The sequence below is a fragment of the Myripristis murdjan genome, chromosome 10 (genome assembly GCF_902150065.1).
Source record: "Myripristis murdjan chromosome 10, fMyrMur1.1, whole genome shotgun sequence".
Classification (NCBI taxonomy): domain Eukaryota; kingdom Metazoa; phylum Chordata; class Actinopteri; order Holocentriformes; family Holocentridae; genus Myripristis; species Myripristis murdjan.
Genome location: NC_043989.1, coordinates 33,497,513 through 33,623,569, shown reverse-complemented (window position 1 = coordinate 33,623,569; position 126,057 = coordinate 33,497,513). Strand labels below are relative to the sequence as shown.

At 39.9% G+C, this 126,057-nt stretch overlaps 3 protein-coding genes, 2 long non-coding RNA genes and 1 other non-coding gene across 14 annotated transcripts; 1 reads left to right on the top strand and 5 right to left on the bottom strand.

The window, feature by feature from the left end:
• The first annotated feature begins 21,277 nt into the window (after positions 1 to 21,277).
• tctn1 (tectonic family member 1) lies at positions 21,278 to 33,909 on the top strand. Of its 5 annotated transcripts, none has more exons than XM_030062188.1 (14): positions 21,278 to 21,591; positions 23,465 to 23,582; positions 24,091 to 24,224; positions 24,943 to 25,094; positions 25,764 to 25,866; positions 26,915 to 27,027; positions 28,611 to 28,631; positions 28,992 to 29,126; positions 29,471 to 29,596; positions 29,754 to 29,842; positions 29,983 to 30,120; positions 30,229 to 30,382; positions 32,785 to 32,916; positions 33,547 to 33,907. In XM_030062188.1, exons 1-14 carry the CDS (start codon positions 21,288 to 21,290, stop codon positions 33,691 to 33,693), a joined length of 1,866 nt encoding a protein of 621 aa, XP_029918048.1. In that variant the 5' UTR covers positions 21,278 to 21,287; the 3' UTR covers positions 33,694 to 33,907. The 5 variants fall into 5 exon arrangements, with proteins under 5 accessions (XP_029918048.1, XP_029918047.1, XP_029918045.1 ...); XM_030062187.1 differs by having other exon boundaries at positions 29,751 to 29,842; XM_030062185.1 differs by having other exon boundaries at positions 29,751 to 29,842; positions 29,983 to 30,382; positions 33,547 to 33,909.
• Positions 33,910 to 33,945: 36 nt separating this feature from the next.
• Positions 33,946 to 43,954, bottom strand: hvcn1 (hydrogen voltage-gated channel 1). Of its 4 annotated transcripts, none has more exons than XM_030062190.1 (7): positions 43,702 to 43,953; positions 43,415 to 43,545; positions 37,990 to 38,217; positions 37,567 to 37,671; positions 36,166 to 36,397; positions 35,657 to 35,769; positions 33,946 to 34,456 (listed from the first exon to the last, which is right to left on the bottom strand). In XM_030062190.1, the coding sequence occupies exons 3-7, from the start codon at positions 38,161 to 38,163 to the stop codon at positions 34,400 to 34,402; spliced, it is 681 nt and encodes a 226-aa protein (XP_029918050.1). In that variant the 5' UTR covers positions 38,164 to 38,217; positions 43,415 to 43,545; positions 43,702 to 43,953; the 3' UTR covers positions 33,946 to 34,399. The 4 variants fall into 4 exon arrangements, with proteins under 4 accessions (XP_029918050.1, XP_029918052.1, XP_029918053.1 ...); XM_030062192.1 differs by having other exon boundaries at positions 37,990 to 38,212; XM_030062193.1 differs by lacking the exon at positions 43,415 to 43,545 and having other exon boundaries at positions 43,702 to 43,954.
• Positions 43,955 to 52,718: 8,764 nt separating this feature from the next.
• Positions 52,719 to 56,826, bottom strand: LOC115366037 (uncharacterized). The gene is made up of 5 exons (XR_003928801.1): positions 56,736 to 56,826; positions 55,142 to 55,215; positions 53,636 to 53,691; positions 53,334 to 53,458; positions 52,719 to 53,024 (listed from the first exon to the last, which is right to left on the bottom strand). It is a non-coding gene; the product is annotated as an uncharacterized LOC115366037 (long non-coding RNA).
• On the bottom strand, positions 54,023 to 54,221 carry LOC115367120 (small nucleolar RNA SNORA74). The gene has a single exon (XR_003928893.1). It is a non-coding gene; the product is annotated as a small nucleolar RNA SNORA74 (small nucleolar RNA).
• Positions 56,827 to 62,061: 5,235 nt separating the features above from the next.
• Positions 62,062 to 76,238, bottom strand: cfap96 (cilia and flagella associated protein 96). 2 transcript variants are annotated; one of them, XM_030061239.1, is made up of 9 exons: positions 76,232 to 76,238; positions 68,587 to 68,747; positions 67,426 to 67,645; positions 66,495 to 66,632; positions 65,965 to 66,040; positions 64,897 to 65,082; positions 63,418 to 63,584; positions 62,529 to 62,571; positions 62,062 to 62,254 (listed from the first exon to the last, which is right to left on the bottom strand). In XM_030061239.1, the coding sequence occupies exons 2-8, from the start codon at positions 68,684 to 68,686 to the stop codon at positions 62,535 to 62,537; spliced, it is 924 nt and encodes a 307-aa protein (XP_029917099.1). In that variant the 5' UTR covers positions 68,687 to 68,747; positions 76,232 to 76,238; the 3' UTR covers positions 62,062 to 62,254; positions 62,529 to 62,534. The 2 variants fall into 2 exon arrangements, with proteins under 2 accessions (XP_029917099.1, XP_029917098.1); XM_030061238.1 differs by having other exon boundaries at positions 62,062 to 62,571.
• A 27,675-nt stretch (positions 76,239 to 103,913) lies between these two features.
• Positions 103,914 to 105,624, bottom strand: LOC115366806 (uncharacterized). The gene is made up of 3 exons (XR_003928867.1): positions 105,553 to 105,624; positions 105,017 to 105,119; positions 103,914 to 103,965 (listed from the first exon to the last, which is right to left on the bottom strand). It is a non-coding gene; the product is annotated as an uncharacterized LOC115366806 (long non-coding RNA).
• Between the last annotated feature and the right edge of the window lie 20,433 nt (positions 105,625 to 126,057).

Below are 126,057 nucleotides of genomic sequence, written 5' to 3'. Positions count from 1 at the left end.
TCGTATTTTGTTTTCGTCCTCCTCTTCTTTCTCTTCTATCATCATCATCATCATCATCATCATCATCATCATCATTTCAACAACTGAGGTAACTGAAAAAATGACTTTTAATAAGAAACATCATGACTTTTGAAATGAGTGACATGTTATTTGTTAGTAGTAGTTGTTAGTATGCATATTACTATGAGGATTTACATAATAAGGACACGCTGCACTTCTGCAAGAATTGTCAGTATGTTGTTTTTTTTTGGTCTTTTTTTTTTTAAATTAGTGATACATAGTCATGTTGATAATGAACGCTGATAATGACAATCAAGAAACTGGATTTTCATATTTTCAACATTAAAATCTTAGCAGTGAAATTTTAAATTTTTGGCTGTAAATATGTAGGTTAATGAGAAAAAACTGGGAATACATGATCACATATAGCACTGCATAGTCTGTGCACTCACCAACACAGAGCAGATAGGGGTGGATTTCTCCTGCAGTCATAAAATGCTGCTAGTCTGGGTTAGCCAACTGGTGAGTAAAAGGGGAAAAATACACAGACATAAACATGGGCCATTCAGATAGCCTTTAGATAGAGTAAAAACCTCGAGCTGAGCAGAGAAGATAGAAGGCATATCAGTATGGACAGAGAAAATAAAGGAGCTGTGGAAAACAGGGCAGTGTTTGCAGAATCCAATTGAACTGACACTTTTTCAGCCACATACCATTTTCTGTTGTTTACTGCTTTATGAGTGGTTGACCCCAGAGTGTGTGTTCCTGTGGGTGTGTGAGTGTATGGCTGAGCGGCTGACCCATGTGTGTGCGTGAGTGTGTGTGGTTGAGGTTGATAGATGTTGACAGCTGCGGAGAATCACTTTCCTGTTGTTAAACCACCATATTGACCCTGTAGCCCTGCCATAGCCAGAGGTTAGCCTGGCTGAAGCCCGGCAGGCAGCCCGCTGATGACATGCAGCTGAGGGGTGGACTTGAACTCACAGCAGCATGCTGACCCACGCAGCAGCTTCAGCACACACCTCCACAGACCTCTCCCAAAAACCACATCCTCCAGGGTTACAGGATGAAGGTCTGTGACATTAGGGCCATTGTACAGGGGGAAAAATACAGAGCAGGGGAGTAATTTAGGAGAAAAAAAAACCCTCACAAATACAGGGTGACCCCAAAAAACGGGAACTTTTTAACAATCCAATAAAACCAAGAGTGATGGAAGAAAAATATTTTATTCATAGTAATTGAAACCTGAAAACATGCCATTTAAGAAACAATGATGGAATTTTCATTTTTTAAAAATTGTGCTGCCACTTGCTCATGTCTGCCAATACGCACTTCAAAAATTCCCGTTTTTTTGGGTCACCGTGTATGATTAAAAAAAAAAAAAAAAACTTGAAAATTCTTACAGCAATGTTTCCTCAAAGATGCTGATGATAATATTGTGATTCTGGGCTAAAATCACCAGGATTTCCTTCTCACTAAATTCCTTTGCAAAGTAGAGTTTGATGAGGTCATCAGCTGCAGGCCTGATACACAGCAAGGGGCAGGGTCTGCAATGTGGGGTTGATCCAACCTTGCAAAGTCAAGCCATGTGCTTCCTTGGCCAAAAAACTGTTTTCTTTTCCTGGGTTTGTTATAAATTTGAGATTTTTTTTTCTTGTAAATTTACCACTTTAATCACTTTAATGAGTTTTTTTTCTTATTAATGTACAACTTTAATCTTGGATTTTTTTTCTTGGAATATTAGTGCTCTAAGTTTTTTTTTTTTTTTTTTTCCTACAGTGGCCCTAATATGCAGAATACACACCCTCTGGTGACAATATCCTTATGGAACTTGCTGTTGATGGTAAGATGTTACAGCTTCTGAGTGGAATTTCCCATCTCTGTGCTGAATGTGTGCCATTGCAACCAACACGGACTCCCACAAGGAGACAGAAAAACACTGATTTGTGCAGTGACAGCAAATGATTCATTAACAAGAGTCTATGATGATAGCTAACATTAGCTAGGCTAGTCATGTTCACTGCCAGAGCTAGGTCTGTTCATCAAATGAAAAGAATACACTGCTGTAAATCTATACCATCAAAAGATAAGCACTACTGAGAACCCTTGACTGAAGTTGAATGTGTTCTCAGATAAATCCAGTCAGCTTGACTTGGAGTTGAGACTTAACTGGCATTCCTTAGCACTCAAGAGGTTGGATTTATCCATGTTCTGAGTCCAGTGGAAAGCTCCAATAGCTCTTGGACAAGAGTGGAATACCTGCCAGCATTCAGCTTTCAAAATCTAGGAGTTTTTTCAGCAGGGAGGTGTGTGTGTGTGTGTGTGTGTGTGTGTGTGTGTGTGTGTGTGTGTGTGTGTGTGCGTGTGTATGTGTGTGTGTTTGTGTAAGTAACTAACTAAAAAAAAAAAAAACATATTTATTTATATTTTATTTTTTCCCATTCTATTCAATACAAACAATTCAATAATACAAGTGCAATAATGTTGGAAAATCCTTCAGTAATAGCAATTATTATAGAATTTCAGTGAGTTATTCATCACTGATACATCTGATCAATTTTGAGTCATTTTCGGGAGGTTTTTTTTTTTTTTTTTTTGGCATTTCTGCTTTATTTGACAGTGATAGTGGAGAGAAACAGGAGAGGCAGGGAGAGAGAGGAGATGACATGCAGCAAATGACCTGATTTGAACCCAGGATGCTGCGATCGGGACTCAGCCTTAACAAGTGCTATGCGCTCTTATCCGGTGAGCTACCAGGGCGCAATTTTGAGTTAATCTGATAGCTCACTAACCAGAGTGGAAGCTAATGCTGGTATTAGTAGTGTCTTATTAAGAAGCTCACCAAAATTTAACCTAAAGCAAGACAAACCCAGCAGGGCTAGGGTTAGGGAAGGGTGAGGTGTTTTTGTGCCTGTCATATCAAGATTATGTGTTATGACTGATGGAGAAGAGGCAGGAACTCAAGAGCACTGGATGCAGTTAAACTCAGGCTTTACTGGCTGAACAGGTTACAAAAATGACAGTCAAGTAATGAGGCAAACAGGTCTTGGCAAGGAGAAGACAAAGGTGAGGTCCAGGGCAACAAGCAGGTTTGGTACACACTAGGGGAATACTAAGAATCAGAATAAGAAGAAGAATAAGATTCTAAGAAAGGACGCTGTTACGTTTGACACCAGGAACAAAGGACAACTGGCACTGAGGTGGGGAAACACACAGACTATATTCACAGACTAATGAGACACAGGTGAAACTAAGCAGGGTGTGGCTGCACTATCACAGTGGCAGCAGCACACCCATCAAGAGCACAAAGTAAAGTTACAGGATGCTGAGTGAGATGTCAAACTATTTTAGTTAAGCAGCATTTTATTCTTATCATATGGAAAAGCCTCTGAGAAACTATTCACACCTTGTAGGTCTAAACCCCCGATTTAACTGATGGATTTTGTATGTTTTAGTGATTATTTTTATGTTAGCATAATATCACAATACTGGAAAGACTGGAGGGGAAGGGGTGATCCCATAAGGCTGGATCAAGTCTGACAGTTCCTGAATTCCCAGTACCGGGCGTCAGGTTCTGTCGACGGTCTTGGTCTCATGGTTTCACACTAACTCTGAACCTCTTCAGGTTAGGTTTTTTTCCACTGCTGTTTAAATTGTTAATACTTCTGTTTAAATTGTTCATATTTCTATTTTTTTATATTCCTTGTTTATAGTGTTTATATTGCTTACTGCTATTTATCATCTGTGTATACTGTATATTTCTTCTAAATTTGCACATTGACCTACATCTATGCACATTTTATACACCCATGCACACGTTTTTTTTTGCACATTGTTTTTTGCACATTTAGATCTTATTCTTTATTTTTTATTTATTTAATCTGTAATCTGTGGATACTGCTGAAAAACTGCGAATTTCCTTCAGGATGAATAAAGTATCTATCTATCTATCTATCTATTTTTCAATAATGTATGTACTTCATATTTCTGTCTTTTCCTGAAGATGTGGATAAACAAAATAGGTCAGACATTCAAAATCACTGGTATGGTTGTTAACTAGCATTTAGCTGTTGTAAAATCGTAAAATTATGGACCCATTTTTTCCATTGAATTGCAAGAGATGGCTAGCATATTTGGAATATATGCTAATCATGAAGGCTTGCAAGTAGATTTTATGTCAGAGATCAAAGACAGCGCAAGGTGAGTGCCCGATGCAAAAATGCTGCATTCTTGGTGGAATATCCCTTTAAGCCATGTCTGGCCTCTGAGCCAGCTGCTCAGTGATAAACCACATAACACACAGGTTGGATTGGGCATTTCCCACGCGGCGTGTTTGTGTGTGTGTAACCTGCCTCTCAGGGCTGCTGCTCACCTGGTTCAAAACACACCCAGCCCTCTCCTCCTGTGGCCTGGCCTCAAACACGCGGCCTGCTTAGGGGCTGTGGTTGGCCACTTTCATTCATATTAAGATTTCGGTCGGCCACCCTGACTTAATAACAAGGTTGGTCAGCCAGCAGGACGGCGCTGCTGTCCGTGTCTCGTACAGTCAAGCCAAGGCTCCAGTGTGGTCCCTGTGTGTGTGTGTGTTCAGGGTGAGAGAGCTGTCCTGTCCCTCGGTGGCTAACATAACATTCATTGGCCATTGGTGCTTTGGTGGTGGTAGTTGTGTGTGTGTGTATGTGTGTGTGTGTGTGTGTGACACAGTGAATAAAGTGTGGAGGTGAGGGGTTATTCACCTAGAGAGTGCTCGCTGTAATTTAAAACAACTAGAGCAAATCTCTCTCCCTCTCTCTCTGCCTCACTCTCTCTCTCTATTACACAGACTAGCAGGCAGCTGATTGGTGGAGATTACTAAAACATCCTGCCTGTCTCAGCACTGCCCTGCCAAGTCTGTGACATGGTGTGTGTGTGTGTGTGTGTGTGTGTGTGTGTGTGTGTGTGCACGTGTGTGTGTGTGTGCTGTTTGGGTCAGTCATGCCCTGTCACCCAAACTGACCATAGGGAGCAGGTCCTTTTACTCTGTCCGTGTGTGTCTGTCTCTCTCACGCACACACACACACACACACACACACACACACACACACACACACACACCACAAGCAAGGCATGACCCATCCCCTATCAAAGTTGCCAAGATTTATTTATTTCTTTAGTTCCGAATGTGATTGGTTGATCACAGCGATCAGTGATCACAAGGTATTTTCCTTTAGAGGATCATAGTGGAGCGGTCTGATCCCAGGTGACAGCAGCCCCCAGCAAAGGGACACAAGGGCTCACTGAGAGGTTTGATGAGGATGGAAATGATGGAAATCATTTGCTATGCTTTTCTCAGTCAGCACATCTCAACGTGGCTGAACATCTGGGGCAGATTTGGAGTGACATGTTAGACAGAGCTCTCCACCACGACCGTTAACACAGCAAATGAAGGAATATCTTCTGGAGGCATGGAGCTCCATCCCTTCAGTAGAGTGCCACAGACTGGGAGAGTCTCTGCCAAGGAGCACTGAATGCACTCTTACAGTACAATTCCCATGATTTTGCATGTTTAGCGTAATATCTACAAAATGTATAAACTTCATGTTTCTGATCATCTTTTCCCGGTTAACGTAAATTATCGTTTTCCTCCCTTTTATCCAGCAATTGGTTTTCATTCATTCCACTATGACATGAAAATTAATTTTCAGAGACTACAATTTTTCCTCACACCAGTATTCCATCTCTGTAATAAAGTTGTCCACTTTACTTTTCCTAAAGGCAGCAGCACTGTTGTGGTTTGATGACTTCAGATTGGATGGAGTGAAACAGTCGCCAAATCAAAAAATACTCCCCAGGAAAATACTTGCTTTAAAAAAAAAAAAATGGTAAGAGTTTGATTATCTGTTGTGAAATCTTTCGTACCCCCACATGATTTGCAAAATGGGTTTCTGTAATGTAAAATGTGGGTAAACTGTAGCAAACAGGCCAAACTCTGAAAATCACTGGTAGTTTGCTTTATGTCCTTTTCCTTCTTTGCATTATTCATGTTCTCTCTGGATTCAGATTTTAGTTGTCCACATGTTGTGTCCTCTATCCTTTCCAGAGACAATGTCTATCCTTTTATGTCCCACATCTGACCACATCTCTCCTCTCCTCTCCTCTCCTCTCCTCTCCTCCTCTGTCCTCTCCTCTCCTCTCCTCTCCTCTCCTCTCCTCCTCTGTCCTCTCCTCTCCTCTCCTCTCCTCTCCTCTCCTCTCCTCTCCTCTCCTCCTCTCTCCTCTCCTCTCCTCCTCTCTCCTCTCCTCTCCTCCATTAGAGTTGACCCCTACATAAAACACCAGTCTGTAATGACAGACTAAACTAATGCCATTCATCATCTGCTTGGCTTTGACACCACTCTAACCCCACTGTTCTCGCTGTCTCTCTCTCTTTCACACTCTTACTCACACACACACACACACACACACACACACACACACACACACACACACACACACACACACACACACACACACACACACTACAGTCAAACCCAGTGGGTTGAGTCACTAGACACACACAAACACAAAGAAAAAGACAGATACACACAGGCTTAATAAATACACATGAGTGCGCGCGCGCACACACACACACACACACACACACACACACACACACACACACACACACACACACACAGGGTGCCCCCCATAGAGGGCTCTCTGCAGAGCAGCAAAGTGGAACTCCAGTAAAATAGCAGTGTATGAAACTCAGTCTGTGTGTGTGTGTGTGTGTGTGTGTGTGTGTGTGTGTGTGTGTGTGTGTGTGTGTGTGTGTGTGAGTGTGTTTGTGTGTGTAACAATACAACATGAGGCTGATTGCTGTAAAAGTCACTGGCCACCCTGCTGTCCTCTCCAGGCTGTCTACCTCTCTACTTTATTAAATTTTATTGGGTGGTTGCAGTCCAGAGGTTACAGAGGCTCCGTGTGGCTGCTGGGGCTGCCTACTTTTTTTGGTGTTTTTTTTCTCCACATATTTTCAGTACCGGTAACAATACCGGTACCTGGAATTTGGTACCAGTATCATAATGATACTTTTCTCAGTATGTTACCCTTAAGCCTAACCTTTTCATTTGAAGTAAAACTTAATATTTCAGTTTTGCATACTGCAACATTGCTTGCTTTTTATTTATTATTTAGTATTAAGATTTAATATTATTTGTATTTTTTTTATTCAATTATTTATAAAGATTTGTTTTTAAAAAAATTATGACGCTGTTTTTTCTCACGCTTATTGTTCAGTCTCAGGTTTTGCAGTGTCAAGTCCATTCTTTATTTACCTCTAATGTTTAATAATCTGTTGATGGTTTTATTACGTTTTTACTGGTTTTATTCTTTCTATTCTTTTTTTATTCTTAACTTCTGAATTTCTTACTTTTAATACTTGTTTTCACCTTTTTTGTGTGTGTTTTCCATTTTAGTCTTGACTTTGTGCTATAACTTTATGTTGCACAGAGTGTAGCCAAATTTTGGAGCACGTTGGGGCCATTTCTCCCTAGTTTTCTGCCTACATCTCTGCTCTGTGTCCGAAGTGTATGCATGCTATAAGCCAAAACAGAGCAGATACCTAAATGTGGCTCCTAATTCTCACACAGATTTAGGTGCAAGGTACTACCGATTTAACTCGGTCAGTACTATTAAAGTACCCAGCCCTTGTGGATAGAAGGTTGCCGGGTCAAGTTCCCGGAATGTCATGGAGTAACACTTACAAGAGGAACCACTCAGTGGCCAACAGTGTCATTATTCAGGGAAAATGAATATATGTATGTGTGTGTGTGTGTGTGTGTGTGTGTGTGTGTGTTTGCATGCATGCATGAGAAAGAGAAAGACAGAGAGACACTACATGCAGACTTGACTTGCTGGCCTTCACGTCACCACAGTCCATTTCTCTCTATGAGCTATTGACTGGCTGCCTATTGATCTCCACACAATGTATCTCACAAATCATCTGTCTGTCGATCAATAGAGAAATCTCCCGGAAAATTCATATTAAGAAGTCGTGTGTGTTTGCTGCTTGGCCGCTGAATGGGAGATATTGAATGTTTAGTTGATTAATCGGGCTAGTTTAAATTTGACCATGGCTAGCTCTATTAAAACAGTGGCTGGTGTAAATCAAGATGCTGCCGTTTGTGATTGAAATGAGCTGAGCTCTGCACACAATGCCAGTGAGGATAAATGAGCTGTTGGGTTTTTATATTTTTGCAGCCGGTAATAAACAGTAATAACCACATGGAAATCTGGCCAAGCCAAGGTCTCTGTTATGATGGATAATTCACGTTGGATAGACTGAATATTATATGAATGTCTGTCCATCTATCTATATTTGAGCTGGACCGATATACGGGGCCGATACTGTGCTTTTATTAATACTGGGACCTGGCCCAGTCAGTGTTGTCCACCTCCAATATGATGGATACGATGGAGTTTGACAGATTAAATACTTATTGATTAGATTTGATTAATACTACACTGTTGATTACAGTTGATCAATATGGCAGTGATAGTCAGTGGGCAGAGCATAAGCTAACAGACATTTTCATCAGATTCCACCCAAATATGAATGAACAGATTTTATAATGCAGTCATATCTTGTGTTTGAGATGTCCAGTGGAAGTGCCCAGTTTGAACATCCCACTTCAACACCAGTGGGATGTCCCATTGTAGTACTTGTAAAAGTAGTATTAAAAGTATAGCACCAGTATTATATGATGAAGATAGAAATTATAGTAATATAATGTGTCTCAGTGGAGACTTTCTGTTTCACATGGTGTACTGGAGCTTTTCCAAGGGATGTTCGGACTTCGGAGTTGGAATTTCCCACCTCAGTGCAGAATGCATTTCACTGCAACCAACATGGATGCCCTTTTTTTTTTTTTTATGCACTCTCTACAACGGCATACAAGGGCCATTCTGGAGAGAAAAAAAATGTAGAACTGAGGGAGAGGGAGAATATTCTGAGAAAAAAAAAACAGAATTTTCAAGATTAAGTTTTTAAATTTTTGAGGAAAAAACTTAACTCAACACAGTGATCAGCTGCAGGCCTGATACACAGCGAGCAGCAGCGTCTGCAGTTGGTGCTTGATCCAACCTTGCAAAGTCAAGTCACGTGGTTCCTTGACCAAAAAGTCAAGGAACCCTCTGAATAACACCCCTCACCCCCACCCATCCACCCCACCACCGCCTCCATATTTTTTTTTTTGCTGAGCTCAGAAATACAACTCTGGAATTCTAATGGTTTTGGCACAGTGAAAAAATGTCCTGAAAAGAAATAAATACAAAAATACCGATATGTTTCAATGTTGCACCCTAATGCTAATCTTTGACAATTAGAAACTGATTAGCAAGCTCCCGTGTGACCTTCGTTACTAGACAATGGCAGAACACTGTGACCTACACACTTCCACACACAGCCACAGCAGGTGTGTCAGTGAAGGGCATGAGGCTGGTGTTTTAATTTGGAGAGTAGATAACATGATGCTATCAGGACAGAGAGATGACAATTTGACAGAGAGAGACAGGCAGAGGCCGATGGAGAGAGAGAGAAGCAGAAAGAGAGAGGGACGGAGAGAGATATCAGCAGATAAAGACTAGATGTCCAGATTGCTGCTGTTTTTCTCCTCATATTCTAATCACTGCTGTTCAGACTTTTTTCCTCTATTTTCCTCCCTCTTTGAATTATAAACACCGACTCATGCAGAAAATGTTTCTCTACACGAGACACAAGAGCCTCAGAGACTTCAGAAATGAACTATGATATGTCAATAATATGTGAGAGTCAGCGTCAGGATCTCCTCTCATTCCTGATCAGAATCTGTGAAGATAATGGGGACAGTTTGAAGATACAAAGTGTCTGCAAAATAATAAATGTCAATGGCATGCTGCCCCCAGTTTTACAAGGTTTGTGCAGGACTGTAGTAACAAGAGAGGGCGTTATAATGCCGGAAAAGAGAGAAAGTTGGGAGAATGACCTGATGACAGAGAGATTACAAGATGGACAGATAGGTAGAGGTGGGGAGAGAGAGAAAGAGAGAGAGAGGGGTAGGTTGAGAGGATTAGGAGATCAGAGGTTTTGCTCTCGTTGCAGTGGGACATGATACAGCTTTCACGTGCCCACACATATATGTGCGCGCAAACACGCACACACACACACACACACACACACACAAACATACACACAAACACATACACAAACACACACAGTTTAGCGAGAGAGCCAACTGAAGGCAGGTTGCTATGAATAAAAATCTGAGAAAACGCTGCAGATTTTAAATGGAAAGCGTCTCTATAGCTCTTTTCTAGCCTACCCACCACTCAGACGGCATTACAGTGTAGGTACTGTGCCAAGCTGCCCATCAGGAGCCGTAATGGGTTCAATGTCCTGCTCAATGACACTGCAACATGCTCTCTGCAAGGGCTGGGATCGAACCAGGGACTTTGCAGAAGAACCAGGAACTTGGCTGTAGAATCTGCCATTCCAAATTTTACAGCCTTCAAAGGACAAAATATGAATTGATGAAAGAACACCCAGGTGGAACACCATGCACAATACTTTGTGAGAACTGTAGTTCTTTTTATGCTGATCCATGGTGGTGGGGGGTACAGCATGACAAAACAGCTCTCAAAATAATATTTCTAGCACATAAACAAACGCCAGTAAAGTGGATTATGCCTGTATATATTAAAAAAAAAAAAAAAAAAAAAAAAAAAAAAAAACAAGCCTTCCTGGTGCAAGGCTACTATGTGGAGGTTAACTGTAGACGCTACGTACTGGATCAGCTTTTCAATTCAAAAAAGAAAAGAACTGTTTCATTTCCTCAAAATATGTGAAATTAAATGGCTTGTTGCTTTTTGTGTTGGTAGAATCCACTAGTCTTTGGTATAAGCCACAGTCTGTGGGTGTAATGGCTGTCTCTGCCTGAAGGTCTTGTGCTCTTCCATTCAAAAGTCATCAGGGCCCTCAAAGAAAACACTACATTGAATTACACTGAACCAAACATATGCCCGGGATCCTTCGCTGGTCTGCTTCGACTGTGCAGACTGGTGCCACATCGCCCATGTACCTACTGTGACAATGCATCTTTTGTAATATTTTGTAATATTTTTTAAAATATATATATTTTTTAAAAATCTCATGTACCCCCTGGAGTTCCTCCACGTGCCCCCATTTGAGAAACAGTGCTTTAGAAAATAACTCAAAATAAACTAAAAAAAAATCTATTATATTATTATTATATCACTTTAATCAGGACTTTGTCTCCTCATGTTCTGGAGTAGATATCAGGGTGCAGGGGCCTTGGAGCACACAGACACCTGTGAGTCTGCTACTTTGCAGGTGAGAAAGTACAGATTAAGCTCATTGTTGTAAGCCACTGAGCATGTTTACATGCACACCATATTCCTGTATTAGTCGGAATATCCTCAATATTCTGGTTGCGCAAGAGTCATGTAAACACGCCTCAATGTTCAAATACATTCATCAAATACATTCATCATGTCTTCCATTTAACTAAAAAACATTTTTGGTCCTTTTAATCAGACATGGGATGTTTATTTACCTTGACAGTTTTGGAGGTCAATTGTCACTCTTCTCTGACAATGTCACACTAACCTCGCAACAACTGCCACCTACAGTACATGCAGTAGGTTACTGTAGCGGGTGGCAGAGGTCAGACTGGGAATGAGCGGCTCGCCCCGGGGTATTATTATTATTTTTAATAAATGCAGGTTAAAAACGGGAAATTTACGGGAAAATACTAATACGGGAGGGGGCTGGGAAAGGAGGGTAAAATACGGGAAAATCCCGGCCAAAACGGGATACTTGACAGGTATGGTGTAAGCATTACACTTGGCCTGCTCAGTGGCAGGCCAGGCTGCTGGGAGCAAAATGTGACAGTGACACGCTTTCCTCAGCTGGACCAGCGGGGCTAGCATACACTCTGGAACGATGGGGTGGATGGGGCGCCTTGAGGTAACTTGGTATGTTTTGGCACTATACAAATAAAAACTGAATTTAATTGAACTGAATGTCACAACAAGCGACTGACGTCAGAGAAACCCATGAGTTGCTTGGAAGGACAGCACCAGCGGAGAAGAAGTCAAAGCTGCCATCTTTGATAATTAATTTGATGTACAGTTGTCCCTCGCTATAACGTGGTTCACCTTTCGCGGCCTCGCAGTTTCACGGATTTTTTTAGTGCAATTTTGCATGTTTTTCTTTTTTTTTTTTTTTTTAACAACAGCGCATTGTGTTCTGCGTCCTGATTGGCTAAGGGAGAGCGCGCACATTGTGTCCTGATTGGCTAAGGGACTGTAGACCATTGTCAATCAATCTCCTCCGTGCCGTGTCTCCTGTACAGTACAGAATGCGTTCATTCTATAATAATGGACTTATTTTTCTATGAAGGTTTGAACTTTGAGAGTTTAAACAAGAGAAAAAAGTGAGAAAATGTTAATGCCTGTCTGAGAAAAGTGTATAAAGTGTGTAGTGAGGGCTTTTACAGCCTTAAAACATCTAGAATAATTGTAAAAATAAAGCTACTTCATGGATTTCGCCTATTGTGGGTTATTTTTAGAACGTAACCCCCGTGATAAACGAGGGACCACTGTATTCTATACCAGCCCAAAGATTAGAAATATAATCTACTGTTGTAATATGTTGCAAGAGAGAGTGTTATATTCGTGAACAACACAACAGCCTGAGCAGAGCAGGGAGCAGTTCACTTCACTGAGAGTAACTGCTTCATTAGTCCAGAGTTACAGCGCTCAGCACGAGAGGCACTGACACGAGCAGGGAGGGACACACACAAAGGTGTGAGGACTGTTAATGGCTAGAGGATTTATTCAATAAGCCTTTGGTTCTTAATTAATGCTCTAATTAGACTTCCTCCCTCTCACTGCCACTTAACCTCACACACACACACAAAAGCACACACACACACGAACACGCACACACGCGGTGCAGTGCAGGTGAGGTGGTGACCTTGTGATAACCTGTATGTTCATCAGTCAATGGTTGTGCCTGAATACTCGCACACACAGTAATATACACACACAGTACACATGAACACACACACACACACACTCATTCCTTGCCCATTACCATCCATTGTGCAGGTGTGCCTCCCCCTGACAGTTGGATATTACCCATGAGGCCACAGATTGAATATATTCATCAGTGGCCATGCCCATGCCACCTTAATGGCCAATCAAAATTAATTAATGACTCTGATGGGCGGGGAGAAGGGCAGGGAGAGAGAGAGTAAGAATAATGTAACAGACAGGGAGTTTTATACACAACTCGATAAATACATTTAATAAATAAGTGGGTGTGCGTTGCACAGCAGCAGCTGGAGAAGGAGAGGGGAGGAGAGAGGGAGAGGGAGAGGTGAACGGGGTCAGAGTTGAACCACGGGAGCAAGAAAAAGTCAAGCGCTCCATTTGACTGTGATAGCTGAGGTCACTCACAGTTTGGCTGCTTGCTTGTGTAATTTAACTGCCCACTTCACCACAACAGTAACTGAAGGATAATATCTGCTTTGTGTGCGTGTGTGTGTGTGTGTGTGTGTGTGTTACCACTCCATAAAGACATAATAGAGTTCAGGTCTGTTGACACTGGGACCTTCAGACAGACAGGAAGACAGCATATGTGTGTGTGTGTGTGTGTGTGTGTGTGTGTGTGTGTGTGTGTGTGTGTGTGTGTGTGTGTGTGTGTGTGTGCGTGCGTGCATGCGTGCGTGCATGTGTATCTGTGCACAGGGCCAGGTGATGAGCAGCAGATCTTGCAGGAGGAATACAAATGAAGACATTTAAAATCTTTGAAATAGTAACCAGTGATCTTACAATTCAGTTTATCCATTATTCAAGATTCGCGATTAATCAGGATTCTACTGTTAAAGGTAGATCACTTGTGCAAAATCCAAAGTCAAGGTGAAAAAATGTGGAAAAATGACATAAATTTCACTCTCATAACGCTCTTGTTGGATTATTTGGATTGTTATGTCTCTGTCCTCCAGTTTCCACCCGTTTTTCTATCTGATGGCTGACACTCCTGCACGTTCTGCACCACCAGGAGGGGGCAGTAGTTTCCAGAATAAACTGCAAGCTTCAGATCACAGAGAGATAAACAACATTAGCCCTTCATTTCAAATGTATGTTCCTGTGGTTTTGTAGAAGGGAATGGGACTATGCTTGATAAGAAGTTGGAAGTGGCAGCCTGGAGCTCTTTAACTGCTTATGGCACGTTTGTCTCTGGTTAGCTAGTTTGCTGTGCAGTTGACACAATGTCAACACAATTGGATTTCCTGTTCACATCTCATGTCCTGATTTATTTAGGTTGAGCGACCAATAAGCTCTCTCCGAGAATGACTCTTCTGCCGATCCAACCTGCAAATTGTCGGGAAGCCACTGAAGAGAGCTAATGGCCAGCTTTCGCTTCGTGTGTCAGAGGCAGACAGAAATGCGGAACAGAGTGGGTTAAAATTATGTGCCGACACTACGTAATCAATGTCAGTGCAAAGTCAATTAGGAAAATGACGTGCCACCACCACACCAAAGCATGTGTCTCGCAAACCAGGAAATGTTGATCATATTAAAGCAATGAAACAAAACAAATGCATTTGTCGTTGCTTATTTTGTTTAGTAACATTTGATTGACAGTTTATGTGGTTGTGAAATGGTTGGAATCACTCAGCGATCAGACGTCACACAATGTTTTTAAGAGGGATTCAAAAGAGGGTAAGGAACTCGCAGGCCTCATCTCCTCAGGGAGGTTGTTCCAGGGAAAACTATATAACACTATATACTATTGACACATATAGTATAAAGTATAGACTAAGTACTGAACACTTTTTATATCACTTTTTATATTGACACAGCAGCAGAGAAAGCAGACATGTTTCAGCCCTTGGCCACCCTCAACACTGACGGCCACACTGAGGAACATGCCCCCCCCCATCTGCCCCCTCCCTCTCTCCCCAGTGCATCCCCTTTGTGGCAGAATACACCTTTTCCACAGCACTCATTTCAACATGAAGTAACAGGTAAACTGAGGTGTTACAAATCACATTCATTTAGGTTCTGCTCCATTTAGGCTGCACAGAGCCAGGTCAGGGTCCTGCTGTTGTTCATGCTGGCTCACTAGAGCGCTTCTGCTACTATTAACTAGAATCGTACAAATGTCATTGGTATCACCTGTATTTACCTGATATTTGGAGTCATGGCTGGTTTATGCACTGACACCGTGGAAATTATGTGTATTTGTATATATTTTGGTTTGTAATATGCGTAATCGTTTACAAGTTAATTTTCTGCTGGGCTGTATCATATGAAGGATTGTATGGGACCAGATATTTGTAATCCTCACCCAGAGACGTCACCCTGACTTTTCTAAATTTTATATATTTGAAACAAGGTGTAATAAATGGAAACGTGCAAAAGAAAAAAAAATCACTTCCAGCATTCAAACTCCATTATTGAATTCATGATAAGGGATCACCTGCTTTACCTTCCTGGACCAAAAGGGAGCCCCAGACTCCTGCTTTAGCCCATGACTCAGACAAATTTATATATATATATATATATATATATATATATATATATGTATATAAAAGAAGGAATCTCCAGGTGTCATTAAACACACTTGATGAAAGTCGATTAATTTAATTAATTTTGCTCATTCTAATGGAAATTGAATGAACATTTGTGTGTGATTTTATTATTTATTATTTATTTATTTATTTATTTATTTATTTTCAAGTCTAATTCTATAGCTAGCTGTGGACCCTCAGGATACTTCCTACTGCTTGTCTTCTAGTGGTCTTCCTCTTCCCTGCTCCATATTTAGGGCAATGGAGTGGCATAATGCTTAAAGAGTTTGACCTTCTAACAAAGGCGCCAGGTTCAAACCCCCACCTGCTAAAGGGCCCTTGAGCAAGGCACTGGCTCTATTTCAGTCCATCCCCTCTTCACATACCCTATCCACCCACTCACCCTCCATTTGCCCAGTCATGTGAGGCGTTCACTGTGTGCCATATCAATTAGCATGGAGGGACTAGGGAACTGGACTGTATAACCTTGTATTGCATTGATGCTGACTTGTGATATGTCATTACTGCTCTATAATATATAATAGATCAGTGGTCACTACCCTTACCACGAAGGTGGTGCAACACAAAGGAAGCATGGAGGAACTATTTCTTAAAAGCTCCCTGTCAGCAGCGATTTTGACAAGTGGTATTTTTTGTAACTCGCATTGGTGACCACATTCTGTAGCCTTTTCCTTGCACCTATTAAAGCGACTTCACATGAAGCCACAAAATATATGATTGAACATAGTAATAATCCTTGCTTTCAACTATCTAAAGGAAATCACACTGGCTCTTATTAGAGGTGAGAATCACCACAAGTCACGCCATGACAGTATTGTGATAACATAGTATTGCGATTTATTGCAGTTAGGGCTGAACTATATATTTTTATGATATCATTATCTAGATATAAACATGCGTGATAGTAATATCTCAAAAGGCAATGATGTGGGCAATTTCAAATTTACGGTTGGGGTTTAGCCTAAGACAGTCATTGGTCTGCTCTGATCAATTCAATATTTTGTGAAAAAACTGTATTTTCTACATCCAGTTGCTATTATTATGGTTTTTGTTGTTGTTGTTGTTGTTGTTTTGAAGAATGCTCAATTTTCACTGTTGCAACACCATAGTCCAACCCTGAGTCATATCGTATATTGTATCACCATCAAGATATTTGGCATAAATATTAAGGTGTGAAATTTTGTTGACATCATGCAGCCCTCATTGTGATCTCTGACCTTTTTTCAACTGCAAATTCTGTTCTCAAAGGAAAACTTTGTCAGCATCTGTTTTATCTAATAAGATCAAGTTTTCTTCTGTTGATTCAGTTCATCTCTTTATTGCAGGAAAAAGAGACAGACTGACCAACCCCGTCATAAAAATTGTCTACTATACTGTATCAATTTTTCCTCCACCCCTAGCTTTTATATACTAACTTCTGCTCATAGAGGCCTATGCATACATCAGTTGACAGAATAAATGCCATTTTATAAACTTATAAATTGTCATTATCATGCATCTGCAGCAAAACAAGGTGTCCTTTGGTAGCCATGGTGACAGCTTCTTCTCTTCCTTCAGATGAATGGTGGGAGGGTGTCCCACAGTTAAAGGTTCATTTACACCCTTCCTGTTAGTAAGGAGGCCCAGCTGTGAATGTGACTTCATTTGCAGTGACACTTCACGGTGAAGTGGTCGTGGCTAAGGTGCAGACTGGAGAAGGGCCACACAGTCACAAACAGTTACAGGCCCTGGCCTCAAAACAACGAACCTTTCTATCATCAAGAAGCACCGTTCACTTACCAAAGAAGCAACTTCCAAAGCACTGTTCCTGTTCCACACCCTTGGCAGGAAAAGAAAAGCACAAAATTGAATTTTATGGATTTAGTACAATTTCATACATTTTAGAACAGTTTCAAATTTCACATATTATTTAAAGATGTAATGGTCTTTAGTTTTTTTTTTTTTTTTTTTTAAATGTTAGTATACATACATACATTGAATGAAGTATTTGAAAAGAAGAAGAAGAAGAAGAAGAAGAAGAAGAAGAAGAAGAAGATGGACAAGAACAAGAAGAATTGAAAAGAGGGGGAAAGCAACAAAATAATAAAAATAAAAATCCAAAACAAACAAACAAAAACAAATACATGCAAAATAAGAAAATAAGGGGAGGGGTTGCTGTAGCCTGCACTCAGTATTAAAGTATTTAAATATACACATTACACCATAAGAGCAGCTGGAATACAATATATCAAAAATGTTTTCTAAAACCACACAGAAAAATAAAGGTGCTAACTGGAACCAAAATGGTTCTTTGGAGTGATGCCATAGAAAACACATTTTTGTTTCCACAAAGAACCTTTTAGCAAGAGGTCCTATAAAGAACCACTTGTTTAGGTGGTTCTTTAAAGAATCTCCAAAGATGCCTCAAAGAACCATCAAAAATATTTCCCTTAGGAACCATAAATGGTTCTTTAACAAACTTTGGCAGAAATAGGTTTTTTAAAGAACCATTTTGAGTGAGTTCTTTGTGGACCCAATTGGTTCAGTACAGAACCTTTTTTATTTAGTCATTTTTGAGAGTAAAAGGTTCTTTGAGCATTTTAACTCAAATGATTGTGTGCAGGTTGAAAACCAACATGAACATGTTGTTGGCCGGTTCTCCACATACCTTGTTCCTTTGGTTCCAGACAAGGTATTAAAAATGTCAGCTGTGACGCTGTGGCACTTCTCCCTGTTTTCTGATGGTTTATAGAGCGAGACATGAATCCATTCACTGAGGAAATAATCTGCACATTAATCCAGAATGAAAAGAATTGTTAGCTGCAGTCCTAATTTCATGCTGCTGCTGCCAAATAACTCCAATAAAAATGAAGAACCTTTAGTACTTTAAAGAACCACATACAGTGTGTGAAGAACCATCTCCTAAATAAAGAGGTTCTTCAGCTGCTGATGGCTCTTTTTAAAACTGGAGAACATTTTGAAGAATCATTTAAAAACCAGTGTTTTTCTGAGAGTGGGGATGGGAGCTACAGCTTAAGAGGAAAATATAATTTGCCAGTGCATTATGTTTGCATCACATTGAAGAGTATGCACATATGAGTTTGTGGGGTGAAAGTCTAGATTTGGAAATCAAATGAAGTACTGATTTTAACTAGTTAAGGAGAAAGAACAAAAATAAAATTTTTGAGAAATGCAAAATGCCAAATGACATTGTGCCTGATTTACTTGAAGATCATGTCAGGGCCTGATTAGTTTTTGTTCACTGCTCAGTTGTGCATATGGTGAATGAACACGTTAAAGCATATAGCAGAAAATAATTTAAGGCTGTTGAGGTAATTTTGTGGTATGAAAAAAGGAGTAGCATTAAATCAGTTTTATTTCTTCTGACTAAACATGATTTTTTTTTTTTTTTTTTTACCATTGTAAGTTCTTCTTTATTCCCTTTTCCCTTAATTTATATTATGATGTGTATTGTTTTGGTTTTGTTTGTTTTTATTAGTTATATTACATGTTTGAAATGAATAACACACAAGAACAAATAATCTTCTGCACAAAAATATATATATATTTTTTTTATAATGGTTGAAATAATAATTTTAATTGTCAAATCAGTGATACTGAGCAGATTTCTTGAGTTTGAATTAAACTGAAATTCAGCAATTCTCATTTTGCTGTCGACCTCCTGGAATACCCTCAAGGACCACTGAGGGTCCCCGGATCCCTCTTTGAAAACAACTGTTATGAGTGACACAATATGTTTTAACGGGGAAAAGGCACTGTGAAGGCTGACTCCATCTTATTTTTGTATCCTGTAAACTGAGGCAGGCCTTTGTTTCTTTGTCCTGTAGCACCACCATGTGGACAATGCAAATATTACAATCAGTAAGCAATATATTTTTATTTGTCAATGTCAGAAATTGTAACAGTCAAAGTCATCCATTATTACCACATTGCCTGGTTGACTGGCTAGCATTTATTTAAACTGCTTGGACCTGGAAGTCCCAGAGGACCTTTGCTCTATCATTCTTGATCACCCAGACCGTGTTGGCTTTGAAACAAATAGAAAAAGACCTGAAGTCTTGAAGGTGAGCTGTAAACAAAGGATTAAAAAGTAGACAGTTTGAGCTTGAGTAGAAATTATGTGCTTGCAGTTTTTCTTCCTATTTGTTTAAAAAACAAAACCCTCAACAAAAATGTGTCAAGTTTTGCTCCTGGCTCCTGCAGGCAGCGTTAAGTCCATTGAGAATGAATCCAAAAGCCTTGGATTTTTCCCTCGTGAAACAAGGATTGTGACACGGCTACTAGAAACAAAAATAAAGCCTGAGGAAAAACAAGGAAGTCTGCAGCATGGTGTAATACAATAGAACAGGGGCTTTCCAACCTCCTCATGTTGACTCTCATTAAGATCTGGGCCCCAACTGAAGTGATTTTGCCCTCGGGGCTGTGATATGGAAAACCTCATGTTACCTCATGAAATTTTCATGTTTTAGCTTAATTTGGGTATTTACATGCTCATCTGTGAGTTGAGAAAGCTCTGCAACCCTTGGTGTTATGAAACCTTTACAAAACTAATTATATAATCTAAAAAATGTACAGTCGCCAAACTAACAACAAGACTGTCTTCCTTAGTTTCTGAAAAGTTGTTTTTGTTGATATGTTTTGTTGTAGTGATGTCAGGGGATTGAAACCTGAAACTTGAAACCGCTGACACCTGGGCAAATTCCCTTGATGCCATTTAAATTAAAATTATATTAAGCTATTCCTTCATTTACTCAGGACCGCCTGGAAGACCCTGAAGGATCCCTGGGGACCCCCGAGCCCCACTTAGAATACCAGTGTAATAGAATACAAGAGGCTGAGAGCTATTAGTAGGAAGGTTGTTAAATAAAGGAAAAAGAAAAAAAACTGTCAGAGAAAATCCTGTGAGACACAATGGTGTGATACACCTGCTCATATGACAAAAACAATTAAAAACAGCTGCACACTCACTCAAACTCCATCATTTTAATGAATCACTGTTTTAAACAACAGGCCTTTTTCAAGTACATTCAGTTAAGTACACAGCCCTAGTGAAATAGTTAGATACATACACCACCTGGTGGAAATCAGCAGTTAGTGAAATCATCACCCGAAACAGCAGTATATATAGGCAGGAAATCTAGCCTGGTTCAATAAATAAAGCTATGCTTGTTTGTAGTAAAAATAAATAAATAAATAAATAAAATAAAATTTTAAAAAATAGACAAGGCCAGCTACATGTAATATACCAATTATATTCCAGTCTAGGTCCTAAAGAGGACCGTCTCTGAGCAGGGACATTAAAAGACAGATAACAGGGCCTATATATAAGTTTAAGAAGGATGTATTTGTAATTTTACATACAGGCTACAGAACAGAACACAACATAGAGACTGCATGCAGGCTTGAGAAAGGGGCAAAGGCCTCTACCATATGGTCTAAAGGGGGCCATCACTAAACAGGGAATTTGAAAAAGGCAGGTAACATATGGTTTACACATTAAGGAAACTATCATAACAGCCAATTCCAAGAAAACAATCCACATCTATGACCTATACAGCCAGAGTGATACGTTACTGTTTGACTCTGACCGCTAGAGGGCACTAATGTGCCTTAAAGCATCTTAACTGCCGTAGTCTGTACAAGAACAAGAAGGACGCCATAGTAACGATGTTAACAAAGATGGCGACCTCTATTACTGTAGTCTGTTCACTTTTAAATCTGCTATGTTTGCTGCTTCTGAGTGTTGCCGCCACAACGGACGAAAATTCGACGAAGTACGACTCAAATTCCAGTGTGTTAGTTGAGCAGAATGTCACATATTTCGCATACACGGACAGTTTTACAACCCTACCGCCTGACTCGACGACCGCTGTGACACACGGCTACAGCAGTACGGAGGATCCGGGGCCGCCGTCCCTGTCTGCCGACCCGCTGCCTCTGTCCGGCCGGCTGCCCTCTCCTGTCACAGACGGTACCGTTCATATGCTTCACACTACTGAGATGACTAGTAACCAACTTATGAATGCGTTAAATGAAATTGTACATACACGTACGCATGTATGTATGTACGTATATATTTATGTATGTATGTGTATATGTATGTGTTTCATATTTCAATATCGGGAATAGCAAACTCTAACTACATAACGCTGTTACGTAGTTTTAAGCCTTTACCATTGTGGGCCTGTCTTAGACCCATTTTAGAGAGGGGGCAGGGGCTCGCCAGGGGGAAATAAGATCTGCAGTCGAAGTCAAGTACAAGTAGTAAACATCATCTGAAAGCTGGGAAGCTGAAGATTAATTTGAAATGCAGTTCAGCAAGTTACTTTAGTCATAATTTTGTAATAAATAGTGCATTTCGGTTAGGCACCCATTTATTTTTTTTATTCACTTAGAGTAAATAAAGGTTTGAATATTAAGATAGGAGCATATGATAGCAATTCCCATGCTCAATTATGTGTCATAAATTGCTGTAGCTATTTGTAGATTTATAGTATTTGTTACACAGATTTGGTGCCAAATGTAACCATTTTGACCACTTAAGAATTCCTAAAAAATTGTCAAAAGTCCCTTCAAAATACCACATTAGAACACCATGACCTCAAGGAACACCACAGAAAAAAATCATGTTTTGATTTGGTGTCAAAAGCTTTTCACATTTAGAGATGTCTGTAAGAATGACATTTTTTTTGGCCTTTGGATGGCAATCATTCTGTTCTTGAAATTCCTCAGAAACTCACCCTTATTATAAATACACCCAGAAACCTAGACATCCTGTGCATGAACTCACTCTCTAGTTTGTGACTGTAAAGTCTCATGAAGCTGTGATTATCTTAGAGGTCACTATAGGTCATTTTATACAGTGATGTCAAGTTTGAAAAAATGCTCTGCCTGCAGTGAAATGGCTGCTATGGGGGCCAACATCATCACACAGGAATCAAATGTGGCTCATTGAATCCACAAGAGTCTCAGCTTTCCAGTCAAAGCCAACTGATGCAGCTCCAAGACTGTTTAGGCCCCACTGTGCACAAATACACTGCATGATGTGTGGCTCAAACTGCATGGGATTAGCATAAGATGGGCATGTCTGCAAAGGGGACACCCATAGGTGCACATATAACCCATTTTCTTTCAGATATCTGGAGTTTGGAGGTCAAGGGACCTCAATAGCCTTGATAGATTTTCCCTTGCCAAAATTTGAAAATTTCTGCTCAAATGATCTGCAAAACGATTGCTGGACAAATCAGACCTCCTTCTATCAGCATTTTTTCACATATTGTGTTGTTTCACATATTGTGTTATTTCACATTTTGTGTTGTTTCACATATCGTGAAACAATGAAACGGGTTTCACATATCGTGAAACAACAGCCTAACTTAAGGCATATACATTTGCATGGTAAAATATTGTGAAGAGGGTTTCCAGTATTATGCTGTCACTTGTAAGAAGTGGAGCTGCTTCACCTTCCGTGTCAAGAGCAAGGAAAGGGAAGTAGACATTTACATTATAACCTAAATATGCAGATAAATCAAGAATATATACAAAAACATTGGCCATATAACTGATTGAAACCAGCTTTTAGAATTGTTCTAAATGTTCTATTTGTGAAAACTCAGAAATGGGCTGATTTCACTGTTTGCACACCACATAAAGCCATTGTCTAATATTTTGCCTCATCAAAGCTAGACTACAACAGAGGACTATTTTCAACCAAGTGTCACATTTATAATAGTTCTCATGCAACCATATCAGCTGCAATTAAACCTTAATGTGTCGCTTTCATCAGTGAATCTTAACTGTGCGGTGTGAGTGCCCCTCTGACGGTGTGTTGATGTGTATGTCAGTGGGCAGGTTGTGTCCCTGTGATGAGCAGAGGGACCTATGTGACGTCAACTGCTGCTGTGACAGAGACTGTGGTGAGGAGGTGGCTTTGTTCACCGGCTGCTCAATCCACACTGTCAGGCAAGTGAAAAATTGTTCCAGTTATCATTTGAGACACAAGTATTGGTATCATATGTTGTTTGAACCCTGGTAATTATGACATGATGACACTTGTCTCATGACTCTTGTTCACTAAGCATATCCTCCAGTTTAGTGTGGATAAAATATTGATTCTTGGGGGCAATTATTGTCATACATAAGTTTTGAGGATCATAGATATGATGTCCTTCTGTGTGCTGCTGTTTCTAGAGGTAATTCATCCTATATTGATCATAGGCACATTTACAGAGGTTTGCAGATTATACATGAACACATTTTTAGTCTGATGCAAGAACATGCAGAATGTTTACTGTTGGATATGTCATTGTCAGTTGTATAGAACAGCAGTCTGTTGCATAAATTACACATGCACTTGATTGAAAATCTGGTGTATTCAGAATTACTGGATTACCAGAATTACTGTCTATCATTCTTTGTTGACAGAAGAAGGATTATCCCTTACTTAAACTATTTGCATTTGTGTTGGCAGTGGTAACAAGCAGCTGTGCAGCCAGGATGCAGCACACTACACTTTAGGCAGCACAGTGGACGGCCTCTCAGAGCTCCACTCCTCGGTCCAGAAAGAGATAAACAATGGCATCTTCTGCATTCAGTCACACAACTGTAAGTCGATTAAAGAGCACATTTGGATTTTTACTCACAGCAGAGATTGTACATTTTGTCCTAAAGAAGATACTAGCTATGAAAGCCTACAAAACCCAGTGTTGACAGTATTGGGAAGCTTGAAGCTCAGGGCCTGGATATCCTGCTTCACAACCACTCAGTATGTATATTATGATCCATGTGGAAAAACACTCATTATACACATTGTCTGAAATATGTGTGAAGTATCACTCTCTGCGGTGATTATGTACATTGCCTGGGAAATCTGCATATTTCCGATGAAACGGTTAATGTGGGTGTAAAATGCTTATTTTGTGTGTTTTTTCACACAGCGGGCCAAGAGGTGGCTATATGCTGACAGCCTAAAGCTTATGTTTTATATAAGATGATTTTGGTGAAGAAATCAATGACACCTAGCAATGGGCATTTACGACATGCCTATGTGCTGACAACCCAACATGTATTTAACATATGTAATGTTTCTGTAGCCTGACATAATCACATAAGATAAACAGGATATTTCAGTTATGATACAAACTCAACTTATTCACATTGTTAAACCCCACAGTTATCCTGTATGAGCCATTGTAAACAGGCTGATGTGATATTTACAATATAAAATATTCCAAGAGAACCTCTGATGATTTCAGACAGTAACACAGTACGTGAGGTGTAACAGAATATCACTGTACATAAACTCCCTTCCTTTTTCCCTCAGATGTTGAAGGTTTGTCTTTTGCCCCGCCTGTTCTTCCAACCGACAGCAACTTTGATTCTCTCTTAAACCAATTTGCCAACTTTATTTTTGGTTCTGAGAAGATCAGTGGTAAATTATCCAGTGTGGAGCACCAGGCATCATCTGGATACCAGGTAAGTCTCTGTTCTGCATTGGGAAGTTTCTTATTGGTTACCTGCAAGAAAGCTGTCATTGGTATTCTAATCCTCTCACACATCTCAGCAAGATAAACATATAAAGATTACTTTCAGTTTCTTTTAGATTACACCAAACTACACCAAAAGATGATATTAACATTAAGAAGGCATATATAGAAGACTTTCTCGCCATCCATGCATCAAGCAATAGCTGGTTTTCTCACTGTTATCCACTAATACCTCTTGTCAAACTAAACAGCTCTGCTTCTTGAACTGGTTCTGTTCAGGATTCTTGGAACCAAGGTGTTAACTAGCAAACTGGGCCATGTCTGCACCAGTGTGGGTTGCTGGCCACTGACTCCAGCATTGTTGTTACTGAAATCAGTCCCAGTCTGCTGGTTTGCTGCTCTATGCTCTACCTCAGGTCTACTCTTGTTTGGTTCCAGCTGGGAACTTTTTGGGTTCCGAACAGTTTAGTTCTGCTCAAAATCATGAGAACGGTTGAAATTTAGGTTTGCAAACTGGCACAGAAGCAGTTCCTTGTCGGTAGAAAAGACCCAATATGAACTGTTGTTTTCACAATGAAATTATTTTTAATCTGATGTCTCATTCTAATGAATTTAATGTGTTCACTAATTGTTTTTTTTCTGATTATTTCCGGATTAGTATGGGGATGTAATGACAACAGCAGGAGAGAATGGAGAGAGAGGGATGTTCTGGTTGCCAGCTCCCGGTGTCACCACCGACTGTCTGGACCTGAGTCCTGCAGGTAGCTACCATAGCTTGACTTAACCGCAATTCTACACTGGTTTGAAATTGTTACAGAAATGATATAAAGGATTACTTCATCCATAATGCATGATATTTGTATCAAGTACTCACCGTGTGCTGCCTTGAATCCTTGATGAAGAAAGTTTTACTTGCAAGCCTTCATGGTAAACTTGTATTTCAAAAAACACTAGCCATCTCTGATCCAGTGGAAAAAAAAAAACAACCCATGCTTTTACAACAGCAAAATGATATCAAAGTTCTGTTTAAAAAGCTCACACTTATCCAGTCATATGCTCATTACTTCCCAGGCACACGTATTTTTGCTAAAACATTGTACATGCAGTAGATTACTTCCAGAAACCCCCTCACGTGCAGCCATGTAGTGTGTGTCAAAATTACAGGACAGCTAGAACGTGGATTTTTTTTAAAGATGCCCGTTCTGTGAGTCTATAAGGTTCTGTCTAACTATCTACGCTAAGGTAACACAGTTTCAGTGGGAAACAGGATGGATGATTTTATCATGGAATGTAATTATGAAGTCTGCTTTCAAGGACATTAAGACTAGATTTGGAATGGAATTGTATATTTTAAACAGCCCAAGAAGACACAATTTTGTTAAACTGCAGCTACTCTTTATTTTTGAGTTGAACCTGGATGGTTATAAAAGGCAGGAGCTCCAGCTTTAGGAGAAAAGCTTTTTTCACAGCCTCTAAAATTTATATTGAATAGTATTTTGCTGCTGTAAAATCATGAATTATGGCCCCAGTTTGTTTCTATTGGCTCAGGTATAGCCAATGTTTTTGGAATGAGATTAATTTGAGGATCATTTTATCCTGGGCATGAGCAAGATATACAGTGGGCTGAAGACAGCACACATTAAGTACTTGATAAAAAAAAATTGTGCATTAATCAAAAGTGTTTTTCTACTGCTTTTTAAAAATGGCACAGGCAGGATTTGATACAAACAGATTAAATCCCAACACTATGATTATTTTTGTTACCATGTGCTGATTTGTTCCTGTTGTTTGCCCCGGTTGTCTCATCAGCTTTCTTACAGGAGCAGAGTAATAGTTGTTCACGGCGTCTCGTCCTTGACCAGGACTGTGGCACTCTGCTGGCCCTCAACATGATCACCTACACCAACATCCGGCTGCTCGCTGTGAGTTCCTGCTTTACTTTGCCCCATGGGGCTCCTCCAACACTTTTTGGCCATTTAAGTAAAAATCCACCTTGAATATTCGTGCATCTCGCTTGCAAAGTGCTGTAAAAATAAATTATTATAACTACTTATTATTTAATGTCATCAATTTGTTCAGTGCGTTCCATGAATTTTATCATGAAGTATGAAATAAGTAACTTACTTCTTTGATGCACCCATTGCCACACCAAGACATTTTGGGGCCCTAGGCAAAAATCATTTGGGGCCCGTGTGTTTTACCCTCTTTAGATCAATGTGGGTAGGTTAGATCAACCTTAAAGATTTTATTTTACCCACTGAACAAAATTCACTAAAGTTCTTCTTGTTTATGGGGCATCTTTTTGGTGATGTCCTTGTAAATTTTCTTTTTTTTTTTTTTTTATTGTGTTGTAATTTTATGGTGATTTTTATTTTTACAATTTCTGGAGTAATTTCATGGCATTTTTTCTTGTATTATAATTATAAATATATCATTATCATTAACAAAATATTTTTATAGACAGTTTCCCATAACTTTTTTCTAATTTCTTGCAAATTTTCAGGTAATTTCACGCACGAATGAGCATGAATGAATGAGCTCATGTTTCAAAGGGTTAAATGCTTATGAAAGGCATTTGAAATGCTTGTGAGCAGTTAAGACAAGAAATGTGATGTCGATCCAGCATCACTGTCCTGATATTTTAAATAAATCATTTAATAATTATGAACATAGCTGCGATGTCATTTTTAAAAAAAAATTTCAGATCCTCTGTTTCTTTGTTTTTTGGTAATTTGCTCATTGCCTTGTCCCCATGTTTTTCAAAGAAATCAAGTGAATTTGGTTTACTCTACTTCTTTTATGATAGACATATCCCTGTATGATTGCTGAACATTGGTGAAAAATCATTCAGTCACAACCCTATAAAGAAGCTGTTGCTTTTTGAGACATTTAGTGTTGATGTTTTAGGCTGATATCACACCTTTTCATGCAACTTGGCAGTATACAGGTGAGATTCATTGGAGTTGCACTGTGTGTCACTCCATTAAACTCAAAAGTTAGGCTACATGAAACCTAGCTGCATCAAGTAGAAACTATTTCAGCTTTTAGCAGCCATGTTCATGCAACAAACAATCAAGCACAGCTCAAAATAGTTCAAAATGATAGGTTTGTGAACAGGAACGCAATTCCTTGCACTTTCTTGTTGGTCAAAAAGGCATATTACAAACTCTGTTATCTCACTGGAGTTACTGTTTGTCTAATGTCTCTTTCTAATTAAGGTGGCGTCTTAATTTGGTAACTGTTTGACTTTGTGTTTTAGGGTGGATTTGTGTTTTTTTTTTTTTTTTTTTTTGTACTTATGATATCCAAACAAAACATGGATATAGCCACATTAATCATGAAGGATGAGTGACAGAGATTTTTTATTGCATTATGACAAGTACCTGAAAGGTTTAAAATATTGAGAATTTTATCCCACAAAATTAAATGAAGAATAACTTTTACAATGCCAATATTATGTTTTTTAAGCTCTGTGTTAATTTTTTTTGTCTTTTCTGCTTTACAGTCAAAGAAAAAAGATGCAGCAGTAAGTACATCAACATTTGTGTATCTGTTAACCTCTTACCATTGCTTTGCATAATAAAATCAGCAGCAAAACATGATTATCATAGAGATGGAGACATGGGAATCAGTGGATGAATGGTATTTAACCACCCGCATTAAATGAATGCAATATAATGCAAAAAAAGTATAGCCATATAGTCTTTGCTTTAAGGGTTATGTTTCATTACACATCATTTTTGGCATTATTCCCCTACCATGTAAAATTGACCCAATTTTATCACTCAGCTCTTGACTACTTAGTTGCAAAGATGGAAAACAAAAGCTAGCACAAGTAAAGCTGAGTGAATTCTAACTAAGATGGCTGTCCCTGTTGTTTCTGGAGGTTGTTGCTGTGGAGGTGGCATCAGTCATCCAGCAGTCTTTGGATGGGACTCAGACTGAGGTGCAGCTTGATGTTGGTGAAAACTTGAGGGCAGTTCTCCTGAATCCAGACCTTTGTGCTAATGTGGTGCTGGAGGTGAGTCTGTAACTTGTGTGACTCATATCAGTAATTGAAGAACTCAATCAATGTTCTTGCTAATTTCCCTGTCCAAAATATACTGTATCTACTGTTTCTCCCAGAATCTGAGTCATGTAGGGGAAGAAAGGCCTCTAAATCTACATTTGGACTCTTCCACTCTCCACTGAAAGCCATACCAGTTAAATTCTTTCAGATGTGTGATCAGTTCAGTTGTCCATTCCATACTTTATGTGCTTAAAGAATAACTAAACTCAAATCTCTGTGACACCTAACCTCAAATGGTGAAAAGAAGGGTGCTTAAGTCCAAATATGCTGTAAAGTGTGCTGCTTTGTCCCCTCAGGTTGGCTTTGTTGTGAAGTATAACCCAGCTGGTGAGATCATGAATGTGATGGCATCTTTGGTCCTTGGATTTGTTCATGCAGACACATTACCCTTGGAGCAGAAGTTTCACATTAAATATGTCCAGGTAGTACACTGCAATAAACATGTTTTATGCAAAATTGAAAAGAATACCATTACACACAGTTGCACTAGTTGCACTGCTTCACTGGACTGAAGAAGTATAATAGAAATATAATAGAAAATAAAGCCAATAACCTATCCCTGCATTTGTTAATAAGCAGGAAATTGCTGAAGAAGTGGCCGTCCATCACAGTGGCAATCCAGGTTATGTGGTAGGACTCCCTCTTGTGTCTGGAAAAAGAACAGCAGAATATCCTTTACTTGCTTGGGGTTCAGATTTTCCCTAAATATGAATAAGGTTGTGTTGAGTAGTGCTTGTAATAGTTGAGGATTTAGTGCTACAAAATATTTGTATAAGGCCAAAAATTTGTCCTTAACCATTGTCTTCACTGGTATTATTAGAAGCACTGATCCCAGAGAAACACTGACTTTTCTCCGAAGTGCCAAAGACCAGGATTGTCTCCACGGACCCCATCAGCGCTCTCCCATCCTGTTCGGTGTGGACGTGTTGTCCGGCTGCACGTTAAGGCCAGATGTCCTTCACTCAGCAAAACAGATTTCTGCTTACCTGTACAATTACTTTACAGCCAGTGAAATGTGTCATAATGACTTGCAGAGTCTCTTGTCTCACTGCAGACTGGAAGATGCTGCCAACTGTTCCCTGGTGTCCCAAGTGCTTCTGGGTGTTCTGAGAGGTCAAAATTATCCCCAATATGTAGCCAACTTTGGATCATCCCCACCGAACAATCCAATGGACTGGGTTCCCATCAGTAACAACTCCAAACTTGAGGTGAGCACATTTGAAAATAAGCTTTGTATGCCACTGGGAGCAGAAGAAGCAAGGAGGTTCTGACAGCATTAAGGTGACATACTCTTTATAAAGGTGAAATAAAATGATAGGGCTGTTCAACCAATTGATTGGCAGATGGCTTGGCTGATTTAGTTAATTTAGAGTAAGGTGCACTGAGTGCACACCTGGTAGCCTAAATGAATTATACATAAACATGAACGGTAAGTGGACTGCATTTCTATAGCACTTTTCTAGTCTATTGACCACTCAAAGCGTTTTCCAATGTTTGCCTCACATTCACTCATTCACACACACATTCACACACTGATGGCTGACACTGCCATGCAAGGCGCCAGCTGTCCATCAGGAGCGGTGAGGGGTTCAGTATCTTGCTCAAGGACACTTCGACACACTCTGGCATCGGTGAAAGTTTCTCATTTGCAGTCCTTTTAGAATCCAGCAAACTCAACAAACCCTTCCTATGGCTTGAAAGGGAGAGACATGCAAAAATACCTCAGGTCAGCATGTCCCTCCTGCCCCCTGAAAATGACACACACTGCCTATGAAAGTAACACCAGCAACTGTCCAACCAATGTGGATTTGGGTTGGACAAGAGCATAGCGACCAACCAACCAGAGGAATACAGCTCTAATGATAAAGGTCTTTTGTTAAAAATCAGCTATCAACAGTCAGTGTCAATAACCTTTAATTTGATGATGCCTCTCCCTCAATATGAATATGTGAATATTTTATGATTATTTTTATATCAAATATCTGACCATATGAGTATTTTTTCCTGTGTGGTATTTTAGAACTTTCCTCAGCAGACTGTGAATCTGGCATGGAAATATGCTTCACTCAAGGGATGGTAAACCCTAAGAAAAACTGGAATTTTCTTGTTTAGTATTATTCTTGAGCACTATTTCATCAACCACCAAGATCTTAGAGTTCCTCAAAATCACTAACTGTAATAAAATGCAGTTTTAGAGGCTGCATTTTCTGGAGTAAAACATTCCACCAGGGCTAGATGGGCTTTAGCTCCCCTTGTAGGGTCACGATTGTCTTGACCCTTGTCAGACCGATCAGAACCAGAACAAACTTACACTTTGGGGGCTTGTAGTAGGAGAGTTGATATGAGAAAGTCCATGTCTGATACCATCACTATCTTAGATGGAATCCTGGCTACCCCTTACCTCTCCTGATATAATTAAAGGCAGAATGACTAGTATTTGTCCGTTGTGATGCGTAAATACAACGTTCAAAGTTGGCCCCTCCTCTCCATCAAAGCTAACCACTGGCAGCACATTTGGGTGTCTTTCTGTCACCATCTTAGGAAAAAAATTGAGCCACTGGCACCCATCTTTACAACAGAAAACAGGCAAACTGTCCTTCATCCCCATCCTGCCCTTAAGTGCTCACCAGCAGGTGAAAACTGACCTCATATTCACTCTTGTTGTGGAACAAGCTTTTTCCAGTTTTTCCAGGCATTTGGCTGGTACTGCACAGTTATTGGCTGGGGGCTACACACCCACTGCCTGAAGGCTGATGCCCAGAAATGTCCCAAACACAGCAAAACAAAAAATCCAGGCAGAGGGCGGGGTTTCTGTAGATACACACACCGACACACACTTCTTGTGGGTTGTAAATGACCCACACTTTGCCTTGAACAGTAGATTGGGAAAACAATCTGTGAGTAGCTATGCTAACAAAGTACAGTTATGTTTGCTAAGGCTAGCGGAGGATAGCAGGTGCAGTTGAAGAGAGAATTAAATGGGGGTGCGAGGAATTAAAACTGATGTCATGTTCTGATTGGATCATTCGAATCTTATGTGTCAAATTAAGTTTTTATGCCTCCCTCCGCTCAGTTGACTCAGGAGAAATCAACAAAAGCCTCTCTCTGCAGGGAAAGGACTTCAGATTCTCACAGTTAGATGATGTTTTCTACACCCAGTGATGACAATAAGAACATTTTAATGAAAAAATGCACGTTTTAATTCACCATTCCCTTAAGGAACTGCTTGACCTACCTAAAATACTTGAATTAGTCTGGGTTTCACAGTCCAGTTCTAGTGTCTCGTGATAGCTTTTTCATTATTCTGTTGTTTAAATTCAGTGGGAAACACTTAATACTTTTTTTTTGTCTGAACAGTGGTGAAAATTGAAATAAGAAATTTCAAGAATGAATTTCATCACCAAGCATCTTTAGTTGTTGTCTAATACAGAGGTATCAGCCTTCTGATTTTGGATGAAGCTTTTCTTTATCATGCCTTTAGATAACTGGTCATCGAAACGTTTTCTATCAATATTGTTTGAAAATTCATTGAAGCAATGTTTACACAGATAGAAATCCATATGTAGTGCCAATAAGATTGAACAGAATGTTTCCTGTTTGGCTTGTCCAGGAAGCCCAGACTTGCAGCATCCCATTGTCACTTCATTTGGAAATTGAATGGACCAAATACGGATCCTTGCTGAATCCCCAAGCTCAAATTGTGAGCATTAAAGAAGTTCTCCAAACCAACACCAGCGACTTGGTAAGAAGCCAATTCTGACAATTTCAGGATAGCAGAATGTCAGTACAACTACTAACTGTAAATGATGCTACAGAAACATATTGCATACACCTGGCAAAAAATCTATGACTTTTCTAAATTCCAGATTACCTCAAAATTCTGATAATTTCTTAATGGGAAAAAAAACTGCTGTTTAATTCAGAGAAAATTCTCTTGAATTCAGAAAAACATTTTTTTCTTATTTCTCTGAATTCCAAGATGAGACAAGCATTTTTTCCCCTATGAAAACATTTCTCAGAATTCTGATAATTATCTCATGCATTCAGAAAGATTTTTTCCATTAAATTTTTTTCTCTGATTTCCGAAGTCATTATTTCAGAAACTTTTTTCATGACAACTTTCCTGAGAATTCTGAGATAATTATATTTTAATTCAGAAAAATAGGGCAGAATTTTTCTCCATAAAAAATTTCCTCAGAATTCAGAGATAATTGTCTAATTAATTCAGAGAGTTTTTTTTTTTTTTTTTTTTTTTTGAATGATGTATGGTGCAGTCCCAAGGTTCTAACCCTGAAGTCAAGCAGTGTTCGATGCAGGAAGGAATCTAAGCATACAAATCCTGTCTGAATGCCTGTGGATTATTTTTTTGCAGGCCTTGCTGACTGGCGGCAGCAGTCTTCTGACAGTCAGCAGTTCTGTGACCTTCACACCGGTTTCTGCTGCTGCTCTTCCTGGCTTCAGAGCCTTGCCTACTCTCGATGCCAAACTGCCCTTTGAATTCTTCTTCCCTTTTGTGTGACTAACCAACTGTAAGGACGCTTGGTGCAACAGTCTCCAGCATTGTGCTCCCCAGTGCTGTAATCATCGGATTAAGAATTGCCATTGCAGCCTGGCAAATGGCAAATCCTGATCATTGTTATCTTTCAGTATGTTCTCCATTCGCATTACTGTACATAGTGTTAATAATGTATATATTTGTAATAAAATAAAATATTTGAATAAAAAAGAAATCAGTTTATTTAACCTGACTGTTTGCAGAACATACTTAGAAATTAAAGTAAGAAAAATAATTTCATCTTATGTACATCAAAGATCTGTAAAGATTTTTTTTTTCACATTTTGAAATAATACAAGCATATGATGATTAATAGCATGGCCTTAAAGATAACAAACTTTTAGCTATGTGGCCTCCAGTAGCATAACATTTCTGCACACATAAGTATCAACCAAATAATGAAGACATCAGAAAGTTTGAAATAAATGATACATACAGACAAGTCACTGGTTTGAAGCAGTATGATGAAGAATGCAATTTGCTGTGGAATGTGATTTGAAAGAAAAAAAAAAAAAGCAACCCTGAAATTATGTTTAAAATGAAACTGTTTCATGGAATACATATGCAAGTTCATAATCTGAAAAATGTGTATAAAGTACATTTTTTTATGAGCATAATGCAAATGACAGAACACATGAGCTTTACTTTATGAGCTCATGAAGTTGATGAGTTAGAAGTGTATGGCATGCTGTCGCAGGAGGTCTCGAAGTTTACTGTTCTCTTGCTCCTGGAAGAGAGGCAGAGAGAGAGCGCAAGTCAATCTGAAGCTGGCACAGGTGGTGTAGGTTCATTCTGAAGCTGGCACAGTTCTTGGCACAGGCTGGCACAGTTCTTACGGTGCTGCTGAGCAAAAGGGGCAGACACTACACTATGAGATTGACTCCACTATTCGGAGTTAATGTAATACACTACCTTTAGCAGTAAATAAGTAATATATTGTGTTACCAATATAATTTCCATAATATTATCACAGTTAGAATCAAATTAAGCATTTATTCATATAGAAAATATGAAACATGCTCCGTTCATATCATCAAAAAAGGGAGAAAAAAAATTGTGTCCCTTTCATACAAAACACTGAAGAAGAAGATGTTTTCCTGTCAGCAATTCAATCACAGGTGATCAACTGGTCATAGCAGTGTTGTATAATATATACTTTTTTTTGCAAATTTTTGCATTGTAATATAGACTAGGAAGTGCTCTTGTTTAGGGAGTTTGAACAATGAACAATATTAGTATAACTAGGAGATCTGCTGAAAAAAGTTACATTATTTCCTGGTTGTAAGCAGCGACCGTCAGGGCTTTGCTGTTCAATTTCCCAATGCAGCATTTGATATCACATTTTAGTATCTGCTCAGCTCACGTGGAACCTCAGCAGAAATGGTTCCAAAAATGCTATCAAATACCAGATACTATCCCAAAGTGTGTGTATCACATTGGGCTTGGATGGTTGCATTTGCATGTTTTAAAACTCACTTCGAGTATTGTGGAGTTTGCCATTGACTCCTACATTGTATATTGTAACACAGTTTTGAAAGCATTTCTAATATCTTAAATGCTCATTTTTATCATTCCTATGCAAGCACTATCTATCTATCTATTGATCTGTCTAAGGAGTATACATCCATACATCCATACATACAAGACCTCAGCTTTGCAGTTTCTGGCCCTACAACCCCACTAGCGTAACTTAACCTTTCCCTAATGGTAAAGTTCACCTCTAGATGAAGGCACTATGTGCATGTCTAATGCTGTGTTCAAGGGCTTGTTTGTGTCACAGATTCATTGGCCAAATTTCATAGTCATCAAGAGGAAACTGGGAGTTTTTGGTTCAAGTAACACAGACAACGACATGCACGGACTACCCTGGCATGGAGACTTGGTTTCCATGTTTAAAATGATTTGGAAAAGGCTGAAAGTTAAGCACCAGCTTATCAGTGCGCGCCTGTAGCTCCGTAACTCTCGTGACAAGGTGGTCGTAGCTCTCCTTCAGCTTGTGGAGTCGCTGGTTAGCACGGGTCTTCACTGACACCAGGATACCTGTCATACATTCAAACACTGATGAGTAGGGTTGGTTGACAATTAACAGTTAAAGTTAATTGATTACTGGTCAAACCAATAAAGCCTTCTTGAACTGATAACAATTATTAGTTGCAACCCTGCATCTGTATTGAAGGTTCTTCTACAATGACTGGGCTTTAGAGGTAAAATGTTATAAGGAGATTTGCTAACCAATCCATTTTGAACATATAAAAACTCACAAAAAATATTTATGAATGAGATTTTCATTATTATTTCCAATATTTGTCCTCTTCCCTCTGATCATAGAGTCTCATTAACTTATATGTTCTCTTTAACTTAAATACTGCTAAACTGCCACATTTCTAGAGCCAGTCCACTGGTCAAGTGCCAGTCCCTTGGACAAGTTGTACCTACCGTTAAGAATTCTGGCCACCCTCCAGAGACGCAGCAGAATGAGGAAGCCCATACCATCTAAGGCGTCCTCATTGGAGATGAAGATAATGTCCAACACAAAGGACACCATCACCACTAACGCATCAAACACCTCAAACTTATGTTGGAAGAACTCAAGGCGGTAGGCATATAGCTTACCAACCAGTTCCACCATGAAAAATGTGAGAAGTGCCAGACTCAAGTAGTGGAACACCTGGAAAAAAAACTTACGTGAGGGGTCTGGAAGAAGACCTGAAGGCTTGTTTGGTCAAACTGAAATACACTTGTATTTGATAAGTCAATCACATACACTTATTAGATCCCCACACAGGTCTGATACTGTGTGGGGATCTAATCCCCACACAGTATCTGCCACCAAATCCATGGAGATTTTCTTGTGAACACTTCTGAGGCTACAATTATTGGCCAATTCTAACAATGTTTGGTATGGACATGGTTGTGGTTCGGTCAGGGCAGGCAACCATGAGCCATGGAGAGCTGAGAGTGTGCAAGTTTTCATTTCAACCAAAAACTACATCAGGTGAGGACAAAATGGTTTTTTGCAAAGTCTCCCTCTTCTCACCTTTGGTGAGGTGTAATGTAGCGCAAACTCCTAGGTGTTAACAATTTAGTTACATTTAAGACTTCAGGACCACTTTGAAGACGTATTTCAGGACCATATGAGGCAAAGTATGAAGGATAAGGAAATGGAATCATATTAGGAAATAGGTGTCTGGTGGCTGCTGGCGGCTTTTCTCAGCAGCTTTATGTTTTTCCTATTTCATGTGTGACTCAAGCCTTTACAACTATGCCAAATTTGAGCATATTCTTGCAAATACAACAGCAGATTCATGCTTGTTTCCCAGAATTGGTAAACAAGAACAAAGTGCACTAGACTCCATCCATGTTTTGCTAAACTTACATTTTCCCACTGTAGTTCTGCTGGATGTAACAGTGTAACAGAGGTTGAAGTTGATTAAATTATGTAATTTCATTGTTCACACTGTGCACACTTCACAGAGCGGACAAATCTAAAGCTTTCCTGTCCCTGTGTTTTTCCATGGCACCTCCACACTGAAAAAATGGCTACATTAAAAAAAAAAAAAAAAAATCTGAAAAGTTTGTGATTTCATAAAAAGTACCTCTGTGGTCCAGCTGGTTTTTAAGACCTATGACAAACCTACTTAAGACACTGTAAGACTTTTTTTTACACCTAAAATTGAGATTATTGAATTGCAGATTTTTAAAGACCCGCAGGAACCTTTTGTTCTAGTTTTGATCTGTTCTAGTTTCAGGAGTAGTTCTTTACTTTAAGCGTAATACCGTGTGACTGTCTTTGTAAAGACTGATTTCTTGCGCAGAAAACAAAAGTCCTTGTCTCACCTGTGCAGCAACATGGCCATGTTCTGAATGGTTTTCAGACAGATCTATCAGCAGCTCAGCCAGAACAAAGATGGCATCCAGAATTACCAAAACCACCACGAAAACCTGAGAGCAAAGTCACAGATTCAGAGACAGTTACTTAGAGAATTGATAGTAGGTGCAACTCTTTGTGCAACATCTCTGGCTAAATAAACTATGAGCAAATTCACCCAAAAATACCCATGGGAAACAAACTTTGGTACATCAAACCCCTTGAATAAGTCACTGAAACTTCACTTAACTTCCCCCTGTCTCTGATGCATTGTGTGGATCATGAGCAAACAGTAAGAACACGTTCAGAAAAGGTAATAATAGGACATTATTCACATAGCACAGACTACTGCAAAAGGTGGATGAAGAGACTGTGATCATGTTGTGAATTACCTGAAATCGATTGGAGCTGTAAAGCTTTCGAAGAGAATCCCTGAAGGTGAGTTCTGTTGGATACTGACCAGTAGCCGGACCCAGTTCCTCACTGGCCTCATGGAGCTCCTCTTCTTCCCACTTCACTGGCTGCACATCACCCACAGTGGTGAAATAGTTCAAGTACCGAGCCATGACACAAGGCTTTAGAAAAGGTGTGGGCCACGTCCCACGATCCCCTCAGCTTACCTCAGGGAGAATAAGGGATTACACAGGTGACTTAACTGAGGTGGAAAATGTGGCACAGGAAGAAGACAATGCATGTAAGTGGCTTGGTCCTGGTTCTTTAGAATTTAGGGCTATGCTAGGACTAAGCTACATTTAAAGAGACAGTTCACCCATTTTGAAAAAATTAATGTTATTTCACTTCCCCCCAGCTGTTGTGTAGGACAGTAGTGATGCTATCTTGCTCTCATTGTTACTGAGTGCTGGATACTGGCTGGATGCTCCACATGCTAACTGTTAGTCCACTGAGCTGGACTTCCCCCCAGCTAACATTCTTAGAAACAGCCACCTTCATCCACTCAAAGAAGGTTTAACATCACCTTACAAGAGCCACTTTCTGAAATTAAAATGCACATACCGAGTTGCTCACAAATTATAGTTTGGCTCAAATTACTGTTTACAAATATATATTTCCTGTTAACAACATCCAGAAAGGAACTTCCAGGAACTTCTGCATTTCCTGTATCATTCAGTGCCAGAGAAGCAGTAGCCAGCACAGAGACAGTAGTAGATTAACAACAAAAACAATATAATAATAATAATAATAATAATTTTAAAAAAAACGTTATTTATATAGCACCTTTCACACAGGAGGTGTAGCTCAAATGCTTTACAATAAGATGAAAAAAACAAGATTATAAAACAGGCGATTAAAACAAGTGCAAATATACTGCACAGTAAAACCAGGCAATCAACTGAAAAAGTTCATTGCCTGGTTTGTGGAGGTGGTAAAACAGAAGTCAATAAGATATATAAAAGATGGAGATAAAACAAATTAAGATTTAAAAACAGTAAGATATGTAGAAACAAAGGTAGACATAAGAACGCAAGACAAAGGAAGACATAAAAACAGTAACATGTAAAAGAACAAACGAAAAGAATAAGACTAAAGAAATGTGACAGTTAAAAACAATGATGAATAAATAAGTTTTCAACTGTCATTTAAAAATGTTCACAGAGCCTGCATGTCTTATATCCTTAGGTAGGGAATTCCATAATTTTGTTTCATAATTAAAAAGGCTGAGCTGCCGATTTTCTTATTAAGAGATAGTTTGTATCTAAAAAAAAAAACAAAAAACAAACAAAAAAAGAAAAAAAAAAAACACCAGAAGAAGATCTAAGAGGCCATGAAGGATTATAAAACAACAAAAAATTAGTAATGTACACCAGTCCTAACCCACTGAGAGCCTTATAAACAAGCAGTGGAACTTTAGACCCAAGACCCATCCAATAATTTGATATTATGGATTATTTCTCCTCTGTTACCTTTCGTTACGGAGCCGATGCAGATTGCTGCTGAGCAGCATGGATTAGGGGCGTGTCACAACAAACTCGTGCACTGAGGATGGCTGAGGCGGAGCAAATGCACACACCAGCCAACTACAGATCTCAAGCTTAGAAACACTACGGATTTTACGAGAGACAGACAACTTGACAAATCAAATGCAATTTGCAAAACGTACCATGCTGCTGTACACACTTGAGATGGTGATGGTGACATGGTGTGACCGTGGAGGCGTCCGCCAGCGCCCCGGCTACCCCACCTCATGTTTAGATTCATCTCAGGCTAACAGCCCCAATAGTGGTGAGTAAAGTATTGCAACTTTTTTACTGGCCATCTGGCTAAAAGCTCCACCCGCTCAAAGACAATAAGAGACACTATGGTCTTGTTTATCTGTAAAGATATCCAGGAGAACAAGGGCTTCCAATACCTCCTGCTCGTCTTAGAGCAGAGGTGCAAAATACCAAATAGAAAGCTATTTACCGAGAAACAAAGCCCTGCTCTGTACAACAAAGTGAGACTGGAGATGGCAGAGTCCTTGGCCAATGCCCAAAGAGTTGCACTAACAGTGGATGGAAGGACGTCATGCGCCACTGACTTGTATATTACAGTCACAGTACACAACATCGATGAGGAGTGGCTTTTACAGGAGTGGGTGTTCAATGAGGCGCACACAGGGAATAATCTAGCAGTTTTACTGCAGGATATCTGCCATGAGGGCAAAATTGAAGACAAGAACATAGCGTTGGTCACAGATAACTCACAAAATATGATACTGGCCGGGACTGGTGCTGTGATGGACCCACGCATGAGATACATCACACACAAACTGAATTTGGACAGGCAGAAAGCCCTGAATGTGGACAGGCTGTCAGGACTTTTTTCACAAAAGCCCCCAAAACAACTGAAGCTCTATGTGAAATGCAGACCAAGTTACACCTGCCCAACCAAAAGCTAGTCCGTCATGTTTCCACAAGATGGAACACTTCCCTTGAAATGCTGCTGTCAAGGAAGATACAGAGGGGAGAAGCCACAGTCAGCCTGACAGAGGACGACATGACACTGACCCTAGAGGTCATCAAACTGATGTCCCCCCTGAAAGTGGCAACCACACTCCTCAAGAAGAAAATATCTCCAAGACCTCCTCCACTATGCCCCAGCACTTTATGTCTGGGTGGGGATATGTTGCAGTGGTGGGAAAAACAAGACAGTGGATCTTCTACTGCTTTCAGCTTTGGCAGAGAGCTGTCTGTCCATACCAGCAACAAGTGGACCCTCTGAAAGAGTGTTTAGCACCCCTGGTGACATAATTACAGCACAGCGCAGTTTGCGTCACCCTGATCGTGTGGATTGGATCATATCACATCAGTACTTGCTACTTATGCATCTTTAATGTAATTGTTGTTTGTTGACAGTGTATCAAGATGTGTATTGTAACAGCCACAGACCGGAGATGCACAACCCTACTGAATACCCAAATGACTGTTCACTGAACACCTGGGTTGTTCTAAGTAATCTCTAACATCATTTCTTTAAAATTTTGATTTTCCTTTAATAAATACAATGACTATAGGTTTTGATAACATGGTAATTTATTCTACTTGCAGACATTTATACTGCATTCTACATTTCATTTAGCTTTGCAACTCAGAATGACATGGTATGTCAACATCTCTTCAGATTTCTACACATGTTGTACAATCTAAGTTTACTTCTCCTTTTTAAGTTTGCAACATCATGTTAAGAAACCAAACCAGCAGACTGGTGGCAAAAGGAAGCTGAATCACACTTGCTTCAGTGTGGGTCAGAGCAGAGTTACAGCCACAGCTGATCTCTGATTGGCTAAAGTTAAAGGGGCAGAAAAACAAAACAAAGCAAACCCTAACCTTAACCCTAACCCTAACAAAAAAGCTTAATTTATACAGAATTTGTTGTATGAGGTGGCAAACCTCTTAAGTTTCTGACTTTTCTTGTCCCCTGTCAGAGGGTGCAATGAAGTTTCAAGAACAGTTTCTAGCAATTTGAGATACATTAAATGGATAGTTCAACCATTTAAAACAAAGCTTATATTATTTCACTACCCTCTTCACTGTTGTGTAGCACAGTAGTGGTTCTACCTTCCTCTCATTGTTACTGAGTGCTGGATACTGGCTGGATGCTCCAAATGCTAACTGTTAGCCTCCTGCCATTGAGGCGGACTTCCCCCCAGCTAACAATGTTAAAAATATCTGCCTTGATCCAGTCAAACTTTTAAATAAACAAAGTTTAAGTCTGATGATGTGTAGCAGAATTTCTATAGCCTGAAATAGCATAAAGTGTATTCCTAAAACAGTCAACAGTAAAAGTATTTTCTTGTGTGGTCTAAGGTCTCTGTGTGGGTCCTTAGTTACAACAGTGAAAGGTACGTGGAGCTCTGTGTTGCCTGCTGCTCCTCTGGGGTGGACTGATACGGTAAGTGCAGAGGTTACCAGATCTTTCTGGATATTGGTAACGGCAAAAATACAGTTATAGCACTCAGTATTCACATGTGCATTTTAGTTTCAGAAAGTGACACTTGTAAAATGATGTTAAACTAGGGCTGCACGATATGGACAAAAGTTCATACCTCAATATTTATGCCAAATATCTTGAGAGCAATACAATATATATACAATACGACTATGAGTTCACACACATTTGAAGTGTTGCAACAGTGAATATTAGGCATTCTTCAAAAAAAAAAAAAAAAAAACAGCCTCATAATACAAACTGGATGTAAAAACTGCAGTTACTTCACAAAATATTTTACTGATCAGAACAGACCAATCAATGTCTTAGGCTAACCCTCGCCCTGAATTTGACATCATCTACACCGAGATATTAACATCATGCATGTTCAATTCATATGTAGATAGCTATATGATAACAACAGATCTTTCAGCCAATCCTAGGATATCCTAGGATAGATTTATGGATAACATCTAACACGTATACCACAACACCAATACTTAGCCTATGTATAGGCTACTTACTATATCTCCATCACCATGATTATCATCATCACCCCATCATCATCATCATCATCACCCCAGTGAATGCAAAGGCCATGACCCCTGTGCTGCATGCTGTTCAGAGTTGTCAGTCAGAGAAAGCAGCGCTGTGCAGCCCCTGGCAGTGGGCTGTTTCACCTACAGCCAAGATGTGTGCGCTCTGCAGCCGTGCCCAACTCCAGTCAGAAGTCAACGGAAATGTAATGAAACCTTGTTTATGACAAATGTATGTTGTGAGCTTCTGAGCATCGTTTGAATTTAACAGTAAAAAACGACATACTTGAGGAGAACGGAACATGAAACTTTTTTTCTATTCACACTGCTCTCCACCTCCGTCCACAGTGCATCATTTGGGCGGAATACACCAAATCATATGACCTAACACAGTGAAAATTTATGTTCCTCCAGTTGTCTATGTCTGTTGATTAATACCCGCCCAATATTAACCTGAGCGGCGTGCAGCGGGGTCTGCTGTTCTGGAGATCAAACAGAATCTAGACAACTTTACTCAACAGCGTTGCATAAACATTTCCTGTCAGCTCTTGCTATAAAATTAATGCAACAGTGTTTCGCTATTTGGTCCAAAGTAGTCGGTTTCTAGGCGTTAAACTGGTGGGCTGTAGCTGGAGAACAGTCTGGTAACGCGGGCAGGCCAGTGTGAGCTCGTGATTTCACACACAGCATTTTTGTCTCCCAAACGTTTTCCTGCGTTATCTAACTGTTCACCGCAGCCACCGACAATAAACCAGGGAGAATAAACCCACTCGACATTAAACTGGTGAGAGGCCTCTTGCTTTAAATTGTAGTTGACTGCTATACAAGTGATTAAGTAGCGGATTTAGTGCCTTACCTTTATTTCTCCACTTTTGTCTTTAGGACGCTGGTGTAGGCTGTACTGCTGTTTTTAAACCCACTTCACGTTACTTCAACCCGAAAAACTCCGCCTCTGCCCCAAAACTAGCTGCGATACGTCCCATTCCTCTGCGCGGGGAGAACACAGGGACTGCCGCGTTTCACTAACATGACACTTCTGTTGCCTCGCTCATCGGCCAACTTGCAAACGTCGTAAAACACAATTTAACGCCTCTGTGGATAAGTTTAGATACATTATTCAACTCGGCACCAACCAACACTTACTGTGGAAACTGGTTCAGTTGTCACCAAAACGTCCACGGGTGGAGAGGGTGTGGGCTGTTTCTAGGAGTTAAAATTTCACTGACATGAGGTCTCTGAACTGTTGTTCGGTGTTTTGAATTACTGCCGAATTGAAGAGTTATTCCAGTTATGTCAGTAGAAAGACTTGGGCAAAATGAATCAGGCATGTATGTTTGACGATGAGCAAGTCAGCATGAAACTGCCCGACTTTTGTACTGAGGCTTGTTTACAGTACAGAGTTTCTAGGCACTGCCCCAGGGTCCACACAGTTTTTCCCTCCGCTCAAAGCAGCGTATTTGACTCCTTACAGCAGGAGTGGTACTCTACATCAGAAGTGATGCAGATGGTGGAACTATCAGAAGCTCAAGTGTTGCTGCCCTCGGAGGAATGAATGATAGAGTCATTTGTTTTGTCGAACATCTCCATGTACATTTGCTGTTAATTCATTATTCTCTTACAGTTTCGTCTGGCCACCATCAGAATGTCTTTGACACATTTTGATTAGAGTGTTTTGTCCAAAATAAACAACACAAAGATTTACAAAGGGAATTTTTGTCCTATTCATCCTGGAATTGAAATGGAGAAAATAAATAAATAAAATATTGTCCTAAGATATAGGTTGTTAAAAAATACCAGCATATTGTATTTCATTTGAAAGCTGAATGCATGTTTTTATCAGTTTTAATACATGCTTAATTTTATCAAGTCATTTCTTAATGTGTGGCAGTTGTTTGCATCAGACATTTTCTGCAGTTATTGATCTGTATGGATGTGAATTTCTACAGTTACTGATCTATATGGATGAAGCACAAATTCTTCTGAGGTCCTCCACCTTTGGACACCTTAGGTGTCAAGCATTTCACATTGAAACCACAGAACCTGAATGGAGTAGAACAGTGATGGAACTGTTTGCCATGGTCATTTGGCTGGTACAGGATAAAATGGCATTAGTTGCTACTCTGACAACACATGTTAGTAGGGCTTTAAAGTGAGAACTGTTGTACTCTGGCTGCTTGCTAAAAGTAGTAATCATTAATAGTTACCGCCAATTGGTCCAGCAATCATCCATTCCCGTCCAGCCACAAGACGCCTCTCCATGCGCCATACTTCAAAGGTCGTTGCGTCATTGCAGCAAAACCCCTCACCTCAGCAAGGTTCTGACTGTACTTTGGTTTATATTTTTAGCCTAGTAGAGCAGACACATTTGCTGGCCGCTGCTCAGAACATCCTGCTATGCTGATTTGACTGGGAAAGTCCATTTTACCCCAAGTTCTTTGGTTGCTGTTGCTGCTTTTAAAAATGTAAATTATATAAGTCTAAAGACAATACAGGGTTTTACCGATAGGTTGGGCTGATATTGTCCATTTATGAAACATTAGGTCATCCAGTCAGTTTTGTGCATTTTATTTATGCATAAAATTGTTCAATCATTCATCCATCCATTGATTTTCTTATCTAGGTCAGTCCCTTTCTCTAGCAGCTTCCTCCAACTATTCTGACTTTTCCTCTAACTATGTGACTGAGCAGTGGCAGAGTTGAGCAGAGCAGAGCTGCTCTGAACTCTTCCTATTACTGCACAGAATGAGGCCAGAAAGCCCTATGGAGGAATGTCATCACGGCTACTTGATCTGTGATCTAATTCTTTCGTTCACTACCCAAAGCTTGTGACCCTGGGTGAAGATCAGAATGAAGACTGACTGGTAAATCAAGAGCTTTGCTTTGTGGCAATTCTCTGTTCACCATACAGTGCCTACATGTGGCTATACATATTACTATAGCCAGTCACAATCTTTTACCCCTGTGAATAAGAACCCAAGGTATCTGAACTCCCTCCATGTAGAGCTGCTGCTTCCCCACCTAACCTGGATGGAGCAGGCCACCATTTTCTGGCAAACGGACATGGCCTCAAACTCAGAGGTGTTACTCATCATCATCCTGACCACAGAGCACTCAACTGCAGACTACCCCAGTGCACACTGGAGATCATGACCTGATACTGCCAGAGAGATGGCATCCAAAAGCAACAGAGATGCCTCCCTAATGTCCCTAATGGGTACTCTCCAGCCTCTTACATTCCAACAAGGCACACCCTTGTTGGAATGTAATATCTACAAAATGTATACGCTTAACATGTCTACTATTTTTTTCCTCAAGCAAGCAGTTATATTTTAAAATTCCAATATCATTTTCCTCCCTTTATCCAGCAACTGGTTTCCATTCTTTCCACTACAATATGAAAATTAACTTTCAGAGACTTCAAACTTTCTTCACTGTCATTTTGGGGGTTCAGGTTGACCCAAGTGCCGACATAGACGACAGGTTTTATTGAAGGGTGAGGGGGAATGGTGATGATGATGTGATGGCTGGATGAGGCAGAGGGATGGTGGAGAGTGGCTGGAGCCAAGGTTTGTGAGGAAAGGCAGACAAGGGCAGAGGAAGTGAAGCATGCAGGCAGGCATGGGTGATGGGTGGAGACAGGGGTTAAAACAAGCTAGGAGAATACACAAGTCCAGCTGGAGTGAGTGAGAACCAGGTTGTTGTACCGCAGGGCTGATAAGCTGATGGAAAGCAGGTGAGCTGCTGACGACGAGGAGCAGGTGTGCTGGTGGAGCCAGGAACCTGCCCTGCGTTCCAAATCACATAGGCCCAATCCCAATGTCCACCCTCACACACTCATTGACTTTGAGGCGCGCTCCCGTTAAGTCCGTGAGGGCTTAGGGTTGTCCCATTGACAAATCATGAAGTGCGTGAGGGATCTCTCCCGGACTTGAGCCCTTAATGCACCCTTTCCGTAAGTGGGCATCTCCGCAGACTTAGCATAAGGGAATTACCCATAGTTCATTGCATTGTGACATATGACATGATTCCCCTGGGGAAACCAGCTGGCGGCCGCGATAAAAGCGAAGTGAAACGAGCGAATTTGTAAACAATCCAATCCAATCCAATCCACTTTATTTATAAAGCACAATTTTAACAAACACAAGGTTCTCCGAAGTGTTGCACAACAAGATAACACACCACAGGATAACACAATAGAAGCAGAATAAAAAGGTAAAATACACAATAGGATAACACGATAAAATAAGATAAGATCAAATAAAATAAGATAAAATAATAATAATAAGAATAAGAAGAAAAGATAATATAAAATACTAAAATAAAATAAAATAATAATACAATTAGAATTTAAATAGAATAAAATATGTAAAATGCACTGCCCGCACAGCATAAAAAGAAAAAAACATGGAGGATGCAATCAGCAGTGACGCTGCAAAAAAGAAAATGTTCTCATGTGAGTATAATAATATATATATGATGGCCTTCAGAAACTAAGGAAATAAGCAGATAGGCAATGCATAGGCTATTTGTTTTTTATCTCTTGGCAAACTCATCAATGCCTTTTGTGAGAGTAGATCATTTTTTAATGCTGTTTTCACAACTCCTCAAAAATACCACGCAAAAAACGTAAAATAAAAAGTCCCAAAGCTGCGATTGTGAGAAACATGATGCATTGCTGTTGACAACCAAACAAAGGGCTGTCCCATTCCCTTTTTACTACTTCAGCCCCTTGCAGCCTCACACACTCAGTCACTTTCCAGGTGCAGCTACTTAAGTCAGTGAGGGCTCAGGGCTCAGGGCTCAGGGAGGAGATTGAGATTCAGCCATACTTCTACTTTTTACTTTTAGTATGTACTGCAGCTGCCCTTACAAAGTATGTAGTGTGGTATGCACTATGCATGCGTATGCATACTATTGGGACACACTACATATGTCATCCCTGAAGTCTGACCCTCTCGCTCACTTCCGCCGTCGTCCGTAGCGCCACATTTGAATGTTGTTGTCAAAATGCCGGTGCTATTTCATACTTTGGAGATGCAGCAAATTGCCTCTCACCAAGCCCGCCAGAGACGTGCACGTGCACACTGTCGGAGGTGCCAGAGAGCTCTGCTGCTGTTATGTCGTAATGTATGTTGTTGTTTCTAATAAACTGACGTGATGATACTTACATGCAGCATGATTCCTTACAGTATAATAATGTGCATATTTCTGTCAGTGTTATTTTCGTAGTTATTCACGTGTTCACGTAACAGTTCCATGCAGGGCCTGTTTATATGTGGGCGTGGCCTGGCATGCTCAGTCGGTGTGACGTAACTTCTGCTGCACAAAGGATTGTGGGTCAGAATGGCCAGAGCAGCATGCTGAAATGCATACTGCGAAATCTGACCGGATGTAGCAGAACATCCTGGTACTCTTGGCATACTGCATCTGACATACGATGTATTGGGACATACTAATTCTTTTTCTTGCATACTAAATAGTATGGTAGTATGGGTATTGGAACGCAGGGCAAAGCTGTGTTCCAACCACTGGTCCGGTTGCCTCAGAGGCAGGCTGAGGATACTTCTCGTCTTTCAACTCCTCTTCATTCCTCTCCTCTGCTGGAATCTTCTGGGCTTCTTTTTCTTTAGTATTAATAGTGTAGTGCAAACTAACTTGTAGCTTCCACCGCCTGAAATACCACCAACAACATGTGAAATAACAGGTGTGCCTTTACTTGCTACCTAGTAACCAAGTGGGCAAATAGTCTATTTTCTCCGTGTGCCATGAGCACGTTTCACAAGAAAACACACTGACAGTAAGTACATTGTACATGGCCAAATCTATATCCCATGCTTGGCAACTCCTCTGATTCTCCTGCCCCTCTCCTGCTTTTCTCCTACATTTTCATGACATTTCAGAATCTGCCCATCCACTGTATTTGTTAGCAATAGAGTCACAGCATTACGTACTTATCTGACAGTTGTGTCCACACTGAGACAGACTTTAGAGAGAGGGGAGGAATATAGGAATATTTTTGTGCAAAATGCGCCTGCCAGGTTTGAAAAAATAAATCAGCATGTCAGCCACAACAGCATTGAATATGAAGACACATCGAGTTATAGCATCCAACCAGTCTTGTCAAATATTTACGAGTGAATGATGATCACATCATAACAAAGGGTAAGACCCAGTAATCTCTGTGATTCTATAGAAGTATACAGTAATTCATTTAGGTTGGGAAGTGGGCAGTGGCAATGATTGGGGGCTGAGGATGGATGATTGAAGTCCTGCTGAAAAGTAAAAAAATGGGGGGAAAAAACATGGAAATGAATTTGAACTAGTTCATTTTTGGGACTGTAAACTTGGTTCAAAATTGTGAATTATTAAGGTGAACTAGATTGTTTTAATCCATGTGAAGTTCTTGTGAAGTGTGAACTTGTACAACATTTGTTGGGAAGAGATGCTGAGCTTTGCTCCTGTTGTCTCATCTTAAGGTCTTAGACAGTCTGGAGAGCTTCTGGTTAAGAAGCATTTCCTGCTCAGAACAGTTGCATCTGGTTACCACAAAGTGATACAACACTTCCCTCAACCAGGAACAGAGTAGGATGTTCACAGCAGTGAAAAGAGTTTGTCAACTGGTTAAGTTGAAGAGGCACAAGTACTGCACTATACAGCATGCAGGTTCATCTGTGTGTATTAACAGGTAGCCTTTATCAATCCCAATCAATCAATCTTTATTTATATAGCGTCAAATCACAACAAAGGCATCCAGCCAGCATCACTACACTGAAAAGCCTAAAAGTGACTTGAATCGGATTTTAAGTGACCTTTGCTCAGCATTTATTGAGATGTTGAGGGTAATACAGAGGTTTACTCTGCATAATAAGTGAACTTAACTTGATAGAACTAATTTCTGAAAAAAGCACTGTCCTACATAACAGCTAGGAGGGAAGTGAAATACTTTTCAAAATGGGTGAACTATCCGTTTAAAATGATTAATTTCTTGTTTACTTTGTTTCACCATGGTTCACACACACCACCTCAAAAGCTGATGATGCTGAGATTCACACTGCAAAATCATTCCTAATTGTATGTTACACGTTTGCATTTATTTATTTATTTTACCTGCAACTGTTTTTCAAACCTGTATAATGTATACCTCTGTCTTTTGTGCCTGCATGGCTGTTGTTTGTACAGAAGCATAAGCATGTTTTTCTGAATTAATGGGATAATTATCTCAGAATTCTGAGGTGTCTACCGTATTAATCTAGAGAAACAGGTCAGATTTTTTTGTGAGTGATATGCATAACACTTCACTTAAGCACATTTTGCTTGTTATGTTCACAACCACAGAGGGACACACACACACACACACACATATATATATATATATATATATATATATATATATAGTTATCTATCTATCTATCTAAATATATATATATATATATATATATATATATATATATATATATAGTTATCTATCTATCTATCTAAATATATATATATATATATATATATATATATATAGTTATCTATCTATCTATCTAAATATATATATATATATATATATATATTAATCTCAAGTATTTAAGAATGTTAAGAATTTCAGATTTCAAACAGTTAATGAATTAATTCCCTGTTAACTGCTAGCTATGCAACTTGATGTTTATCACACACTTTTTCACACCTGTGGAATTTCTGTTTGTCACAATACTTTTGTTTCAGTTGGCCAGGTCTTGCTTCCTATGTTGCTGAATTGGTTGCTTAGCAGTGTATAAAAAATGCAAATTCTGAGTGCTACGATTCAAGTGAAACTACTGATTGCAACCAAAGGCAACCTTTATTTGAGCATTGAAGAGAAGATTTCAGTCCATAACCCTGTTTGTCACTATAGCCAGTACTCGAGTTGAGGGGGGATGAGGGTGGATGGCATCCCCCCTGAAATAAAAACGGTCAAAATCATCCCCCCTGTAAAACTGCCATCCTCCCTTTTCATCAAGTGAAAAAAATTGACCATCCCCCCCTGAATTTTTTTTACAACTCGACTACTGACAATAATGACTGCTGAATGGTACAGCTGCTGTGGTTTTTCTGCAGAAACATCGTGTGTCAAATTTCTCCTGGCCACTGGAGCATGTCTTCACTGACAGACTCCAGACAGAGCTCCAGCTGCTTTAACGTCTGTATAACCTGCAGGTGTCAGCCTCAGAGATACATACATATCTCTATCTAGATGGTTAGATGTAGATCAAACAATTCTTCTCATTCAGAGCACTGATTTGCAGCCAGTTAGCTAAACCTAAGAGTCAAAATACCACAAAAAAGTGTTATTATACATTGAGTAAAGCAAACTAAATAAGAAATACTTGAAAATCACAACTATTACTACTACTACTATGCACTGTTTGTTTTTGGAAGGTGCGGATGCTCAACTTGAAAAATATTTTACTTAAATATTTTCTATCTATCTATCTATCTATCTATCTATCTATCTATAGGGTGTAGTGCACAGTTTAGGTTTAGTAACTGACTACAATCATAATTTTTACTAATTGTACCTACTGTTAATTATAGTGTAATAGGGTTTGATGGAAATGTCCATCATATGTAGTGGGGAACATGATACTAAGTGTACTCTGTATTTGTTTCATTGAGTATACAGTTTTGAAATATATTGCCAATACTGCAATTTGAGACTTTCTTTGTTGTAAACAAAAGCAACTGCAGACGGACTCCCTCAGTACCCATAAAGTCAGGCCCAGTTCAAGGTACTACACCTACGTCCTGGCTCTTTTGATGAAATTGCAACCCTCCAACCACCTGGGTTAGACAAACAGGAACTGAAACTACAGGGGGATCGTTATGCTTTGATGAAGCTTCCTTTAAAGAGGATAACACCACGAAGTCTGATGAGGCTGGAAAACACTTCAGAAGGATCTTGGACCACTCCTTCATGCAGAAAAAATTCAAAAAGCTTGATGTTGTGGCCTATTCTCCTGCAGACAGAAACTACAAAACACTGTTTTGTTCCTTCAACTATTTCTTGATTTCTTTGACTATTTCTTAGCCAAGTCTCAGCCTGTTGGCAGGGGAAACCATGTGTTGGGCTAAAATATCCTGGTACTTGGTGGAGAAGGCAGCACAACAGCCCAAATGCAGTAATAACCATCGCCATATTTTACTGCTGGTACAACATGAAGACAAAAATTTTCTGCAGAACTGGTAGCTTGTAATGTAATGTAACAGGACATTTTCTTAAAATCAGGTTTTAAGAACCAAATTCATCTCAAAAATCAAAAGCATATCATAATTGGGTGCACATTTAATGTACATGCCATGCTGTAAATGGAAGTCTTGATCAAATCTAAACATTTTTACATTGTTAGTACCAATATTGTTTGTTTCACAGCAAAATGGGCCAAATCAGTAAGAAGTTGATTGACAGAAGAATCATGGTTCTGTGAATAAAACCATAACCATCCAGGTCGCCCTCAGGTGGTATGTTAGTGTAAGGGCCATGTCTAAAATCTGTAGTCAGACCAAAAGTGGGTCACTTTGGTAGTCTCTCATGTACATTAGCAAGGTTTCAACATAAGGCTTACTTAATCAAACTGACAATGCACACTTTCAAATAGATATGCTGCACTTGTGTCAACTGTACAAGATATAGATTTTACCTCGTTTATGCTTTTCAATAAAGTTGGATTGTAAATACTTGTAAACTATTCAGAAAATGAAGTGCTTTAATCAAGTTTTCATTTATTTTGAACAAAAAAAAAAAAAGACTTAATCCCGTGAAAGATGGCATGCAAAGCAGTGTATTAGTACTTTGGACATCAACCGTGAACTTTGAGTGTTTTAAATGATGTTCTGTTTCTACCATACAAACTATCAGCTATTACTAATTGTGTTCAAATATACCCAGTTTTAACATGAATTAAGTCTTCTCTCCATCAGCCACAAACCAGTGCTTAAGAATGAATTTAAAATGCTTGAAAGGGAACACCATTGTACTCACCTCAAAACCTAATGGAAATATTTTTAGGAGAAAATCTGCATTAATCCGTCTGGCAGATTCATTCAAAGATTAACACAAGACAAACAGTGTGCTTGTTTTAATCCACTTAAGCATTTAAAAAAAAAAAAAAAAAAAAAAAACACAGAATCACACCTTGTAAGCCAGGAGAAACAATTTTATGTACCAGATACAAAGCCAACATCAGTGCTGAGCATTTCTGATCTTGTTATAATTCTGCACTTCTTTGAACAGCAGTTTCTCTACCAGAATTATAACTTTGCAAATTGTACGATTCAAATCTCAGCACAGGGAATGTCCTTAAATACAGGGGAAAACAAGAAACACTGCCCTTGGCAGTGTTTAGCAATTTGGGTGTGAACATTGAAGCACCGGTTGATGCAGAGCCATTGCAAAGCAGACTCCATCAAGTCACCGAACCAGGGCAGTTCATCCTCTGAATACCCTGCAAACAGAGCACCGTGTTAGATAGCACACCGTGTTAGATAGCACACCGTGTTAGATAGCACACCGTGTTAGACAGCATGTGCAACACCAAATGTTAGCTCCTCTACAGTTTGGACTGTTTCAGGTCTTTAGTCAGGTTCTGCTAGAACGTTTCTATGTGAACCTGTGCCAAAAGTCCTGCAATTGCTCTCCCAATACAATGAGTCCACAACAGAGAAAAGGGCCTCTGTGATGGCAGTACAGGATTGGGTTTCTAGACTGTTTCTGCACACTTCATATGCGTCACCTGATACAAATCCATACATACCTGGTTTAAGACGTAGGTACTGACAAGTGTTCACTATCCACACCCTGTGGCTAGCACAACAGGATGTTAGGGGGCTGGTTCATACCCCCCTTCGCCCCCCTGAGGGCAGTGGGCCCACATCCCTCCTGTAAGGAGAATAGAGCCATCAGGTAAACAGAGTACACCCACTGATTAGTTAACAGTGTCAAATACTATGCTCAGGGATTAAGGCTCACCACGGTCTTGTCAGCATGATGTGTTATGAAATCATCATCACAGCAAATGATACAAGTTATGGGAATGGGGAATGTCTCCCAACTCACCTTCAGTGGACCTTCATGATTACAACCAGCTCACTACTGGTGTGACAGCCACCTGCCTGGGGCACAAACAATAGAAGAGTTTGTTAGCTTCAGCTGTATAGGTAGGCCAAGGCTTCATGCTCAATTCTAACCTGCCTCGATGGCTGTGTTCTACAACATATTAACCCCTTATTAACATGAACTCACAGGAATGCTACAAGGCCATGTGCACAATAATGAATTCTTTTGTTTTGACATGTTATATATGTGACAGTTTTGACTAAATTGAGTTGTGAAACCACAACATTGTTGGAACCGTGGTTACTGTGGACAGTGTTAAGTTACAATTAAATGTATTTTACTATAGTTACCCCACATTAGCATTTTGTTTCATGACACACAGTGCTAAGTGTGCAGCCCTGCACTAGGCCCATCCTGACAGTGGAACAGGACAGGCCACTCTCTGTGGGCTCAGCTCTGTGGCAGCTCAGCAGCTGCTGATTCTAAAACAGAACCTGCAGAACCGAACACGTACAGAGCGTTCCTCTACCAGCACTGTAACACTGAGCCAGACACACACCGTCTGGACAGCTGACTGAGAGCTGGAGGGCTGACATACAGGCCCTAATAAGGCCTGTGGTCAACACCACACTGGTTATGCATGGGAACCGCTTAACCTCAACTGACTGAGACATCTTCAGCACACTTCACACAAGCATGCATGAATACAGTTACCCAGGCCTTCAGTGAGTATCAGGTGGCCCATGGTGGAAATGAGTATTGATGGTTTAGCCATGCAACAGTTCACAATTCTGCATATAATTTCGAAGTGATGCTTTGATGTTTCACTCCCAAACCTGCCGTCCACACTGAACAGCCACAAAATGCCTAAAATCCATAATCCTTGCACCAGATGATGGCCAGGATCACATAAGTCCTACATTTTCAAAAAGTCCTGGTTTCCCTTTCCAAACAAAGGCCTTGTTCAGACTGACAACCAAAATCTGTTTTTGCATATCCAGATCTAAACAGTGTGAACAGCCAAAAACCAAACATGGTGGTTTGAAATGTGACTCTCATCTGACTTCTCCAGATGTCAGTTTGGACACTCTGGCTATTTGATCAGATATTTATGGGACAAAAAAAGAAATTGGTACATTTCTCATGCTTCTGCATTGGAAAACTGTCCCCAGTGTACACAGTTAAACACTTGCGTCTTTACCACAGCAGTACATGCAGACAGGTTGGTGATTTAACACAAATACAATCTGCTCACCTGCAAAATGTGGACAGTCTATATCTGATTTGAGCAACAAACCTGATTTGCCTACAGTCTGAACAAGGCCTAAAATGCCAGACCAGCATCTCATTCTTGTTGTGGACATGGCATGTAGAAAACCTGTTTAAAATTTACCTGGCTTAGTGTGGACATAATTAAGCTGACAGAACAGAAATCCTACAGTATCAAATACTCCCTTCCCTTCCTGTTCCTAGGTGTACAGATGCCACCATGACCCATCTATTTACCTTCTTTTCAAAGACATGTGGTTCTCATTTCAGTCCCATAGCTGCTGCTTGAAAGGGCTTGCTCCAACACATTTCTGAGAGATAAAAAAGAAAATTACATTAATACAAACTGATGAGCAGAGCTGGAATAGTTGAGGCAGAAACCTGATGCAACTCTAAGCTGTCAAACATTTGTTGCCAACTTAGAGTTTGAGTAGCACAGGCATCAGAGTTAAATGCAATGCTTTTTATGACCCTTTCAAAATAAGTTTAAACCATTTAAATCATTTATTCAAATGAGCACTGCAGCTGTTAAGGTTGGTGCTATTCAGTGCAGAGGTCAGCACTGAGTATGAACTACATGATTCTAACCAGCTCCTTTAGCCTAGACAGCAAATGCTGCTTGAATAAATCCAACCAGAAAAAAGGGGCATGAGCCACAACCAAGGGTTTTTATGGATTTCTCTACATATGCTCGAGTGAATCTGTCCTATGAATGCAGTTAAAAAAAAAAAAAGAAAAAAAAAGGACAAAGCAAGTTGGGTTAAGTTACACTATTTTAAAAGGGGGCTAAATGTTGCTCCAGACTTAAGCTGCATTTTGGCATGGGAAAACCTGGCATGGCTGCCTTCTGAGGGGTCCAATCCCATGCAGTTTGGGCCACAAACCATGCAGTCCAAATTGTGTTCTTGTGGCCTGCTGTAAAATAGTGTGTTTGTGCTGACTGGGGCCTAAACAGTCTTTAGATTGGGTTTGACTGGAAAGCTGAGACTCTTGTGGATTCAATGAGCCACATCTGACTCGTGTGAAGTATCGACTTGACAGTAACAAGTCCAAAGATAAGCACATCATCCCTGCCCTGACATCTGATGACTTTAAAGGCCTGTCTCTCTAAATATCTATATATACTTATACTTCACATAATGAGACAGCAGGCATATCCTGTGTCCCATCTGCTTTCTTTTTTCAAGTGCAACTGTGGCAGTGCTCATGGACTCGAATTATGCAAAATGCAGTGGTCATGTCCATGTTGGACCATGGGAGAAGCTGGTGCACCACACCTGGACAGACTGGTAATGAAGCCCCTGCTAGATCCTGGCTCAGGCTAGCGACCAGGCTAACTCCTAGCGGCCTAGCCACAGAGCTCGCCTGCCACCAACAGGCGAGCTAATTTAGAGATCTAGTCCAATGCTAGCAAGTGAGCTGCCCGCTCACCGGCTGGGTTAGCCCTCGACATGCACCTCTCCACACACTCTGTGTCAATATGGCTGCTAACGGCTACTTGCCTTGCCTTGCTATCGACTTGAGAGCCAGTCACTCGTGGTTCCAGCCAGCTAGGTCCATAAGAACACACGGCGAAGCATGGCAGTGAGCAACGTGTGGCCTACGAACGTTGAAATAACGTTGTTTAGAGAATAGCCAAATTTACGCCGATTTTCCCAACAGACCCTGGTGATTCGAACGGAAGTTCTTGATGAGGTATTTCTGTAAGATAAACCAAGTACACCAGGGCTGCAACCTTCCTACCTGGACAATGGACACAACATCCATCACATAATCTTACATTCATTACAGCGTTATGAAATAAAAGCTAAGTAACGTGACATGATCTTACCATGTGTCAGGCAGCGACTACGGAGAGACCACATTGCTGCAGACTGAGAGGAGGAGAGGAAGGCTCTCACTCACTTATAGCGTGCAGTGTACCGCTGTGCATTCTGGGAGGATCTTCTTCATCCTCTTCGGTGGTTGAGAAACCCTCTCAGAGGCGCATTACCGCCGCCTACTGGTAGTCCAGTCATTTTATGAAAAAACCTAGGACAAATTGCAAGAGAAGCAAACTCAACTGATTTTGTATCCTCAGTATGTCCTGAGTGAGGGAAAAAAAGTCCCAGGAAATCCCATTGGTGGAAAGTTTTGAAAATTACCTATTTATGACCACAAATGACCAAAAAACACTGTTTTTAACACACAGGGAAAGGGGTTCAAAATTTTACTTTCAGATATCACTATAAAAATTCACAAGTTGATTACACACACAAAGACAAGAAAAAAAGTCAATTACAAGTTCTTTGAATTATTCTGTTTACACATGCATATCACACATTATCTGATTTGATATGCGCTAATAAGGAATATGAGGAATAAATGCCAGAACAGATATTTAAACAGTGGATTAAAAGGTTACTATGTATATAGTAACCTTTTAATTCACTGTTATATAATAACCTTTTAATTCAAGGTTACTATATATAAAGTGACCTTTTAATTCACTGTTTAAATGTCTCTTCTATCATTTATTCCTTATATTCCTTATTAGCGCATATCAAATCAGATAATGTGTGATATGCATGTGTAAACAGAATAATTCAAAGAACTTGTAATAGCCTTTTTTCTTGCCTTTGTGTGTGTAATCATCTTGTGAATTTTTATAGTGATATCTGAAAGTAAAATTTTGAACCCCTTTCCTGTGTGTTAAAAACAGTGTTTTTTGGTAATATGTGGTCATAAATAGGTGATTTTCAAAACTTTCCACCAATGGGATTTCTTGGGACTTTTTTTTCCCTCACTCAGGACAAACTGAGGATACAAAATCAGTCGAGTTTGCTTCTCTTGCAATTTGTCCTAGGTTGACCCCAATTTTGGCCTAAAATGACTGGACTATGAACCGGAGGGAGGGGTACGACAGTAATATTCTGGAAAAAAAAAAAATCAGAATTCTAGAGATTAAAATTGTAAAATTTTGTGAGAAAAAAATCGAAAATTCTGAGTTTATAGTCATAAATTTACAAGAAAACCCCAGAAATTTATGACAAAAACCTCGAAATTTATGAGATTATAAAGTCACAAATTTGCGAGAAAAAAACGTATGATTCATTTAATGAGTAACAGGTGTCAAGATAACCAGCTAGCCATAGGCATCAATTTGGTATGGCAGCTCCCTTACCTTGGAATCAGGTTTAAATGTACAATCTGCTCTCATTCAGACTGATTTGCCTATAAGAAAAAAGCAGATACACCCACGCTACAGCCAGGAAAACTGAGTTCATCAAGGAAGGACAGCGGCCAAAGAGTAGACCCAAAAACTACTCTGCTGGTTTGCTGTCTACAGCACAAGACTGGTGATGACAGTTGACCTGGAGAGGCAGCTGAAGATCCCATCTCACATCACCCAGACCTCGTTGAGACCAGACATCATCTTGGTCTCTGAGGCCTCAAGACAGCTCATTCTACTGGAGTTAACCATGCCATGAGAGGAGCAGATGGAGAAAGCGCAAGAGAGGAAGAGGGCAAAGTACCAGGAGCTGGTGGAGGACTGTTGCAGGAATGGTTGGTAGACCAGATGCATGCCAGTGGAGGTGGGCAGGCGGGGTTTTCTGGCTCTTCCCTCAGCAAGGCCTACGGAACCCTAGGCATCAGAGGTGAAACATAGCAAGCAGTAAGATTCTGACCTCAGCATTTTGGACTAGCTGTAATTTTCATTCAAACTTTTAACAAATTCAAGTAAAAAGGGAATTACAGTAGTCTACAAAAGTAAATTCTGCCAAAGATAGGCTAGATTAAAATACAAAGAACCACCACTACCTACCATTGGTTTGAAAACACTGCTAGTCTAAAAAGCTACGTTCTCGTTCCACAAACAACATACAGTATTCAAATAAAATCAGCATTACTGTGCATCCATCCATCCATCCATCCATCCATCCATTTTCAGTCATTTATCCGGGACCCAGCAGGCTGAGGAGGTCAGCCCAGATAGTCTTTTCCCCGGCCACATCCACCAGCTTTTCCTAGGGGATCTCAAGGCATTCCCAGGCCAGCTGGTAGACATAGTCCCCCTGGGCCCTCAGGGGCCTCTTCCAGGCAGATAAGTGAATCTGCCTGGAACACCTGCACTGGGAGACGGCCAGGAACCACAACTGGCTCCTTTTAATGTAGAGGAGCAGTGGCTCTACTCCGAGCTCCTTGCGGATGTCCAAGCTCCTCACCCTATCCCTAAAGATGTGCCCATTTCCGCCACTTGTGTCCACAATCTCATTCTGGGTCACTACCCAGAGCTCGTGACCATAGGTGAGGATTGCTGGAAAGATTGACCAGTAAATCGAGAGCCTTGCCTTCTGCCTCAGCTCCTTCTTCATCACAATGGTCTGGTATAGTGACCACATAACTGCTGTCACTGCCCCAATCCGTCTGTCAATCTCCTGCTCCACTTTACTCTCTCTCATTAACAAGAATCCGAGACACCTGAGCTTACTCCCCACTCAGAGAGGACAAACTACCTTTTCCTGGCAGAGAACCATGGCCTCGGACTTAGAGGTACTGATCCTCATCCCGAAGACTTCGTACTTGGCTGCAAACCACCCCAGTGAATCCTGAAGGTCACAGCCTAATGAGATCAATAAGCAAGGATGCAATCCTGTGGTCACTAAACTGGACACCCTCTACACACTGACTACGTCTTCAAATCCTGTCCATTAAGATCAAGAGCAGAATTGGGGACAAGGGGCAGCCCTGGCAATCCAACACCCACTGGAAACGAGCTCGACCTGGTGCCAAGAACGCAGACACAGCTCTCATTACAGTTATACAGGGACCAGATGGCCCACAGCAGCATACCCAGTACAACATATTCCTGCAGCAGCGCCCACAGGATGCCCTAGGGGGAAACAATCATAAACCTTCTCCAAATCCACAAAACACATGTAGACTGGATAGTCAAACTCTCAAGGGTGCAGAGCTGGTCCACTGTTCCATGGCCAGGATGGAATCTGAATGTTTCCTCTGGAATCCGAGGTTCGACAATCAGCCGGAGTCTCTTTTCCAGCACCCTAGAGTAAGCTTCCCCAGTGCACCAAGGAGAATTAATTCAGAAAAACAGATAAGGCGAAGGCCTTATGTATTTGACCAGCAAATTTTCGGCAGGTTTTTGTTACTACAGCCAGGAAAATCACAAGTCTGCACTATTTTTGTTTTTCCTCTCTGACAATAAACTTGTCTATCTACTGTATGTCTAGCTCTCTCAGGTCATGGCAGTCGCCATCCAAGCACCTTTGCTTTGAAACAGCTGATAGAATAAGCGTGGCCGCCACCCTGCAGGAGCGAGCACTGATACTGATGGAGTGAAAATGGTGCAGAGTGATTGTGAAGTCTGACTTTTTTCCTGTTGTTGGTTTTGTAATGGAAATGAATTACTATTTAGCATGCACACTGTTTTAAGAAGCAAAACTTTTTATTTTTTGACCCCAGCAAACTAGCTGGAAGTACCTATTATAATACTTAAGGAGGCCAGAACCTTGCCCTATTCATTCACTACACTGCCGGGGAGGATTTCATATAACTTCATGTACAAAAATGTGAACTATCCCTTTAAAGTTTGTCCAGCTGTGCAGAGTCTTGACCAAGAAACATGAACCAAGACCAAAACAAGACAACATCTTGTTTACTATATATTAATGAGATCTCCCACCCTATCCATGCTGTAAACTGATGATTGCACATGTACTCAGTCTGCTAACTGTATAATTAAATTCTCAGATAACACTGTGATTCTTAGTTTACTGCACAGTGACAGTAAATTATATTTTAATGAGACTGCATAGTTTGTACAGTGGTGTTATGACAATCACTTAATCTTAAACTTCTGAGCTGAGCATTTACCACTTACCATCCATGATGAAAGCATCACTCCAGTCAGTTCACACAGATATCTTGGAGTCGACATGAATGACACTTTCTCCTGGAGATCTCATGTTGATGTCCATGTCCATCTGTTCAAGGCTGCATCAAAGGCTGTCTTCTCTACTCAGGCTCAGGGTGGTGTTGAGAAGAAGCTAACGTTGATCTTTTTAAAGTCTAGTAGAAGCATTGGAGTAATAACATGCTTCTAGAATTTGTCCATACATTTCAGATCTGGGATCACCCACCTGGTGCAGTTTAGACTAAAAATTGTCACTTCGATGCATTATGAACAGTCTGTCATCAGACATGCTGAAAGGATCATGCCAGACCTCCCTCATGTCCTAAGCTCAGAATTTTAGCTTCTTCCCTCTGGCATAGTATGTAGGACACCAAGGTGCCTGCAGCACTTAAACTGATCAACACACAGAGAGGGAGTTGTGCAATATGTCTCAGTGTCAGTCCAAGTGGTGTCATCAGTAATTAATGATGGCTGGAATGATTTTTATGGTTGTACATAAGTACTTAACAATGATGTGTTTAATTGTTGTGTTTTATAGTAATTCTATGGTAATTGTGTATATTTTTATTGCTATGTCCTATTCATTGTCACGAATCTCTCTGTCTGTCTGTTTAAATGATGCTTTACAAGTTTCTACAGGATCAACAGAGATTTAGATCTATGTATCTGAAGGAGTTCTATACATAAAAGATACATGAAAGGTGACCAAGGACCAAGTGCAGAGAAGTATATCTTTTGCATATGTTTTTAGATAAGTGAGACAAATCACCATGTAGGAGTGGCAAAATCCAAGCCCACACATCCATTTTTGATGATGAAATTGAAAATGAATGGTCCCATTTGTCCTCCATTTCATTCCTCCCATGTCTCCTCCAAGTGAGAGGCAGAGCAAATCAGGAATCAAAAAGCTTTGATGGACTCCCTGCACACAGTTTTTGTCATGTTAAACACATTGTAATAGGACGGACTGGGTATGTTCTACCCAGGCTGTACAAAAATGTTGATTATCATCATTTAGAATTGTATAGCAAAACCTCACTACTACCTTTAGTGATGAGAAACTTACCATTTTGTTGTAGCCTCTTGTTAGCCCTGAACAGTTCAATTGGGTAGTTGTTTCATCCTCTCAAAAACCATTACAAATGTCTTTTCTGAAAGTGGGAAACTTACTATGAAATTGCTGACCAGAAAAATGGCAGCAAACTGTGCTTTCGATGTCAATTACATTTTATTAAAGTCAGAATTTAAAGAGGGATGACAGTATAAGTGTAATATAGGCTTCGGATTTTCTGTCATGCATAAAGTAACAGCCAGCAGAAGAGAAGGAAAAGAGAAGGGGAGAAAACAAACCAACAAACTAAGATAAGGTGCACATTCAAAGTGTCACGCAGTACCCTTCAACTCAGCCAAACCCACCCTTGCCCATTTTGCCGGCTCTATGTGGGAGAGGAAAGAGAGAAAGAGGAGAAAATGGCACTGAGTTCAGGGAAGATGAGCCCAAGATTAGGTTGTCCTCGTCCTTAGTTATCTATTACACCTGCACCAGAAATTCATCCAGGGAACCCTTCTTGGTACATTAAATCACTGCTAGAACCTTTATAATGTTGGCATGACCCATAGAAGTATTGCCATATCAGGGACTGCCACATGGTATGATTTATACACTGAGCCCATGGTGATGAAATATGGGTAATGTAGTCAAAGACTCACAACAGCTCAGGCAGGGGAAGCGTAGTTTGCAGAGTGCACCACCCTGAAACAACATAAACAAAAAACACAGCAAAAGACGAGATTTAGATAGGAATGTGTTTTTTGGTAGTATCTATAGATAAATTAGCTTGTGTCCTAATTAGGTGCCTTTCCAACATGACGGTGATTATTAGCTGAACAGATGTTATGGTTAACAAGCTAACAATATGCATTAATCGAAATACAAAATTCATCAGATTATCAGTGACGAACTGATCAGTTCCAAGTCAAACACAGCACAGAAATCAGTTGTGTTTGAGTTCTTTTGAGGTGGTTTACAAATGCAATTTGTTGTTGTCCAGTATGGCTGCCAGAGTGAGCATTATTTGGAGCTTTCCACTGGACTTGTCACTGGGAGAAATCTGACTTCCTTCATCAAAAAGTGCAAAGGAAAAACATTTAAGGTGGGATTACAGAGAAGATCTGAATGCTTCAAATGTGCTAAAATAACCAGATATGGTGTCACAATAAAATGTCAGACAGTGAAATCAAAGATAAAGTTTTTTGTGAATTTTTATGAGTGAATTTTTATAGCTTCGGTGAAGCGTTCTTTGCAGTCTTTACTTTACAATGGTATAGATTTATGATAGCATAGTATTTTAATTTGATTAACAGACCTAGCACTGACAGTGAAGATGAATAGCTGTAGCTAGCCTAGCTAATATTAGTATCTAACATTAGTTATCATCATTGTCTCTCGTTAGTGAGTCATTCGCTGTCAATGACCAGATACATTTTTTTTTTTTTTTGGTCTCCTATATTGGTTCCAATGGAACAGATTCAGCATGGAGGTGGGAATGACAAGATCCCTATCTCACCTGAAAGTAAGGATAAGAGTAAGGACATGAACCTGCTAGCATTGAGGTTGATGATGCTTCTGATGGGTGTGCTCTTAGGACCAGGAGCTGGTCGAAAGATCCGGCACTCTTGACTGGTTTGTTTGGGGCGACGAGGAGTGTAGGGATCAGCAGAATGAGGGGGATAAACATCAAATGTCCCTGCTTTCATTCCCCCAACCTGACACAGGACATAATCACATAAACATGAGAATGCACATACACAAGTCAGAAATCAGGATTTTCATTAGTTTCAATTGAGAATAGCTTTGTGAGTGATGGCAAGGTGCAAAGGGCTCTTAAACAACATTCAGATTCCCTTAGGCAAACAGTATAGTTTTCATCAAATCTACAAAAATATGTAATCAATAAAACTGCATCATATTCACCATTGCCTGGAGCAGTTCCTATTTTAAAGAAAAAGACTATAGGCCTATTTGACCCATATACACTATATGGACAAAAGTATTGGACCACCTACATGTTACACCTACAGGAGCTTTTGTGACATCCCATTCAAATCCATAGGCATTAATATGGAGTTGGCCCCCCTTTGCAGCTAGAACAGCTTCCACTCTTTTGGGAAAGCTTTCTACCAGATGTTGGAGTGTGTCTGTGGGAATTTTTGCCCGTTCATCCAGAAGAGCATTTGTGAGGTCAGACACTGATGTTGGACCAGAGGGCCCGGCTCACAATCTCTGTTCTAGTTGATCCCAAAGGTGTTGGATGGGGTTGAGGTCAGGGCTCTGTTTGGGCCAGTCCAGTTCTTCCACACCAAACTCAGCCAGCCATGCCTTTATGGAGCTGCTTTGTGCACTGGGGCTCAGTCCTGCTCGGACAGAAAAGGGCCTTCCCCAAACTAGTCCCACAAAGCTGGAAGCAGAGAAGGGGCTGAGGCCGAGCCCAGAAAAACCAACCCATAGCGTTATCCCTCCTCCAGCAAACTTTACAGTCAGCACAATGCAGTCAGGCAGGGAACGTTCTCCTGGCATTCACCAAACCCAGACTCGTCCATCAGACTGCCAGATAGAGAAGTGTGATTGGTCACTCACAGAACACGTTTCCTTCACTCCAGAGTCATGTGGCGGCGTGCTTTACACCACTCCATGCTCCTCAGCGCTCAGTGACCCCACTCTGTAACTTTATGTGGTGCTGCCACCTGGTGGCTGAGTTGCTGTGGTTCATAAACACTTCCACTTTGCAATAACACTACTTACAACTGATGGTGGAATATCTTGAAGGGACAAAATTCACCAACTGACTTGTTGCAACAGTTGTATCCTATTACATTACAGCACCACGCTGGAATTCAGTGAGCTCTTTACAACGAGCCATTCTCTCACAAATGTTTGTAAAGGCAGACTGCATGGCCAAGTGTTGGTGTGGCTAAGGGACTGAATGAAACACCTGAATTCAATGATTAAGAGGTGTGGCTCAATATTTTTGTCCATGTATTGTGTCTATTTAACCCTCATACATTTATAGATAGTTACCCGTTTACTGGGGGAGGGAGGTTTGAAGGGAAGTGGTAGGTCTTTCTTTTGTGGTAGGTGTGGCTTATTTGCTGGTGGGAGTGGCTTGCCACTATGGTATGGGTTGTCATGGAAATAGTCTCTGGGGTGAAGGTTGAGCTTGAAGGGGCCACCCTTCAGTCTGGAGCGATGGCTTGCTATCTCTCTCTGGAGCACACACACACACAAACACAGTGTTTCACATGTGGTAGGGATGCAAGCTGTGCTGGGCGGTAGTGTCACTAAAAGTAGTGGCAGTACTAGCTTAAAGCAATGGTAGACTCAAAAGTGCTATTTTTCATTAAAATGTTTTTTATTATCACCACTGAGTGTAGAAATTACTGCAAAACTGTGAGAATGTGAAGTCCTTTCTATGCAGAGAGAGGACAGAGATTTCTCCTGACTAAAATGAGTGATCTAGCCTCCAAAATGTAATTTTTCAACAAGTGAGCTCTACAGCAATGTTAACTATGAAAACATGAGCTACAATATTGGTGCAGCATATTTATGGAGCATTAGCAAACTCATTACTTTTCTGTGGTAACTTTCTGTGGTAATTAGTAACTTAGCACATTTCAGTTCATATATAAATCAAGTGCTTAGTTACCTTTTCAAATTAGCAAGCCATTATCAGACTGATTCTTTTATCAGTGCCAAAACAAATGAAAATATAATCCCCAGACTTTGTGAACTATAAAGCAGCTATTGTATCTGTTATGCCTGTTATTACCATGCAGAGTTAATTATGGGTGCACATGGCTCTGTAATGCATTAACTACTGTGTTAACACACAAGTAGGAAGAATACTCAACATAAGGCATCACACAGGCTTTTGGGAGGAACACTATGTTACTCCAACACATGACTTTTCTCAGAAGATAGAAAACACTGTCATGTAACAAGTTACTTTTAAAGGCAGTAATCAAAGTTCCATTTAAAAAAAAAAAAAAGCTTTTAGCATTCCCTACTGCTATTTCACAGGTTGGGTAGAAATAAGGAATTAAAATGTAGGAGATGAAGGGAGATTTAGGGTTAAGAGTTAAGTGTTACCTTCAGTAGTTCCTTGGCCCTGTCGTAGGGGTCTGAGGCATACAGCTCCATTTTGGACAGTGTTAAATTGGGAAAGCTGCAGTGAATAACATGTTACTCAGTTGCATCATTTCCTGTCAATATTATATGCTGGGGTGGGGGGAGGGGAGGGGATCTCAATTAAACCTTTCAAACCTGAGAAAATGTATTTGATTATTTTCAAAAACATTGGGAAAATGAGCAAATTAGTAAGAAATGAAAAAAAAACAATGCAATAATTGTATCTATGGCCAAAAATGATCTGAAAAATTAGCAAGCATTTAGCAAAAATAAATAAATAAATAAATAAATACTGAAAATTTTGGAAAAAAATAGATTAAAAAAAATACGAAAATACGAAAAATACGATTTATATTTGTAATTATTACAATTATGAATTTGAAAGTACATCACAAGAAAGTTGTACATAAAACTACCAAAATAAATAAATAAATAAAATGTAAAAATGAACAGACCACCACCACCACCCCCCAGACTGAAAAAAGAAATACCTGTAGCCACTTCCTTTCTTGGCAGGGGAGGTGAGGATGTTGCGTCCAGGAGAGGGCTGAGCTTTCTGGGTGATTGTCAAGGCACTCATGGCCTCGACTGGTCCTGACAGAGTCCCATAGTGACTACCTGAACCAGACCTGAGGACAGGTCGAGACCGACAGAGAAAGTGGGGATACACAGCAATGAAATGAGTCAACACACACACATGCGGCTATAGACTCAATGGCTAGGGCTGATGAAAGGTTCAAAGGCCAGTGCTCATAAGTTTGGACTAATGCTGCCATAACTTTGCACTAATAGACAGTATCTTCAAGTGTTTGCAATTCAAGCATTTTTGTGCTGGAATTTACAAATGGTCCATGTTTTCTCCAAAGTTTTCCACTGAAAGCCATTCCAATGAAATCTTTAACTCTAGAGAAATCTCAAACACCCTGCTGCTACTTGTGTAAATCCAAATCATATCAATATATTCACATTCCTTGACTGGAACAGCTTGAATAGGACATCTCTGAAAGTCATTTATTATTTGAAATTACATTCCATTTTGAAATGGTTCATTTTGGAGTATTTGTTGACATACTGAGACCCTTTGTACAAGAGTCAGCAAAGTGACATTTTGATTTTGATTTAATTGCAGCCTTCCTGCTGTTCACATAATGGTGAGGTGGGGACTGTATAAGTCCTTAATCTATAAGTCCTTAATGCTTTAAGATACAGAACACATATTAATACTACCCATTTGTTATGTGAAGGCAAATGTTTTGACATAAATATTTGTGTATACTGTTTAAGATATATCTTGGTGAGTATGACCTTTTGTTATTAAATGGCGAAGACTGTTTTTTTTTTTTCTTTAGTGTATTTGTGTGTGTATGTTTGTGTGTTCTCTGATGTGTGTGTGTGTGTGTGTGTGTGTCTGTGTTCCCTCACGGTGTCTTTGTTCCATTACAGGGAAGAAAGGCCTTGCCCAGGTTCTTCTTGGCCTGCTGGATGCGGTATCGCCGGGCCAGTCTCAGAGGATCGTTCAGTGCTTCACGTTCAAATATCCGTCTGAACGTGGAGTCAAAGAAGCCACTCTGTAGTGCGCATGTGTGTTTAGCAACGCCTGCCTGCATCTGACGGCTGTGATACGCCGACTCATTGAATGGATCTAGAATTTAAAGGGAAAGTTCATTTATAAAGAATGTTTGCCCATTTTGAAAAATGTGATATTTCTCTTCACCCCCAGCTGTTCTGTAGGACAGTAGTGTTGTTATCTTCCTCTCATTGTTACTGAGTGCTGGATACTGGCTGGATGCTCCAAATGCTAACTGTTAGCCTCCTGCCACTGAGCTGGACTTCCCCCCAGCTAACATTCTCTAAAATAACCAATTACATCCACTCAAAGAAGGTTTAGCCTCACTTTACAAGTGTTGCTTTCTGAAGCTAAATTGCACATATGACTACTGAGTGCACATATACAATTTTCTGAAATCGCTGTTTAAAACTAACTTCTGCACTTCCTGTATCACTCCACGTCAGAGGAACAGTAACGACCATAGAGATGCAGGTAGATTGCTTGGGTTTGCTACCATTTGTTTTCTTCATTGAACACAGTTATAATGACACAAAAATACACATGTACATATGCACTAACATAGAAACTTACCACATAACTCAGTTAGCACATCTTCATAACTTGGAAAGCGGAGGTTTTACATGTGACCAATATTGAGGCTAAGATAACTGGCAAGTAATATTATAGCGAGCTTTGTCTTTTTGTCCGCTCACCCCCCTTGCACACATTTCATGAAGCCTACCTTTCAGGCACCTGCCAGCCACTGTTATAACTGAGGACCAGCACAAACAGCTTAGTCCACACAAGAAAGTAGTTCTATCGTTGACTTAAAAAAAAAAAAAAAAAAGTCAACATTTTTTTCTGTAATTTTGCTACTACATATCATCAAAGTCAAACTTTGTTTATTTAACAATTTGAGGGGAATAAGGCAGTTATTTTCAAGAATGTTCACCAGGGAAAGTTCTGCTGCACCTGTTTAGTTGTGATTTACAAGACGACTGCAAATCAGGGACATGGGTACATAGTATACTTACGATATGAAGCTAAGGTGTATTTGTCTCCTATGGAAATGTAGCCCATCTCCTTAAAGACACCTAGACGCTCCATGTCACTCTTCCCGTCTCCTGCTGGCATCTTGACAAACTTCACACACACACACACACACACACACACACACACAACTGAGGACAGTAGCCTGAAGGCAAAAAAACAAAACAATGAAAGAACAGCGGTCAGTGGCAGATAGTCAAGTATCAGGTCTTTACTCTACGGCTTCGTTTTTCAAACCAAGGACCCCCAGTCATTCAGAAAAGAATTGAATATTTAGATACTCATGACCTGGTAAAGATTTTTTTTTACATTAAAAGGGTCAAATATATGCAATATCTTCCTGCACTAGAGAGTTACATAAAAGTGAAAGTGAGAAAGTGAGTAAAAGTAAGCTTATCTTAACTTTGCTGTCCTACAGAACAGCTAGGAAGGAAGTGACATAATATCACATTTTTCAAAATGAGTGAACTATCCCTTTAAAGAAAATATGACTAACAATTAATCACATTGTAATTGCTCAAAATAAAGGAAACAATGTGTTTAAATAAATAGTAATGTAAATAATGTGTTTATCAATATGAATGTGAAGTCAGACATTACATTAAAAAGATGCAAGGCCAGCTCAGACGTCCCTCCATGGCTCAGAGCCAAAGCCAGCTCACATTACTGCTCAATGTTATCTGGGTGCCTCTATGAGAGCTCGTGGTCATTATGTGCTTGCCTTGAAAAGGCAACACATCTTAAAATCTTGCATATTTCTTCTTTTTATTATTATTTTTATTATTCCACCTTTTTTTCGGCGCGCTACTCCTCCTACAGCTTTGGTTTTAGGCCCCCACAATGAATTGGGAAAATGTGCGGCCCCATTGGGAGAAGTGTGCTATTACTTTTATAAGGAATCCGACCCACGGAATTCTCAAAATTCCAATTTTCCTGAAAATTTCGGCCATCCGAAATGAATGGCCAAAACTTTGGAAGGCTCCTGAGCCCAGAGCTTTGGACCTGCGTCCACGCATCAAATACGAAAAATGTGCGTCTTGTGGAGAAGAAGAGGTGTGTCAATTTTCAAACCGATCAGACTTTAGGATTTCTCATAATTCAATTTTAAAATCGCGATTTTGCCCTCATAGAAAAAGAATGGGAAATCGGCAGACACTCATGCATTTTCAAAGCCTCACAGCTCCCTCATTCTTTGGCCCACAGACTCCATTCAAAGCTTAAATGACTCAGCAGACCTTCAACTTTATGTGTGTCATCTTCAATTTTTCATGTCTGCTTTAGTTTGCCATAAAACACAGTTTAAGTTTGGAGTTATTTTTGAGCCGCCTCTGACTTTTGAATGAGTGTGTATTGCGTGAGCTAGAGTGGCATTCCTGAGGGCTAGAGTGGAGCAGCCCTGAAAATTCGCCTAAAACTTTTGTCTTAAACTTGCTCTCCTGGCCACAATTTTCACTCCACATGCATAATTTTTTGGAAAGTAGTAGGAAAAATAGTTGTGCTTTGAAAAATGCAAATACAAAAGCAAAGTACCTTCAACTTTTTAAACTGTGACCCTTAACGAGGCAGGAGTGCCAGCTCTCTCCCCCATAGACTCCCATTATATCTGGAATGCAAAGTCTCAGGAGAGAAGCAGAAGGGCACACTTTTCCAACTCGCTCTAAGGTGGGCATTTTTGGGAGTTGGAAAATAATTTTGACACAGTTTGAAAGCCCAAAGCCTTGCCTTTCTCATGATACCTTTTATTTTCTGCTCGGACTTACTGTCATTGAGAACAAAGCAGTAGTTTGACCACTACGTTTAGGTGATTTTTCACAGAAGCAGCACTGTCACTCATGCTGTGTGCTTCATAGAGCCTCATTTCTGGCTCCGCCCACACAGGCCCCAGTGGCACAGTGGATAGTGTCTCTGCCTGCCATGCAGGAGACCAGGGTTCAACTCCCCGTCTGGGCAAGAGCCACAACACTACACAGCCCACAAACAGCACAGGGCTGCTGATTTAGCGCATGTCCAGGCGCTCGCAAGGCAAGCACATCAAAGTTTCTTCAGAAACTTTATAAAGTCTAGTTACTAAATACAATCCCACTGTAAAAGTTACAAGGAACTTTAACACACACACACACACACACACACACACACACACACACACACACACACACACACACACACACACACACACATGTATATATAAAGGTCTAGAATACCTGTGGTTGAGCTTTAGCAGGTAAAGACTTCTTGGAGGATGGACTTGTGCATCTATCTATCTATCTATCTATCTATCTATCTATCTATCTGATTGTAAGGCTGTGTGGAATGTATACTCTGTATCCTCTCAGTTTGTGTGTAGTGTTTGGTTACCATGGAGAAGTGGGAGGGGACTAACTATGTTAAGTTAGCTAGGGTTAAAAGTAACAATACTGGAAGTGAAGCCATTTTGCCTTCAAAATAAAGGCAGCAGTGGCAGTAGTGTATTTCTTTTCTTTTCTTTTTTTTTTTTAAATGAAAGACAGTCTCAAGTATGGTTGAACTTACAGTTAGACAAAGGAACATTTCACAAGACCTGGTAGACTGGAGTTTGGTTTATGAGTGTCAGCTCTAGCTCTAACCCTGGTTTCTGAGTGACACTTGAGTTTGAGGTCCAGTGAAACAGCAGTGAGGGACACTAGATGGACCCGCGTCAGAGGGAGAGGGCAGATGAACTGCACCAGCATTGGGACACCCTCCAGCCACAGGAAACAATAAAAAGGCAAGTAGGGACAACTAGGCAACTAGGGAAAACATAAACAAAAAACCTGGAATGTCATTGGCAGTGATCAGCTGTTGCAGCATTTGCTGCATTTCATTTTCACCTCCTTCAAAAGCAGCTGCTGAATGAGAAAGCGCCCAGTGATGGCTTACATTGTATGTTCTGCAGCAATTAGTTTTTCCCCTTGTAAACATTTCTGTCTCTTATTCCCTTTGCTTTATCAAAGCCATTTTTGCTCTGGTTCCCCTGACCAAGGCAACAACAACAACAACAACAACAACACTAATTATAATAACAATAACAATAATGATATTATTATTATTATTATTATTATTATCATTATAACAGGCAATATTAAAACAAAAGAAATGTATAGTGGTAGATCAGGATGTGGGTTTATAGTAAACACAAATGTACTAATTTCAATGTAAAGCTGGGTGTAGCAGCAATAAAACAAAGCTTAGCGACCTTTGTAATGAGATGACACATTACCTGATACCCCTGTTTATTGTTCTGTTTGGCTGTAATCCCCTGAATGATTAGTCTCGCAATGCCCTCTGGGTAAACACCCACTTTTAAGCCATTTCGAGAGCCAATCAGACAGCTGAACAGGCTCTAAGTCCTCGGTTTGGCGCACTCACATGTGACAAAGTCAGTGCTTATAAATCAAAGAGTGATTGTTATATTTTTAGTCAGCTCCATTTAAGACACTTTTTCACCACTCCTGTCAAATTGTTGAAAATATGAACCCACTGAGTAAATATAAAATAATTCTACTTTCTCCTACCACAGGTACCCCTAATTCTACTTTAATCACTTTAACCAAAGGACATTTCTGTGTGTACTTAAGTGCTGTATATTCTTCTCTTGGTGTGTCCATGTGATGGCCTGCAGGGGAGACCAGAGGCCTGTATCACAAAGCAAGCTTAGTTTTCACTGGATCTCTCAGACCTATCCGGCTACACTAATCGAGATCATGGTGATCAGGGATAACCGGTATCACTACGCTGGTTATCAGCTCGCTCATTCGAACCAGCCCTGTGTTCCAATACTCATACTACCATACTATTTAGTAGGGAAAAAAGATTTAGTATGTCCCAATACATAGTATGTCAAATGCAGTATGCCAAGAGTACCAGGATGTTCTACTACATCCAGTCAGATTTCGCAGTATGGATTCCAGCATGCTGCTCTGGACATTCTGACCCACAATTCTATGCGCAGCAGACGTTATGTCGCACTGACTGAGTTGCGTGTACAAGCCACGCCCACATACAGACGACAACAAAACGCATGTATCACACAAAACTGGCTCAGGTACAGCAGCAGCGACAGGAAGACAGAAGATAAGAAATATGACAGACGGCAGCGCAGTATGAAACAGCACCGCCATTTTATTTATTTACCTTTATTTAACCAGAGAAGCTTGTTGAGATAAAGAATGTCTTTTGACAACAACATTCAAATTTGCCGAGAAGATGGCGGCGGAATTGAAGTATGTAGTGTACAACACTACATACTTTGTAAGGGCAGCTGCAGTACATACTAAAAGTAAAAAGTAGAAGTATGTGATTTTGAACGCAGGGCAGGTTTGCCTCATCAGGAGCCGTGAACGCACACATATAAGAGGCGGGTTCCAAGGCAGCCGACCAATCACAAACATGAGCGACAAGGAAAAAAAGCACAGTGTATGTCACGGCGGAGGAGCAGTGTATTATACTGGAAAAGGATGAGGAGGAAAAACAACATTTACACACTAAATTGAAAACTGCGGCTGCTGCAAAGAGAAGGCAGAATGCATGGCAATGTAGCTATTGCCGACTGCATAAATGCGCAAGTTACACATCGATGGCTGAAGTCCACATCTGACGCTGAAACCCATGAAATCACTGCACTGCACAGATGTGCTGTGTGTATAGTTGGTATAGTTGAATTCCTCCAGGTGTGACCCCTCAGGGGTTAAAAGGATGTGGGAGCAAGTAAAAACACAAAAACACAACACAAGAACATCATTGCATTTGGTAAGTTTGCCTTTTTATTATAGCCTGTAATAATATGCTATAATAAAATAAAGCTGACGCCACAATTCAATCACATCAGCACAGGTTGACAGCCTGAATAAAATCATAAACTGAGCTGCGTTAGAACTTATAGGAACAAAAGGCAACTATAAAGGCCGACTCGCCCTCTTGAATGAAGGCTAGAAATGATCCTTTTTCACATTTGCATCAGCAAGCTGTGCTTCGTGTTTTTGACTCTTGGCTTTTTCTCTGCCTTCAGACCCTGCCTGCCACGTCCAGCCTCTCCAGTGGAACCCCATCGTTTTTGTCATTGTTTTGTACAACCATTTTTGTGTATTAAAGGACTTTGACTGTGAAATCGAATCTCGCATTGTGGGTTCAATTCTTAGAAGCTACTGCTTAACAAATGCTAGCTTAGGAGAAGTAAGCTCTAAAAGAATTACACTCTAATCCTAATATTGATATTAAAAAAAAGGCAGTTAAGCGAGGTGCCATAGTGCTGTTGAATACCACTGTTAAGTGCTATTCAAGTTATTATCAAACAGCTGGAGTGAACAGTTCACCACTGACAGAGATAAAATTTTAAATAGAGTCTTAGAGATGAAGAGGAATACATATCTATAATATCAGTATTTAAGAGTAGAGCATCCTGTCACCTCTGCCTTGTATTTACTTCCTAAGACACCCAGTTCAACTGTTGTTACCCCACTGAATGGTTATCATTGTAATCCCACCACAGGTGGGGGTTAGTAGGTCCCTACTGCACCTTCTAGTGGGTCAGAAGCTGTTCTCATCTATTCCTATTATCAGGTTGTCTTAACCAATCAAATGGGACCATGGAGCCAGCTGTACTGTCACATAGTATAAAGACCAACAAAGTCAATCACATTAGCAGGTGCTTGGGGAGGTGGGGAGGTCAGTAACACAGACTTTCTAATGGGAGAAGCCAGATGACATCATCAAAGACAGAAGTTGTCTTCTTCATTGGTGACCCCAAGTGTCCTGGACATTTCTGAAGAAGTCTGAACAGGTGGAGTCTCGTTGATGAAGCTCAGGGACTGTGATGTCTCACATGTCCTAGGTTGTGTTTTTCTGTTTATCTTGTTTATTTTTTACTTACCTGTCTTCCTGTTTTATTTTGATACTCACCTGTCTTGTCATTTCAGAAACTTCATTTCCTGCCCCAGTGTCTCCTGCCTCTGATTACCAGCCCCGCCCTGATGTGTCTCACCTGTGCCTCGTTTCCCTCTCCCCTTGTGTGTATTTAGTCCTTGCCTTCCCTTCCCTCTGTGCCAGATTGTCTTTGTCTTTCGAGCCAAGCTTTCCAGCAATCCTTTCTAGTAGTTATTCTTTGGTGTTTTGACCTCTGCCTGTTTTTTCGGACCTGTTTTTGCCTGCACCCTTTTGGAACACATCACCTGCAATAGCCTAAATCCATGAAACATGCCAGGTTACTCAACTGAAGTTGTATTTTCACCCATTTTGATTGGCACGATGCAGATGAAAGAACAAACTAATGTTAACGTTCCCGTACTAGCTAGCCAGCTCACGACGTTAGCGGTAGCTAGCTGTCAAGTGAATGACTTGCTGTTGCCGCTGTACATTTCAAGCGAGCTGCTGCGTAGCTGCTCGTGTTGCGCATGCGTCTTCTGAAAAGCTGATTCACAGACAGCTTATTTTCCATTCAAAACACCCACGTACAGGAAACAGCGGCTACAAAACTACTGTAAATACTCGGTATCACAGTCAAGCTGTCAACTTTCCAGCATTTCTCTAGCAAATTGAGATAGATACGTGTATATAGGCAGCGGTTTGCAACCAAAATGATAGAAATAAGGTATATTATAAAAGGACACACTAGGAGACCAAGATTTTAATTGAAGGGCTTGGGCATGCGCTGCATTTATAGCTTATTATGACCGCTCGCCCCTGCCATACATCAACTTTCTACAAAACCTGACACATAGAATCTGTGGACCTTGGTAATAAATATTTAAGAAGAACAACAACAACAACAAAAACAAGTTTAGAAATTCCAACAGTGGTGGAAATTATAGACAACAAAATTCTCCATGTTTTACAGGAAAAGATGCTGTAGGGGAGAGTGGGGTAAGTAGTGCCAATTTTTACTTAAAGTGCCTTTAAAGCGAAGAGATTACAGTAATGCCTCCAACTAAAATATGCACATATAGTTTAGGATGTTGTGCATCCCTGGGAACAATCACTTTGGATCTTATAGAAACTGTTTGAGAAATATAGCTTTCGAAAAAAAAAAGTGGTTTTGTGGCACAACTTGCCCCCAGTGCGGGGTAAATTGTGCCATTAGAGAGAATACACTGGGGTAAATTGTGCCATTGATAATTGAAGTAAAACAGATCATTTTAATGTCACAAATGATAATGCTATATAAAAGTAAAGCAAATTCAATACAAAATTATTTATTTAACATTTATTTATTATTTTAACAAGATCACAGGCCACTTTTCTATAACAAGGCCTAGTGCCACATGAACACATACCCAGAACAAAATAAAACTTCCAAAATGAGCACCTGCAAATCATCTTCATCTGAATCTGAATAGTTTTAATGATCAAAGGTAAGAAAACAATGTACAATAACAATAAAATACAATAAAGTAATATAGAGTATATAATGACAAGTTGTTCCACTGGCACAACTTACCCCTGAGCTAACATCATGCTAACTGTATAGACTCATGGTGTAGCTTACTAAAGTATTAAAACCTGTGTGAACTGTTTTCAAAGTTTTCTATAATTGTTCAAACACAGCAATCAAAAAACCTTGATCATAGAAATTTTACTTTGGAGGGCAAAAAAATGTTTTTTGAACTTAAATGTGCTCACCTCTCAAGCCATGTGTCTCCCTTCTTTGCAGGATGAGTGAAATGGATGCCTCTTCAAAAACATGTGGTCACATGACCAACTTCTTCTATGGTTTTCTAGATAACAGGGGTGGCACTACTTGCCCTTTGGCACAAATTGCCCCACTCTCCCCTACCTCAAGTTGAGTTGACACCAAACTTGGTGTGCATGCTGGTTATGCATCACTGAGGCCCTGTATGGCATCAGAGGACTGACAGTACCAGTGAGCAGCAGGGAACTCCCCAAGAGCAAAATCTTCCCCAAGCATGAGAGGATTTTCTCTGTGCAAGCAGTCTATCGTCTTGCATGGGCAGAACACATCCTCATGCATGAGGGAGTGCAGCGAGGGGAAAGTCTCAAATACGCAACGAGTCTGTGTGCTTGCAATATTAATCAGCGAAAAGAGATAGGCTTTATGGATGTTTAAAAAATCTTTAATGTTTATTTCCAAAGGGCATGAATGAGAATTTTACTGTGAAAGACTTTGGTAATCTCTCTCTCTCTTTAGCCTAAATTGTGCAATACATATGGTGCCACTCTGACAGCTTGAGTCCTGGCTACCAGCAATGTAGCCACACACTAGTGTGTTGTTGCCATTTCATTGGCCACATAACAAAGTGGCCTAGAGGGCATTGGCTGCTTTCACCTACCCTTTTGCATTTATTCCACCTCTCCAGTCTGTGTCTGTAATTACCTGAAGAAGGCTATCTGCCAAAACACGTTGCTTTTAACAATAATGTGTATTTTTCTAAGTTTTGCAAGTGTTGCCAGACTCAGCATCATGAAACAACACAACAGTGGTACCTTTCACACTCTCTCTGACACAGTGACACAGTGAATTTCCCTCTCTGGCTCTTGGAGGTCACAGTGTTTACAAAATGGATTTTGAAGTTCCAAGATATTTTGCAAATTCAATTTTTCTGTTTAAAATTAAGTATCAATTTGGGTTATTTAATTGTGTAATTTCATATTTCTAATTTTCTGTACAATCCTGTTTCAGCTGGAGGATAATTCGCTTGATTTGATTTTTTTATGTGATTTGTGATCGGATTTTCATTTTCGCAATGCTCTTGTGGTAAGCTGCCAGAAAAAAAAAAATGCTGTAGCAGCTGGCCTGTCTTGGAGCATAGTGGCAGTTGTCTGGACAGTTTGGTTTTAATTTGCACAGACAGACTGCAGTACCAGGCTGTTTTACAGTACTGCATGACACTCTGAATTACAGATGTAAAAACCAAGAGCTGAATCTGACTGCTTGCCCCTAGAGACCATAACCTACAAAGAAAATAGATACACTGCTGTATATTGTTGCAAATGACATCAACATGTTCCACGACAGAGTGGCACCTATGATTATATACAGATAATAGAGCCGATGTGAGAAAGTATATGGCTAGCTAATAAAAGAGGTACTTAACCATCTATCACATTAAGCACTTTGCTAGCCACCACCTCTCATTTTTATTTATTTACTTTTTAACAATTATTTTTTGGACATTTCTGCTTTATTTGATAGTGACAGGAAGGAGGTTGGGGGCGGTCACACCCAGGCAGCTGCAGCAAGGACTTGATAGATAGCAGACACACTGCCAGGGGAGCCACCAGGGCGCCCCGGCCATCACCTCTTCTGATATGTTAGACTGGTATAAATCATACATGCAATATTTATTTAAATATACAATATTTAAATCTCTTGTCTTAGACCAACAATTTTTAAACTATGGTTCATGACCCACTCTTTGACCCCAGTGTGGAGACAGGTGGGTCATGGAAAGGCTATATCAACACATTCTTTTTTCAATAAAAATCATGAAATCATGCAATGCAGGCACAATTTCCACACCCATCAGCTGTTCCAAAGCACCACTGGCCATGGTGTGCTGTGAAGGTGATGATGCCTGGAGAATTAGAGCAGCCATCTTAGCTTCCTGACAGTGTGGATACATTTTTAAAATCAAGAGCAGCTGATGTGTTGCCTAAAAACAACAAGGATCAAACTCTAGAACCAAAAAAAGAGTTAGCTACCAAACACTACAGTGTGTAAGAACAAGAAGGAAATGTAGAGCAACACATGACAGTTCTTCTCTATTCTTTAAAGTTGGAGACTGTCCTCCAGCAAGAAACAAACCGATTGTTTGTACAAGCAGCTTAGTACAACCTATAGTTGCGTTTAAAGTGGGACAACCTCTAGCATCCTGAAGGTAACTACAGTGTGGTGTAAGAGACATCAACACGACTTTCACTCTGCTGACCTGAGTTCAAATCCTGTGCCAAGCGAGAACAGCATCGTTTTCAGGTGGCAAATGCCACCCAACAGACGTCAAAGGCATTCTTTGGTGTCAGCATGAGATGCAGGTGATGGTGACGTAGTATAAAGAGCAAGAAAGTCTATGAGGGTTGGCGGTTGAGGTGGAGGGCAGGCATGTAAGCAAGGACTTTCACCTTTCACCAATGAGATCAGAGTTCAAATCTCATTTCCAGCAAAACCTTTTATGTGTGAGTGACACAGTGTCAAGTTTCCGTTTTATTGACTAAACCTAACCTTTCCCTAACCTTAACCAAGTGGTTTGTTGCCTAAACCTAACCTAACCTTTCTCGAACACTAACCATGTGGGTTTTATGCTTAAACCGAACCTTTCCCTGACCTTAACCAAGTCGTTTTGTGGTCTAAACCTAACCACATGACACTGACACATGAGAAAAGTGAGAGAGCACAACTTTGACGACCTGGGAGTGAGAATGTGTCAAGTTTGGAGGACCTATTGACAAGTTCTCATGTGGTACCATCGGATTCCCTAGAAATTTAAATGACATGTACTGCCCAACAAATAATTTGGATTTTTGATTTGCTCATATTGAATGTAAAACTTTTTCTTTTTTTTTTACAACAAAATTTTACACGAACTAAATTTTAAAATTTTTACAACTAAAATAGAATTCACCATAATGAAATATAGGTGCACTGAGAACCAGGCTCGTAGCAACAAGGCAAGCAAACCAAGCAATTGCCTGGGGCCCCGAGCTGGCCGGGGGCCCCCAGACAGCAACAACGACAAACTGAAGAAATGTTAATTTCAGTGTGATTTTATAGTTACTATGCAATTTGCACTTTCGTTATATGTTCGTTGTTTTGGGATGGTGGTGTTTTTTTTTTTTTTTTTTTTTTTTGTTTTTGTATTGCAAACGTTCTAATGTAAATATTATTATGTGTACAGTATGCAACATATATAAGTGGTATTTGCACTGTCAGAAATAATTTATTGTAATAAAGTGTGGGTGAACTTGTTTGGGGCCCCCAAATTCCTTGAGACGGCCCTGCTGAGAACTAATACTTTTTGACAAATTTAATTCACTTAACAAATTATTTGATGGACCTAAGAAAAAAATAATACCTCTACATGTGGTTGCTAGTATGAAAAGGTTTTGAATCCCTGGTCTAACACCATGCTGCCACACCTGCAAGTTTGTTAGATATGATTTCACCATTGTGTTGTATGTAGCTTTACCTTATGAGTTATTTCTACATTTGTGCATGCTGACATAATTTATATCTGTTGACTTCCACGTAGATCATCATGTGTTATTTAGCAGCCTTCTGATGTACCTACCTGTGAGATAAAGTCGAAACCTGCGAGTAAGGCAGAACTGAATGTTAAATTTAAAGGAGAAAATGATTGTATCATTGTGTTATCCTGTATTTATTAACCTTTCCTATGTAAGTAGGATCCTGATGGAAGCTTGAAAAGTTCCCTCTCCAAACTTAGTGGATGCATTATTAATGTAAGCTTAATCCTGTACTCTCTGTTTAATTATTCTCTTAGTTTATGGTATACATGGCAATATACTGATTCATATTTTGTTTTATTGTACAGACAAAATTATGCATTCACCCACCCAACCACTGCACAAATATTAAATGTCTAAATGTCTTGTGTTTAAATGTACACACCATGTTCCAGTCATCTTTATACTAATTAGGCAATAATAATCTATTTCATTTACTTTACATATCAAGCTTAGAGATGGTCATTTTCAAAATATGCACAGCAAATGATTCCATATATTTTCTAAAAGTAAGGTATTTCAGATTACAGGTATGACTGTAATTATTATGTTTTCATGACTTCATAGACATTATAAGAAATTGTTGTGGTAAATCCTGGTGTATCTATGACCACAAGGTGGCAGGCCAGCCTTTGAAATGAAAAGTAATAGTTATCCTTTGCTCACATCAGTTCAGTTCCCAGCCATTTAAATTGATATTATAAAATGTTTCTGTCAGTTGTTTGACTAAGACTGGAATCTGGATAATTTGTTCATAAACTCGATTCAGCATCAGATAATTATATGATCCAAATCCAGACACACAAGTCAGATCATTTTTGGAAACATAAGCCCTTTCTTAAATTGTTTTGTATAGTAAGAATGTAGCTGAAACACTGCTGAATAAAAATCAAATGGACTTGAGCCTGACAGAGAGCAATAGAGGGAGAAAGACAGACAGAGAGAAATATGCACCTCAACTTAGTTTATTGCTATTTCCAGGTTATTATATTTAGGTGCTTTTGCAACACGACTCATCTGAACCATTACACCAAAGAAGACTGAAATGAAATTGAATAGAGAGAGATGTGGAGAGAAAGATATAGTGAGAAACACACAGAGGCACACACAGAGAGAGATGTCAATAAATATATATAAAGTGTGAGAGAAACTGAGAGATATGGAGAGAGAGCTGTCTGTCTCTGCTGGCCAAACATCCTTGGGGAGTGGGGGGGCTGCTCAGCAGCAGCTGGGTCACACAAACGCATGCATGCACATGCACATGCACACGCACACACACACACACACACACACACACACACACACACACACACACAGACACACACACATTCACTGACCAATGCATGCATGCACAGAGGCATTCCACACATTAAAATAAATAAATAAATAAATGACTACATACTTGCATGACACCCAACCCAATGCACAAGAATGCTGGCATCATGTAAATCTGTGTGTGCGTATTTGTGTTGTTGTTGTGTGTGTGTGTGTGTGTGTGCGTGCGTGCGTGTGGTGTGTTGAAGCTTGTTAAAGGATCAGACCAGTGATTTTGCATGTTTGTATGATGTTTCTGCTAATCTTTTCCCAAAGCAAGCAGCTGTATCTTAGAGCTGCCATATCATTTTTCCTCCCTGTTATCCAGCCATTGGTTTCCATTCATTCTTCAGACTTTCCTCACGCCGGTATTCCATCACTGTAATGAAGCCATCCACATTAGTTTTCCTAAAAGCAGCAGCACTGTTGTGTTTTCATGACTTGAATTTGGATGAGGAGTGAAATGCTCCTTCTGCCAGAAAGTAGTCCCATGGGAAATGTTTGCTTTACAAAGCCAGTTATCATTTCTGTGACTTGGGAATGGCCATGGTTTTGTTAGCCACATAAGCAGAACATCATAAGGGTCGGTGTTTCAACTGATAATTCAAATTTTAAAACTGAGGCATGTTGATGATATACTATGAAATCTAGTACCTCTACATGCTTTGCAAAATGGTTTGTTTTGCAGTGTAAAATGTGGGTCAATTGTAGTGAAGGGACAAACACTTAAAATCACTTGTATGGTCCTTTAATGAGGGATCCTGTGTTGGCGAGGTTTCTTTTGAGAGGAGCTACAACTTGATCCCACAGACCTCCAGAACTTACGCTTCCCATACCTTCACACTGCACACAGAGACACAGCAAAGGCCTGCATGACCACAAGTGCATGGAAATCTAGTTAAGCACGAAATATGAACTAAACCAACCCAAAATATTGCTTTAACCCTGTAAAGCCATTCGTATCATATATGTTTTCAGTTTAATCAATACTTGACCAAAATACTGTTGTATACCTTTGAACACTTCCCCTGTTCACCCTGGACCATACCATTGGCACTTCAAGTACATATCATATATCATACACCAGAAAGGTCGTGTAATAACATATTTTTTTATTTTTTATTTTTTTTCATATATATATATATTGTTATAGGACTAACTAAAGGGTTCAATTAAAAAAAATGGAATTTTCTGCCAATTCTTTCATAGTTCAGGCTTTATAGGGTTAATGTACTTTATACTAGAGTGTTAGCATGCACACTAGACAAAGGTATCTACCCGAGACATTGCAAAGACCTGAACCCGAACAGCGAATGAGATACTTTGATCAGGTTCCAGTGTGTGCATGTATGCCTCCACACCAGTATGCTAGTATAGAAAGTGCATTAGCAGTAGTGGTAGTAGTTTGATAATTATTGCTGTTACTATCTTGTGTTTCAGTGGAGAGGAAGATAACATCTAAGCCAAAGCCCACCCTTCACTCTGTAGAGGCATGTTCATGGAGACACCAAAAGGTTAAAGGAACTCAAAGTGATTTTTAGAAAACCCCCCCTCACTAGCCAATAACAAACTCCCTACACTGATGAAAGAAAGATATTTTAGTTTGTCTCCATTAGTCTACAAGACAGTAGCCTGCCAGTCTAATTCTGTTGTTGTGACAGTATTGTTCTCCGGTAAATCAGGCTGCCATTCACTGGTTAGTTAGTTGGTTCCTGTGTACGGAAGTGTGTGTGTGTGTGTGTGTGTGTGTGCTGCAAATGATATTATATTTGCAGCACTGCTGCCCTCTCCTGCCAGCCTTTCTGTTTACCTCTCTGCCAGTGCCTGGTGGGCGGGGCAGGGGATCATCAGTGCCAACTGGGAGCACCTGCTCTTTTACTACTCTGCAGGAAGTTGTGATACGCATGTTGCAGAATAAAAATATGTGATTAATGAAGAAAACAACTGATCACAAACTCAAGCAATCTACTTCTGTCTATGTGGTGGCTACTGCTCCTCTGGTGCGGAGGGATACAGGAAGTGCAGAAGTTACAAGGGGGGGAGGGTTGGGGGGAATAATATCATATTTTGACTTCTAACCACTCCTTTTTGAACAAACTTTTCATTGTCTGTTATTATTCATGTTGTTTTGTTTTGTTGTTGTTCAAAATAAACTTTTCTAATCAAAAATCAAATCAATGGGTGAACCATCCCTTTAAGACTCAGTTGCACACATGGTGCTATGCACAAAGAACACAAAGATGGAAGTTAGCTGGGAATCGCTTAGTGCTCCCTTACGTAAATATAAGTAACATGAAAACTACAACAAAGCAATAATGAGGACTAAAACTGAAACTACATTTAACAAATTAATTCTGACAATTTACTAAACCTTGGAAATGAACCAAAATCAAGTAGAAAACATAAGGTTGTCTCAATCAAAATATTTCAGTATCGGTTTGTAAGTTAGTTAGACCTTATTGTCCCGAGGGAGAATTCTTTTTCAAAGCACTGTGCAGCTGCAAACATGGAGGAAAATATCTATCTATCTATCTATCTATCTATCTATCTATCTATCTATCTATCTATCCACATAGATAGATAGATAGATTTAGATATAACACAAGCCAAGCTGTCTATCCACCATGCTCCCCCCTCCCCCTCCCCTCCTTTTAATGCAGTAAGCTTTATTGGCATGCAGTACAATGCAGCAAATCCATTTCATTAGTAATCCAAGAGGATAATCATTTAAGAATTCAGCTTGAATTGACTGTGTTGTGGGACCAGTTTGTTAGGATTTATATAGAAGGTCATTAGACAGTCCAATAGGATTGTCTAAGTCTCATTCACAGTTTAAATTTGATCAAGGTATAGCAACAATAACCAGAAACAATATTAGTATTCATTGTCAGTGCAAAAAAAACTTTTTAGTTTGCCCGTTATTTGCAATGTATTAAGAGACCAAAATTATCCATTGTAATTGGGTACCTCGTCTTGATGGAAAACTCACTCGCTTCACCACAAAATGCCACTCACTTCATAATGTAATAACCAGTGTTCTAGTGGCTAATGAAATTAGGTCCTCAAGCCTGTGATCTTCTTAAGATTAACAACCAGTACTGATATGAATAAAATCTTTATAATTAAAAAAAGAAAACATTTATTTAATAAATTAGTGTATGTTTTGTTTTTGTTTTTGTTTTTTTAAGTGATGTATTACACTTGCATGCGGCTCCATGCAAGTGGTTGGTAGGCACAGTGATTATAAAATACACTGGGGGGCGCTGTGTTATTTTGTTTATACAAAAAGAAAGTGCTCTTGCCTTGATTCTCTCCATGTGGTCATTTCACAAAACCATGAGGTGAGGGGGATTTTTGTGTTTGCGTCTGAATACATTGTTCTTTTAGTTAACTTGACTAATAAAAGCTGGTCTGTTTATATACATACACATATAAATATAGATATATCTGTACTATATATATGATTTTGAGTGGCTAGCATAGTCCATGTGGTAGCTAGCTACAAAGTAGGCTAAAGTGGTATATATATATTTTTTTTATATTTACTCAGCATAAATTTCCCGTGTGAATTTACGTCTACTCATTGATTTTGACTTTGCATTGACTTTGTATGTCACTGTGCCACATTAAAAACTGGTTTTACATTTGGTCTGAACACACAGTTACGAATACGATCATTTTAAAAATGGTTATTGTCATGCAGTGTTGTGATAAAACATTCCAAGTATTAGCTAGTGGACAGCCTATACATTCTGAGCATATTCCAATACCAATAATACCAATACCAGTAATAGCACTTCAGCCAGGACATGCATGAAAAGATAACATAAACATTTTATTGTTTATTGTTTTTATTGCTTGTTTCATCTTTTGTAAAGTGTCCTTGAGTGTTTTTGAAAGGCGCTTAAAAATAAAATGTATTATTATTATTATTATATTTCATTTTGCCCTGGAACTGTAATCGGCAAAATAAATCATACTTGCTAAATGCTAAAAAGTGTCAGTAATTGCATGGAGTGAAAACAAATGTTTTTGATGAAAACGGGTCAGTTTACAAGTGATTATTAATCAACTAGCATCAAAGTTAACTATCACAGGTAAGTTACCTGGAACGCTCATTAGCCATTCATTCACCCAGTGACCAACAATGTTGCTAAATCAACTAATATTAATGTTTTTATCATATATTTGAAGACTGAGTAAAGTGTAAGTAGACAGTAATGCCTTTCAGTTATTGTATATTCAAAGAGTATACTGTATAGCTGTGCTTGCTTATGAGAAATAGCATTTTTAGTGTTTGATTAAAGTGCAAGCAGGTTTATTACAGTCTGCTTTCATTCACAGTGAGTCTCATCATGAGCAAGAGCAGTGACAGTCATCAGTTTTTTAACCCTATAAAGCCTGAACTATGAAAGAATTGGCAGAAAATTCAATTTTTTTGAAATTGAACCCTTTATTTAGTCCTATAACAAAATATATAAAAAAATACAAAAAAAAAAAATTCAAAAAAATATGTTATTACACGACCTTTCTGGTGTATGATATATGATATGTACCTGAAGTGCCAATGGTATGGTCCAGGGTGAACAGGGGAAGTATTCAAAGGTATACAACAGGATTTTGGTCAAGTATTGATTAAACTGAAAACGAAAAATGGAATTGAAAATGTGTATCATATATGATACAAATGGCTTTACAGGGTTCAACAGCCTCAGAAAACTTGAGAGCAGTGAGAAAATGAGTTCCAGTCAGATAATAGCAGTATACAGTAGCACAAGAGATGAGTCAATGTTTCTAGATATAATAATCACTGTCGTTCAGATCAGAAATAGTTAGTAATCCATTCCTGAAAATCATGGCAAGAAACATCACTTGTTTACTGATAATATTTCTTTCATCTTCACTTCAGAGCAAAGAAAGAGAGGGAGAGAGAGAGAGAGCACAAGCATGGTGACAGGGCAGGGAGAGGCGGTGAGGTCGTACACATGCATCGGACTTACATGACAACTACTAAACATCCATGAGTGACTGATCCCAACTTGTGTCACATAGCCCATGGCAGCAGTGCTGTGCCTGCCCCGGGAAAAACACAGCTTCTAAATAGGAAAAAAGAAAGCTGAAGAGGGCTCCTGCTGCATCTGTTCAAAATATAGAACACTTCTCAAAATCAAGGAGACAAGGTAACGTTGTTCAACCATTTGCTTCCCAGTTCTTCACCACAATATTACCTGGACAGTGGTTAGCTTGCTAGCTCCATCATATGTGGGTTAAGTGCAGCTCCTCTTAATAACACCCAAAGTATACCTGATTCCACACAAGCGAGCACAAAATCCACAACCCTAATATTGAGCTAAAATAATAATAATAACAGGCTGGTTTATTTGGATCTCTTTTAGCTGACTGGTTAACCTTCCAAGAGTCCACATTAAAACATTAAACATACAGTCATTTTTAAAATATTTAATCACATAATTGTTTAATAATAATAATAATACATCTCAAAATGTTATAATCAACAGTCCAAATACATACGGTTCTTGAGAGAATTATTGTAATGAATTCCATAATTTCATTATTCTGTAAATCAAAGTCCATCTTCCTAGTTGTTCTTTTTTTCAGCCACTGGAGCCTCGGAAAATGTGAGTGAGTCAGAAGGATGCCCAGCCTCAAACCTGCATTTGATATCAGATAGGCAATCACATACATATTAGTTTGACAATTATATGGGTTAAATTATCAGAGAAAAGACACTGAGGTTGATGAAAACATTATATCAGAGACTCTGGTGAGTGTGGAGATGAGGACCCATCAACCAGTCAACCAGGGAAACCTCAAGATTTACTGCAATGAGGTTGGCTCACATGCTGATATTCTAATAAGCTTATGTTACAATTTTTAGGGCTACACAATTCAAAGTAATCTTTATGTTTCACTTTTAACTTAAGAAAGTGTTTGAACAGGGAAATATCTATCATGTAGCCGACACTTTAAATGATCTACTTAAGTGTTGGACAAGGTAAATAAAAAAGCCATGCATGGTTAACAGCTTAAGAGTCATATTTGATCCAGCCAGCTTGTATAAGAATCATGTGCTCAGAATGAAATGGTCCAGGCTAACAGGCTGGCTGCACCCTGACATCCCTGCCAGTGTGGGTTAGGGTATATATTGTTGACATACTGTATTGATTAATGCAACAACATAAACCATGTCATTAATATACAGTTTTCTGTCACATGAAAATCTTTTAAATGTTGTTTATTAAAACATATTGACCCTCAGAATGTTGGTCACGCAGATAGTTTTTAGGTCCATGTAAAAAGCATGATGTCATAGCGATATTCGGGCTGCTGATTGGACAATAATATTAAGACCTAGACCGGCAAAATAAACTCTTTTTTCTCTCTTTTTTCGTTTGGCTTAAGGAGGGCGATGCACTATCGGCCACTATGGGCCAGCCGCGTCTGCTACGAAGCCACCACAGATGCAGCGCAATATTGCTCTAACTATGCCTTTTGACAGTGCAAGCTGCAAATGTTGTTTAGAACCATGAACAGTGCTTTGTTGGGTGTAGACAGTCACTCCATTATTGTGCCAGGCTTTGGTTGGCATATTTCAGGTTACTGAAACTTGATACAACTGTTGCAACTAGTGGGCTGGTGCATATGTGAAAGTCCCCCTCCCATCCCTTAGGCGAATTTCATTACTTATTGGCTCAACACCATGTGTACTTATTTTAGAGACCCTCACAAAGCGTAAAACTGGCACTACTGTCTGTAAAATGCACGTGTGTTGGCACGGTGGGCTCCCTGCAGCGGCTGGTAACTCCTTACTGTTAAGGTCACATCTGCAAATCTCCTGTTATAGTGATGTGAATGCATTTATGCAGTAGGAATGTTGGTAACATGCTTTTATTTCTACTCCTAAAAATAGGACCAAATTTACATTACTCTGAGAATTTTGGGGTATTTATGACCAATTTTCTACTCTGACATGCTTGATAACCACAGGCCATGTTGTTTGTCAAAGGGCCTTTGATTGGCAAGACATAGGCTTTGTCAATTATAAACTAACTCTTATGTCCTTACAACCTGCACACCTCTTCCATACCATTGGCTACAGTCTTCAGCATCCAAAGTAGGGTTTGCTAAAGCTGCCATCTCTTGTGTTCTCTTACAAATTTAAGTGAGCCTTGAGCTGAGGCATGGACTGGCAACCCTTTGTGTATTTCACATTTTTTCCTGTGGCTGTGGTTGGTGTACTCAGTGTGAAGAGGATCCAGATCCAGAGAGCAGGTCTTACCCAGTCCAGCCATGTAAGTGCAGCTTGTATCTCTGAGGAGGACAACACAAGGGAACAAACTTTTGGTTCCAAAATTTACGAAAACTCCTTCACTGGATTTTTGTCTTCAAGAAAAAAACATTTTACCCTGCTGTTTTTCATTTCCTTTCAACCAGCTGCTGCAAATAAGACTGTATTCTTGGTCAACTTGCCTTGGTATCTAAGGACAAGAGGGTTTTCATTTTAGACTGTAGTGTGCAGAGAAGATTTTTGTCTCTAATTGTGTTCCAGTTCTTTTATTTTGGCCACGCAGCATCCAGAGTTTCTCCAGGCAATGCTTTCAGAGGCAGGTAGCCATTCTCCTGTTGTGTATGGCTTTAACCCCCCCTACCTTCTCTCTCTGTCTGTTTTTCTCTCCTCTTATAGGTTCTCAGCATGGATGGCAAACAACCATGATAACTACAAAGATACAGATGCACATGCTCAGTTATGTTTATTTGTGTATTATTTTAGGTGTAGGTGATGTATACAACCCATTTCTATCGAGTATTAAAATGCAGTCTATGTCTGAAAAAATTGTGCCTGTATAGATAAGGAAAATGCATCTGAAAGAAAAGTGTAAAAGCACAAAGCCCACATTGTAAACAGAATGTGATGGAATCTCAGCTAGCCTGCAATGCATGTGGAAATGCAGTATAGTGTGTTTAACTTTGTGCTAAATTATCAGTTTACAGGGTAAAAGCATCATCACTGCAGGGTAGATCCATCATAACTGTGAGTAGGGACAAACTTTACTATTGGTAGAAATGTCATCATTGCATGCATGGACATCATCTTTTCTTCTTCGACAATAGAGTATAAATTCTATCACCATGGGGTGCCATCATTGTGTTTAGAATGCAGGTGGAACTGTCATCATCTCAGATAGGTATGTTGTCACCATAAGCAGAAACATCTGCACCAGACATCACCATGGGTCTAAGTGTCATTACCATGAGCAGAAAGTGTCCTTGCTGGCAGCCATGCTGTCACCAGATAGTTACTGATTACAAAAAGCAATCACATAAAGGTACTCAAACACACAAATTACTTTCTACAAATTGTAATTACATTTCTTTACTACTATTTCTCTAAAAAGTAATTACTTTTTGCTAATTCTAAAACCCAGAATCGTCCATATCAGGAAAAAGAGACACCAAATCATGTAGTAATGGTCCAGGATCAGTTTTGCATATTACATTATCATAAAAGTTTATATCTGATCCCTATAAATTTTGGTACTTTGAGTACAGAAACAGATTATCATCAGATTATCATCACAGCTGATTATTTAACTGCATTCCAAAACTTTATTTTTCCCAACCAGTCACCTGCGTGTGTGTGCATGTGGTTTCTCCTCATTGTCCTATTTTCATGCTTCATGTTTAATTTCAATGCTTCAAGTGAAATTTATAATTAGGCCTAATATGAACAGGTTTCTGGGAAATTATCTCAGTTTAATATCATCTGTGATAAATACCCTATAACAATGCGTTTGCAGCAGTGTCAGTCTTGGATGCAAGTTAACACTAACTACTCTCATTGATAGATTATCTCAACTATGCCATCTGTATCATTCCTCAAGGCTGATCTTCGTATCTTTGTATCACACATCCAAACAGTAACCACTGCTACTCCATCTCTTCATGACCACATCATTTTGGCTAAAGCATTTAAGATGAAGCTAAGGGAGCTTTCATGGTAGGTTGCTTCATATCATGCCCGAGAACAGCTGTGCACTCTCCTCCACTCGGAGGAGAGTGCACAGTGCACTGCCCTAAACCAATCTGACTCTTTAAACTGCACTCACACACAAGTCCAGAACTAAAATGTGATTACAGAAACAAGTGTAGAGAAGTTTCTTTCCAAGACTGTCTTTTATGTCACTGAGACTGGTCAAATCACCATGTTTGTGACTCACCGCAACTATACTCCAGGCACTCCTTTCATACAGAGGTCATTTCCAAGCAAGGAATTCCTGACAATACCATCAAAATTCTCAATCATTGGACACCTTGGATGTACCATAGTTACATCCACAGTAACCTGAACATCAGATTCTCTCATGCTCTTTACACCATTTGAAGCACAGGGGTATAGACTGATCTGCGCCAGCTGTGACACACATTTGGCCCTTTTCCACTAATACCTACTCGGCTCGACTCTACTCGGTTTGAGAGCTTTTCCATCAGGTGGTAGTACCTGGTAGCAGGTCCCAGTTTAGGACCTACTCGGCCGGGGTTCCAAGTGAGCTGAGTCGAGCTGAGTCGAGCTGAAAATGTGACGTAAACGCCGTGCAGGGCACTGATTGGACGGGGAGCGATGACACATGAGAGCGACTCCTTTAAGAAAACCAAACCCGGCATTTAAAAAAAACAAAAAACAAAACAAAAAAACGGCAACAGCGACCGTGCGCATTGATCATCGCTGAAGTTAGCAAAGTCGGAAAATGGCAAGCAAACCAGTACCGTGGTCAAATGAAGAGGTGGAGACTTTTCTGAGCTTGGTGGCGGCCCAAAGAATCCAGAGGGAGCTGGACGGTGCGCCGCCTTGCTATGACGACTCCACCCACGGCGAGGTGCTCCATAGCCGGTTTAGGTGGCTATGGAAAGCCACCTAAACCGTGTCGAGGCGAGTAGAGTCGAGCCGAGTCGAGCCAAGTAGGTACTAATGGAAAAGGGGCAATTGTCAACTTTGCTGGTTCCTGAAATTCTACTACTACTTCACCCACTGTCATCAGTACCAGACCATCAATTCACATCATTGTCACACGATCCTTAACTTATTTTTCATTCACCCTTTACCTCTCACCCCTGTATCCCAAACCCCATTTCTTCATCCCACACCTACCATCGCTTTATCTTCTACACCCTCATTCCATCCCTTGGACTCTTGATCCAGTTAGGCAGATGACCGCCCACCCAGAGCCAGGTTCCGCTCGAGGTTTTTGGCCCTGTTAAAAGGGTTTTTTCCTCACCACTGTCCCATGTGCTTGCTCTTGGGGGAGTTTTTATTCCATTGGATTGGTAAGTATCTGATGGGCTTCTGTAAAGTGCCTGAGATAATTTCTGTTTTGATTTGATGCTATACAAATAAAATTGAATTGAATTGAACTGAATTCCTTACATAGCCTTAAATGGTAGGCTACTGGTGGCTTTGCCATAATATTAGTCAGTAACTTTGTTAACAACAACACAGCTAATTAGGATTAACTTAGCTGACACACCAATTTGATCATTTTAACATTAGCCTGGGATATGAATTCGCTTCTTATCATTTTAAAAAATAGTACACTGATGATTTTAGTTAATTTCATGTGTTAACTTCCACTTCGACCTTCATTCCTGCTGTGAACTGAGCACAGTGTGAAACAAAGAGATCCAACTACGAATGGCCAGGTGCTTGCTTTGTCACAATGGAAGTGTCAATAAAGTTATTCAATCAATTCCTCAAAGATGGCTGCCAGTAGTTTCACTGAGCATGTTTACATGCACACCATATTCCTGTATTATTCGGAATATCCTCAATATTCTGGTTGCGTACGAGTCATGTAAACGTAAACTGAACCCGATTAAGGTCATATTCCGGTTGGAAAATATTCCGAATAAGGCCCCTGGCATATGCCTGTTCTAACTGGAATATTGTGTCATGTAAACACCTTAATCAGAAAATGCCCGTACTGGAATATTCAGTTACATCTGCGCATGCTTGATTTGCAAGGAATCCTGGGGCGTCTTTGTTGCTATGGTTACTCCAAGCGGGGAGAACAATATGGCGAACAGCAGCAAGAGCCAGGAGACTGCAGTCTGCCTTCAGCTAATGAAAGACTTCAATATCATGGAGTATCCTTCTTCTTCTTCTTCTTCTTCTTCTTCTCCTTCTTCTTCTTCTGTATTTCCGGCAGATCAGGCGTCTATATGCGTATTGCTGCCCCCCGCAGGTTGACTGTTGCATTAAATAAATACGCCGAAACATAAGAATATGCCAAGTAACATGTAAACAGAATTTTCCAGTTGCTGCAGCGCATATAAACACCTTATTCAGAAAATGACCTTAACCAGAATATTGACCCGAATCAGAATATGGTGTGCATGTAAACATAGTCATTGGCACCACTAGAAAGCCCTATACATTGTCAGTTCTACCCAATGCACTTTCTACACTGCATAGGTACCATGTATCACATGTCTTACATACATGCATCTGCATCACTATCAGCCCTTTATTTGTGTTTTTTTTTTTTTTTTTTATGTTAAATTTGATAGGCATGGTAGAGAGAAATGTGAATGATGGGATAACGTAACAAGCGTCCCTGGCTAGATTCAAACCCAGGACAGTGGGGACATGGTATGCATCTTACCATATGCCACCAGTCAGTAGCTCTCTGTTCTGCTCTTTATCCATTCATCCATCTCTCTGTAAAGCCATTAAGCAGTGGGACTTAAAGTAGTGTATACTGATAAGGAAAGCTAGCAGCCTCTTTCCTTCCTCCACTCAACACCATCCTTTTCACTTTACTTACCAATAAATCAATGCATGTTTTTTTTTCTGTTTCACTAGCCACTGTTGTAAAACTGTGGCTTTTTTTTTTTTTTTTTTTTTTTTTTTTAACCAGTTCCATCATTAGGGCGGATGCGTTTTGTGCTCAAGTGTTCCAGAGCTCTGGAGGAGCCCATGTGGTGTTTAAGTTGATCAGTAACATAAAAGCCCAATTTTAACAAGATTATGTTTACAGGGTAATTATGGTAATAAAATTTTAGCCATCCTATTATGTTTTTCTCGTCACTTAGACAATTTTTAGCCACTGCCAAATTGTAGATGGAGGTCTTAGTTCGCTAAATGTTTCATTAAAGGAAACATCATTGAAATGCCTGGGAATTGTTTAATAAAACAGTCACTTCCCCAAATTCAATCCATGTCAGCCCATAAAGACAGCATATATTACTGAGGTATCCTGTTTTGTACATTTATTCATTCACTTTATTACATTTTTTATCCTTTTTGCTTTGCATCCTTGATTGCACTTTATATCTTTGATTTAAAGTGACCCAATGTAACATGTTTGCCCTACAATAACAGCCTTTACATCATATTGATGTGAATAAGCACAGTGGTGAAAGCCTGTTCCTGCACTGTGGAAGTGTGGTGGAGCGGGCCGGAGACAGGCCCAGCGCTTTGCGGCCTGACGGCACCACGGCACCAGCAGGAACTGAGTCCAGCTCACCAGCTGCTCTCAGGCCCAAGAAACCCAAAGAAAACACTGAAATGTTGGACTGGCTTTTAACTGTTGGTGAGAGCTTCTCCAAGTCAAAGGCTGCAGGACAGACGGCGAGCTGCAGCCCTGCTGCTGGACTGTAGCTGATGTTAGCTGCTGCTGGCTCACGGGTTGATTTGTGTTTGGCTGTTTTAGCAAACTTGTCGACTTGCTAGTTTTGATCCTAAAGAAGAACAAGCCAACACAGACAAACATGGAGAAGCATGCCAAGCTAAGCCTAGCATGCTGCTATTCTGAGCTGCCTGATGTTCAGCTGGGTTGGCAAATTTGTCAACTGGCTGGTTTTTGTTCATAAACCAAGTTAGTCCAGTTCAACAGAGGACTGACCAGCTGTCCTCTGTCTGCTAGCATGGCCCAGCAGGTGTTAGCAGCATGCTGTCTCTGGCTCAGGTTAGCTAAGCTAAGCATGCTAATGTTACTGTTTGGAGTTGTGTGTGTGATGCTTATGTAAACTTTGACTGCCACACAGAAAACATCATGTCTGAGCAAGTATTTTTACTTTCCAAGATAAAACCTTGTTGTGATGCCTCCAGTGTTTGTAGTTCCTCATGCATCAGACAGAGTTCTGCAGAAAGCTGGGCCTCCACGTTTTTCCAGCTTGCAGTTTGAGCGTCCCGTTGCTGCTCTCCACTAAATGTCCTGCTTTGTCCGGCTGGAGCTAGAAACCCCCGACTGGCCCTTTTGTGCACGTCCTCTCCGAGGTGGAGACGCTGCTGCAACACCAAGTCCAGGAGCTGCAGTGAGACCAAGGAGTCCAGCTCCATCCCAGAGCTGCACAAGGCCACATCCAAGGCTGACGGGGCAGCAGTCAAACATCAGAACCTTAGGAGACTCTTACACATTCACTAGTCAACCCGCCTATACTCTGAGGTCTGACGTTTGAAACACTTCTGCATATTTTCATCAAATTCCACATGCAAATATAAGTCTTGTCAAGGTGGATTTATGTGTCAGTAATGTGCATGAAAGAATAAAAACATGACTCTAGATTACTATTCGGCTAAATATCAGTTATGAGGTTATTTTTGATTCCATCTGATCAAACTGTTTGTCATTTGGGAGGATTCAGGGAAGGTTTGTAGATACAATATGCAAGACAAAATAAAGTGATGACACAGTGGACTCTTCCTGTCATTTTCCACTCAGTTTAGTTTGACAGATCCTTGGTTTATTTTATAGAAAGATATTTCTGGGGAGGAGTGTCTCATGTAAACTTCATACTGTGTATGAATCATTTTTATACAGGACATATACTCAACAATGACATCCAATAAGCATAAACATAGACCCTGTTGTCCCCTCAAATTGGTTGTGATTTTTGAATATGGTTAATAATTCAAGAGATGTAAAAATGTTTGGTTTATTAGTAAATAAATAAACAAAGAACCATGTGCACATAAAAAAAGATGTAACAATTCATTCTATCAGACAGTATTCCATTACACACAGCGTTCCTCCACATTTAGAGACTTAGCAAACAATATGGGCTGGAAATGTGAGTAGTATTTCCGTAAAACCAAGACTTTCTTCATTCTTTGCTATTTGTTTTGTTATGTTGGTGTTCATCTCCGGTGTAACAATAGATAAAAATGAGCATTATCATATTTGTGTAAAATCCTGTTATACTCAATCTTGTCCGTCAATGTCTGGTTTGGCTTCTGTCGTCTTCTTCGGTGGTTCCCCCCTTGGAACCTGTGAGGGCGCTGTTTCACAAAAAAATAAAATCTTACATAATGGGGCTTTAAAAAGTGCCATACTAATAAAGTTCTTCCTCTTCTTCTTCTTCTCCTTCCTCTTATCATTAGTAATATTATGAAAATGACGGCCCATCACAGCAGTTTTTGCTTCTCCTGGTAGACCCTGAGTGTCATGAATTTAATAGAGGATTACCTTTTTAACTTTTGCTAAACTTCTGAGTACTGTATTGTCAAAAAGCCACTGAAAATCATCTTGGTTGTACAGTAATGTGATTAAGTTCCTCAAGTACTAGTGGCTCTAATTGATAAACTTTTGCCAAATCCCATTGGAAGAAAGCAAAAAACAATTTCAGAAATATTTTCAGTGCAGGATGGCACGGTGGTGCAGTGGTTAGCACTGTCGCCTCACAGTAAGAAGGTCCTTTCTGTGTGGAGTTTGCATGTTCTCTCTGTGTCTGTGTGGGTTTCCTCCGGGCACTCCGGTTTCCTCCCACCGTCCAAAGACATGCAGGTTAGGTGAATTGGAGAAGCTAAATTGACCCTAGGTGTGACTGTGTGTGTGAATGTCAGTGTTTGTCTGTCTGCCCTGTGATGGACTGGCGACCTGTCCAGGGTGTTTCACTGCCTTCACCCTATGAGCGCTGGGATAGGCTCCAGCACCCCCCCGCGACCCTAGTGAGGATAAGCGGTTTAGAAGATGAATGAATGAATGAATGAATTTTCAGTGCATGTTGCTCTGCTCTGAGCGTTTTTAAGCCGATGATGATCGCTGCATCTGTAACTTTAGTATCCATTTTCTCATGTTAGCCAGTGTTAGGTAATATGCTGTGATCTCTCTGGTTCTGACACAGGTTGATTACATTTATTCTGTTTTCCAACCAAAAATTGTAGCTGAATTAGAAAACACACCCCTATTAAATCGATCAAACTTTTTTCAAGTGAACATGCGATTCATGGATCTGGAACCAGGCTAAGTAGGCTAATGCCTGATTCATGCTTGACAACATGCATGAGCTCCATATGAAGACAAAGGAGCCATCCACATAATGTGGCATTCATGTTTGGCACTTCTCATCTGCGCACCTGAAAACTGCTTTGAGCTGCCAGGATCCTTGAACAAGACAGTCTATCCCTTTTCATTGAGCCAAGCCTGGATGGAGATTTGTTTGAGCGACTGCAGCACTGTCATTACACGTTTCAGAGGAGGATTCTACATGACTCCTACTGGCTCAAGTAATTTACCCCTCCTGCCCTGGATAAACCAGCCTTGTCTGGATGTGAACAGAATGAGTTAATCTGTAAAATGTGCATTGCACCTGGGAGATTTGATATAATGTGTTGTGATGAGTTGTTGACCTCATGCAGATGGTGTTGTATTGTTGTCAGTGCCCATGTCCAATAGTGTCTCCTTTATGACCTTCTAACCTTCAACCCTCTTCTGCTATCCCTTTATCTCTTGGGATGGTATGATGTCATCATTCAGTGCTCCCGTATCCCATGGGATCATAACCAATCAGCCAAAGTGCTGCCTTCCCCCACTGAACCTCTTTAACTCTCTACACCCTCTCTCAAGCTACTGACCTATCACCTTGCCATTATGTGCCATGCTACACCTATCACTGACACTCTGCGTGTGTGTGTGTGTGTGTGTGTGTGTGTGTGTGTGTGTGTGTGTGTGTGTGTGACTCATAGTCAGGTCAGAGGCCACAAGGAAAGCTCCTCCCCTCTGTCACTGCCATTTGGAGGTGAAATTTATACACAAAACCATATATGAGTTCGTCAGTATGAGCCAATGGCCACAGTCACTTTATCACACTTAAAGGCCTATTAATCATATTATGCTATAAGGCCCATAGGGCAAACAGTACACACACTCACGAACTCAATCACCCCCCTCCTGTCTGCAACACACACACACACACACACACACACACACACACAGAGGAAAAGAGAAATGATGACTTATGATAGACTCACATAAGCAAAAGAGAGTCCACTACATGACAGAAGGTAAATTCAAGTTATTATTTTTACATGTGTGTATCTGTGTGTGTGTGTGTGTGTGTGTGGAGAATGGACAGACAGTGACACAGTTAGCAGAACTCCAGTCACACACCACAAAAGTCAGCAGTAGCATTAAGAGGAGAGGTGACATATGAACACAGAGTCCTGTCAGAGGACATCATACACTAATATGTATGGACATGCATACTGTAATATTTGTGTGATACGGTCACTTGGGTAATTTAGAATAAATGACAATAGTGTAAACATCAAATTCATTTAAAATTCTATGATTAAGATCTCATAGTTTGAAAAAGTTATTGCCACTCGCTTGGAATGACACAACTTGGTCAGGCCGCTGATGTTGACACAGCAAGTTATTTTCAGCCACCTCAGCACAATAATGCTCTGAGGCTGGCAATGAAGGCTCAGTTAAAGATCTCGCCAGAGATGTTATGGTCTCTGCCAGGCGACATTAGCTGGGTTTCCATCCAAATATATCGAAATTTTTGAGCGAATTTTGTCAAAATGCGCAAAAGAAAATGCGAATTTCCATTAGTTTTGTTTTGCGATTATTGGGAGAAGAGTGCGCCCTGAGATGACATCATCAGATAGCGTCTGTGTGTCGACTGAACAACAACAAACACTCAGCTGACACTCAACAGCTGATCAGGGACAGATTCCTGCTGAACTTGTCGGCTCTTGGGAGAAGTCTGCTTACTATTTTGGCAGCGCTAACTTCGTACCAAACCATCCTAAATAAGGAATAAGAGACTAATAATAATAATAATAATAACTAATAATAAGACTGTAGCGTAGAAGTGTGACGTGGTATCCGGTCCAGTCATCGTTTATTCGCAAAACCTGTTTCCACAGCAAAAAGTCGCATTTTCTTTTATCGATACGCTAAGAAATCCACCCCCTCCAAGCGTAAAAACTTTTCTGCGAATTTTCGGCCGTTTTTCGAATTTCTGGCGTTTCCATCCAAGTTTTTTTTTTTTTTTTTTTTTTTTTTGCAATTTCTGAAAATGCGAATAAAAATAGGTGGATGGAAACCCAGCTACTGTTTTCCTTGTGTTCTCCTGTGTGTCTGTGTGTGTGGTGTGGGCGTGTCTCTTTCTCCCTCTCTCACCTACACACCTGACCCTGCTTGCCATCAGCGTACCTGCCTCTCATCGACTCATCAGACCTGCAGTATAAGATCCCAGCTGTCACTCCCAGACTTCACCAGATCATTACTTCTGCTTCAGCGGTAGAGGATGAGTTTAGTTCACAGTGTTTTGACTCCTTCGTTGCCTGTGATTAATCCTTGTTTCCTTGTGCTCCAGGATCATCTCTCCGACGTGCCTGCCCACTTTCATCCTGCCACACATTCAGCCGTGCCACACAGTCTGCCTCGGCCCGCCTCACCAGCCCCTACTCCAGTATCCTAGCCTCCATTCCATCATCTGCAGTTGCCGCCTTCCTAGCACCAACAATCAGCTCCTTAAACTTACTTGTGTCTGCATTTGGGTCCACTTCTGAACTCAACCTGACAAGAGTTGGTTTATCTAAAGCACCACTCCCTTCTTCCCAGTTTTCCAGGTGTTGCTATTGCACAAGTACATGAAAGGCAATACAGTCACGTGGGTAGGGCCTTCTAGCTACAGGGAAGGTGAAAGAAACTAGGGAGCCCTGTCCCGTAAAAGTTGCATTCTCATACAGTTAAACTGCATTCTTAATTATGTTTCAAGGGCAGCTTATTTTTTTTGTTATGGATTGTATTTGTTTGTAATGGATCAAAATAATGCTTGTAAACCATTAGGAGGAAGGTGGGACAGCACATAGGTCAAATGGCTGACTTTCACCCAAGCAACCTGAGCTTGTGTCCAGCGCAAAGTGATAGTTGTGTTCGCTTTTTGCAAACGTTACGTGGCGTTACCTTAACCAAGTGGTTTTTATGCCTAAACCTAACCTTTCCTAACTTTAACCAAGTATTTTGGTGGATAAAGTAATGAAAATGGCTAAAATGACACCCGACATGATACACAAAATACTGCACTGTTGATTAGAAATGTAGGCTAACGTAATTAAAAATGCAGTTTAGTTATATGGGAATGGGAATGGGAATTCTTAGGAGACAGAGTTGGGCTCAGAAGTCAGATGTAACGTTGACCACAAACCTCTCCCCAAATATGGGATTCCAGATCCAACACATTGAGTCTTCATATCATCATCCCTGTCTGTGTTTTTAGCTACAGTTTAAAAGTTGGACATTATCCATACACTTCTCTCTTTGAATCACCACTTTGCAACTGAAATCACAGACCTCTTTTACAGCTGTTTTGACATGCAATAGCAGGGTAAACCCAGGTGTACCAATGATACTGATTAAGGTTGTGTTCCATTTAAGTGTAGTCTGCTGAACTTAAATGCTGCCTTTCCAGTGAACCAGCATGAATCGTAACAGGACCCTGGCTCTGTTAGACCTAAATGGAATGGAACTTATTACTAACACCTGCTTTTATCTGCTATTTCATGTCAAAATGGGTGCTGTGCAAAAGATCTATGCAGTGCATAGTAAGTATGAGGCTGGTTGTATTTTGACCAGCTTACCCCGATAAATGTTTGATTAAAATCATTCCAGCTTGCTGCTGAGCCATAAAAAAAAATATTGCTTAGCTAGCTGCCAGATCTATTTCTTTGTTCAAAGATGACAACAGCAGGAGTCGGGGTGGGGGCCTACAACTCATTATGGGCGTTTTTTAAAGCTACACCAATTGTGTTCAGGTTATAGCCTTTCTTTTTTTTGTATAGGTAAATGTCCAAATGTTATAAATTATTTTGACAAAATTAGAAAACACCCATTCATTTCTTCCTCTATTTTTTTATTTAGAGGTCTCGAAAACGCTAACAAATAGTCATGGGACTTACAGCTCTATTATGGCTCCATTTCTTTTCAAGAGTCATTCAAAAGATTGTTCAAGTTTGTTACCATAATGTTCAGTTCTGCCGGTTTTAAGCCATTTGGGCATAGAAAGATATTCCTGTGCTGCTGTTTTAAAACACAAAACGTTTGCTACTTTTTGCATTGTGTCCACATTACTCTGATGTACTCAAACCCCTAAATGCAAAATTTAAGGCGCAGGTGGAGAAGGAACTAGTGGCACCATGGTAGGAGAGGCAAGTAGAGTGGAAAAGTGGACTGACAGCTGGGAAGGTGCTGAAGGCAGACAGAGTCTGGCTGAAGTGACTTTGAACTAGACTAGCATAGTGGCAATGTGGCCCAAGGAAACTCTGGGTGGTAGGCAGTGGGAGTTAGGAACCTGGCTGGAGAGACGGAGCGGTAATAATCGGGGAGGAGGAACGTGGACTAAGCATGAGGCTGAGGGGAAACAGGTGGTGCAAGCTGCACGGACAAGAAGAGCATCAGACAGCAGGGGGGTAGTAAGGTGCTGAGCTGTCAGATACAGCAGGTAGGTGATAGGTGATGTTGTGATCTGTTCTAAAGTGTTTTGTTATGAAGTGTTCAAGATGGCCTGGGGCCTGGGGGAAGAAGCTCCTTCTCAGGCTCTCGGTCCTGGCTTTGATGGAGCGAAGCCGCTTGCCAGAGGGCAGCCATTCAAACAGTTTGTGGTTGGGATGGTGAGTGTCTTTAATAATCCAATTTGCCCTGTATCTGCACCGCTGGGTGTAGATGTCCTGGAGGGAGGGCAGTGCTGTTCGGGTGATGCGTTCAGCACATCGGATCACTCTGTGCAGGGCCTTCCTGTCCTGGGAGCTGCAGCTGCCCTACCAGGCAGTGCCCTTACCAAAAAGAAGTAAACTTCTAGTTTACCTTTCCAAGTATACTTAAGTGGAGTTTGAGTATACTTTATCAAGTATACTTTCATTACCAAGTATACTTGTATTTATGTACTAGTAGTGTACTTACATATGTACTAGTTAGTATACTTACTATAGTATACTTATACTAAAAGTACCCTGATTTGGCCCACTTTTGAGTATACTCAAGTAAACTTCAAGATTACTTTACTTATATATAAGTATACTTAAATTATACTATTACCTGTACTTGAATGGTACTATTCCTTTACTTAACATAAACCATTTATATACTCAAAGAACTTGAAGTACACTACTGAAGACATACTTAAGTATAAATGAAGTATATATAAGTATACTTAAATTATAATATTTCATGTACTTGAGTTGTACTTACAGTAAACCATTCGTATACTCATTAGTGTACTTTAAGTACACTACTGAAGACTTCCTTAAGTATTAATGAAGTATATATAAGTATACTTAAATTATACTATTTCATGTACTTGAGTTGTACTTGAGTTGTACTTACAGTAAACCATTCGTATACTCATTAGTGTACTTTAAGTACACTACTGAAGACTTCCTTAAGTATTAATGAAGTATATATAAGTATACTTAAATTATACTATTTCATGTACTTGAGTTGTACTTGAGTTGTACTTACAGTAAACCATTCGTATACTCATTAGTGTACTTTAAGTACACTACTTAAGACTTCCTTAAGTATTAATGAAGTATATATAAGTATACTTAAATTATACTATTTCATGTACTTGAGTTGTACTTAAAGTAAACCATTCGTATACTCATTAGTGTACTTGAAGTACACTACTGAAGACTTCCTTAAGTATTAATGAAGTATATATAAGTATACTTAAATTATACTATTTCATGTACTTGAGTTGTACTTGAGTTGTACTTAAAGTAAACATTCATATACTCTTTAGTGTACTTGAAGTACACTACTGAAGACTTCCTTAAGTATACTTAAATTATACTATTTCATGTACTTGAGTTGTACTTAAAGTAAACCATTCGGATACTCATTAGTGTACTTGAAGTACACTACTGAAGACTTCCTTAAGTATTAATGAAGTATATATAAGTATGCTTAAATTATACTATTTCATGTACTTGAGTTGTACTTAAAGTTAACCATTCGTATACTCATTAGTGTACTTGAAGTACACTACTGAAGACTTCCGTAAGTATTAATGAAGTATATATAAGTATACTTAAATTATACTATTTCATGTACTTGAGTTGTACTTGAGTTGTACTTAAAGTAAACCATTCATATACTCATTAGTGTACTTTAAGTACACTACTGAAGACTTCCTTAAGTATTAATGAAGTATATATAAGTATACTTAAATTATACTATTTCATGTACTTGAGTTGTACTTGAGCTGTACTTAAAGTAAACCATTCATTTACTCATTAGTGTACTTGAAGTACACTACTGAAGACTTCCTTAAGTATTAATGAAGTATATATAAGTATACTTAAATTATACCATTTCATGTACTTGAGTTGTACTTGAGTTGTACTTAAAGTAAACCATTTGTATACTCATTAGTGTACTTGAAGTACACTATTGCTTTACTTACATTGCACTTTTATAAACTTATAAGTGCACTACTTTTACCTGCAATGTACCTGAAATATACTTTACTTACTTGATGCATACTACAACCATACTTGAATTAAACTGTTGTCATACTTGAAGCATACCATTTATATACTCAAAATATACTATGCCCGCTTACTTACAATGCACTTGAATTGCGTTATTCTTATACTAGCAGTAAATACTGCGACAGTAATTATAGTACACTACTCCTTTACTTACAATTTACTTGAATGCAGAGTACTCATATACAGCAAATTAACATCTTAATACTAGTCCACAAGTCTGATTGTTTACCTTTTAAGATATTCAAATGCAGACATCGAACCTTCATACACAATTACCATTTAATTAATCTGTGTCAAAAATACAATAAATTTAGAACAACTTGAATTTTGAACAACTTTGACCTTGAACACTATAAAACAGAAAAATAGGGAGACCCGGGCACTCAGTTAAGAATGAGGAGGTTTTTATTTAACACAAAAAGTCAACATGTTTTGACCTACATGGTCTTCATCAGGACAGAGGGGGGTAAGACATCCCCGGGCATCAGATCAGGGGGCATAAAACTTAAAATAAATATCAAAAAATCAAAATAAAGTGCCCAGCCAGTGCAACATTTTTCTAAATGGCTCTGTCTTTACTTTTTCTTAGAGTTGTAGCTGATGTTGTTTATCTTCTTCCGGATTACCCTTCTGACCTCCTGGACGCTGGTGTTTGGGTATTTGGACCTAACATTCCCTGTTAAACACACACACACACACACACACACACACACACACACACACACACACAAATTTGAGCCAGATTAACCAAAAATCCTTTCAAGAGAGCAATTAACTAATTGATGTGAAGCAAGCTGGGCTATAAATCACAACTGAAGAGCTCACCAATTATGACCTCAAGCTTCTTTTCATCCAGTGGTCGCTTTGACGCCACATCTTTGTGGGCACCAGACTGCTTCCGGGTCAAGCTCAACTCTGAAAGAGTTTCTTTTCCAAAAACGAGGACGGCAAGGTCCCCGATGTAGGTGGCAGGAGTGCTTGTCCTAAGGACATTTAACTTGTACTTGGGAACCCGAACCCCGGAGCCCGGAACAAGATCGACCTGCAAAACAATGTAAAAAATGTATAAAATTTAGATACTCTACACACGTGCAGTATGTACATGTACTGTATGTCAAGTGGTGACGGAAAGGTTAGAGGTGGCGGAGGATTAGAGGTGGGGAAGGAGTGTGAGGTAACAGGTCTCCAATTTGTGCTTCTAGATTAGTACTGTACTTCTAAAAACATTAAAGGATAGGTGCGTACAGTTATGTGTGTTGAGCTGCAGTGTCTGTAATTATTAATTACAGACACTGTACAATTTTAAAGTTTAAAGTAAAATATTACAAACGTATTAGGTTGGGGTCGGCAGAATTATTCGTCACAAATTGCATGAACTTTTGTTTCACAAATAATGAAAATGCATAATTCTAGCTTTACATGTGCACTCTTTGTAGAATGTACTATGCTGATAGATATGCAATAGGTATCTCCTTACAGAACAGAGTCCATATTCTTGCAAACACAGTCGTCACAGACCTCTAACAGTCAGCATCAGTGTCAGTGCAGTCATGACCTTAGACGCCGGTAGGGAAGGGCAACTATTAATTGCTCCGCTTATACTGTCATAGGACCATCCCTTAATGACTTGATAAGCAGACCTGTTTAATGCAAGGATTCCCTACCAAGGGGAATCCTATACACACAACACTAAATGCAATCCTTTCGGTCAGTGGAGGCAGCTGCACTTTCAGAGCCCCTTTTTAGGAACGGACATTCAGTCTGTAAGAAAGAAGAGCTCTGTCTACAAAAGGTATAACAATTACCCATCTTCTGCATGGTGCATTCTAAAAGAGTGCACATGTAAAGCTAATTTTTTTTTTTTTTTTTAATATTATTTGTGAAACATAAAAGTTCATTCAATTTGAATAATTTGGCCAAACTCCAGCCTCATACGTTTTTAATATTTACCAATTTATTTTAATTGTAAACAGCTACACTCTTTGTACAAACAATGCAACATTCAAAACCACTTTTCAAATTCATATTGCTCCCATGAAGACAATTTAAAATTGTTACCCTAATGAAGGGAATACTGTACATGTGATACTTACTGTCATCTCAGACTCTAGTCCTTCAGATGGTGGTCTTGGGGGAGTGTCCTGCAGTGCTGGTATGTCAGATGTTGCAGGCCTTGAGGCGGGCCGCATAGGAGTGCTGGAGAAATCAGAACACTTCATCAGTAACCCGTTTCTCCAAATCAATTTGGGAGGATGGTGCAAACCGCGACATTGTGAGTCATCTCATTAGGAAATCTTAGCTTGGGGGTCCCTCTTCATAATCTTGGACAGTGCCCGGTTAGCATTTTCGGGGTTTATAGAGGACAGACAGCATGGGGTCGTTTTGATCCCTTAGGTGGTCTCTCTACTGGACACCCTTTAGGATTTTGAAGAAGGACCCCAAAGCTACAAGAAACAGCAGGAAAAAAAAACTCTGACTAAACAAGGTTCACCCCCTCGGCTGCCAGACTACCAGCCCAACCAGCCTGTTATTGTTTCTTAAATTTTTTTGTGGTTTGATAGTAACTTTTCCTGCCATCATTTCTCCCATCAATACAATCAGTAGAAGCATGCTGCCTCACAATCCATACCTTGGGTGATTTGTTGTGGAAGCAGTTCCGTGCAAAACCTTCTTTAGCTGCCGCGCAACCCCGGAGAGCTCTGTTCAGACAGTGAAAATAGTAAATTATAAGACAAGGGTGCAAAACTATGACTGTATGTATATTGATAGATTCTAGAGTAGGCCTACTCTAGAATCTATGAATATACAGGAGGGTAAAGTGATGAGGCTTCAGTTTCACCTGTACCAGAGAGTATCATAATGGGAGATGGTCCAGTACAATAGAGAGCAATGTAACGCTAAAAGATGGCAGATATCCCACCCTCTTTCACAAACAGCTGGGGTGCTTTCAACTTCAGCAACACAGTGAACATTAAATTTACAAACTATTTTCCATAGAGCACAACAAACGTTTGCGGCTAACCTGAACACACCCTTGTGGTTCACTGGCTATGGAAAAGCACGACTGCCATTAAACGGCTCAGACGGCGATATAGAAAATCCTTGCCAGAGCTTGAACATTTTACACTGGTGGCACAGTTGCCACCAACCTTTTCAGTCAGTGGCAGTGGCACAAAATAAAATCTATGTAAAAAAGAAAACCATAATAAGATGCATGACCTTCTATGTGCTTTTAGCCTGATACCTTTAGTTTGAAAACTGCTCACAATGCTTCCTTTACACATACAAATGGTCGCTTTTGATTGGATTATCCAATATGAAAAAATACAGAAGTATCAGATCGGGAGTCGTCAGAAAATCTGACATGGGACATCCCACAGAATTATGGGTGGGTCCCCAGATGACAGTGAACTGATAAATTAGGGACCGGGGATTCTTACTAATGTTACCTCAACACATCTCACATCAGTATCGGTAACCTATAACATACAAACACCTAGCCAATCCAGACACACAAATGAATACACAATCAGCTGTATGTCATCTACTCATCAAATGGTGTGATTGCTGATGTAAATACAAGAATTTGTGCATTTCTCTAACTACTGCATAGAACACCATTTTATCAATTCATTTCATACTATGTGACTAAAACGGCTAGGACTTTGGCTGAAAAGGACATATTGGTCTCCACTGAATATGCAGGGGTGCAAATTTGTCACCTTTTGGTGAAAATAAACTTTTTAAATCCAAATTAATTTGATCTGTGTGTAAGGGCTCTTTGTCACCTTTTTCACAGGTGATGGGTTTGCATTTTTGCACCCATGGCCCTAATATATTTTATTCTAGAACTTTCTATTCGAAAGTAGTACCAATTGTTAAGTGTCTTGTCAATAAATGAAAATGATTAATTTCCCAGCTAACTGAATTAAGTAAGGTAGCTTCAAGCTAGTATAGCAAGGTAGGATTCTGTATGTGCCATTCATATGCCCTTGTAATTAAGTGACCTTCTTTAACTCATTTTCTTTTCACTGGTAAACCTGTAGAGAAAGAGAGAGGAGGACTTGGCGCATTCCCAAGAAAACCTGGGCAAGGGTTCCAGGGTTGCAATGCCTGGATCTTCAAAGGTATGTTGTCAATCTGCTACAATTCAGACACCTTCACAGTGTATCTTGTTAGTGCTTACATACTTCAGTCGTGCACCTCCGACTTGGAGGTGACCAGCTCCTCCAAAGAACATTTGATCTAAGGAATGAGTTTTAACCAGCTGTATGGTTAGACTAATTAGACTACGGCATAACTGTAGTCCAGCTCCAGTACTTCAAGGAGGAAGCTCACTTTGGTTACTATTGGATGAAGTGATTTATTTCAGGGTTTTGTACCACATCTGATTAATCACTTCATCCCATAGTATTTCACAGGAAACCAATGTGTACGCCTCGTCCAGGAAGTAGTGAACGGGACTGCAGTTATGCACTTAGCCTATGTTCCTACAGCTGCCCAGCTGGTTGAACAGAGCTCATTAGTATCCAAATCACATCAGCTCTATGTCTTCTATGTCATATGGGGTTATATCTGGCTCTATTTCTTACACCTGCCTTATAATATTTTTGTTAAGAAAACATAACTGTGAGCTTAACCCATTATGCAATGTGGGGGATTAAAGCTAACCCACTGTGCAATGATTTTGGTAAATAGAATACAGTTTCCAAAAGGGTAGGTTAACTTTGTGTTCTCCACGTTGTTCCAAGTTAAAAATAGATACCATGACAAAAACATATTGTCAGGTCAGCAAGTGGTGCAGTGAGCAGAGTAGCCGCCCCATGTAGAGGCTGCAGTCCTCACTGCAGGTCGCCCCGGTTCGAATCCCGCGTCGGACAGCCCTTTCCTGCATGTCATTCCTTCTCTCTCTGCCTCCCCCTTTCTTGTCCACTGTCTACTATCAAATAAAGGCAAAAAGCCAAAAAAATACTTAAAAAAAAACATATTGTCAACTACTACGCAAAAAGATAATCCTGCATAGACTAGAACAGCTGGTGTTGAAATGGAATATAAAATATGATATTTTTGTATGTTTATCTGCAGGCAAAGGAAAATGCATCTGATCCTGAAGAGGGCATGAGCGGTGAAAACACAGGACCTAGTAGAGACTTGATGCAAGGAGATTCTGATGAAGACAGCATGCCTGGGCCTTCAATGGTGTGTACTTAGATTTTGCTTCAGTAGTATAATAGTATTGTCAGCCACGTTCAAATTTCACTCATGATACTTGTATTACCTGTAATCATACACTTTTATTATCTGTTTGGATAATAAAAAAGGACCCCAACTCCGTTCATACTTACTCGTTTTCATGCACTCTCAGTCATCGTAGGTACATAAATAAGGCACCTTTTCTATCATAAGTGAATCAATACTAGGTAGTATCTATTTGAATCTGTACTTTCGGTACCATCCCTTCTATTAGGTGCCCATCCCTATTTATTACATGCATGATTTATCATCTTTTGGACGGGCAGGTTCGACTCGGTTTATAACAATATCTCATGTAAAGTAAGCCGGTAACATAGAAAGATAACCTTATTGAGACTAACTCGAGAGCTTAGAAATGAAATGGAACAAAACTACCGGTAAATCATATTGTTTTCTGTTTTAACCCTCAGAGTGAGGAAGAGGCATCTCGTTTTGAGGAGAGCCAGGCTGATGAGGAGAATCTTGAGGGCACGGGCGGTGAAAACGAAGGAGCCAGTAGAGACTTGACGCAGGGAGATTCAGATGAAGAAAGCATGACTGGGCCTTCAGTGGTATGTACTTATATTTGGCTTCAATAGCCTTGGTAGTGTGTAATAGTGTTAGTGTGTTAGTGTTAGTGTCATCATTGTTGCTTGTGAGACTGTCTTACTGTCTGTGAGACTGTCTGTGAGACCTAATATCTGTTGGAGAAAATTTCCTAGCCTGGCACAGCTACTCATGTTCTTGTGTTAGATTACGGGTTTTCCCAGACTTATGTCTCGATAAACGCTCAAACCAATGTAATGTACTAATTACTACGTAATGTAATAAAATGCATTTTTATCCGAAATGTGTCTGACAGCAGGAACGCAACCGCTAGGCGTGCAGTTTTCAGTTTCCCTCCCTATGCATAGAGAAATCAGACAGTGACAGACACAGTTCAGATGAAAATGCCTTTTAACAAAGCAGAATATAACACAATTTCTGAACAAACATATATGGTATGGAGACATAGGAAAGCAATTAGAAGGCCACAGGATTAAAAATGTGGATTTCACAATCTTAATCACATCAGTTGGCTTACATTTCAACGCAGTCATTCAGTAGTAGAGCCAAAATGTTCTATTACGTAATCTTAAAAAGGTTGAAGTCCATCTGATGGTCACATCCCAAAGGACGCAAAATTTGTTCTCCGCGTTTGACCCATCCCCTGAGGGAGCGGTGGGCAGCAGTGGTGCCGCGCCCAGGAATCATTTGGTGATCTAACCCCCCAATTCCAACCCCAAATACCGAGTGCCAAGCAGGGAGGCAATGGGTAGCATTTTTAGAGTCTTTGGTATGACCCGGCCAGGGATTAAACCCCCAACCTCCCAGTCTCAGGGCGGACACTCTACCACTAGGCCACTGAGTTAGCATAGCCTTACTTGAATCAAATAGCTGAGTGGAGAGGTATCTCATGTGAATAAACATCTCTTGGCTATACAGCCTTTTTCAGAAATAGAGTTATTAAATAAAGAATAAAACTAAATCTTTTTTTTTTTCTTTGTCAACATGCAGAATGAGGACGACCCATCAGATCCTGGAGAGAACCTGTCTGATGATGGTGTGATTGCTGGAAGTTGAAGTTGATGCGGACAGCATGCCTGTGTCTTCAGAAGACAAACCAACAGATGATCTGTTGTTTCCTGGGGCAAGTTTTACAAAAAAAGAGACTGTATTGATGCTGATGTCTTATGTGTTACGGCATAATTTAACCAGCGAAGCAGTAAGTCACTTATTGGAAATGTTTAACATAATGTTTCCAGGTCTTATCCCGGCATCACATTACCTGTTCCACAAAGAATTTGGTAGTTCCTCTGATTTTGATGTTCACTTCTATTGTGAAAACTGTCTGACATACTTTGGCATTAGAGCAGACTGCCCTTCTCAGTGTAACTCATGCAACACAGTTTTTGACGCTGAAGCAAATTTAAAGAAGGGCATTTACTTAATTGTTTTGCCACTTTATGGACAGATAAAGCAACTGTTAGAAGTACATGATGTAACTCTTAATGAGAAAACTACAACCACTGGGGTTTTTTCTGACATAGGGCCCTATCTTGTGCCACCCGCTATCCGCTGCCACTACCCACTACCCGCAAATTGCGGATTTAGGAGCTTCCGCTATCCTTAAACGGTATCTTGCGCCACCCGCTACCCGCTATCCGTTATGCCGACTGCATCATTTGCGCCTGGAGGTGTGTTCGTGGGCGTGTTTCATGCGCTATCCCTAAAGTTGCTATCTTGCGCACACACTTTAGGGATAGCGGATAGCGGGTGGTCCTGACCACCCGCTATCCGCTTTCCCTAAAGTTTGGGCTGTTAGGAGAGCGCGCCCAGGCGGCTTCAATGCACACCCCGACGGAGCCTCGCCACACACACGGTCGGACTGATACCGGGACGCCGCCGGAATGGACTGAGTATATTACTCATATAGACTGTTTAGAGGAAAGACTGTTTTAATTGGACACTATCGCCAGCACATTTTATCGTTTTATCATAAGCCAGCAGCTGTGCTATATTTTTATTATTATTTTAATATTTTATTTGCCCAATCTACCTTGTCAATAAATTAGTTTACACATAGTTCCCCCTCTGCCTCTTGTGTGTGTGTGGTGTGGCCGGGGATTTTACTCAATCAGTACAACCTTGTGACACGTCCACTTGGACACATGTGGCTCCATCTCCTGAATTAACTCGCCTATAATATAATATATAATATGTATATAAAGCCACCTTGCTTTAGCCTCAGTAGAAGCCCTGAGAAAATCTACCTCCCTCTCTCCATCGCGGGTTTAGGATTTAGGATTTAGGATAGCGCATCCTGCCCTTAAAGGCAATGGCACCTGGCACACTGATTGGTTTAACTGGCGTAACGCCCAAAACACGCCTATACATAATATAGCGGGTAGCGGAGGTGTTTTGCGGATAGCGGGAGGTGCACAAGATAGCAATTTTACGGGGGAACGCCTCTTCCTAAATCCTAAATCCGCAAATAGCGGGTTTAGGGAGTCTGGCGCAAGATAGGGCCCATAGAGTCTGGTCAAGAATATCAAAAACTATGTGACACTGGAGTTCTCAGAAAGGATGATTTGTCTCTTATTTGGAACTGTGATGGTGCACCAGTCCTCAAGAGTTCCAAATGTAGCATTTGGCCCATCCAGTGTCAGATAATAGAGCTAAAACCAGAAGTGAGGAAAAAACATGTTTTGGTGTCAGCGTTGTGGTTTGGGCCAGGTAAACCATCTGTATTTACATTACTAACACCCTTTGTTAAAGAGGCCTCACTGTTGGAGAAGAAAGGTGTTGAATGGCAAGATGTTCAGGGAAACAATCGCATCTCAAAAGTGTTTGTTCTAATCTCCAGCTGTGACTCGGTTGCTCGTCCGATGCTACGTAACACAAGGCAGTTCACTGGTCGCTATGGTTGTGACTTTTGTACCATGAAGGCGGTAAAAACTATCCGTACCAACAACCAGAACCTAAACTTTGAAATGAAAAAGATCATTACAGGCATGCAATGGTTGGTACAGAGAAAACCCCAGTGTATGGAGTCAAAGGGCCATCTTCTTTAATGAAGCCTGAGCATTTTCAGTTGATAAATGGTTTTGTCCCAGAGTACCAACACAATGTGTGCTTGGGAGTCACTCGTCAGATAGCTTCATTGTGGTTTGATACTGAAAACCACGAGAGGCCCTGGTATATCAGCAGACAAATAGAGGAAGTGAATCGACGACTGAAACAAATAAAACCTCCTGATGAGGTAACAAGGACCCCAAGATCGCTTAATGAGAGGACATTTTGGAAAGCTTCGGAGTGGCAAGCGTTTCTCCTCTTTTATGCTCTGCCTGCTTTAAAAGGCATACTCCCTGCCCGGTTTTGGAACCATTTTTTCTTACTCGTTTTTAGCATGTATACACTACTACAAGATCAGGTCAAGTCTAGCTGTACATTCATGTCTGAACTGTCTCTAAAGAAATTTGTGATACAATTCCAGAGACTCTATGGCGAACACAACATGTCATTCAACATACATTTGCTAACACATGTCCACCAGAGTGTAAGACATTGGGGTCCATTATGGGCTACGTCGACATTTGTATTTGAATCTAATATGGGCACTCTGCTAAAGTATTTTCACGGAACCCAATATGTCCCCTCCCAAATTGCTTCTAAGTTCCTCTTGTGGAGAGAGTTGCCAAAAAGGTTCAAACAGATAAGATGTCCAAAGGTTCAGTCCTTTGTCGAAAAAATGCACTTTAATGAACGAAGAACTGAAAAATGTGAGGTACTGAATGAAAGTGTTACAGGGTTTGGGCACCCCCCTGTGAGAGCAAATGTGACAAATAGGCATGCTATACAAAACTTGTGTCGATCTTTGGGTAACCACTTTACTGTTGGTGACGTTTTTTGATTGATGGAGTGCTGTACCACAGTGAAAGGTATGAAAGGCAAAAAAAAAGATCTAACAATGCAGCACGCTTGAATGATGGCACATTTTGCCTGCTTGGCGACCTTGTGGTTTTTAAAAGCAGCTGTGAACATCAAAGCCCTGCAACTTGTGAGTGTGAGAAAAATTGTTGTATTTTAGTTGAGATGCTGAAAACAAACATAAGGCCAGTGTGTAAAGACCCGCAAGTTGGGGTAGTGAGTAGTTTCATCCATGTTGTTGAGAAGACTGGTAATATTTGTGCGATCTGGCCAAATATGTTTCAGAAGAAATGTGTTTTGGTTGAAGTTGATCATTTGTATGTAATCCCATTGCCGAATGTGCATGAACGTGACTAGACTGCCCTGCAACTTGTGAATGTGAGATGCTGAAAACAAACAGAAGAACAGCATGAATCATTCATAGATACTGAATACTAACAATGGATTATTATATATATTATATATATATTATATAATAGCATATCTCTATTGTAACACTATAAAATGATAATTACATATCATATTCACATCTCTATATAATCTTATATTCTATTCTATTATATATTATACTCTATTCTCTTATATATTATATTATTCTATTATATATTATACTATAGCCCTCTCTCTATATATATGTATATATGTGTGTATATATATATATGTGTATTTATATATATATATATATATATATAGGTCATTCCATGTCATTTCACCAAATTTTCAGGACATCCCATGCACTTCGGTCTCAAAAAATTCTGAAAAATTCACCAGTTGTTCCTTATTTATCCAATAGGCACACTGTAAAATTTTAGTTTGCTCGGATGGATACTTTTTGAGATACGGCCAATTTAGTGAGGGGAGTATGTGTCGATTTTGGTGTGATTTACACGCATCCTTATTTTTCCTCCATTTTCAGGTGTCAGTATCTCAGGAACTACACCACATAGGAAACTGAAATTTGGTACGATAATACACCTCCATCTACTCTCTCAGAATATACAAAAACATGATTTTTTCAGAGCTTTGAGATACATACATGGACTGTTCAAAGCATTAATGATTAGTAAGATATATGCATCGGTTTCTGGATGGCAGCTTCTCCAAATCCAAAAAAAAAGTTTGCAGGTCACATTTTCATTGGCCCATAACTGCATGTGGGAATGTCTTAAAAAAATCTGATTTTTGTTTTAATTTAAAGTCCAAAGCTTACTCTTTCTTGGGATATAAAACATTTTTTCTTTATGCAAGTTCTTCATTTTTTTGTTATCCCAAACATGGGGCTATTTCACCACTCACAAATATTGAAATTCCTCAATATTAAACCATTGTAGCTTGCGTTTTTGTCTTATATTCATTTACTGTTTGTTATTTGGTCATTATTAACGTAAAATACAATGACCATTGCACCAGAAATGCATTTATTTGTCAAAACATCAACATTTTCATGAACGTTTTACCAAATCTCTTAAGCTGCACATTCATAGTTCGGGTTTTCGCTTACAAATGTTCACAGTAAAGTACCCATTCTGAATTTCACCATACATAAAAAATGCATAAAATTGACTAGTTTACAAATTGAAACCATTTTGGTGTGAAAATGGAAAAATTGTATAACGGTTAATAATGACCAAATAACAAACAATAAATGAATACACAGCAAAATCAAAAGTGTTAGATTTCCAGTGTTGGTGTTGTATGTTAAAAATACAGTGTTAATTCAACACTTGCTTAGTTTAATTCAACTATGAGAGAGTTAATTCCTTAAAAGAGTTAGGGCTCTAGTTTCGCAGACCAGGCGAGGCGGGGGCGTAGCGCAAATGCGCTTCGCCAACTGGGAGTGGCCAGGCGGATTTTCCAAGTTTGGCACGCCGTTCTCGGTGGCGCAAGTACTCCGCCGTCCCTCCTACCGGCGCAAGGGAGGAGAGAAGGCGTGGAGTGGGTTTGACACAGCCGATTCACATTTAACCAATCAAATGAGCCCCTGTCCTTGCCTTTAAAATGCGCTGCGCGAAGGCGTAATGAAAGTTTACACAGCTGACAAGGAGGTCTATTGCCGCAGGCGGAGCGGAGCTCAGGAGACAGGCGCGGAGCGGAGACCGGCGAGCAGTGTGGACACGTCACCAAAACCTCACAGGCAGGCTTCCGGAATTGTCAGGCACATGAACGATGCAATAAATACCGAAAAAAACACTATTCAATGGTACGATCACAATCAGCACATACATATATCTCCATATCAACTGTCCCGTCACAGCTGATGTCAGATCAAAGGAGATTGGCACCGTTTGTGCTGATTGTGAGGTTTTGGTGATGTGCGCCAGCCAGCCAAACTTCCACTGCGCCAGCTCCGCTCCGCCTTGCGCTGAAAGTAGACGTGGTTTCAGATTGCGAGCTTTTGGCGCACCTCGGCGAAGCCTTTTGGCACGAAACTGTCACTGCGCCAAGCCGAATCTGTCGACACCTCCCCCCGCTGCGCTGCCACTCCCATCTCGGCGAACCTCCGCCTGCGAAACTTGGAAACTGTTCGCCTCTGCCGCTTCGCCGGTCGAAACTAGCTCTGCGCGGGGTTCGCCTCACTGCGCCACCCCGCGCTGCGCCGGGAAACTAGAGCCCTTGGTGTTAATCCGGGGAGTTAAATCCAAACAACACTGTTAAGTGTTGATTTTAAAATAAACACTTAACAGTGTTGCTCCCAGAATTCCAACGGATCTGTGACGTGTTTGCCTAAAGAGCGGGACGACTTCAAGTCCGACTCGAGCGGGGTCAGCAGAAGACGACTTTCTTTTCGCCCTCAGACTTCACGGAGTATCTCTCTGTAAGTAAATGAAAGGTGGCATGCCTATTTAATAATACCTTCTATGCAGTAGTATTTTATATGTGTCGATAATAAGTCTCACGGAGTCCTGTCTGTAGCTGACATTGTGACAAGGTAGGCTAAGTCCCATGTTAAGGTTAGCATGGTTGTTGTATGCTATTTTTTTAAGGGTGCATTAATGTTCCTTTTGCACATGAGTGTTGATGAATATATACAGTTTGCTTGAGGTAAGTATAGGCTACACGTTTGGATAACACGGTATATATGTACAACTGCACATTTTTTGTGAGGTTAAAGCTAGCTGAAATAATGTAGCACGCGCACGAGGCGTCGCGTTAACCGAATATTCTCTGTCGGAAAAATCTTGAGGCCATCGAATTGCGCGTACAGTAATTAATTAGCTATGGTCTAGTCTTGATGAGTGACGGTGTTGGCTTTACACGGCAAAATGTCAAGCGATGAAGTAAAGAGCCGGGGCTGGGCCGGGGATTGAGCTCCTGCTTGCCCAGAGACTGTTGCTAAAAGTCGGACTAGCTCTGTGAGCCGTAGCATGTTGCTGCTGGAGGAATACAGCTGTAGGCTTCCTGGAGAAACAGACACACCGGGCCACCACATCAGCCACACCGAGCTCTGCTCTAAACCCAGAGCTTTTTACGGGCAGGAGTAGTTTATTTAATTTATTAATCTAATTTAATGTCTTTTCTTCTTTTTTTCCTGTAGTACATCATGTTGGTGAAGGTGATATTTGGAGAAACGCAGAAGTATGTCAAAGTGGCTGAGACTGAAGATGGCTATGATGACTTCAACACATTTCTTCAGAAAGGTTGGCATCACTTTTAATACAGCCGAGAATGTTTGTGTAAATTGACTAATTGTCATAATACCTGCTGAATTTATGTGATATGTAAATGTCTCATATTATGGAGTTGTGTTTATGATAGCTAATGGTAATGCCCTTAGAAGAACTAGACCTAAAATGTTGGAAAAACAAGTTTAGCAAATTTCTGTTTATTGTAATTTTTCCATTGCTCTAAATCTAATTTTTTTTTTTTTTTTTTACCAGTCATACAAAAGCTAGATCTTCCACTTGAGACTGAGCTGCACTTGACAGATGAATCAGGGACAGATGTCGATGCAGATGTGTTTGAGGAGCTTTTGCAAGCAGGGAACCTTACTGTTAGGGTGGCAACTGAGAAGTCAACAGGTGAGACTCAGACTTGTGAGGGCAGGAGTGGATCTCAGTGGATATTGGCTTAGTTACTTGAATGTAGCAGCACTACATTTCATGATTTTCTCATGATTCTTATTTGCATTTTGTTGAAGATGGGAGCCAGTGTTGAAACCTTCCTTGCTGGTGTGGCGCCGGGACAGCCCTTCCTCCGGTGTGTTGGTGAAAAGAAGAACAGCATCCAAAGATACTATGTCATCATTGACCACAAGGCCATCCCTTGCAAGGCACAGACATCCTTGGCAGCTTTCGATGAGCTCTTCAAAGCACACTTCATCTTCAGTGTCAACTACCATGAATCCCTCTTCAACTTCTATACATTCATCCAAACCACAGTTTTTAACATTGACATGGGAAGTGCCAGAGAAAGTCCCAGAGTCAAGGAGCTCAGAGCGAGATTTTTGCACGACGCTTGAGGTGATAAATATCCCTGGATGCAAATATGTTTCTTTGTTATGTCTGTAAAGCACACCACCAAAGTTCTGCATTGCTTTGTCAGCATTTAAGACTCCACCACGGTCTATATCCTGGAAAGAATGTTTAAAATGTTGACAGTTGGGATGTTGTATCATTTTGCACCTATTCAGGTTTCAAGAAGTATCTTGTTCATTTCCATAGAGATGTTGCTTTGACTAATACTGCTGACAATGTGGACACTCAGAATGAAGTTGGTGAGCCCTCAACTTCACAGGCAGTCAGTACAGACTCCAACAACTACCCAGCTCTCTGTTGTCACCAACATCATTGTACATGATGAGCAAGGTTTTATTTTGACTTGCAGAGTGGACACTCTTTATTTTGATGATCATTTCAATGCATACTGTATCAATGAGAGAGCAAATTCTTTTTCTGTTTTTCCAGTTAACCCTTAAATGGATTTGATTTATTGCAGACCCTATGACAAACAGTTTTCTAATGAGGTGTGAAAAAATACATTGTGCCACATTGTCATATTGTGTCACCTGTGTTTTGGTTATTGCAAAGCCAGTGCTGTTTTTAATGTGGTGTGCTTTTTTGAAATACAGGTTGATTCAAACTGCAACTTGTGTGGTTTTCTTTGTAAACTATATTATTATTATTATTATCATTATTATTATTATTAGTAGTAGTAGTAGTAGCATATTTAACACTCCATAGTGTTAATATAATCTGAACTTTATTCAGTGTTAAAACAACACAATGATAGTGTTAATTTTTGACACTACACACTAGTGTTAGGTAAATTCAACACTGGTGAGTGTTAAATTTCAACTATTGAGAGTGTTGATCCAACTCTGTCACAGTGTTGACTGTTTAACACTTTCAAAAGTGTTATTTTAACTCGATCTAGTGTGGACCAATATAGACACTTTCAAAGTGTTGAATTTAACTCCCTAGGAGTTGAATTAACACTTCTGAATTTGCTGTGTATAAGACACAAACACAAGCTACAATGGTTTAATATTGAGGAATTTCAATATTCGTGAGTGGTGAAATAGCCACATGTTTGGGATAACAAAAAATAAAAAATGAAGAACTTGCATAAAGAAAAAAGCTTTGAACTTTAAATTAAATTAAATTTGAATTTTAAATTAAAACAGAGATCAGATTTTTTAAGACATTCCTACATGCAGTTATGGGCCAATGAAAATGTGACATGAAAACTTTTTTTTGGATTTGGTCAAGCTGCCATCCAGAAACCGATGCATATATCTTACTAATCATTAATGCTTTGAACAGTCCATGTATGTATCTCAAAGCTCTGAAAAAATCAAGAAGCTTGGGCAAATACAAAGTTGTTTTCTGAAGGCCCAAAAATGGTCGACCACAAAACCTGTATAATTTTTTTTTCCATTTTTGAGGTGCTGGCATGCCTACCAGTTATGATGTATGACAGATGTTTTTGTATATTCTGAGAGAGTAGGTGGAGGTGTATTATCGTACCAAATTTCAGTTTCCTATGTGGTGTAGTTCCTGAGATACTGACACCTGAAAATGGAGGAAAAATAAGGACGTGCGAAAATCACACCAAAATTGACACATACTCCCCTCACTAAATTGGCCGTATCTCAAAAAGTATCCATCCGAGCAAACTACAATTTTACAGTGTGCCTGTTGGATAAATAAGGAACAACTGGTGAATTTTTCAGAATTTTTTGAGACCCAAGTGCGTGGGCCATTAGGTGAAATGACATGGAATGACCCACATATATATCTCAAATCATATCATAGTCATATAATATGACTAAAGTCATATTATATTTCTATCTGTATTATAATACTACATCTATATTATGTTACTATCATAACATTCAAAAAGAAAAATACATATACAGCCTTCATTATGGGTGTAGGGCCCCTTCAAGCCTGGGTCAAGAGGTCCAACAGAGAACCAACTAGATAAATATGAATGACCTGACAGAAAAACACTCTTTCACCCCACTGAGACCTTGGACCATTATCTAAACTGATCATCTTTTCAAAAGCATGTATAAATGTGGGAACACACACATCCAAGTCTTACAATGTACCAGCCAGTCCTACATCGACACTGATGCTCATTTCTGGGGTAGAGAGTAATTTCATTAATGTTGTTAAGAAGACTGGTAATGTATGTGCAGTCTGGCCAAATATGGTCCCGAAAGATGTGTTTTGATGACATTTATCATTTGTATGTTGCCGAATATATATGAACGTGACTAAAATATGATGATTCATGTGCAGTGTGTATTTTCTTTTCTTTTTTTTTTTTTTAATTGTAAAGCACTTTGGCACAGTGTTGTTTTTAAATGTGTTTTATAAAGAAAGATGGATGATACTTTAAGTATGAGTTGAATTGTGATTTGAGCATTGTGTACTTCCAAATCTTGTGTGTGGCAACTGGCAACCTTGAACTTATAAACAGTATATACATAAATATAGTAGTATTTAAGTGTAAATGTAGTCAAGTATAAGCAGTACACTACACTCACAGTGTATGTGTTATGGCAAAGCAGCCAATGTGTAAAATAGCTATACAACAAGCCAGCTAATACAGTAAAATAACACTCCATGTTGCAAGCAGGTACAACATTTTTATATACTTGTACTAATTTTTAACTACTATTGGATAATATACTTAAAGTATATCAAGTATGTTATACTTGGATTATACTTAAACTTTGTCTGTGTACTCATCAGTATAAACTAAGTATACTTTTGTTAAGTATATTCCTGATAGTACATTCAAAGTAATCTGAAAAGTATACTTACCTAAGTATTAGTTCACAGAAAGTATACTTAGTTCATAAACAGTATACTTATAAGTATACTTGAGTATACTACTTTTTGGTAAGGGTTGGATTACCTCGATGACTGAGAACCTTCACAAACAAGCTAAGTGGAAAATATATCAATGAGATCCTAAAGGAGCAGCCTCATAAATGCAGTGATTATTTAGTCCATTACTGCTCTTCTGAACCCATATACTTGTCTGAAGTTACTCTTCACATGAGCTGTTACAGTGGTGCTTCAGCCAACTCGAAACTGAGAGAGTTGTCTGTCAATGGTGACATGAAATTACTCAGCATTCTTCAATGAATACTGCCACCCTACAAACAAAAAAGCCTTGCCACCCCAATAATAAAAAACAAACAAACGTAAAAAAACAAAACAAAACAAAACAAAACAAAACAAACAAACAAACAAAAAATGTTGCTGGGTGGAATGTCGCAAGACCAAAAGTCCGATGTCTAAGTTTCAGTGAACTCAACTCGGTTTCTCAGTTAAAGTGAAAGCAGCATTACATGATGTAAGTTAATGAACAGCAATGTGTTGCAGCCAGCTGGAGCCGCTGGCAGCAGTGAGTCAGGTGTGCAGGAAATTCATAAGAGTGAATAATTTTAAGAGTGATGGCACTGTGTGGTGAGTTTTCCATTTTCAAAAAGGATTTTGCAGAGGATTTTATTTTTTTAATTTATTTTGTCCAAGTGTTTGATATTTATCTGCTCAAGTGCCGGCTGTTGGGAAGGACTGCAGTATGTCGCATTGTGAACAAAAAGGAAGGCTCAAAGTCAAATTTTATTCCCCGAAACAGTCAAAAACAAAGCAACACAAGTTGAAAATAGCTTTATCACAGTCCAAATTTAAAAATTGTAATGAAAGCTTATGTGGCAGTGCCCGGAAGAGAGCCGGATAAGACCAGCTGTGTGCCCGGTCGGAGTTACTGTTCTTTCTTGTTAGGGCTCAGGTCAGGGGCTGTCATCTTGTATTGTTTCTAATAAAGTGTGGCCCTGAAATGCCTTTTGAGAGTGTAAACAGTAATTTGGAGTTCAAAATAAACTTGAATTATATTTCCAATGGTCTAGAAATAGAAAAGCTTATCTTTTAATTAAACAGAAATCAAAGATTATTAATTAATTAATTAGTTAAAAGTAGTTTCTTAGTTCATTATTCATGCACCCTTGCAATGTAGTCAAATGCCTTGACTTGATCCTACAAATCCTTTTATATGTTGAATCTGAGTCTGAGAGAATATTAAGAGGAAGAGCAAAAGAACAGACACCTCCAGGTTTTGCGGGAAAAAAAAATCAGAAGATAGGCCAAAGGAAGAGAAAACAAGAGACAGGAGGGCCATGAAAGAAATCTAAGTGACTGAGATGGAGGGAGAGAGCAACACAATGACAGAAAGGGAGCAAGACAGATGGATGGACAGAGAGGAACCAAAAGGCGAGTGAAAAGAGACAGAGAGTAAGAGGTTAGCAGATAGCAGATAAGCATATACACTGATACATTTTGTAGATATAACATTAAATATCCAAAATCATTGGTATTGTCCTAGTATTGGATGGCACACAGGAAATCTACTGTTCTTCATGGTTTTTACTTTTTCTTGAGAAATTCGACCTCAATAACAATTATTTACTTTGTTATTTATTATCAATCTTCATGGGCTTGCTTCAACTTAAGTCTTGGTGACTGTGTGCACAACATATTACAAAATGAAACTGGTGGATTGTCATGATATTTGGTGCGTACATTAATACTCTCCAAAGGAATATTCCTCTTGACTGTTTTGACCTTATGACCTTTCATTTAGGACCACCCACAGGCCAAACATTTGACTTGGATTTGACTTGTACATTACTTGTTGTGTTCCCCAGGATACAGAAGGTTTGGAGGCACACACAAAAGGCGTCACAAACCTGTATCTTCTCCCACTATGATCAATGTAACAGATGACTTAGGAGATGTTTTTCCCCATCTGTTAATTGAAAATGAACTGTTTTGGTCATCCAATATCTTTCTTTCTTTCTTTCTTTCTTTCTTTGTCTTTGTTTCTTGGTTGTTGTGGCTGATCAGCCTTATTGTGTCTTGTTTCAACATATTTATTCTTGTTCCCAGAAAAAATCCTGAAACAAGTGAAAGTGCTTTGGAAACATGTGGGTTTGTCTCATCTCAATGGCAGATTTTTTTCCTTAAAAAAAAAAACAAAACAAACAAACAAACAAACAAACAAACCAAAACAAACTGATGTGATGTTATAAAGCTTTTTTTTTTTTTTTTTTTTTTAAAAAAAAAGCTAAAATGTTGTTAATTTATAGTGCATTACAAGGTTAATTTCAACTCACAACCACCTTTGGCTTTTGATAATTGTGTGTAATTTAATTAATGATTTTATGAACTTTCTTTTTAGTTTTTGTAGTTAGTTAGTTTTAGTTTAGTTTTATTTAAATAAATTTAAAAAATAGTTTTTAAAACAGGTGTAGTTGAACCAATAAGCTGTATTTAGGGAATGCGTTCTATTTAGTTGGCACAGCTTACTTTTTCTGTTTGAGTCAACATAATGGAGATGTCAGCAAAACTCAAAAAAATGGCAGACTTAAGTTTAATCAACCCAAAACTGCAGAGGCACTTAACCGAGTGAGACTGAAATTTCTTCAAGTGTATAGAAATTATGAGCAATACCAAAGAGAAAGCAGCACAAGCAGTTGGTGTGTAACACACACACACACACACACATATATATATATATGTGTGTGTGTGTATATATCTATCTATCTATTTATCTATCTATCTATACAAAATATACACGAAATTCACATACATATATACAAAATACATATATACAAAATTCCTCAATCGCCCAATGGGGCAAATGGGGCAAGTGGGGAATTTTAAAAATTCCCCACTTGCCCCATTTGCCCCATTGCCCCACTCACCCCATTGGGCGGTCTTGTGTCTCCTTTAAGCTGGGTCCTCTACCAGAGGCCTGGAGCCTGAGGGCTCTGCACAGTATCTTAGCTGTTCTGAGGACAGTGCTCTTCTGGACAGAGATCTCAGATGTTGTTCCTGGAATCTGCTGGAGCCGCTCTCCCAGTTTGGGGGTTTCAGCCCTGAGAGCTCCGATCACCACCAGCACCACTGCTGCCTTCACTCCCCACATCTTCTCCAGCTCCTCTCTCAGCCCTTCGTATTTCTCGAGCATCTCGTGTTCCTTCTTCCTGATGTTGCTGTCACTTGGGATCATTACATCTATCACTGCTGCCTTCTTCTGCTGTTTGTCGACCACCATGATGTCTGCTTGATCAGCCACCTCCAGCTCATCAGACTGGATCTGGAAGTTCCACAGGACCTTGGCTCTGTTGTTCTCAACCACCTTGTCTGTGTCTTCCATTTTGACCCTGGGACTTCTTTTTTTTTTAATGGAGCACATCATTTTGGCAGAATAGTAAAATTGTTTATTTTTAGAGCACTATGAAAAATAATAGCAAAGGCAACTTTGAATGTCCAATTTGAGAAATAACTGTAGATCAGCATCACAGAAAACTGCCATGCTGACAGTGACAGTGATAATGTGTGTGTGTGAATGTGTGTGTGTGTGTGTGTGTGTGTGTGTGTGTGTGTGTGTGTGTGTGTGTGTGTGTGTGTGTGTGTGCGTGTGTGTGTGTGTGTGTGCGCGTGCATGCGTGTGTGTGTGTGAGAGAGAGAGAGAGAAAGAGAGAGAAGCCCTAGTCATGAGTCACTCTGGGAGTGTGTGTGTGATGCACTTTTCAACTCACCCTCTTTCTGTCATTCTCTTACCCTGCATCACTCTTTCCGTTTCTTTGTCTTCTATTCATTCTTACCTTAATCACTTTTTCACTCAATCTCTCTCTGTCTCTCTCACTCACAGTGTCTCTCGATATCTTTCTCTTCTGGTCCCTGCTGGCACACAGTTCTAATGAGAAAACACAGGGGACCGAGACAATAATTGGGTTAAGTAAGATTTGCATGCCCCCCCCTCTCTGTGTCTCTCTCTCTGCTCACACACACACACACACACACACACACACACACACACACACACACACATACACTCAAACTGTCCCTCCATCCTGCAATAATCGTATTTACCCAGTGTGCGTGTGTGTATATGAGAAGGGGGTAGGGTGTAAGTGCATGTAGGTGCGTCACAGCAGGCTACCCTGTACCTTATCACCCACTCACACACACACACACATTGCCCTGGTCTCTCTCTCCCTCTCTCTCTCTCTCTCTCTCTCTCTCTCTCTAGGGACTAACAGATAGCACCCATTACTGTCAGACTCGTCTGCTCCTAATTGGTTGTGATTGGACCCCGTCGGCCCGGAGGGAGGGGTCTCAGATTCAATTAAAGCGCGTGATTGGTCCCTTTAAATATTTAATATCCAGGGCTAAAAACAGCCGGGACAACACTTCCTGGAATCAAACTCACCATGAACAATATCTACAGTGCTGTGTGTGTGTGTGTGTGTGTGTGTACATGTGTATGTGTGTGTACGTGTGTGGGCAGAATGTATCTGCCTATTTGTTTCTGATGCATATGTACATGCGTGATGTCTTACTGGTTTTATTTTGGGATGTTTGTGTGTAAGCACGCATACACCTACAGTGTGTGTGTGTGTGTGTGTGTGTGTGTGTGTGGATTTGTGCACATAAATGTACAGTATATACATCCACACACATCTATATGTGCTTCATTCAGTTTTATTTTAGTGTGTATGTGGATTTAGTCTATTTGTATCCCTGCATGGACAGTTTTACAGTTTTATTTGTGTGTGTGTGTATACATGTGCATATATCTACTGTGTGTGTGTGTGTGTGTGTGTGTGTGTGTGTGTGTAGATCTGTGTGTATGCGAATGTAATTTTTGTTTTTTTTTTGCCTGTGTGGTTGTGTTTCAATGTGTTTGTGTGTGTGTGTGTGTGTGTGTGTGTGTGTTTGTGCCTCCTTTTGTGTGTGTGTATGTGTGTGTCCCAGTTAATCCGGCAGGCTCAGGGGAGAGTGACTGGAGCCATCAGAGGCTTTTCTCCTCATCCAGCCAGTACCACAACACACACACACACACACACACACACACACACAGATCGCCCTGGACGACCGACTATCAGCAAGAGAAGGAGTGAGAAAGAGGCTTCACTCTTGATGTCACTTAATGAAACATCTTAATGCTAAAAACCCCTGAGTGGTAGAGAGACATTGCAGAGAATGGGAGAGAGAGAGAGCACGAGAGAAAGCGACTGGCAGAGAAAGATAGATCGAGATTGACTCCCAATGCGATTAATGAAACATAGTCTTTTGAAATGCTAGGCAACCCTGCTGGAAAGGGAGATGATAGAGAGAATAAACATGTTAAAATGACCAAGAAACAAACAAACAAACAAAACAAAACAAACAAACAAACAAAAAAAAAAAAAAACGAGGGGGCAGGAGAGAAACAGAGTGAGAGAGTGCATGGGAGAAAGAGCGACAGTAGGAGGGAGAGAAGAAAGGAAGGATGAAGGAGGAGTGGGTGGATGTAATACACAAGTATAGCAAAGGGGATATACAGGAGAGGTGACAGAAAGAAAGAAAGAAAAACAGGATTGAAAGAGGATGGAGGAACAGCCTATCTGGAACAGTCAGTCAGGCCAGTCCATTATGCGGCTAAAGCACAAACACACATTCACATGTGGCCAAACTGGAGTCTGCACTTCACCTGAGCTGCAGGTCTCTGGCAGTGCCGTCTCTAGACATTCGGCGCCCTGGGAGCCCTTTTGTTTTCCCACCAGTAGATCAGTGTAGGGTTTTGTTTTGTTTGTTTCTGTGCAGCTAATTCTCACGTCATTTTCTTGTAACATTTGTTACAAGATGTTTGGGAAAGATGCCTGTCATAAGCATTTAAACACAAGCAACCAGATTTCAATCCACCATCACTGTTAGGACCGTTAAAGGTACTTAAAAATTAAAATAAAAAAAATAATAATTAATACATACCCAATTAATTCATCAATGATTTCAATTATTTACAGATTCCTTTATTATTTAGACATTTATTTAGGGTGTTTTTGTAATTATTTGTGCAAATTTTCTGCTTTTTCTGTGACGTTCGCATAATTTTGTTATTTTTTCTCTATTCTTTTACTGATGCT

Bases quoted from the DNA above. Each gene is read 5' to 3' on its own strand.
- tctn1 (XM_030062185.1), top strand. From the start codon at position 21,288: ATGTTAACAAAGATGGCGACCTCTATTACTGTAGTCTGTTCACTTTTA. The intron at 21,592-23,464 runs GTACCGTTCATA...TGTGTATGTCAG, and splicing joins GCCCTCTCCTGTCACAGACG to TGGGCAGGTTGTGTCCCTGT. The intron at 29,597-29,750 runs GTAGTACACTGC...TTTGTTAATAAG, and splicing joins TTCACATTAAATATGTCCAG to CAGGAAATTGCTGAAGAAGT.
- hvcn1 (XM_030062193.1), bottom strand. From the start codon at position 38,163: ATGGCTCGGTACTTGAACTATTTCACCACTGTGGGTGATGTGCAGCCA. The intron at 36,398-37,566 runs GTGAGACAAGGA...TTTTTTTTCCAG, and splicing joins ATGGCCATGTTGCTGCACAG to GTGTTCCACTACTTGAGTCT. The intron at 35,770-36,165 runs GTAGGTACAACT...AATGTATGACAG, and splicing joins GGTGGCCAGAATTCTTAACG to GTATCCTGGTGTCAGTGAAG.
- cfap96 (XM_030061238.1), bottom strand. From the start codon at position 68,686: ATGCCAGCAGGAGACGGGAAGAGTGACATGGAGCGTCTAGGTGTCTTT. The intron at 66,633-67,425 runs GTGAGGGAACAC...ACCTGTCCTCAG, and splicing joins TGTAATGGAACAAAGACACC to GTCTGGTTCAGGTAGTCACT. The intron at 66,041-66,494 runs GTATTTCTTTTT...TATTCACTGCAG, and splicing joins AAGAAAGGAAGTGGCTACAG to CTTTCCCAATTTAACACTGT.